The sequence below is a fragment of the Anser cygnoides genome, chromosome 5 (genome assembly GCF_040182565.1).
Source record: "Anser cygnoides isolate HZ-2024a breed goose chromosome 5, Taihu_goose_T2T_genome, whole genome shotgun sequence".
NCBI lineage: Eukaryota > Metazoa > Chordata > Aves > Anseriformes > Anatidae > Anser > Anser cygnoides.
The window spans coordinates 62,429,820-62,573,998 of NC_089877.1; the positions used below are offsets into that span (position 1 = coordinate 62,429,820).

Here is a 144,179-nt window from a genome sequence, read left to right on the forward strand (position 1 = left end):
TCGGTTTGGGGTGGTGAGGGGCAAGGGGTGGGCGCTGCGATACCTGGCCATAAATCTTGATTTTTGGAAGGCCATTTGCAGGAGGAAAGGCAACGCCCTTACACCAGACGTGCTCCAGCTCCAGCCCAGAGCATGATGGCAGCGAGGTGGGCAGTTCCCTTAAACCCACTGGCCAGGGAGTTAAGTCTCAGAAGCGACAACGAAAATTGCAGTAAACAAAAAAAAAAAAAATTGGGGAGAGAAAAAGATTTCTTTGCTAATGCTGCAGCTGCAGAGGAATTTATGGAAGGGCGAGGGAAGTTGTAAGGCACAGTATTTATTTTTCTGCCCGACACATCCACTTGCTCAGTCTCGCATTGCCTTATCTACCAACCCCGATAAGAGCCCCGGAGAAGGAAAAAAACCAGCAGAGAAATTAGCAATCACGAGATATTGCATCAGGTCGGTGTGACAAACGTGGGGACGGAGAACACCGCGTCCTTCGCCCCCCCCCGAGATAGGGCTGCCTGGAAACCAAAGGGCTGTTTTATCCAACACCGCAGGAGCAGGACGTGCCTTTGGGGTTCTTTTCCTGGTGCCACTTCTGCAAAGGGTGGAGGCACCGGTCCTGCTTCCAGCCCTGGTCACCGCGGGGTGCTTGAGAACAAGTGGCTCTCGAAGGAGCCTTTGCTGCAGCAAAACGAGGCATTTTTGGGGGCTGCACACTCAGACCGTTTTGCTCCGGAGCCCAGGGGATGACACGACAGCACCCGGATGCCTCCTGCGAGCACCCTGCAAAGGGGAAAACCAGCAAGCGACAAGCGAGGCTGGGTTAAACAGCTCGAGACTACCCAAATTTAATTTTTATTTAAAAAAAAAAAAAAAAAAAGAAGAGAGATTGTCTGTAACCTTCGGCTGTAACCTTTCTCCATCTCGCTGATGAAATTCAGCAGTCTGCCTGCCAAGAACAAGTCGCAGGACTTGCCAAGCGCTATTGAGCAGCGTGCCCCCGTGGCTCAGGGGGATTTCGTGACTTAGCACGTGTGCGCTGCAGTGATTTACACCGGAGCGGGGGGGAGGCAGGAGGTCACATTCACAAATGTTGTGAAAAATCCTTAATTACTCCCCCAAGGGCTGTGTCCGAGCTACCGGAGGGCCAAAAAGGAGATTGAAAAGGTTCATTAAGGAAGTTGGCGGACAGATGCGGCCGCATCGCCCAGCCGCAATATGGTCCGTGACCTTAAACCAGCGAGCTGGGAACCTGAGCACGATGTAATGAGAGGGGAGAGGGGGAGAGCTTTAAAGCAGCGCTTGTAACCCGGCGTCGTGAGCTGGCTGCCTCGAAATGCTGGTTCTGCTCTGTGCAACGAGCAGCAATGCCAAGAGAGGGCAGCCCAAGCCGCCACATCCACGCCCGGCTCTTCCCAAATCCGCGCACCCAGCCATTAGGATGCTGTGAGCAAGCGGTGTGTGTGTGTGGGGGGAAATAATTAAATAATAAATAAAAAAGGCATTTCCAACCTAAATTCCCTGCACAAAAAAAAATAGAAAAAATAAAAATAATAATAATAAAAAAAAAAGCTGGCAAAGAAAATAGAGGAAGAAGGCAGAAGAAGATACAGGGGGAAGCCAAGAGAGCTCCCATTCGGAGGGAGCGAGAGGCTGAAGCCCCAAGGCTGCGACCTGCTTGTGACAGATGATTGTAAGAGCTGGGAGGCTGAGCTCAATCCCTCTCCTAAGGGACCGGGGGGGAGACATGAGCTGAAGCGAGGTGCCCCAGGGCTTTGTTTTCAAAACGTTTTAGGAAAAAAGACGTGGGGAAAGTTTCCTACGCGGGGCGTAACTCAGCCCCACGGAGCGCGTCCCGAGGGTCTCGCCCCTTTAGGGGGGGGGCACTGATTTCCCACGCAGATGTCTGGGCTTTTGGTCTCCCCCGAGCCCATTAAAGGCCTCTTCCCTGCAGAATGAGGCAGCTTTGCACATTTACAGTGTCCTTAATAAATAGTGACAATAAAACCCGGGGAGATAGGGTAATGGATTGTGTCAACGTGCAAACATCTCTTCGGGGCATTTCCAAGCGAGTCGCTTGATCTCAGCAGCCCTAATTGTGGCTGGGAAGCAGGTGGGGTGTATTACACTAAACACTCGATTCAGGCCGTTTAAACCCAGCATTATTCACAGCCCCGACCAGAACGCTGAGCTCCTTTCTTCCATTTCAATGCGGATCTGTGCAGCCTTACAAAGCGCCCGCGCGCTCGTGGCTCCGGCAGACAATAGCTGCACCAAAACCACTGCTCCCGGAGGGGCTGGGGAAGTTTTGTCCGTGCTCGTGGTGCTGGGCATGTCCCTTCCCAGGGAGAACGAATCCACCAGGCTCTGGCTCAGCTGGTGAAAATCCAAGGTGCTGAGATGAGGATCGGCCCCCCGAAGCGGCTGGGCTTGGAGCGGACAAAGTGAATTAATCAGAAGGAAAAAGAATTACCCAGCAAATTCCCTCGACATGTTGTACCAATTTAAAGCAGTGTTAACGTTGATTTATTGATTCAGAAAGGTACTTACATTTATAAAAGCAGCGAGGGCTTGTCTATAGTGCCAATAACGCAAGGCAGACCTGCTGGCTGTCACACGGGCGGCTCTGATCCTGCAGCAGCGCAGCAAACTCGTCAGGTGAGGCGAAGGGACGCACAGGGAAAAATCAGGAAACTTTATTTCCCGTGCAAGAAAATATAAAGAATTTAAAAAATAATAAATAAAGGGGGGCTAAAGGCCAGGATAACACATAGGAGCCAAGTATGCTGTGAAGATCCAGGGAGTTAACGAGGCTGGAAACCAAAGCAGCGATGGGGTGGAGCAGCGAGGTCTCCACCAGCACATCTGGGACCCAGGAGGGGTGCACGGGCACCCCCAGCCCCACGGCAGCCCCAGCAGCACAGGGAGGTGTCCCCAGGGCCAGCACTGCCAGGCATTATGGACGGGAATGAGGGGCGATTTGTAGGGTCTCATGCGAGAAGTGATGCTGAACAAAAGCCTGCTGAGCTGCGGGGCATTTCTGCATTTGTTTTTTTGTTTGTGTGCGGAATTTGGTTTCTTTGCCTGGTTTTTGGAAAGCTACGAGGTATTAGGGCAGTCACTCAGCAAGAGGACACCTTGCAGTAGGAAGGGATTTGGGGGCACAGGGTTGCTCTGAGCAGCTCGGCAAATCCCGATGGCAAGCAGGGAAAGGTTTTGGGAGCCAAGAGGCCGGTAGGTGCTGGGTGCCGAGAGCCTGGCCTGGCCAGGGGACCCTGGGGACAGCACGGGGCTGGGACAGCCACAGCTTCTCTGCCAGGGCACTGCTGTCCCTCTGCTCGGTGGCTCGCCCACAAGGGATCCACGAGCAGGGAAGCGGCAGGAAGAAAATCCCCTTCTGCAGCAAAGGCAAGCCAGCGATCTGTCCCAGGCTCCTGCTCGGGAGACACATGGGAATAAAGACACTTCTCAGAAGAGGAGGAACAACCCAAGTCACTGCCCACAGGTCCAGCACAGCCCAGGTGAAATAGGCAGCGCAGCAGGTGCTTGCTTGTGCAAGAAAATCCACGTAAGCTCCCCACGGTTGGACCGAACTCCTTACCGGCTTCTCCTCAAAGCCAGGGGGACATTGAGCTGCTTGCACGAGCCCTGCCCCGGGGGTTTTCCCAGGCTGGACCGAAGCAGAGAGGTAACACAACCTGGACATCGCCGTCCTGGGCAGCTCCTGGACGGGCGCTGGAGCAAAGACCTTGGGGCATGCCCGTGCTCGAGCAGCACGCGGGGCAGCGAGGAAGAGCAGGGGGTGATTATTTATCCCTGGAGCTGATTTAGATCACAACTGGCCCATCTGGGCAGCTGGAGCAGGGTCAGACCCCCTCGTCCTCACACCGTCTCCTTCTACAGCCCTGGCCATCTCCTTCCCCACCCGCAACAGAAAAGAGCGAGGCGGCTCCGGCAGCAGACAAATGGTGCACAAATTGCACGAGCCGCAGAGGTTGTTGCAGTTACTGAGTGATTAAAGCAGCTGAGCTCTGGAGCGATCAGGATGAACGTGGTTTAAAAATGGGGGAACGTGGGGAGGGGACTCCTCCGGCATCTCTCCGGGGGCTGTGCCATGGGAGCCCTCCGAAAGAGCTCCAGATAAGTAAGACATCATTAATAAATCAACGACAGGAAAATGAAAATGGAAGTAGATGAATCAGCGAGCTGATCGGGTCACAGATGAGAAATAGCACATCTGCTGCTGCTTTCAGTGCATTAACAAATAAGGCCACTGGATCAGACACACTAATGCTTGGAATAATGAAGCTTCAAGACCGATTAGAGCATAAATCACTTTTTTAAAACGTCGCTGGTCCCTCCCCATCCATCGGGAGACATATTTGCTTTATGCTGCGCGCTTCTGGCGGCTACGTGGCAATGCTGCTGCCCTGCTCTGCTCGGCGGCGGGGCACAAACCCCAAACCCAGGGCTCAGCCCGGTGCCGTGGTCCCTTTGGGGTGCGTCTGATCCAGGCGGTCACCCTGGGGCAGGGACTGACCGCTGACACTTCATTGATTTCTCGATGCCTGGATGGGACCCGAGCACCTTCCTCTGTTCCTGTCGGGTGTGCAGGGATTTGGGGTTTGGCTCAGCTCACGGGCTGCGGAGCGATTCCCCCATTCCAGCTGGGAACAGGGAACCTGGGGTCAGGCTGGGGGAACTCAGCATCACCAGCTCCCACCAACATCTGGCTCGGGAAGAAGGGATCCGCCTGGATTTGGGGAAGGAAGACAAAGCAGCTTTGCCATGGTCACGCAAACCAGCAGCGAGCTGGGAACAGCCCCAGTTTGGCCTGTGGGGCCACGGGACTCGGGGACAGGGCCAGGAGGGTGACGGCATTGCAGGGGACCCCGCCGCAGGCTGGCATGTCCCAGCCCCATGCGGCGAGCTCTCGCAGCATTCATCCTTCTCCCTGTTCACATTTTCCCATCTCCCTGCTACCAGTCGTGGGGACGGCACAGCACCCCAAAGCCTCCCCCTCCTTCATCCCCTCCGCTCCGGCTGAACGCCAGCCCCAAGCCCACACGCTGTGGGACATTTGGGGGCACAAAGCAGAAGGTGCCGGCACCATTGGGGTACCCACGGACCCAGGGGTCTCCCATCCCGGCTGCTCCCCGATTTCTCTCGGCACAACCCCACCTCCTCTGCCCCTTCCCGGGCGCTGCGGCGAGATCAATAAGCTCATCAAGCCGCTCCCCTCCGGGCTTGCAAGAGAGACGGATCGTTATTGGTGTTTCTATTTTTAAATAGTGCACGGATATGATAGCAATAGGGTCATCCGTGTCCCCAGCTCCGCCGAATCGTGACCCGAGTCACAGATGGCTGGGTCTGCAACGAGCTGCAGCCTGGGCGTGCAAAACCCAGCACCAGAGCAGCGATAGGAAGAGCCACTTCTTGGTAACCTCCAGGGGCACCGCTGCAGAAAAAGCCCACCAATTTCCCCCCCATGTCCCCAAATTCAGGCCGGGTGGGTCGTGTGTGGAGGTCGGGTCGCCTCGGAGGTCAGGCAGCTTTATTCCAAAAAGTGGAAATTGCATTTGGGACGAAATATCTGCACTGCTGCCTTTTCACCGTGGGGATGATGAATTTGTGGCACCTGCAAGCACAGGAGCAGAGCTCCCTCCTCCAGCCCCGTTCAATCCCATTGAAACGAGGGCAGGGCGCTGCTTGGGATTCAGGGGAGCCACGCACGGGATTGCTGCCTGGCAAGATTACCGCCCCATTACGATTTTACACGACTCCGCTATCCCATTGCTTAAGTACAGATGCCTCTGCTGCCCGCGCCCATGCGAAATTGCTTCCCATTGTCCTGCCGCAGAGACGGCAAATGCGATTCTCCGGGCTTAGTGTCGGGAGCTGAATTACCAATTTGCAGCCGAGGCAGGGAGGGCCGGTGGGCTGCTGGGGGCCGAGAGCCCACGCAAGGGACAGGGCAGTGGTTTTAGCTCAAGCGGTGATGAATATCGGCGAGTTTCCCATCCGAAATTAAGAGGTCTGCTCTCGCCGCCAGGCGCCCTATTTATTCCGGCGACAGCCGCTCGCGTTTGTATTAATATTAAAAGGGGAAGGAGCAGCCAGCTACATTCATTCATTAGGAGAAGCGCCGCGAAGAAGCCTGCTTGGGCTGAGATTACCTGTTTGCAAGTGATATTCGTCACTGAACCGAAAACTAATTACGTGGCTCGCTACCTTTCCCTCTCCCTTAGGCTCCCGGAGACCACCGGCGAGCCCGAAGGAGCTGCGGGAGCGCGGCGGTGGCTGCGGTGTGAAACTGGACCTGGGTTTGTGCACAGTCAGCAGCGCTGCCTTGGCATTAGGAACCGGGGCTGGGTGGGGGGCAAAGCCCCTGGGCCCCCTCCCCATCGCTGAGCCAGGGTGGCTGCGGGGGGAGCCACCGGCGTGTCCCCGATGGGTGTCACCGGGCTCAGCGGCACCCTGCGTGCCTGGCGGGCATGGGACAGCGTGTGCTGCTCACCTGAGTTTTTAAAGGCAGGCTTTTGCCTTGGGAAGTGTTTAAAAAGGCAGGGTTTGACCTAAAAGGGGCTGGGATAGATCCTTGGGTGCGTGCGTTTGAAAACAACGCTCATTGTTTGAGTTGAAAGGGAAAAGGGAAAGGGAAAGGGAAGGGGAAGGGGAAGGGGAAGGGGAAGGGGAAGGGGAAGGGGAAGGGGAAGGGGAAGGGGAAGGGGAAGGGGAAGGGGAAGGGGAAGGGGAAGGGGAAGGGGAAGGGGAAGGGGAAGGGAAAGGGAAAGGGGAAGGGGAAGGGGAAGGGGAAGGGGAAGGGGAAGGGGAAGGGGAAGGGGAAGGGGAAGGGGAAGGGGAAGGGGAAGGGGAAAGGGGAAGGGGAAGGGGAAGGGGAAGGGGAAGGGGAAGGGGAAGGGGAAGGGGAAGGGGAAGGGAAAGGGGAAGGGGAAGGGGAAGGGAAAGGGAAAGGGAAAGGGAAAGGGAAAGGGAAAGGGAAAGGGAAAGGGAAAGGGAAAGGGAAAGGGAAAGGGAAAGGGAAAGGGAAAGGGAAAGGGAAAGGGAAAGGGAAAGGGAAAGGGAAAGGGAAAGGGAAAGGGAAAGGGAAAGGGAAAGGGAAAGGGAAAGGGAAAGGGAAAGGGAAAGGGAAAGCCTGTGGGCAGGATGATTCCCCAGGGGGCTGGGGGCAGTTTTGGGGTGCTGCCGGCCCCCAGCAGCTTTGGGTTGTGGCTCTCGAGGGGCTGTGTGGCCAGGTCCCTGCGGTGGCCTCAGGAAGGAGCTAGCACTTCTTGCTGCTCCCAGCCCTGTGTCCTCCGCTGGAGCCACGAAAGCACCTGTCAGAAGGGGTTTCGGGCCAGATAAATCTCTGCTCAATTCAGTGCCTGCTACACTCTGCGGGGAGAAGGACGCCCCTGTCCAGAAAAATGCACTCGGCGGTTTTCATCCTTTTGATTTATGGGGCTTCGGGCTGAAGAGATGTTCCTCTCCTCTCCAAACGAAGCCGGCGCTGACAGCTCCATCCATCACGCGGGCTGTCAGAGGCCCGGCGCTTTAAATAAGCTATTAAAGTGAGATCTAGCTGGTTAACAGTCATAACAGACCCGAAATCAGAGAGTTTGCTTACTTCAGCACCCGGCGAAATGAATTTCCTTTTAATGACCGGGGGCTGAGGGTGCGATGGCTGCGGTCTGGGCTACGGGAGATATTCCTGAGCTTGCCCACGCTTGCTCTGGAGAGGGAATCCGTCTTCGTTCACGATGGCAAAGCCTAATTAAGGGGCTCAGGCACCCGTGGAGCTTGGCCGTGGGGACCTGCCTGTGGTGGGGGAGAGCAGCAGAGCCCCCCACATCCAAACAGCGACCAGCACCAGCACCCACCCAGTGCCTTTTTCTGGATTTTCTCCGAGCTCCCTGCTGGAAAATCCCAGCGCTTTGTCTTTTTTAGCAGGCTCGGCGTCCTCGACATCGTTTCCCTCTCCATCCCCACCAGCCCGTTCCATCCGTCCCCACCCGGCCATCCGTCTTGTCCACCTCCTCTCCCCCAGCCCCAGTCCCCGCTGGCATCGCTTCTCCTCCATGCCACAGCTGATTTATTCCCGGGCAGCCTTTTGCTGTGCCGGGCAGGCCGGGACACCTGGAAATTGCTGGGATTTCATCTCCAGCCATGGCAGGGGAGCGAGGGGGCCCAGTCCCCAGCCACCAGTATCTCCAGTATGGGATGCTTGGGGGAGAGCTGCTTTGCTTTGGTACAGGGTGTTCAGGTTTCTTTCATTGTGCAGGTGGCAGGAGGGGTACTGGGGGCATTTTGGACACCCTGGCTTGTTGATACATGAATTGGCTTCCCTTCCATGTTAATTTCATAATTATCTATTGTGTGCTTTGCTTGGTGGCCACTCTCGTGGTGCGCAAAGGAAGTCACATCCTCGCCAGCACTCCACGGGACGCAGGGCCCTCGCCTGCCTCAAAATTAGTTTGTGAACAGGGATTTTGCTGGCATTTGCTCTCAGCCAGGTAAAGCTGCTGGGCAAAGAGCCCAACACGGACCTGCTGTCTCCCACCATGTCTCAGAGCCTTCCATCCGATACCAAAGAAAGCTGCTTGCCTTTCTCTGCTGGGAGCAGAGAAAATTGGACCCAAGGGTAATCCAAGCCCGCCGGTATCTCTTATTATAACTAAAGAAATCTAATTACTGGCCAGCAGGAGCATCGCACTCGCCTGGGCCGTGCCCTGCCCTTCCCCATCTCCGTGAGAACTTCAGCCAACATTTTGCAGGGGCGCCTCGCCCTGCTGTTTGCTGCGTAAAAAACATATATATATATAAAAAATATAAAAAAAAAGGGAAAATATCCCAAGTCATGGCACGAAACAGCCTGATCCTTTGGGGAAGGACGGGGGGCAAAGGGGGACAGGTTCTGTGCAGCATCAGGGGGAGAGCCCAGCAGCAAGGGAAGCTCCCCCAGACAGTGATGAACGGGCGGGCTGATGAAAAGATACAGCTGTATTTATTACCGGTGGTCATTTCTGACAGCAGCGTGTTAATAGGAATACTAATAGTCGATATTTCTTCGGGAGAGGCTTCATCCATTTCTAGCAGCCTGCTGGAGCCCAGCAGATGAGTTTCTTATGGGCTGTTTCTCGCAGCTGCCGACACGAAGCGATGAAATCTGAGCTCCCCGAGCCGCAGCACGGCGAAGTGGCGCGACTTTATTGGGCTTTCAGAAATCCAATTTTACTGTGTCCGATACTGCGAGTTGATTAAACCTGATTTGAATCGACAAACGTCTGGGCGGGTGGGCGGTAGCCAACTGTGAAAGAAGGGAGAGAGTTTAATAAACAGGCTGGGGAGATAAAAATCTACTTTTATTCCAATAAAACTCCCACGTCAGAGAGCTGATGGCTGTGTGAAGGGCAGGAGAGAGGAAAAAAGAAGTCTCCGAGCCAGAGAAGACTTGAAGATATCAGCAGCACAAGAGATGAAAGCCAAAAGGCAAACGCTAGGGCAAAAACCTTCTTGGTTTAAAGGTTTAAGCCCCTGGACTACAGCCCCCAGGGTGCTGCCGACGCTGTGAAATTGCCTTGGGAGTGCAAAAGGAAAAGCCGGTGCCCCCCGCTCCTGTCCCACCGTACAGGGGAAGGCACCTTCATCCAGGGTTGGGGTGCAGCTCCTGGGGTGCCAGGCACCAAAACCCCACCGAAACACGGCACCAGGAAATTGGGCATCCCTCGGTATTCAGCCCGCGTCGGTGCCGGTGGCTCTCTCCCAGGCAGCTGAAGATCACAGCCAGGGCTGCTCGGGACGGTCGCTGCAGCTTTGTTCCTGCGGAGAGTGTTGTCTAAACCTACAGGCCTTTTGCAGAAGGCTTGAAATGGTTTTATAGCAAGGGAGTCGAGGTTATTCCCAGTCATCCTGGGGAGATGATGGGGAAAAGCTGATAAATCAGTGCCCAAGACGGTGCTCACGGCTCTGTTTTAACAACAGCACGGAGCAAACTTTGACCAGCACCTCCCATCCCGGTCCCCTTAGACCTTTCCCAGCTTTCTCCACCTGGGCAGCTGGTTCAGACAGAGCAGGGCTCCGGCTGCACCCCAGGACCGGCAGGATTTGGGGGCACTCCGCACCTCGTGGGTGGCAGACGGGCACCTCCGCGCCCACCCAGCCAGCCCAGCAGGCTCCCAGCCCCGCTGCTGCCACCCCGCCTGTGCCCAAATGTGAATTTAAACAGGAACGTGAGTGGCTCGGTGCATCATCACACACCTTCCCCATGGAGTACCCAAACACCCACCTGCAGCCCCGTTGCTTTTAAGGGCTGGCCCACTGCGTGACCCAAAGTTTAAGGACTTTGAGTTACGACGGGGCACTGATGATGTTTTATTTTTTGCTGGCACCCGAAGCCAAAGCTGGGAGCTGGCGGCACTCACACGCCTGCAGCGCTGAGAAGAGGATGGGCAGCCTTCATCGCCTGCTGGGTGGGAGCGGTCCCGGACACGTAATCCCGGCTGTTTTACTGCCCCCGTGGCCATAAAAACCTGGACGTGAGGCACGGTCAGTCCCCCCCTCCTCTCCCATCCTCCCCACCCATTTCCTTCAGAGTAATCTCTTCCCTGCACCGCTTCCAGCTCGCTCCCCCGTTCCCACAAAACCCAGAGAGTTTCCAAAGCCATCGGCTCAGCAGGCCAACACGAGAGCAGTGCCAGCACCTAGAAAACACAGCCCAAGAGGGGTCAAAAGGTTCACAGTTACGCCTAAAAGTCCATACCCTCCTCATCCCATTGGCACTGCGGGTCTTCAAGATTTAGAAATATGGACAACAAGGATGCTCTGCGTGAAAATCCCCCTTTTATGCTTTGCTAAATCCTCTCCGAGTGCCGTGGGCAGCAGCAGGGAGCCCCAAGGGCATCGCTCCCTGAAAGGCAGCCCAGACCCTGAACAGCCCCATTACCCTCTGATGGCAAGAGATGGGTTTTAGGTATCCTCAGAATAAAATCCTTTTGTGCCAGGTTGGCTCTGTCTCTGTCTCTGGGGCAAGCAGCTGGCAAAAGGCATTTTCAATGAAACTTTTCAAATTAAACAGTTTTCTCCTGGTGGCTCGCATCCCCAGGGCAGAGATCTCCAAACTGACCCCACCCCATTTTCTACAAGATTAGGGTTGAGCCAAACCCCTGCTTTCTCAGGGATAACGTTGCATGGTGGTATCATTTTGCTGCTTTAAGGGTTGGGTTTCAGAAAGCCCATACCAAAATCCCTGGGAGGGAAGGGGAAAATTAAAAGAATCCTGGTACATTTTGACCGCAACGCTCTGGGGCTCTGATTTTTCACCTCATCTGAGGATGTGAAACCCCATCCCCACCCCATCCAGGCACATTTTTCCTGGGAAAGCGGCGCGTTTCCACGTGCTGGAGAGCCAGCGCCCTCGGTCCAACCCCAAACCCTTGGAGAAAACAGAGGCTTGGCTGCCAGGGAGAATAAAGGAGGCGACGGCACGCTTGGCAAGCCTTCTGGCCAGGAGGAGCTGCAAGCGTTTAGGGCACCGGGAGGCGTCCCCATGGGGCGGCAGCACAGTCACTGCCCCCACGAGCAGCACCCAAATCCTGCTGCACCCGACGCTTCCCCCCCCCCGCACAGGAGGTCACTCGGTTCACTTCTGTTTATCCCCTCACTCCATTTTCCAGTCCCCACATCCCTCGGCAGTTTTAAGCCAAATCAAAGCCTTTTTTTTTTTTTTTTTTTTAATTACTCATAATTAAGTGATTCTTGGCAGGGAGGCCCATGGAAACAGCATTATCCCACAGACAGGCATTCAGCTAGGAATTTCCTCTCGGCCTCCTAGCCCCAAGTACATCTGGAAAAATGGCTGATGGCTCTATTTACTGGTGCAACTATTTCCTCGCGCACGCGGCCCCCGCGCAGCACCCCGGGACCTTCAGCACGGCACCGCCTGGAGCTGTGCCTTTCTACGGCCATTCGTCAGGCTGAGTTTTTCCTCCTGCCAAAATCACTGGGAAAAAAAAAAATCTGCTTTTTTTTTTTTGGGGGGGGGGGGGGTACCCTTTTTCGGTGTGTTGGCTGGTGCCAGGCAGGGATGCCTGCACAGGGATGCGCTCTGCAGGAGCCGAACACCCGCGGAAAGCTCGGCACTGTGGGTGCAGCCGTGCCGATGCTCTCCTGCGAGTTACAGCGGCAGGGACGGATCCCCAGCACAAGCAGCACGGCAGGAAATCCCGCGAGTAAAACCTCTCAGAGCATCGCTCCTGCCAGGCCGAAGGGGGTCTGCAGGTGGGATGTCGGTGCGCTCGGGTGCTGCGGTGGTTTTCCCTCCGAGCAAAGGGGATGCTCTGGGCGAGCAATGTTTCTTTTGTGGTCTTGCACCCAGGACCGGCAGCTCTCAATATTCCTAAGTCATGAGACTGGCTTCAAAGTCAGCAGATTGTTAGAAATCCACTCATTCTTTGCTATTATTTGTCTGAACTTTATTTTTTTTTAAATGCTCTATATTTGGCTTTCTTTTGATGTGCGTTCAGGTTTGTGTCTCTCCCTGCAACCAGATTGGCTTTAAAAAAGGAGAAACAGCGGCAATTCGGATACGTTCACCCAGCTCCAGCTGTTAATCCTTACAACAAAGCAGCTGTGGAAAATTTGGGACAAGGCCACAGCACCATGGCCGGTGGGAAGCCCCGGGGACCTGCAGCCACGTCCGAGGTCCCGTCTGTGCCTGAGCACGGAGGCAGGGACCGTGATGGGGCTGTGTCGGGTCCCTCAGTGCTCCAGTGGATTGCCATGGGGATTTGCTAGAAAAGCAAATGATGTTTGGCTTCCGCAGCCTCAGGATATGTCCACAAACCAACAGGTAAAATCCCAGAAAAAATGCATTTTTAGGCTGGCTAAATAAGTCAGAGCTGCTGCCAGGCGCTGGATGTGGGGACAAGGTGAAGCCCCATTTCCCACGGCCGCATCCTGCCCCCTGCTGAGGGAAGAAACCACTCTGGTTCCTGCTCCTGTGGGGGGAATTTAAGCACAGCCCCACACAGCAGCCTGGTGAGCACCTCGGGGAGCACAGCGGTGCCAACCCGACCCTTTGCAGTGCTCCCCAAACCTGCACCACGATGGGGAGTATCCCAGGCATCTATTTGATCCCTCATCGCCTGGGAAAGCACTTTGCATAATCCAGTTAATAAAACTGAGGTGCTGCTTGGCGGAGAGCAGGGCCAGAGGGGTGTCGGGGCCGGGGGCTTGGGAATTCCCCACGCCAGGTCACGAGAGATGGAAGATGCAGAAGAAAATGCATAAAAGCAAACACCTGGGTGGGGAGCGCTCGTGTTATGATAGACTGGGTGGAAAAAGGCATTTATTACTGGGGCTAAGGGAAGAGAAACCTGGAGCTGAGCAGCAGCCAGTGCAGTGCTGCGAATACCCAACTGATCACACGTGTCAAGGCAGCTCTAGAAGCATGGAAAGACGGCTTGGTGCGGGACCAGGATCAGACCCAACGAGGGGGCTGACCTGGGCTGCCCTCACCTGTCCTGGGCAGAAAATCTCATGCATCTCTGCAGGATTCAGCTCATGGGGAACAGAGATGCAAAAACAACTGGCTCCACTGGGTGGTTTTGTAGGAAATAAGCATTAAACAAATGTGCTCTCGTTCTTAATGAGATAGTGCTCAGGTTACTAACTTGGCAACATGCTGCGGGTAACCCAGGGAGGGTCCTACGCCTGTGCCCCAAAGAGGAGCACAGCAGCAAACAGCATGTGCAGACTGGGTAGAGAATTGGAAAAGCAAGGAAGAGCACAGAAATAGATTTTAAGGCCAGGGAAAATAGCGTGCAGAAAGGCTCATAAGGATCTCATCCTGCTTAAGGTTACGGGAAGGAGGGTGATAGGGGCTTGAATCTGTCAGCGCACCTGAATGAAAGGAAAAGGAGGGGAACCACTCAGCCACAAAGACAGCACACAGGTTGATTTTGGGGAAAGCAGGAGATCAGCATAAATATACGGAGCGCTTGCTTTGGGGTGATGGTGCTTTGGCTTTTTTCCAGGCAGAGCCTCAGGACAGCTGACAAGGAAAGCAGGAGGCAGCTCAGTGTGCATTCATAGCCCTACAAGGTCAAGGGGAACAAAAATGAAACAAAACATGATTTTAGTAAAAATAAACAAATAAATAAAAATAAAAAACTGAAGTCTCAATGTTTTCTGTGATTTTCTGTGACTCTGCCCCTGGTACACAGCAGCACACAGCTCCATCATGTCCCTCTGGGAAGAGCAGCCGGGGACACAGAGCTGGAATCTCTCGCTGGCTGCTGCCTGGCACACTGCAGGAAACCCCAGCCCCACAGGGTGCCTGAGCCAAACTGGGGCTACAGCAGCCATCAGCGGCTCTGCTTTCACATTGATAGGAGATTTTTTACCCCAAATCCAAGGTTTAATTATTTTTTTTTTTTATTTTTTCCCCAGCAAAACCCATCAGTGTGAGGGTACCGTCAGTGCAGAAGGACAGCACCACCTGTTTTTGGTCAGGACCATGGCTGCCCTACGCCTAGTGACACTGATGGTGCTCCCTCCTTCCAGGCCTAAGGCAGTCGTGCTGCCAAGTCCTGCCCAAATCCCCCCGTTTCCAAAAATTTCCCTTAAAAAAAAGCCAGACTGGGGGAGATGCTGCGACAGCAGCTTCACCAGCATCCACACCCAGGCATGGATTTACGCTTGCTGAGATTAGGGGCCGGAGACCTAGTTTGTAGCAGGCTCTGCATTGATTAATTGCAGGCCTTGAATCCGAAACATGCCAAGTCTTTCAACTCCGCAGACAATGTCTGGGTTCTGCTCCCAGCCTGCTTGTGGTGAATCACTTGAAAAGAAGTCGGGCTTTTGAGGAAATTTCTGGTGTTTGCTGGCACACATGGTAATTCCAGCAAGCAGAGCCAAGGGGGAATCATTTACTTGAACATCTAAATCCCTCTGGAAACGCTATCCTACAGATGCTCTCAGTATTTTAATTCATTTGGTTGTTCTAGATGGAGTTTAAAATGCCAAGAACTTCCACGGAACAGAAAACTCCCAAAACTTCTCTTCAGAAACAGCAAAGGAAAAGCAATGTTTGTTTGCAGAACTTACTCAGAGCAAACTGGAGTTTTCTCAGTGGGGGAAACTTTAACCAATTCAGAGGGGTTTTATACTTAAAACAATCTAACGGGAGCTTCGCATTTGTGAGCAACCAACAAAAAAAACTACCTTCCCTGGAAACTGGAAGAGGGAATGAGGAAATGAGGGGATGAGGAAAAGCAAGCTGCTCCTCTGCCTTAACTGCAACAGGCATCCAGTGAGGCTATGGATGACACCTCTTAACTGCCAGGCTATGAATTATTTAAATTTTAATATGATAGGAACCTCTTCCTCTTCAGCCTGCAAACTCTGTCCAAATAAAACCAACCAGCAAGGTTTGGATACTCCTGCACTTCCACGTGCTGGAAATCCCATGCTTGGCCTGCACGTTCTGCCCCAGCGGCCTGCAGCGATGCCACCCTGGGGGGATGCAGGGGTCCCACGGTGGCAGCATTGAACCTCACACACACAGTGGGAACACAGCCAAGTTCATCCAGCTCCCTGCGTCTTCCTCAGGATCAGGTCCCCTGCTCTGGGCACGGCCAAGCCCTTTTTGTATCTGCCGTGGGCAGCCTCGCCTCAGGCAGTCTCCCACCTTCGCCACTTGCTGTCTCGCAGCACAGGCGAGGCAGGACATCTGGCCCACACGTGTGCAAGGGAGGAAAGATTTCTGCCTTGCAGGTCAGGGACTGCCTGTAACACTTGCCATTCCCGGCTCTGGAGGCTCCTGGCTGTCTGGACGCTCTCCATTACATGCGCTCAGATCCCCGGCAGTGTGGCCTGAGGGCACCGGTGGGGCCTGGTGGGAAGGGAGAGAAGCCTGCCCCTGGGGACTGTGCCCCCCCCCCGAAAACAGCAGGCTCCTGGGAAATAGGCACATTAAATAAGGATATACAAAAGGATGTATATATAGATATGTTTTCTGCTGCTTGCAAGATGAAAATAACTAAGTTTTATTTTCTGTCAGAAAGCACTTAAATCATTGTTTCACACTTCCAGGCAAGGCAGGGCTGGGCAGTCCTGATTCCCATTCCTTAGATAGGGAACGGCAAATTAAAAGCCTCCTGCCCAAGGTCAGAGCAGGGAAAAGCTAGGCCCAAAGCCTGCCCTCCTTGAGGCTTTGCTGCTTTCCCTGGGACTCAGTTATTAGCATTATTAGGCTTTAGGTGCCTATGCTGCATTAGCTGCCCTATCCTGTGAGGGCTATGTGGGCTGGCACAACTTTCAGCATGGACCTAAATGGTCCCTTCCCTGGCTCCTCTCTTCCTATTTAAGCAGAGGAATAAAGAGCAGAGGGGACACACCACAGACCTGAGGTCAGCCAGATGCTGCTCATTGCTCTCACCAGCCTGCTGAGCTGGATTTGTGGTCTTAGCTTGACAGACAGTTTGGCCCAAATCCCGAATCGCCTTGGAGGCTGAGCCTGGCTCCTCTCATGGCTAACCCAGCTGGCCGTGCAGCTGTGTGGCGCTGGCTTTCAGCAGCATGCAGTGCCTGCTGCACCTTCCCCTGGCAGGGCGCAGAAGGATGCAGGGGAAAACATCCCTCCCTAATGAGGTCCCAAGGGCCTCTTGCTGCTGAAGCCCCTCTATCAGAGCAAGGGTTCAACACAGAGAGAATCAGAGAACCATCCAGGCTGGAAAAGACCTTCATGATCACCAAGCCCAGCCATCAACACAACCTACCAAGTCCCAGCACTAAGACTTGTCCCTCAGTGCCATGTCCCCACATCTCTTAAATACCTCCAGGGATGGGGACTCCACCACCTCCCTGGGCAGCCCATTGGGTGCTTGACCACCCTCTCCATGAAGAAATTCTTCCCAATGTCCAGCCTAAACCTCCTCTGGCACAACTCAAGGCCATTTTCTCACATCCCATCACCTGAGAAAAGAGACCAACACCCCCCTCGCCGCAGCCTCCTTTCGGGTAACTGTAGAGAGCGCGGAGGCCTCCCCTCAGCCTCCTTTTCTCCAAACAGCCCCAGTTCCCTCAACTTCTCCTCATAACTCATTTTCCAGCCTCTTCACCAGCTTCCTCACTCTTCTTTGCACATTATCGATCAACTCCCTGTCCTTCCTGGAGTGAGGGGCCCCAACTAATCACAGCATTTGAGGCACACAGGCCTAAGCTCTCCACAGCTGGCCCTAAGCACCTTCAGATCGCAGGGCCAAAGGGTGCCTCCATCACCACAGCATAGCAGAGGATTTGGCTGCCAGCAGAGCCAAAGGACCCTTTCTTTGCCTGGTCCATGTGCTCAGCTTGCCCCATGGCCAGCACAGCTCCGTTTCTATACAGAGATTTATGAACCAGACCAAGAGGCTGGGTCACTTCTCCAGAAAGAGCAGCAACAGCCCTCATGGAGGAAGGGAGTCGGTGTCCAGCTTCGGCCTTCCTCCCTTCTTCTCTTGTGGAGGACACTTCATCAGAGGTGGCAAATTTCCACTTGGTTCAAAGGCCAGGCCCTGCCCCTGCAGAGTTCTAAGGCAAATATTCCACAAACTGTGTTCGTACTGCATAATTATATATAGTTTTAAACACTGATGTAATTGGGGTTCTAATGAACTCCTTCCTGCTGTTGTTTCCTCATCTTGAGCCTGTATTCAGACATGAGATTTCACCGAGTTAAATTTTTAAAAGGGAAAAAAAGAATCAGGCTGAGACAACTCAGACACCTCTGTCAAACTTCTGTCTGCCTTACTTTCACATGAAAGAGATTTCTTAAGTTCCTCCTAAAAATATGCATCCATGCAGCAATACCTTGAAAAGGGAGAGAAAGGCGGTAACCACAAATGCTCCAGAAACCTCACAAAGATCATTTCACAGCAGCAAAAGCCGCAGTCGCTGCGAAGTGAAGTCTTACAGGCAGGAATACGCGCTCCTTGCTACAGGGAGTGACGAGACCTCAGCATCTTGAACTGCATAATGAGAAGAAAGTGGAGAAAAAGCAGCAAGGGAGATGGTATCTTTAGGAAGATGTTTGGTCCTACTGTCTTGCGTAACATGGACTGAGTAGACTTAAAGCCTCCAACTTTCATGCCCTCCCATTACAAGGAAGCTTGAGAGCCCACTGGCAAACCATCACATTTAGAGAAAGTTGCAGAAATCCTTATTTCCCTGTTATGCTCATACCAATGTTTTTCTCCCCGCTTACCAAAAAAGCAATTTATTTTAGCTCAAAAAAAAAAAGCTTATGTATTCACAGGGACTGCATACCAAAAGGGACAAATACAGATATAAACAAAACAGTGAATTACCATTATGGAAATTAATTTCAAGAGTCACAAGGCATATTATTCCTGGAAATTGTTTTTATTTAGCAATTATGTTAACACCGCAAGAAGGCAGCTGGCATTGAAAACAAACAGTTCAATTTAAAAATCAGGGAAGTGAATTAACTGAAATTTCAGGGCACTCACACCTGAATACACTCCACTACCTTGAATACTTAAAGACTCCTCAGAGGTTTAGGTTTTTGTCAAGGAATAGAAGAAATGGGATAAGAGAGTAGGAGAAACTTTTTTTTAAGTTATTATTCATTTGTTTTCGCAAATCAAAATCAAACCCTGACAACCAGCCAGCAGGTGAAGAAACTGAAGGAGTCGATGACAATACTGAGATAACTTTTTTTATTTTTTATTTTTTCCTGTAAAATGGCTTGTGCTTCCACAGGTACAACAGCAAAGAAATTATTTCAGTCCATTTCACGTGGTGTATAAAAGACCAAGGTTACAAACATACCCAGAAGTTTAACAGCTGCTAACACTGTTCAAAGGTAAACATAACTTCTCCATCGCACGGGGCTCGCTGTGTGGATGAGGCTTTTCCTATGGTTGGGTCCCAGGAAGAAGGAGCCTTCCAGGGGCTCTTCATCACGTATTCGATCCAAGAATAAAACAATGCCCATCCCTTATCACCACGACAGAAACAGAAGGGACCTCAAGGTGACTTGAGGACTGGCTTGTCCACCAGGAAAGCGTAAATATGCCCTGTTCAAAGAAAATCTCGACAGCCACCAGTTTTGTCTGTAGTTTGGTTGTCCAAGCAGCTTATTTTTGTTCTGCTGCCAATAAGCAGAGGCTGATCAACACAAAGTGAAGCTGTATCTTTACTACTTGTCGAGGCTCGCTCTACTGTTCTTGCAATATCAAAGTGTTTGCTGCAGTCGGTGGGACTTGGTTTGCACACTGCGACTTTTCATCCTAGAAACTACCCTCCCCCCCAAACCGCCAAATCAGCCTTACCTTCTATGTTTTTCCTTGTAACTCACAAAGTGTAGACTTGTTAAGTGCTTATAAAAGAAAAATACTGAGAAAAACCCGTGATAGACATTTGTAACTTCATTTTCCTTGAACAGAAACAAGCCTGAAGGTATCTCTTAATATTTTCTTCCATGTTTTCTTTTCAAGCTCTATTTGTTTACCTGCAACTACATGGATGAGTAGAGAATGAGAGAAACCAAGAACTCACGAGAGACTGAAAACTGAGCAAATGAGGAGGATCCTTGGCCAGAGCTCCCCACAGAAGCTGGGCTGTCCACATCTGCTCAGCTCGAGCGCCTGACAGACTTCTGCTTCCTACCTCTTCACATCAACAGCTCTACATATCGATTCCACGGGAGCCGTCACTTCACACCCCATGCAGCAAGTCAGCAACAATCTTGGGGAAAACAGCATTTATCACCCCTGACAGAACAACCCTTGACAAAGAACAGACAGGCATGGCCCATCTCAAAAAGAATATTTGCAGCTCACCTTTAATCAAGAGCAGGAGTCAAGCCAGGTTGGTTTTTCTAACCTATTAAAAATGCATTTAAACGAAAATCAGTAGTGATGATGGCCAGAACACTACCAACAGTTCTCTAACCCCACAAAAGTGACAAGACTACAATGTCTGTGAACAGAAACACGACTGTCTTGGAGAAGCTTCCAATTCCAGAACAACAGCTGGTCAGCAAAAGAAAAAAAAAAAAAGAGCAGCAAAGGTGATCGGCTTCGGCAACAGCACTAAAGGAGAGTTACCACAGTTCTAGCCAGCAGTTTATTTTGGGTGGTGTGCAGACTAAAATAGTAAATTCTATTCAGAGACTGTTGCAGTTCCTCAGCAATTCAGGGAAGCCCCCACTCAGCACCTCTGCTCCCTGCCCTGGCTCTAGGCAGAACCCTTCAGCTCCATGAATTGTCCTTAGAACCTCAAGGAACGTTTTCCTGGGAGGACCACCTGTGGTTCCAGCCTTTCCAATTCATCCTGGGACTTCCAACAAAAGCGAGTGCTTTTTAGAGCATGAGCCAGGTCTGAAAGCTCCTGGCATGGCTTTGCCTCAAGGCGGTCTGTCCCTCGTGGAACCAGGCTGACAGCAACTTGCGTCTCTTTTGAGCCCCGTTCCCACCCTCAGGAAGAAAACCAATCCTTTAATTACTATGCCAGTACAGTACGACTACTGTACCCGAGGCACAAAGTGACCACACTTGGGGGAAAAAAAAAATCTTGATTAAAATGCAGTATCATGCTAACTCCTTTGTGCTATTTGGAACACGATTCAAACAAGAACAACGCTTACCACTGAGCCGCTTATTGAGACTTCAGCACTCTACCAAGAAGCTGCCAGGAAAAAGGAAAGCATTACAGCTCCAGCATGCATGGATATGACAGACTTTTTTTTTTAAGATAGAAAAATACTTTTAGCTGTACGTTATGCAGTCAAAGCTGTTTTTGAAGCATTTAAATAGAATCAACAGTTAACAGGCGAAAAAAATCCATACAGAATACACTGCCAACACTTGAAATGGTATACAAGGAATATCATCACACTGAAATCATGAAATCAACTTTCAAAACAAAGTTTGAGTGTGGTTCTCAAATTGAGTCACTCCAAACAGCATTGGTCTTACTTGTCTAGAAATTACTTTTTCCAGCTGAGTTACCAGATCAGTGAAGGTGTGTGGTTATTGAGACAAGGGAAGGAGAAAAGGGATAAGCAGCCAAATGGTCATTTAGTCAGAGCAGCATACATGGCACTAGTGTTTGAGAAAAATAATGCTACAGACTCTCCTGCCTTCCCAGTAAATCCAGCTCTGTGGGACTCACCCTAGATTTGAATACTGGTTAATGACAAAGTACCTGAATTCATGCAAAGGAACTGTGGAAATTTGTTCCCCAGATAAGAGGCAAGTTTTCCCTCCTACAGTATTTGTTGTTACACAGAATTGCCGACAAAAGAAACAAAAATCTTGCTTAAGCACAGTCTTTCCAAAGGACACTTCCCTCTGATACAAACCATCAGCCTGTTTTCCACATCATGCAAGCCAAGCAACGCGACCTGATGGTGTGCTGGCATTTCTAGCGAGCATTCCTCTAGCATCATAAATTCACTTTGCACAGGGTACAGCTATATGAAGCCCCAAAGCAGCAATTAATCTGCAACAGCAAAGGAAGCAAGTAAAGAAGCTGGATAATGGAGATGCCTCAAAACCTGCACGTTTACACCCATTTACGCTCAAAAGGAGACTACGCATGCATGTCCTGATCAGCTAAAGCTCAGTACAAACAGTTGCCACCCCAGACCAGTGAAGTCATACAGGAAGCTCAAGACTTCTGGCCCCCAGCAGTAACACACAGCTTGAGGCCTTAATTCAACAGCGAACAAACGTTTCCTGAAAGTGTTTTCATAGCATCTCTTGTGAGAAACAAGGTTAAGTATTTCAGAGTCCAGTAAGAACAAGGTGGAGGTGAGAGTGCCTCTCGCGGATGAGGTATATGCTAACCAGAAGTAATGCTGCAGTATGCATATGGAACCTGAGGAACTTGAGCTGAATATAAACAGGGAAGAGGCACCTTCACGTTTATGACAGAAACCGTAAGAAGGAATTGAAGGCCCAAAGGCATTTCTTTCCCACCTGGCTGGGCTGCCATTCTTGATGAAGATTAGCCACAAGGTTGGCTTGTGGGAGTAAGGAGTCAGAATACGGAATCACAAGAGGATCTCATTGAAAAGGCACTAGGAAGAAGCATATAGTTTTAGGTTAACAAGGTTCGTCCTATTTCCAATCACCGAGTGGGACAAAACTGTACAGTTTGATTTTTAGAGAAAATGCTGCAGAACAAAACTGTTTCTTTACAGCAGCAAAAGAATAAAAAGAAAAGTAAAGCTATTTTCAAATCATTAAAATGCTGAACATTTATACAGCAAAATTACACTAAAAACAGCAGCAGACAAAGTATATCCCATCACCATTGGCAAGGGACTTGTAAAATGTTTATACGGTTAACTATAAAATAATTTTACAACCAAAATATGAACAGGCCAATTCAAGTATATATACAGAATATATTAAAATCATATAAATTATATATTTATACAAAGGGCACAAATATAGCAAAAAGCTATAGTTGATTAAACAGAACTGAGCTTGAATGGTCTATTTCATCTAGGTGTTATAATTTTCTCCCATTTTTTTTTAAACCTGGATAGATTGATACCTCAGATACCAAGAGTACAGAGAGCAAAAGAAAAAAAAACACAAATCAAAGAGTTATCATTCTGTATGAAATGAAACTAACAGTGGGCGGGGTACATCTCATATGAAATTCTGATTTAATTATCTCCATAGTAAACATTTATCAGCTCCCTTAAAAAGTCAGGAATTTCAAGTGATCCACTTCAGATGCACCACCCTGATACATATATTTGATTACATTTGAATGCTGTTTGATTTGCAAACATTTGAAAAAAATGGATACAAACATCTCAATCTGCAAAAAAGGTGACAGATGGCAGCAAGTTGAAAAGTGAACAAAACACTCACTTGAACTAGATAGGATGCTCTCCTCACAGCATTTTGGCTACTAAGTGAGCTTAAATAATAACTTATTTTTAATTGTTTTACTTCAAAACATAACAGCATATAACCACAATCCATTGAAGCACTAAACAGTCCCATCCACGGGCTTATATTCAAACATTAACTAAGTGCTTTCCTGAATTCAGGTTCATGTAGATAAGCTCTGTATAAACTGTACCTAAACCTTCCATCTTGCTGCAGCACTACCCCTTCATTAATGCAGTTTTTAAAGGGTCGCCACATCTCAATTAACCCAATGGTTCTGGGCATGCAAGGAGCAGTTAGGGCAAGCCAAGTTAAGCAGAAATAAAAAGGCCAGACTACACATATACAGAACACCGGCTTACAAACCAGACCTATTTATGTAAAAAAGTAAAGGAGTTTCACCAGATGCAGGTTAAACAGGGAGGAAAAATAAGAAAGAAAACCAGCCATATACCATACGTAATGAACAGTGGATATCTATTACACTGAAAGGAAATCAATGCAAACAGGATTTCCTCAGTTTCAAGTAATCCTTGATGCCTTTTTGGCCAGCCGTGTTACACCATAATAGATATTTTAATAGCATTTATACTCTACAATTTAGGCAGCTAATTTTTCTCTTACATATCCAATTATCTCTAGTGAACATTCACCTATGGTTGTCCACACATTCTGTATTAGCTCCTTGAGAAACTATTCAAGTTAATTTATATTGCAAATTAAAGACAGTTACATTCTGTATGTTCCTTCTAGATTTGAAAAATAGGTTTTAAAGGCTTGTCAAAGTTTAGAAGAAAAAACCTTTCCATTAAAAAATCTTAGCTTAAAAAAATCATTAAGACATCATTTTTCTGATCCAGGGTGCTAATAAAAAGATTACAAATATACTACAATTTGACCAAGAAGACTTCATGAATATGCTGCTTTTGAGCATGCAACACCACTGATATCTGTCAAGTTCCAGGTATCAATGTATCCCATTCCACCACAGTCCCTCACAATTTCCTTGTCAGCTCCCCATCCCCACCCTACCACCCTATTAATAACATTATAAAAAAAGGTAAAATCTAGAGTTAGTGGCAAAATCTTCACAGTAAATTGTTAAAGAAAACGTTATTGTGGTCATTGCAAAGTGATATCAGTCAATTGGACCCTGAAAAATCAGCTTGACGCAGTTGTGTTCCCCGGACAGTTGTGTTGCACAAAAAGGGCAGGCAGCATGAAATGCATGAGTACCATGAGGCAGTGGGATTTGAGACCAGTATTTCGCAGATTTCTCAGAGCACACATGTCCACACGGGGTGAAAGCATGAGTCGGAGGACCAGCATCCACATAAAAGCCTGCTTCACAACCGAGCCAGAGAGGCACGTAGGGGCCAATGGTTCTGCACATGGGACACTCCCGCTCGTTGGCTTCTGTGTCACTGCGATGTCCCCAGTTGTGATAGCCATGGACATGACCACAGCTGAGGTACGCCCAAGGTTGCTTCTCCTCTACCACATCTTTACGGTTGATGCTGGGAAACGCCAGTGTGTTCAACCCGACGGGACACTGCGGCCTGGCAGCGTTGATCTCCTGTCGCAGAGCCTCAATGTGTTTCTGAGTTGGAGTGTGAAACAGTCCGTCTGCTGTTCTCCACAGAAGGGTGGCTCCACACAGGTCGATCAGGGAGCCATCTTGGAGGACGTTGGTCTCATTTTCTACCTAGAGGTGGAACACAAAGATGACGGTCAGATCTCAGATACCCCTTTTACAGACAGAGTTAGAGCTGTAAATGTGTCCTCTTCCTCAAACTGTTACCCTTCCTAGCATGCTAACTAATTTTGCCTTACTGTTTCCTTCTGGAACCCCAGTGTTTTTTTTTAAATTCATCTCATCTCTTTTCCTATATTTCAGTTTATAATAAGCATGAGTCTTTTTTATGCTGTGCTTGTACACAAGGTACTAAATTTACAACTGTTACACGCTGTGGGAATACTAGCTATTATGCACAGCTTTCCTTCCTGTAATTCTTTGGGAAGGTATTACATTACACTAAGTTCTTCATAAGAGGACAGGGGGTAACAGTTTTAAAACAAAAATGGTAGGTTTCGATTAGATGTGAGGAAGAAATTCTTTACTATGAAGGCAGTGATGAAGCCCTGGCGCAGGCTGCCCCAAGGAGCTGTGGCTGCCCCATCCTTGGCAGCGCCCAAGGCCAGGCTGGATGGGGCTGGGGGCAGCCTGGGGTTGTGTCCATGGCAGGGGCTGGAATTAGGTGGGCTGTAAGGTCCCTGCCAACCCAAACCATAACGTGATTTTACGAATACCCCCCACCTCTGAGCATGCTATTTTCCTCTCTCTAGGATTGATCCTCTGCATGCCTCTCATGTTTAAGGTAAGTCACCACGGACTGAAGAGGAAAACGGCCATTCCCTTAGGACTGTCTTAGCAGAGCACCCAACTAGCTCCCCTGAAATTCTTTGCTGATGTATGTTGGCAGAGGGCTGCTCCTCGTGCAGAAGATCTTTAGACCAAAACCAGCTACACCCAGGACAGACCAGCTGTCCTCTCCTCAGATACCGTTTTTTGGCTTGTGGCAAGCATAAAGCATTTTGCAGAAGCATGAACTCCCCCAGCGTACCTCATCAACAGTGAAACACACTTCCACGGGTATATTGTGGATAAATGACAAATGCAGTACCAGCTACGTGCACAGGTACCTTCATAGATATCACTACAGCAGTGAATTACCAGTCAAATATCTCAAGCAATAAATTCTGCAACCAGAGCCACACAGCCTCAGCTTCTGAACAATTAGCCCCCCACCCCCAAACTAGTTAGCTCTTTATTCAGGGAGGTATTGCATGCAAATACAACCCCAATGGGCACTGCCTGAAGGCTTCTTTCATCTGAAAAAAAGCAGGTACGTATGATACATTTTCAAGGGATTATGTTAGAGACATATTGTATTTCAGTGAAATATTCTCTAGTTTATTTTAATGTCGAAAACATAGGCAAATTGTGCTATTGCTCCCAGTTACGTAGTGATGAAAATGTATTAAATGAAATTTAAAGAGACAGACCTACTGCCCAGGTTTATACATTGAAAATTAATAGAAAATACCACTAAGGCAAAATAAGTACCCTGGACATTAAATAGGTCACATTAAGTCATCATGTTGGCCTAGGAATTCCATGAATGACAACTGCTTTGGCATTTACATCCTAATCCAGTTTAAATTCACAGATTAACTGTGGATCATCCTTGCACAAAACACCTAGACAGTACAATACAGACTACAGATAAAAGGTCACCACCATAAAGTACTACCAGCAGGAAAAAAAAACCTCAGCAATTGAAGTAGAGAGAAACCTTGATTTGATGCACTTCTCCTATAATTCCTTCACAGACAGAAAAGAAAAAAGCTCTCATACGCAATGTGTTCAATTCATTATACAGGGTGCATTTGGTTTTATGAACCCAATCAACGAATACTGATCACATCAATACCAGTGTGCCATGTAATTTTTATTTAAATGAGAATTCGAGTCATTTTGGATGCAGGAAAGGGAATTTATTTGTTTTCGTATTGCCTTCTTTTAGTAGCACTAATAAGGTGTTTTGCTAACCACATACAAAGGGCACAACTGCAACATCGTCTGTCCCAGTCCCTGAGGCAACGTTTGCCTCCCACCATTATAATGGCAAAACAATTTATGTACTGCAGGCTGTCTACTGAAAGCAGAACAAAATATTCAAACTCCCTTTTCCTAACCCCTTTAAGCAGTCAGTTTTCACCAAAGCAAGTGGCAAAACTGGAAAGTCAGTTCAGTGCAAACACGTAGGATAACTCTAACACTACCAAGCTAAAGGGAACTCAAGGATGCAGCACAAAAACAACTTTGGTCATGAAGAGAGGGATAAAAAAAAAAATCCCTCTCCACTGCTACTCTGTCACTGTTTGAAGTCTAGCAGCTGAATGATGAAGTTACAAGAAAGAAGGGGCATCTTTGTTCATTGTGAAGGCTCTCAAAACCTCTTGTCTCACCTCAAATCGTAAAAAATACCAGAGGGTGTAAACCACGAAGGATCTTCCAGGTCTGCAGTCGGGACAATACTTTAGCCTAGGCAGAGACAGAGGACTTCTGGGGAAGCTCATCTGCCTGAGTGGGAATATGATAGTCTGTGTATTTCACTGGATTACTTCTGCATGTTGGTGTTTTTTTTTTTTTTTTTTCCTTCCCCTCAAGGGCAGGTAAAAAAAAAAAGGAAGAACAAAGATAGCATTTTTCCTTCCTAAGATCTGCAGATCTTGGGAAGGGGAAAGACCAAGAGTGCTGTGCTCCCACCTTCTATGGAAAGTGGACACATCCCTTCACAGGAACTCTATCCAGTTATGTATTGCTCAGGTCTCTGGCAGATGAAACTTTTTATTGTTGGTAAAGGCAAAGCCATCATGCTCCATAGGGTAACACAGGAGCACACTAGGCAGGGTTTCTCTGATCTTCTGAGTAGTAGGTAAATCAAATAGAAGCTGCGCTATTCAAAGTTGTTTTGCATGCAAGCACACTATTAAGATTTTACGTGCACAGGGAGATGCCTTTTGCAGTACTAACTTACAGATCTTCCTATATCCTAAAAGGACATTTTTAAAGAGGTGGGGATTCAAGAGCAAAGTTTGTTTAGCTTTTACAATATGCTATTTCAGTTGGAAAAGTGACATTAGCAGAAAACTAAAGAGCATTCTATATGAGCAGAAACAGAACAGCAGCAAGAATGTACTGTAGCATATGCATACTTCATTGATTTCAGAGCCCGTGCTCTGTTTTAATTACCAGATGCTTTCAACTTACCAGTTTCCCCCGTTGTTGAGCAGATCTGGTTTCCCGCAGAGTGTACACGTCACCACAGACCGAGATCTCCCGCCAAACTCCAGGTTTAGACTCCTCAGTAAACCCTCCCTTTGGATGCATGACCAGCACCCCGTTAGTTGTTAATCCATCCATATGGCCATCAGGATTTTTCCATTTCGCTGCTTTTTCCTGCATGTGACAACCACATCGGGAAAGAAAGTTTGTCTAAAAGCTTACAGACTGAGCTTTCCCCAAGTTTTGCTAGTCGTGTCTAAAACTTTTCATCACCACCCAGCAGCTCACAGATTCACAGAAAAAGTATTTTTAAGACAACCTTCACAGTCAGAGTAGCAACATTTTTTGCTCATGCATCTCCAGTTACGATCTCAAATATTATTTCCAACTCAGTTAAGAAACTCTGCACATCAGGTGATACTTGGGGCCTGAACATCAACCTGACCTTGAGGTCTACTCCAAGGTCAGTAGTGTAAATACCCGACTACTGCAAAGGAACACCACTGCAACGTGTGCACTGGTTTCCATATTGTGGCCAGTATGTTCCTTGGTCTTCGGCACCAAAAACTACAATAGCAGCTTACTCGCAATGAGTATCAAGAATATAATAGACAAACCTAAAGAAAAACCCTTTAATAAAGGCTACTGAAGTAGAACTTCATTAGTAACTATCACCAAGAGTCCATGCTGGTAATAAATCTGGCACATAAAACTGCAGCTTCTGCTTAACGCTGTGGCTGGTACGCCGCAGTAATAAAAAACGAACGATAGGATAGTCGTTGACTCATACAAGAGAATTTTGGGGCTTGAAAATAAAAGAATAAAAATGGAGTTTGCTCACATGTAGCATAATCAGTAGCGGTACTTACACCAAGAAATATATTTTTGGAAGAGTCAAATCCAGCTGCAAAAATCCTTGCTGTATATGGCGGGCTCCTGTCACATACAATCCTGCATGCAAAACGGGATATGGTGCTTTGTGTAATCTGAGTTTCATCGTTATTCTGACTTCCAGAAATAGTATCTGTTACTACAAAGTCTATAGGGCTTTCTGTTGACCTCCCAACCTGCAAAAAAAGTAAAGATGTTGGTATAATTTGAAAGAGCTGTAGAAGTATCAAGACATTAAGGGTCAAGTTATATCAGGGATTTTGTCACGTTAAGGTTGATGCCATCAAGAACCTACTGTCTACTGAATTTCTGGATGACAAGATCCAACTAGGGACTAGTCTGTATTCTTCACATTTGTCCTAGGTACAAATATGCCACCGGCACCATAAATGTTCACTTACTACAACTGATGCACATGCTTGCCCAATTTTTTCAATTAAGAAAAAATTAGCTTGAAAATATCAAGTTTTGTTCACGTCTAGTTTCAAGTCAGTTTGCCATGAAAATAAAGGGCTTATTTTAAAGCCAGAACTTGTTTATTTTGATACATCATAACAAAAAGCTACCCACCTTCATGTTTTCAGAATCTGTAGTTCTAGAACAGAAGAATTTTCAGGTAAAACCCCACAATATGATTAAGCTTATTCCTAATAATGCATATGCACGAATAAAAAAGTTAGAAAAATATTCTTGTCTACTGATCCGCAGTGTTTTATTTCTTCTAAAGAAAGGTGTTTTTTTGTTTGCTCGTTTCTTTTTAAATTTTGCCACCTATGAAATTTAATTCTAAAAAACTGGAAGCATCTAGGCATCTGGAACAGAAACATTTGTTACAAAAAGGGGCAGTGGGATTAGACTGCCAACCAAACACAATGAGACTGCGTCAGTACTTCTACAAGCAAATCAGCGTTGCGTCAAATTTGAGCATAACTGGGAAAGTAGAGTTGAGGAACAAAGAATGGAAAAATATTCTTTTTTAGACACCTTGTTATTAAACAGAAAACTCAGAATTTAGCACATTTTTCACATAGAACTACTTATCAAGGGTCCACATTGTATGAAATATCCACATTCGTATGAAATATCCTCCTCACTAAACATGATCACATCACCCCCCCCCCAAGAAGTTGCACTCAGCTTTAGCTGCTTGCTCCTCAAAGCCCCTCACATGCGGTTCCATCATGAACAGCAACAACTTTGCAAACTCAATTCATTATGCCTGTTTAAAACAGTGAAGAAAAATTGTTCAGGAAAGTGTTATTTTTAATACTTAAGCCTTGCCACAACTGAACTGATAGCAACAGTACAGGGATCTTTCCCATACTTCTGCTATACTTGCAGTTCTACTTTTCAGTGTTACTCTTAAACACACGCTGAAATTCACATGACACATCCAGTTCTTTCCTCCATACCACAGTTCTTGAAGTAGAAAATGTGATGAGCTTGCCACTGAAAACCACCACAGAAGTACCAAACCAGGTCTAATCAAAAAGTACGCACTTTGATTTTTCACGGAAAGTGACTACCAGAATACCCAAGAGACAGAGTTTAGAAACTACTTCATACAGGACATTTCTGATTGATGCAGCTTGACAAGTTCAAGCTAAAAATTATAAAGCTTTATTCCTTTTCCTCTTACAATATTACCACCACCAGGCTCCTATGTCCCACCCAATGCAGCTCCTGCTAGGAGTCAGCACTGACCAGCAGCTTACTCGTAACTTTGGACTCTAACCTGCATGCAAGCTCTCTTAAAGGGCAAACAATAATGAATGTGAAGTCATTCTGTTCATAACAAGTTTCCGCCTGTTGCAGTCTATCAAACAGATCAGTCTCAAAGGTTTTAGATGTAGTTAAGGGAAAATAAGACAGGTTCTTCTCTGGAGGATGACAAAGCAAGTGTTTCCCAGTCTCTCATATCCTAACAATCTGTCCATGAAATCTGATTATATTCAGATATAAATATTAACATCTATATGGAAAGCTTTTTGTTTTTAAAAAATCTGAGATTACAAGTAAATTTTGAGCACCAATTTATTTAAATCTCATTTGTGTTAGATGTCTATACAGCCCCAAATATTTTAAATACTTGTGTTTATTTTTGTCTTTTGAAAGAAGCTCCTAAATGATCAGACCATGTAGTATTGCGCTACGCTTCAGCGGTTTTTTCCATGCTCCATCTCAACTCAGAATTTTGGATTTTAATATCATGAGAGAAGAAAGCCTTCAGAAACAAATGACAAATTTGATCAACATTTACCAACCAGAAAAACAATTTTATCTCATCTGATGTTGCAGGCAGAGTACTGTCACTACACACCTTCCACTATTCAAAGCTACTCATTATAGACTTCATTATATTTTGCAGTTTTCTTCCATTTTTCTCTATTGCATAGGATGCTTTTCTTTTTAGGAATTTTTAGGCTCCATTTCAGGACTCTTCTTCTGAATGCTGCCATACGCCGTATTATTTCACTCAGCTACTTCCAACAACACACTACAAATCTTCCAACTGATGCCTCAGACAGCTTCTGTTGTCTACACCACGGGTTATTGTTAAGAGCTGTAAAAGCCAGGCAGTCAGTCAATTTGCTAGTGTCTACCGTCAGTCAAAGAAGTGCTATTAAACCCCCCACTCCTGAGACAAGGCACAACCAGACAACCTGCCAGCAGATAACATAACTGCTGTAGATTCTTAGTCTCAACAGAACTTCACTTTGATGATAGGGGGAAGCAGACCATGCATTTTCTGTGGGGCTGTTTCTTTTTTTTTTTTTTAAAAACACAAATAAATCCAATATTCATATGCAATATAGCTGCTCCTGTATATATCGGTAGTTATTTAGGGTACTGGCTATACACACTGTGGTTCCTTTTAGTAGTACTAACAGGTATAAATTAATCCATTCTTGTCCAAACAAACCACGAAGGAACAGTTTCTACCCCATCTTGATGCATCACCAACAGAATGGTAACTCTTAAGGAAAATGGTGCGGGTTGCGGTTGCTTTTTTTTTTCCCCGATATGCTGATTACAAAAGGAACATCTTGCCTTTGGGAGACAGCAGATGAAACATTCGCACATCCTTCTTGTTATCAAATGAACAAACTTTACATGGATATCACTAACAAAGCTCCACAGTAGCATTTGTGCTCAAAATACACTACAGAAATACATAAAGGAAACCAGTTGTGAACTGGTAAGTTACATGCACAAAGATATGTTAATTTTCATTTCATTACAGAAGGTATCAAGAAAACGGATGGTCAGACAGCCTGGACACTGCTCTTCAATGCCTTCTGATTTTTTCACTGCCCCTTCTAAAGTCTCTCCACATTTTCCATACGTGCCTCACTTCTGCTCGTGTTTCTTCTTGGTTAGAAGCTTGGAGAGCATAATGTGAGAAACTAACTCTGCATTTGTAGTCTTCAAAGCTTTCCTGCTTGTTTCTGAAGAACTGCAGAATACAGGTCACCAACACTTCTCACGTTTTCCTTCAGAGAAAGGACTGACTCCAGGATCTCAAAGTGGAAGAAGGGAAGGGGTGACAGATTTTGTGAACCGAATCTCCCTCGCTTTAAAGAGAAATGAGCTCTAACTGAATGGATTCAATCTTCACGGGTTAGAAGTGGTGCCCTGGCTACGGAGAGAAAGAAAGCAAGAACTCTTCCCTCTGTTTTCCCTATTTCAGGTCCCACTGCCAGCGTTATTCACAACCCTCCGTACATTCCTCAGTATGGTTACCTCAGTGAGGCTGTACAGTGCTATTGCCCCATTTTCAGAGGGGAAAGTCTCAGATAAAAGCTAAGCAATCTGCCCAAGACAATACACGTAACCAGTGGCTGGGGATAATCCGATGGTCTTGGCATTATCCTTCCCTTTTCAGCTTCCGCGTCCTTACCAGGGTTCTACAAAAGCCAGGAAAATGCATTTGAGAAGAAAACAGCGAGCTCCAAGGACTGTCTACGCAAGCAATGGTTGATCAGCAGTAATGTTTTACCCTGTGGACCCATACAGACAATTGGAATTTACCACCAGGTACTACAGGGCAGCACAAGACAGCCTTCAAGCAACTTTTCAGACTGCCCAGAATCCAATTCTTGAGAATAACTAAAGCCCAGTGGCTCACCTAAATAACAGAAGCCTCTTCAGGCTGCTGTCTGAGAATGGCTTCAGCAACAAAATACTGCCGCAGTCTATCAGACTATTCCTTCTCCCATTTTCACAGCCATCAGGCCCTCTAGGCCGAGGCCTGCAGCACACCAAAGACAGCTACAGACAGGGGAAACATCAACCAGGACACAGAGCTCGAGGGGAAGCTGAGATCAAGTCACAGCATGACAGCTGAAACAAACCATGCTGAAAAGACAAATTTTTAACAATAAAGAAGCCATAACCCTGCCACACTAGCCATTTGAAGGGTCACCAGAAGGACTGAGATGCTCTACAAACAAGACTCAGCTCCAAAAGTTTTGGATTGTTATTAAGATGGGATAGTCTGGTCTGTTACAAGCCAAACCAGTCATTAACTACAAATGTATGACAGATAATGGCCCGAACCATAGGCAGCCTCTCAGAAGTACGTGAGTAAAGGGGCCAAAAGGAAAGCTTGTGTGACATTCCACTAGGCATCCCAGAGCTGATCTGGGCTTGAAAAGCATTATGAAGATGTGTGCTCCGGTGCCGGCCACCCCAGCACAGACCAACCTGGCTCAGTGCATACTCTGCAAGGTCCTGCTCTGCTCTGAGTATCGGGATCCTGAAGGGCAGCAGGAGAAGACACGTCAGCCAGGCTATTCTACACTTCACTAGACAATTCCTCTGAGCCAAAAATCCTGGTATGGGTCCAAAGTGTCCTTGATTAGCACCCGTAACCTATTGCCTTAGAGAAGAGGCACCCAAACTGCAGTCTGTGCAGCACTGCTTTATAATGTGCTGCATCTCCACGCTTCATGCTGCTAGATTTCATTAGTGACAGCTAATCCCCCCAGCTCATTATTTGATATCCCTCCAGCACCCAAAGCTGTAACTACCACTACATTATTATACAATCAAGAGTCTTCAATAAAATACAACCAGAAAAGCAGCTGTTTTGCAACTCCTCTTTATTCATGTTGGTGTATAAAAGAAGCAGAAAAATTCTAGCTGGCATTTCAGAAATTGGAAAAAATGGCATTTCGAAATTACTGACATACAGAAAAAGTTTCACTGGAGCTACTCAAAGCACAAAAAACACCTTGCAGAGAGAAAACAAATATCAGATAGTAACCCAAAAGGATGGCTTGCACTTTCTTTTTCACCAGTCAAAAGTCTATTTCAGTTCGTGAAATCATTTTCTAATGATCCATTCATGCAGCAGCACATGAACTAAACTGTTTCTTCTCAATCTCTATTTGGACCTAATCATGCCTAAGTCACATTGGGAAAGTCTTACACAGAGAAAAGAACAGAAGCCACATTAAGTAAGAACCTTTTCATCTTGACAGAGTCATTTCCTCTTCTGTCAACACCACTCAACCGCTGACCCTTCTGAATTTGAAAGGCTCAACAAGGAGGGATAACAATCCATGATAAGATACCCTAATTACAGAGGTCACTGACAAGACAGACCTGATTAGTCTAGAGTGGAAAAGGTTGTGCATGTCTGTTTTCCCCCAAGCTTCACGTCTAACTTTCTACTGACTTTCTGTTTATCAAGTATAAAAGCAAGCATTACGCAATAAAGTAGCTTAGGTTACCAGAATGCTAGATGATGCAGAGAAACAGAAATACATATCTGTTGGATATAAGATAGCTTAGAGAAAACCCAGCACAGTCCCCTACACCGTTTGATACATTTGCATACCCTCCAGGAACAGTTTTATTATCCTATCACCAGCCTGCCTCCTTCAATGCAGAGCTCCCACATGCCCCTTCCTCCCTTTGCTTTTACTTTCCCTTTCCTATCCCACGCTCTACTCCTTATCTACTTCCTTTTTACTCCAGTTACTCAATTAACTGGAAGCTGGGGTGGGGAGTAGGTGGAAAGGTGCATTCTTGTGCTTATTCATGAATTCAGACTACTCATTTTTTTCTAGTACTTATACAATTGTGACACTGTCCTTGTAGAAAAAGCAAAAAGCAGTGAAAGGAGTAAGGCAGTAAGGATACTGACAGTGCTGGCGCTGGTTTGAGAACAGACAATGCAAAATTTCAAAGGGCTCTCATATTAGGCAACTGGCTTTGGTCATGAAAGTTCCACAGAACAGACAAAATACCTAGAAGAATATAATCCAGAACTGTGGTTTCACATGTTGCTTAAAAAAAAAGGAACTGGTCTTACCTGAAACATGTCTGTGTCTTTATCATGAGTATATTCCACTACAACCGTCTGGTTTCTGGATAAAGTGTAAGAGATACTGTGCTGACCTTTACAGCTGATAGCCTGTTGAACAAAAAACATCTATTATAGTTTCCACATAAATATTATAATCAAATTTATTTTACTTTATAAGCACCTTTGCCTATGTTCATAACATTGTATTACAAGGCTTGGTAAATAAGTACAGTAGGACTTTTTGTTCTGGTTTTAGTAGGAAATCCCAAGCTGCACTTGTTTGCTTCTAGTTCTAAAGTACCTGTTACCTACCATTTTCATAGTTTCGACTCCAAACCTCAGAAATTTCCGAGGTTTTTACCTCCGAAATTATACTAAGTTCCTAAGCCTCGGAGGAACCTGTAACCCCTTTGAAGACTAGGTCTTGTGGTTCTTCCGCTGTGTTTTGTTTTTATAATAAGTGAGCAATACAATTGATTTCCATTTAAAAGTGCCAGGATTTCAGAGGTAAGGATGTCATTACAATTCAGAAGATTTCTAGTTACACTAAATAGTCGCTGTTTTATAACAATTGTAATGAAGAACATGCACTTTCAACCTGTTTTTCCTCACTCACTGAAGAGTATTTCTTACTGTCTGCCAAAGGGAACTATCTCTACAGATATGAATACATTAAAGATATGAATGTATCTACAGATATGAGTGTAGCAAAGACTAAATGGTATTCCAGTTTTTAAAACAAGACAAGAGGACAACTCCTGTTATTCTGCTCAATTTGGTTAAGACTGAGTTCTTTACTTGTCAAGCCTTCCCAGGTTTACATCTCTAGGTTGTCTTTTTCAGAAAAAAAAGATAAGAATGTACCAGTCCAAGAACTAGTTCAAGAACAGACATCACTCCCACAAAGGAGCACCCACAACTCTGAAAAAACCAGTAAGAACCCTTTTTCAAGGACAAGAGCACAGTTGTCACAGCAGAGAGATAAGAAAGGGTGGGACTGAATGATCTTTTCAGAACCTCTGAGACACACACAAAATCTCTGCAGCACTAGTGATTGTTTCTCAAGCTTAAAGACTAATACTTACTTTAAACGATTATGCAGTGTCAGTGTAATTGCACTAAATGTACAATGTAAATGCATTGATAAAAGCTTCAGGACAGAGTGGAACATGCCAAGAAACTAAGTCTATTGGCTAACAAGGAAATAAATGTAAATATAAAGTCCATATAACTGCACACAATTAGGAAAGGTAATGACTGTTACTTCCCAGAAAACACTTGCAGACACTTAAGTACTGATTTAATAGGTAAAATTAAAGCTTTCTCCACTTTTCTGTTGACAGGGGTCATTACCTACAAGAGGTTCTCTCTCAGTGGCTTCATTCCTTCCTGTTGCTCTTCATCTACAACAACCACGGCTCACAGCTAGGGGTGGGAGAATCAGAGAGGTTGGAAAAGACCTTCAAGATCATCTGGTCCAACCACCATCCTGCTACCAATGTCACCCACTAAGACATGTCCCTAAGCACCAGGTCCAACTAAGCAACTAAGCATGTTCTACTCATCTGTCATCTCTCACAGAAGTCTAAATGATCTTAATGATGTTACAGATAACTGTTAAACAAATCATTAAAAAGTTTTAGTCAGTCTTAGAGGTATTAAAAACCATCTAACTGCATACTAAAAGCCTAGCCAGGGTAAGCAAAAATATTGATGAAATATTGAAAAAACAATGACAGATTTCTTTGTAAACTGAGTATTTGCAGCAACAGATTAGAGACAGCTTTTACAATGTGCCTCTTGCTGAAAGCTCTTCGCAGCTTCAGCACCTGCTAAAGATTTAGGCTTAGGTGATAATACCCAGAGGAAAAGCATTGGGTAAGATGACCTCTCCTAGTCCCTTCCAGTACTTCTGTCTGCAAGCTTTTAACACCTAGGAGGCGATGAGTTTTCAAGCCATACAGTCTAGTTTCGCTGATTTTATTTCAACAGTCATAATGACCACCAAAAAGTGATGTAAGCAGGATCTATCTGTTAAGAGTATCCCACTGATCATGAATTATAAGTTTCTCATTTTAAATGGATAGCCTGTTTTGTAATAACCATTACACTGATGCACAGAATGTTGCAAAAACAAACAACATCTGTAGGTGCAACACAAATGAAGTCACTATCGCTTTGTGGCCTGACAAAACACTGAATTGCAGGACTGAACCATGTATAAAGAGCTTTTCCTCTTCGCATGTTTGACAGCTAACAATGGGATCGCAAGCCCCAAGCAGCTTTCAGGTGCCTCAAGTATAAGAGAAAGACTAAAAGTGATAAGAGACCCCTATACCTTGAATTTTAATTATGACCTGGTAATGATCAACTGATACGTTATAGGAAACCATTTCAAATATCAGAAAGTAGTAGCTTTCAGACAAAACTTCCATTTGTTTACAAAAAAACTAGGCGGCAGCAGAGGGCATAGTGGGGGGACAGGTCCATGAGGAACCTGCTCACCTGGTGGTCCCGACTTAAACTCTAGCCGGTCCATACAGCACTGGCCACCAGCAGATGGGTAAAATTCCAGGCACGGATGTGCGCCCTAAGCTTCTGCTCTTGTCAGATGATATTGGATCAAATAGAAACCTTGGTCAGACCCAAAACAGCAGTTTTTAAGGTCTGACAAAAAAAAATAATAAAGAAAGAACAAACACAAAACAAGTGGGAAGGTAAGTACTACCAGACATACATTTAATAAGGTCATGTCCTCATCTACAGAACTTAGGGCTTAGATATGCTAATAATTCCCACTAGGTTGGCCATGGTCAATATCTACTCTGAAAAGCAAAGGTAGGGCATAACCTGCACTTTCTTTTCCCTCCCATCTTTTCTTCCTCATTTTATTTCCCCTTCTCTTTGCCTTCCACTGTTTAAACTCAGCTATTTCCAGCGTGAAAGGCCACATTTTGTTTCCTGGAATTGTATAATCATTTTCCAAAAAGCTAAGAGTTTTATGAGAAATGTTTCGACTTGTGTCCTTTCACCAACAGTTGCTCCAATTCAAAACACATTTTACTGTTATTTTAATTGTCTCAAAGCAATTGACCACTTTCAACTAGAAAAAAAAAAAGGAACAGCATTTCAGGAACTACACAAATCCCACCAACTGGCACAGTGAACTATGACAAGTGTAGGGTAAATATCTTAATAAAACTATATTGTAGGTGAAATGGAGCCACAGGCAAAATCATGAAGGATTTTGACAGCTTGAGGAGCTACAGAACCACAGTACTGCAAGTCCCAAAAAAGCCTGGAGATTGATTGCCCCAACCCCCTTGTAATTCTCATTGGTTTTTATCATCTAAACTAGAGAGATCTGTTTTTCACTGCTTTCAGCATTCAGATTTCCAGACTGAATCCTGCCAGTAGGATTTATTTTGGTTTTTTACTCCCCAAGTCTTTGACTCGGAGTCAAAGACTTGGGGATTTCCTTTTTTACTCCCCAAGTCTTTGAAGCTGTCACTAATTGCATTGCTCTGGTAAATTCTGAAAAGTCCTGACTCTCACAAGACGTACGGTAGCATCACAAGTTCTAGCAGATGACTTCAGAGATTCAGGCTGGACACCACCACTTCCACCTTCCAGGCAGAACTAACACACAGAAGTACAAAACCCAGGCACAAACATTGCCTGGACCTCCCCACCTCCTGCTCGTGGCCGCCAAGACCCACCACAGCAACACTGCACGTTTTCAAAGCTTGCGAAAAGGCCACCAAGCTTTTGAGTCTGCGGGCCAAGAGCACCTGAATTTGAGAGCAGTTCTCACATCTTTCAGGTTCTTACAAGTTTAGCAAAAATCAGCAACTGAGCACAGGAAAAAAAACCCGAACGAGTTCCCAAAAGAAACAACTGATGGAAAAAAAAAAATACCTTGCTAACGTATATAGCCTGAGCTCGCCAAAGAAATCAGAAACACGTGGCTTCAGACTGGCCATAGCATGTGCTGCCTCCTGTCCAGCAGGAATGCTGTTGGGAAGATACGGGCTAGATTAATTCAGCCGCCTACACAGCAATTTGTTTGATATGGTTAGCTGTCTCAGGCTGCTGAATTCAAGTAATCCCTCTGGAGGAAACAGAGTGGGGGCTAACTGACATAAAACCCATGGAGGAAGAGGGGGAGCAAATGATGGCAGCGGGAGATTTTCCAGAATAATTCCACTGCCAGCAGCTCCATGTCCATGCTGGGGCTGAGGGATTTCAGCAAGTCCAACTGCCAAACGAAAGGGAAAGGAGATGACTGGGGTGCCGTACTCCGCTTGGCATAAAGGCACAGACTTCGAAAAGCACCTTTTCAGATCAGAGCTCACGTTTGCCCAGCAATCTGTTCACCTCCATAGGACTTCCAGTTGAATGACACTGAAGTAGCTCCAATCCTTACTGTACGTTGGGGCAGTTTACCTGAAGAGGAAGGCTCCTCTCCACTCCATCACTCCAAGGAAGCCCCGCAGTTAGCCCGGCCACGCAGCGCTCCGACTGCCCTGAGATTTGCATTCCAGTGATTTAGGGACATCAGAAGTGCCATGTATTATCAGAGACCGAAGAGAGGTAGGTATGAGAAGCCCCACTATCCCACCCTCACACTAACATGACCCAAGCAATTCAACTTAAAAGAACAATCCCAACCACCCACCCCCCTCCAACCCCTGCTTTCGTAGCAGCTCTTCAAGTTTTTGGGTGTTTCCTTCCCACTGGTTCCAGTTATACCTGGCCTTTTTTTCCCTTGCTCCCTTACACTTTTCATTCTTGCCACTTTCTCTCCAGTTCGAGAGCAAAACCTCATCGCAGCGCTCTGCACTCACTGTCAAAGCAGCAGCTAAAGGCTATGGCTAACAAACCTGCCAGGGCACAGCGGAGCAGAGATCAAGCAGAGCACGTTCACAGCAGCAGCCCTGCAACTCAGCCTGCCCACAACGTCCCAGCCCACCCGAACCCTTCGCTCCCCCTCTGTGTCCCCAGAAAGGTGCCTGCTATCAGTTTCACCACGATTTTGAGAAGTGAGAAAGTAAAGTGCCCTCTACCAATACGTAAAAACACCTTGCAGGTAAGCGGAGTAAGAACACACAAAAGTTTAATTAAAAAAAAACCAACCAGCATTTCTTAGAACTCTTTTTGCTAGCAAAAGATACAGAAGAAGGATGGAAAACACCATTAAAAAAAACCTTTAGCAGACCAGATGTATGCCCATTTAACCAGAGGCCATGCACACAACCACATCTGCAAACGTACAGCATTACTCAGGAGCGTGACAGCACTGCAAGTGCCACCTCTCTCCTAACCACAGCCACCGCCCATGGCCGCTGCCCCGGCAATCGGCAGACAGGGCAGCACCTCTCAAAATAAACTTTAATTTGTTGTTGCACAACAGGAAATGGTCAGTGTCAACACAGCCCCAGAAATGCCTTTAGTGACCAGCAAGACACAGGGAGGTAAATGAGCAGGAAGCCACCCCATCCACAAGGGTCTGTAAAATATCCTGACCTAAGGTGGAGTTCTTTTTCAAGAGGTGAACTGCTCCAATGTCAGATTTCTGAAAATACGACTGGGAAACCCATATTTTCCTTCCATCCCTTTTCTCTGGGCTGTTCCTTGAGAGCTCTGTAAGCCCGTTTTGCATCCTGCAATGAATTACTGTAATACGCTTATTACAGAAGACAAATGCTACGAATGTGACTTCTATTGATGGTCAAAGCAGTACAGCAAACGTTCTGGAGTAAGGATCAAACCCAAAGGAAGGCTTGCAAAGTACAGGTGTATTTTTGCCCCCAAACTGTACTACTATGAGATTCTACATTTACCTACAGAACTCACCTAGAGGGGGGAAAAAAATACATGGACTTCACACCCACCAGCAGCCAGACGTTCCCTATCTGGGAGCATCTGCTGGTGTCCGCAGCTCTTTCTGGCACACTGACATTGATAAAGTTGCTCATTTTCCTTAGTCACCTTCAGCCCCACAGTTCAAGAACAGGTCAGGAGCTCACTGCGTGACTGCATTAATTTAACTGAGATCAAACCTTTTGTGCAGGGAGCGTGTCGATGAATCAACTGGAGGAGCAGATCTCGAAATTCTCTCTGCTGCTCATAGGGAGCAGGTCCAGGCCACTTCCAGAAACAGAAATGTCGCCGCTTTCTTTGGTCTGCGGACAGTATTTCCAGGACAAAAAATCCCCTGCTTTTGGAAATTTAAGCTTTACAGTCCACTTGTGCCTAACCAGCTCCTGAAAGACCATGAGACAGACTTAGCATTATTACGGTTACCAACTCTTCCCCACTACAGCAGAAGGGAAGGCTAAACCCATTAAGAAAAGAGGCAGATGTCTCGCAGGAAGGGCTGCTCCATTAGAATGGGAACCCTACTTTCATTAATTAGGTTGGGTTAGGACAATAAAGTGATTTATGCGAACACTTTGGTTTTCTTTGTCGGTAGTCAAGCTGACCGACACCACACTGACGCGTGCAAAATTAATGACAGCAGCAGTGCCTTCATGAGTTAAATGCTTGCTTTCTTGGCTGCTGGCCTTCAGTTTCTTTTCTAAAAAGAACACCACTCAGGGACATCAGGCAAAAGTCCTTGCAGCTTGAAAGCAAAAGGAAACTTTAGCTAGTGAGGAAGGAGTCCTTCTAAAACGAAGAACGCATTTCCACTGGATTTCTGGACTGACTGTCTGCCAGAGCCAGCAGACATCAGCTTATCACAAAACACACACCAAAAGCTCATGATTATGACACATTTTGCCCACATCAGGGAAGTGTGGCCACTTCAGAAGTTTCCCAGCAAATTACGACAATTTTCAGTCCATGCAACATTAACTAAAAACTAGTTGCAGTTTTATTCCGTCTGACTTAAAACCAGCAGTAATCATCCAGAATTACTCCTTCTGCAGCGCCGTATTTAAATAACACTGAAAATTTACGCTGACCTCTAGCTACTGATACGGCTATTTATATATATTGTCCTCCAGCCTTTTGCAAAGAAAATAAGAGACATTATCATGGAAATTTTACGGGCTCTGTGTGCCACAAGAGGGGCCGAAATGAGGTACCAGAGCCATGGGCCAGCTGCTTAACAAGCCTGCATCTGCTTCCTGCCCAGCGCCATGCAAGCCCATCCTTCAGTGGTCTTCCTTCCTCCCCTTGTCAGCAAGCATCTACACTACAACTGCAACATCTATGCTTTTTTTTTTTTTTTAATATTTTTATTATTATTTTGATACCAAGGCTAACACCTCCTCTTACCTCTAATCTTTCAGCTGTCAATATTCTCATTTCATGCTGCAATGGTTAAAAGGCAGCCCTCAAGAGTCAGTAAACACAGGTAAGGAAAATTAATGTCGCCACAAAGAAATGGACTGAAATCTGTAGGCAGCTCTCAGTACTCATTGCCAACTAATATTTCAAACACACGCAGGTGTTGCGACTACCTACAGGGAAAACTTGTCTTCAGTAGGTGGTAAGCTGAGCACAGCAATGCTGGTCTTCTGTTTCTAAGCTCGTGTTTTTCAAACAAAAACCACGAGCGTGTAAAAATATCACAAATCCCCTATCAGTTTCAGATACCTTTGTTTGTTTGTTAAATGATCTCAGTACTAACAGTGACAAATATTCAAAACTGAGGGGGGAAGGTTAAAAATACACATGTAACAGGTAATGAGATGAACCATTTCTTTAATGGTTGAAAATCTGTTAAAACCCTACACGTGTGGCACCGTCTGAGCTCACACCCGACCCGCAAGTCGCCTCTCCTCCATTTGTTGAGCACAAGGCAGGCCCTCGGAAACTCAAAGTAGACAGGCTCAGGGCCTGCGCAGACACAATCGCAGCAAATGCTCCAGTTTATAGTTTCATGGCTTTCAAACATGCACATTTATTTCTTAGGAACCCTTTTGTGCTGAGGGGGACGGGGTAGAAGGGACGACACGTTCACTTCTTGGGCACATCCAAGCCACCTGCTCCACATGAGGCTGCGCGCTGCTACTGAAACAATTTATCATTTATCGACTCTACAGGCATACATTAAATTACCTTTTCCATTTGCTGAATTTGCCCTTGCGTATAGATTTTATATTTTACACAGCTGGCTAATACAGCGCTTGGTGCCCTTTCTCCAGAGGAGGCACCAGAATACCCAATTCCCGAAATCCTCTGTTTGGGTACCACAACAAGGAAGGGGCAAAAAAAAAAAGGTATTTCTGGATCAGCTACTGCAAGGCTGGGTGGGTGCTGGCAGACAGCTGGCCACACACAGTACACCACCTCTGTGCGTGCCCTTACTCCAGGGCAGGCTGCTCCTCAGACAAAAGCAGGCGTTCGAAATGCACGGCTAGGCTGTTGCCTGAATTGCAGGGATGAAAGAGATGGCCAAACCCATCGTTTCTGCAGCCCCGCGTCCTACCTCGGCACCTAGGAGTCCTGACCAGCTCAGACACACGCCACAATAAGCCACGACGGAGTCAGATGCATCAACCACCCACAGCACAACTGTAAACTCCCGAAGGCTCCTTTGGGCAAATTACTGCCTGCACACTGCTTTTCATTGCAACTGCTCCAGAGCTGCCTACCGTAGTCCTGCACTGAGCACACCACACCTGATCTGGAAGCCCAGCAGACATACATTTGCCGCTGCCCTGCACTGAGTTTCATCTATTTCATGTGACTTGACCTGGTTTTGAAAAATCCAGGGAGTCTCAGGCTTCCAGGACATGCATATTCCAGGAAATTTTGCAGATCATGTACTGAGAGCCAACAGTAATTCATTCATACTTAAAAAAAAATAAAGTCATAGCACAATTTCTCATTTATTCCACCATGTATTCTCTTTTCATTATCTTCACTGTTCACTACAGAGAACATGGGACGCGGCTCAGTGATGGGACTCAGTAGGTCAGTTTGATTCCCAGACCTGACGATCTTGAAAGTCCATTCCAACCTATATGGTTCTGTATAGAGATCCACCCGCTGCATTACAGGTTAGATTTGCATGTACCTGTCAGCACAGGCTGAAGTCATTTTTATTTTTCTTCCAGTTTGGGGGAATGGTTACACTACTTTTTGGAAGACATCTGTTCCCATTTCAACTTCAACCCACCACGCAGCCATATCACTGTCTAAAAAACGCATACAGGCATGAATTCGATGTGTGGTTTCCGCAGGATATTTTATAGCCATTTGTGCAAAGAAAGCAAAACAGCCCAGGAAAGCAGGACCAAAGAGTTGGGACATACTCCTGTCAACATACTGCTTTTGGAAGAAGACTTTTTACTTTACAATGAACATTTAAGGTCCTCTATCTGCAACAAACAGGGAAGATGAAAGAGAAATACCTGAGCTACGCCAAGAGCCACAGTTCCTGGTCACACTGCTAGGGCTTCACTATAAATAAACCTTATTTCTACTACCTTATTCACTACCACGGTGTAATGGAGCTGCTTCTCATCATAGCAAGGAAGCCTAAGAAACCTTCCCATTCAAAAGCAAGACAAGCTGAAAACTATCTGGAATATGCTGTTTGCTGTACTGAGATCACATGCTGAAGACCACTAAGATTTCCCCTGATGTGTGTGGCCTCCCAAAGAGAATACTGACCCTCAAGCCCCTGTCCTTAGTTCACTAAGGGCAGGATTTCTTCTGGAAGACTACAAGCCTCTAAATCAAAACATGATGGCATAAACATGATTTTGCCACAGCAGCTGGAGCACATCCCCCAAAACTGCCGATACACCCACCAAAGTGTCAGTAATTAGAGAAGGATGCAGCAGCGTTTGTAGCGGACGTTCTGGTGCCAACAGCCTCCAATTCATTTATATACATCACGAACAAAAGCAGCAGATGCCTGGCTACACTTACGTATTTGGCGATGCCAAGCACACAAAATAGCCACAAATTAGAATCCTTAACTAAAAACACGCGAAAAAATAGTTAAAGTCCCCTCAAGGGTTTCTATCAATACACAGACTGAAAGATTTGTACACTCGGCGCATCAGCGGTGAATGCTTCTGTGAATCAAAGCACCCACGAGCACCAATCTCAGCCTGCCAAAGGAGAGCACATAATAACAAGATGAGAAGCTGCATATCATTCTGTAGCTTCCAGAAACCATAAATTCAATCTGACACAAATCAATTCTACATTAAGACAGCCAAAGACTCTCTAGACAGTTACCTTAACAGACCTGTTAAGCAGCTGTAGAAAAATCCCTCAAGAGGGAAAAAAAAAGAGATGTGAAGTTACTCTTGCCAAAAAGCCATTTAGTGCTTATAGAAAGCAGTTACATTTTTTAAAGCCCAATAAGGGACAGAATTTGCTTTCTAGACTTCACACTACAGCTCAAGTATTGTCCCAAGAGAAGGCAATCTTTGATAGAACAAACCCAAAAGCATTCAGTTCTTTTCTATCAGCCAGGTTCCTACAGAAAGTGCAACAAGCCATTGCAAGAAACTGGACTTCAGCGTTCTCCTTACCACCAAAAAAAAAAATCCTGCAGAATAATTCAACTAGTACTTGACCAAGCTGGACAGACACTGTTGATAGCATCCCTCAGAGGAAAAGCAAATTAAGCCCACCTTAAAGCATCCTGGCACCTTGCATCCTTGCTGTAAGGCATTTTGGGAGCAGAAGGTAGAGAAGGGGTACGCCTGTAGGATCTGTCTCCTACTTGGATGAAGATCAGTCTGACCAGCAGGCTCTTGGTGTACGTTCAGATGCTAATATCCAAGTTGAAGAAACAGCATGCCAGTTAATGGCATGCATCTTGTGTGCCACTTTTTTTTAATCTTTATGAGCCTACAGTAAGAAAAAAGTACTTCTAACATTTGCAGTTATCAGTTATACATATTCCCAAGCACCTTCCTGTGTAAAGTTCAGAACTTACTCACATTCCTTACACGCAGCTCAGTATATTTAAAAAAACACCGACGCTTTTTTGTTTAAACTGTTTGACTGAGCTACTGAAATGATTTAAGCCATAAAGTTAACACACTAAACAGGAGTGAAAATGCAATCCTGATTTATGCTGCTGCACAGAAGTTGAAAAATCAACCCGCTAACAAGTAGGAAGCAAGGAGCTTGCTGCACTCTTCGTGCAGTTGCCAAGCTCATTTCCAAACATAACTGGCTGCGAGCCCCTCTGGTGCTGTCTCTGGATCTGCGCAGAACTGACAACAAGTCTGGCCCTGATTCACAGGCCGTGTGTTAAAGTTATGCAGGGAAATAATTAAAGCCCCTGTCTTCATGCAAAGAGGCAGCGCCATGCCATCTCCTATCTGGTAAACTGCAGAGGACACTGCGAGTGAGAGGTATGCATCCCATTCCTGGCCACCCACCCCAACTACAAGAAGCTGCTAACAACCAAGTTCAGGATTCATTTATCAAAGTGTTTTGTCACTAGCAGTCACTTCAAGTATTTTTTACAGTCCAGGCTAAGCAGACTTACAAAATAAATTCAATACTAATATAGGGAGGTTCGACCAAAAGGCAATTATTTAACACCTTTGCCTGTTTACCAACTTTGGTGTGGAATATGAGCTAAAAATTCAAGTATCAACAGTAAGCTACAGAGTAAAAACAAGTACAAAAGAACTTACAAGAATGAAAGCACCTGTGCCAAGATACGGGGAATGTCTGCCATTAAACAGCTTCGATATCAGAGCGGAGCCAAAAAACTTTCCCAGTCCAACACTGACCACCTCTGCGACAAAAACACCACGTCCTCAGCCCCACCGGAGCAGAGCGCTGGACCTACCTCATCATTTGGTTAAACTTCAAAATTCAGGATGTGAAAGGGTGAGCACAGGGCAACCAGCGCCCAGGGGAAGTCAAGCCTGAAGATGGATATTTAACAGTGGCCACATCTGTTTCACTTCTGTCTGATAAAGACCACCGCAGCCCAGCACTAGGCTGAGCTGGCAGCAAATCCCTCCCTCTATAGCTTTGGGAAGGAATAAATTTAGCTTACACGAGATTGAACTGAAGGATATTCTGCAGCCCAATTCCCAGTGTTCACAGAAAGTAATTAGAGGATTAGTAGCCTCTATTGGTCTCCGCTCCTGTTATTTTCATTGTGCTCTCAAATTCAAGTTTCCTATCATTTTTCAGTAAGATTGATTCAGATGGGGGTGGGGAAGGAAAATATATGGCCCTATAATTTAAATGCATTATGCCAGCTTAAAAACTGAAGCCACAAAGATTTGTTTTAAAAATAGGCAGCGCTGGCATTTGGGTTTAGTCGGCTGTGCTGGACGCATTCGCATCCAGAAGTTACCCCTTATCTCTTTGGCAGTTTATTAAAATTTAAAGCAAGCTTTACAGAAAACTTGCTGTATATGAATATGTAACACTAGATAAGAGAACGTCTCTTCAAAATCCAGGCAGTTCACACGTGATTTTAGCACTGATTTGACCCGTGTGCATCCCTCCCCCAGTCACACGCACAGCCTCGCTCAGGAATAAGTGAGACAATCCTGTCCTGTATTAACATGTCTCCTCGGGTGCACGTTCAGCGATAAGCTCAAGTTATCTGAACACGGGGTCAAAGTGATATCTCAAACCCTCTAGGTTCGGAAGCAATAAAAAATTAAATACATAAAAGGTAAAAACACAAGATTGAAGTCACAGTAACCAAATTATGGGATACTTCTCCATTTCTGTGGAAAACAGCAGCTGGATATACCGGGTTTCGGATCCTATATTGGATGAAACAAATGCTGACAAGAAATCCTGAAGTGACACAACACTCTTCAGAGGCCCCCTCTGTAAATAAGGCACGGTTATGATTAATGCTCTAGAACAGCAATTGCTCCTAAGGATAAAGCAGTCTGCTTTTACATGGAGAGTACAGAAGGCTTGGGGAACTACATACAGCAGAATGTACTTCAAGTTCTTCCCCCCCCACCAGAATGCCTGGGTACCAGTTACTTAGATAAAGGTTAATCATTTCTCCCAGTATTAACTGATTTAAGTCATGTGGTGTTTTTTGTTTGTTTGTTTGTTTGGTGGTTTAAGCGACTTAATTTCTTAAATCAGTTGTTTAAACTAGCTTTGAAGAAGTCTGAAAATCCCCACCGCAGTCCAGCTCCTCTCCTGGTAGAGCTTCGAATCCCACCGAGCCTTGTGATCGACTATTTGGCACTCAGTACTCTCAGACTGCCCATAGTAAAGGACATAAATGACTTCAAGATTATGACTTGCATTTAAGAATTCACAGATTCGAATATATAAGCTACTGTCAAAGAGTTTTAGTAGCAACATTGGGCACATCTCAAAGTTAAACCATGTCCCAACCACAATTTTCCAAGTTTACTAGTAGCTGCTTTAAAAAAAAACAGCAAAATCGAAACAAAACCCCACCCAAATACTTCATTCCTTACCGCCTTCCACACCAGCACGGCACACACAGCACGAGGAGCCTATGACACCTGACGGTACGTCCACCACACCACAGTCCAGGTGCAGCTCTGAACTTCCAGAAGCTTTTTCTCCGAGGCTCCTGCCCGCTGGTAAGACAGGCATGGCTCTCCCCTGCAGGCAGCACACGAGCAGGAGACTGCAGGGTAAGAGAAGAGCATCGCTGCCTACGCACTTTGCACGTAGCTGAGGAGATTACCGCTTGCTCACTCTCACTTCGGAGCCCATCTCCTGCCAGAGGAACAGCTTGTGCAGAAGTGCCCTCACCTGTCTGAATCCCAGGGAGCCGAGCAAGCTGCTGCCTACCACGTAACGCGCTTCTGACAAACTAAAGGGTTTGAGGGGCAGCCTATTCCATCTGCACAACTGGGTCTGAAACTTTGCCCCTCGACCGCTCGCGTTACACAGGCTTTCAAGTTCATTTGGCACACGAAATGAATATAAATTCAACTGCCGTAAGCTACGGCCCAACGTTCGTAAAGTTTCTGAGCTTCGATGACTCTAGCGTAAAAATTAAAGTGTTCCGAATCACCCAATCGATGACTAAGTGCCTGCTGCAGATAAGAACAAAAGATTCCTTCCCTTCTGCAAGCCCGCTGCCAAAAAGCCCCATCACCGCTTTCCGAAGAGCTGCTGCACAAACGCATTCCAAGTGTTGCATCTGGCATTTGCACCGTCCCGTTCCTCTGCCCCACCTTCACCTCCAGGCTTCTCTGCCCTCTGTATGCTACTGAGCAATTATCTATTGACATGGGCTGTGTGACTTGGAAAACCAAGCTGCATGTGTGATACATTAATTATATAACATGTAAAAATATAAAGCGCTGAAGTCACAAGGCCTTGGATCAAATTCCGTTACCCATTTGGAACATCTGGATGCCATCCAAAGGAATCTTCAAGGACACAACGTGCAAATGGTAAGTTTTGGGGTGAAATAGGAACCAGCTATCAGGGACTCCCAGAAACAAATATTATCTACGTATGAGAGATCAGGTTATTTAACACAGACAGCAGATAACTAATGAATAGGCTTTTTTTTTTTTCCCCTACCAGAAGAGATGCGACAGTGAAGATGAACTTGCAAAAATTGAACAGCCACCACTTAGCTGAGCTAAAAGTGATTTAAAAATAGTTAATATGGGAAATCTGCACTGCAACCAACTGTTCTATTGCAAAGTACAGACATAAAGCTACAAAACCCAGCAAGATGACTAATTAATGACAACAGATGAAAGTGACAATCCAGATCAAATGCCAGAGAAAAATTAAGAACTTAGTTTTTTAAAGCAAAGATAGTAAATGGAAACGCAACGAAAAATATAATCTCTTCAAAGTCAGTAACTGAAGGACACGTCCAAATTTGCATTTAATAAAATTATAACTGAAGACAGCTTATCAGTTTGCATAACAAGCACCCTACAAGCTAGCACAGATTCACGTATCCTTTAAAAAACAGAACTTAATAACACAGTATTGTTGGAAAAACAGAGACCACACGGAGTGCAACACCAACACAAAAATTCTTTTATATACAGATCATCACACAGGTAGCTAGCTTTATTTAAAGAATTACTTTCAGAAGACCTTACAGGAACTCCTGTTCAGTTCTTCTATAAATACCTAAGGAAGGATGTCAGTCTTTGTCTCCGTAACTGAATGTACTTCCCATCTGCAACATGACTTCAAATAACTTACTGTCCCACAATGTCTTGTCCAACAGGCCCCTTATGAAAATAATTTCTATACTGATTCTCCCATACTTAAGCTCTGTGATAATTTCATTCCACAACTAATTTTTTTCCAGCTACCTTAATTTATCCTCATATGTCAACCTCAGTTGTTTTTATATATGTAATATATTCATATACAACTTAAATAAGTCATTTAGAACATCTTTTTACCAAAGTATCTTACTCTGGCCTCTTAGTTTCTGTACATGGCAACTGATTGAAAATCATTTCCACTCAAGAGATTCACTTTAAGTTCAGTCAGCTAGGATGGACAGCGCAGGGATCTGAAGTGATAGCAGATGCTATAGACAAAAGTTTATAGAAGATTATAAACCACTTTACACTATATGCAGTACTGTTCCAATTTTTAATCTTTCACAGGTTAAATGCAAGCTTCAGTTTGAGGAGGGGTTTGGTATTGGAATTTGCTCTTGAGCCTCTACAACAACAGCAAATAATCTCTTAAATCTCTACTTTGTTAAGGACGGACTGCATCTGCTTTGTCTAATGAAGCACCAGAAACAGAAAACCCAACAGCTGAGACTCTTCCTCCACATCCACGAAGGCACAGGCTTTTACCTCCTTCCCTGCAATACGATGCCTCCACAGACAGAGCTGAACCAACAAATCACATATGGGCTATAAAGGCAGTAGCTTCCTTTAATCTTCCAAGACTAAAGCTTCCCAGGTTTTCCATCCACAGATATTACTCCCCCTCAGCCCCAGCCCAGCACTATCATTTTCTACACCTGAAAAAAAGCCTGAATTTTGGCACTTACTCACAGCCACACTTAATTTGTTTTTACAGCATCCTTTACCCTCCACATCCAGCTTCACATAATGCTAACAGCGCCTACTTTAACACACAGGAGCATCTTCCACCACTGAAGACCACGCTACAGTTACTGCGGTATGACTTATTCCCCCCCCAAAAATAGACTTCGAAGAAAACGGCAAACATCTGCCTCAGAGCAATCAAATACCTTGGAGCACTTAAGGGCTCTTTTGGAGAAATCAATATTAACTAACTCAGAGTTTAAAATTGATATATAAAATATATTGTAAAGCCAGGTCCAATTTTCCCCATACCAGACATCTTCCAATTTCATCCAGTTGTTCTTGTAGTGGTTTTATAGGCATACTGTTTGGCTAAAATCTTCCTCAAAACTGATCCGTGCCAATCTGATCACTTCAAGATGGAATAAATCATCTTCCTTGTTAGCTTGTTCCAACAGTTAGCTACTCCCTAGCTAAAAAGCTTCCCATTTGAGTTGGCTTCAGCGTCTAGCTCTCGTTATCGACCTTCCTGGCAGAGCAGGATGCCTTTCAGCATCCCGTGCGCTCGTGGCGGCACGCTAACAGCGCTCAGCACTCCGACGAGCGGAGCAGAATGTGCTTCAGGGAGCCTCGGCGTTCTGCCAGCAGCACACTCAAAGTGCCAGGCAGCTGCTGCACTTCAGAGGCAGACCTGCGAGCCACTTTCTGCCACGCAAGTGGCAGTTTCTCCGTAGATGCAGTGAGCGACTTCAAAAGCAGCTAGTTTAGGCCAGCGGTTTTCATTTGATGCCATACAAGTCAGTCTCTCCCTTCCTGCCTTCACATCGGTTTTGCAACTCCTGTTCGCATCCTCTTCAGTTTTCTGAAATGTTTTCAAAGAGCTGACACCAGAACTGCATACAGACTTTTGTTAAGCAGCCTCAGACTATACGATGCTACCATTCCCTTACCCCTACTTGCCTTTTTATCCCATCCCGGAACTGTTTTACCCCTTTTTACTGATTGCAGAAAAGTCTAGTTTCCAAGATACAGTCCCTACAGCAAGAGATTGGGACCTGACTGAAAGCCTCTAAATATTTAGCTTTGATAGCTGGATTAAAACTAACGTGCTTTTCCTTTTTCTTTTTGAAAACGTACATCACCAACCCACGTAGAGCTCTCTATGCAGCCACCTTTATTATTTGCCCTTCTGACAGATGAGCTGCTACTGGCTTAGTGAAGCTAGGGTAGGTTCCCCCCCCCCCTTCAATTTCATATGGTCCATTTAAGGCAGCAAATTGCTTATCTCTACGGAATCCCATTAGCAACTGGCTCAGGAAATTAAGTTTCCTTAATAATTTCTTGGGATTTAAATGAATTAATAGTCAGCTGATAATGGTTAAGATATTAATACCGCACAGTGCTTCTTCCTATTTCTTCTTCATTTCTCATACCAGAATATAATTAGAAAAAAACCTTAAAGAACGAGGAAAATACAACACGCAGGTTATCAATCAACTGTCCTACCATTCCTGTGCACAATCCGCACTTCACAGCATCACACGGTACTGTGGGACACTAGCAGTTATTTCATCCCTCTCAGTTAAAAACAAGTAAGCTTCTTTACGTTCCTTCTTTGCATGTACCATAGTAACAGCACAGTTAGGCAGCTGAACCACAACGATTTGCTCCCCACCACATGCAGGAGGGTATTGGTACAGTTAACCAGACACGCTTGCGTGCCGAGGAGCTGCAGAAATGAGCATATTATTGACAAAAGCACATTACCCACAGAGCTGCATCCACGATACACCATATCCTGTACGTGGCATCGTAACAAATGCACCTACGGTCCCTAATCATCAGTTACCTTGTCGTGCTCCTAGCAGACCACCGGAACTCTACAGGAATTCCCCCACTGCAATCACTTGCCGAGCCAGCACTGGCTCGCTCTTTGGCCACCTCAGATTCCTGAAAATACACCCCGTTACAAGTGTTTTTCCTAGTATTCAATAGACTAAGACTCACTTTATAAGCCTCCTGTGAATACAGACACAATGTTCTGCTTTTTTCCCCAAATACAAACAACACATGCTTGTGAACAGAGATGAAAAGACAAGGAAGAGGTGCTGGGCAAGCTTTATCATCCCCACCTGCCTTTGGGAAGGAAACGGAGCCAGGCTCTTGCCTGTTCTTAATAAACTTAAAAGAATGCCTCGTTACTTTGACTATGGGAAAGATACCATAAGGGGCACAACTAATCAAAATCTAGGAGGAACTAGATCACGGCATTCATGCTGTGCCCCCGTCCCCTTCCTCAACAAACAGGATGGCAGAGTAATTTAGAGAACCACATTTCTCCTTCCTACTTCATGTCCTTTCTGAAAGCGCCCCTTATTGTATCAGCATTTCATTTCTGCAAATCCTCAGCAAATTACAGAAATGCCACAGAGTTTCTTCTCAAGAGATGATCTGCAGAGATTCCTTGCGTTATTCTGTAGGCACGGAAGGAATTTCTCTGGACTAGAACCTGCTGAATGCGCTTCTCACAAATGCTACTTAGCACACTTATCGTGGACCATCCTTTGGGTGCTCTAAGTTTTCTTCAACCCAGATGGCAATCCCAGGTGCCAATAAAGTTAGGGTCATCCTTCGCACAGTCCTGTCTTCCATTGAAATGGAAGAATACAGTGTACAACACCAGCGTGTTTAGTTTCCACTGCCCACAGTACATCTTTCCCGTCCTCCTCCTTGCTAGGAGTCCGAGCAAGCTGGGATTTGCATGGTGCCGGATCCATATATTGACATCCTCACCACAACATGTTCTCTTTAGACAAATATTTTGGATAGACTTCCCTTAATTACCTCTATTTCTAAAAATAAATATCGAACAATAGCTAGCATTCACTTTCCAGGCATAGGCAAAGCATTGTAAGTTGCAAATCATGACTTCAGTAAATTCTTTTGAAAAGATTAGACATTCCTTTGCCAAAATTGCTACAAACATATATAGGAATTAAATATTTGTTTGCCTGACTTGTACTCAGCACTTAACTGCTGACAAAGATACCACCATACACACTGGGGAAAAGAAGAACTATGCCCCATGAAAATGCATACACAAAAAAGAGCAGTCATTAAAGTCATAAATAAAGTTTTAGTATGAATTATATGCAGTTTAATCATTTTAAAGGGTCTTAAAGTGTCAGGCGCCCAACTGACATATCCTTACACAGGGGAAAGCACAAGCATCAGCTAGTTTTGGTGCCTATAACCTAATGCATCTTTATTAAAATTTTGCTCTAAGACTCAAACTTTGATTTTGATAGCTAAAATTGTCAAATGAAAGAAGGTTTACAAAGCATTATGAAAAGATAACGCATTACCTGAAAACAACTGCACAACTGTGATGTGTAACTAATTGCCTGGAAGATCTGAAGCATTAAATTCCTACCCTCGGGGCAACAGATTATCAAATCTAAAACTTCAGGAGTCTGCTTAAAGAGGCACTATCCCATCATGAAACCGTTGAAGCATAAGGTTTCAAGGGTTAAAGCACTGAGTACCTGTCAGACTGTATTAAGCAATTTCAGAAATACACCAGTCTAAAGCCATTTCAGAGATGCAATTGTCCCTGCCTTTAGCTGATAGCAGCAATGAATTGATGCAGCAACACAGTTGAGACTTTTGCTGTATCACTACCAAACAAGTGGATTTGAAGACTAGAAAGTCTGCCAGAACTTGCACAGATTCTCCTGTTGCTGTAAGAACAGGAAAAAAAGAGATTGGTTAGATGTTCAATCTGCAAGAGTGAAACACTACACAGGAAAATATTTGTTTTGTCTGCCGAAATCCAGAACTTCACAGCGCTGGGAAACGGAGGCAGCTGAAGAAGAGCCACTTTAATGACACCCCAGGGGAATACAAAGATAACAATAATTGCAGCTTTGTATCACTGCACATCAACCTGAGCAACTTCTGTTAGGAAGTTCAGACTTTTCCCTCCACAAATTAATGCACAACTGTTTTTTAACTAAAAATAAATAAATAAAATACAAACAAAAATTACACAGCACTCATGGAAAAAGCATTCATAAAAGAACAATGTGTTAGAGTTGTGAGAACAGGAGGACAGACATGCCTCCTGGAGCAAAAAGGCTGCGTTGTTACCACGAAGCTTTCCCAGTGCAAATGCTACAGGGAAAACAAGCTGAAATCCCGTCCAGCTCTGCAGAGACTTATTTTATTTGTGACACCAGGAGATCACAAATCAGTGTTCTGCTGCTAGACACGCAGATGACTGACACTTTCTGCTCGGACTGGCTTCCAAACCAAATAATAGTTTTGAGGAAATGATAGCTATGAAAGAACAGCATGTATCCTGCATTTTTCCCTTCGGTAGCAAAAGGCCCCAGTACCAAGAAAAACATAAAGACAGCAGAGGAGCTTGAAGTCAACTGTAACATGTAATTTTTAATGCTTGCTTTGGTGCATCTTAGGCAAAGCACATAGTGATTTTCACTACAAAATAGTCAAACGAAGACAATCTGGTGTAACTAATACTCTGATTACAGAAGCATATTTACGACTCCAAGATCCTCCTTCACCCTTCAAAGGAACACAAAGCAGCAGCAACGCAATAAAATCACCTTCAGTCCTGCAACTTCTTGCTTTACAAAGATCTGTTTATTCAGGAAGGCTCAAATCTAGAAATTCTGGGAAGGTTTTGAGGATTTAAGCCACAACTGGCAGCATTCAGAACTGCTTGCATGCACGCAGTCGTTGCAAACAAATGAGTAAGAAAGCAATTTGTAGAAAAGCATCGCTATGGTTTAGATTAAAGTATTTTTCTATGCACGATATTATATGCAACTATTCTGCCAGCACACACCCTTCCCTTTCTGTTACTACATTGCCACAGCCTGTGGTAAGAGACGACGGAAGAAACCTGCTACGGCAAAAACGAGTGTCTAGTTTTGCCAGCTCAAGAGGAAAATAAATAGTCAAATGCTAGCACCACGGAGTGATGGATCGACACGGTGCAAGTGTTAGCGGTACGGCTGAAAACTGGGACACGGCAAGCCTCAATTCCTGAGCAGGCTGCTTTTTTACCTCGTGTACTCCAGTAGAACAAGGCAGTAAAACAGCAGCGAGAGCTAAGCAGCGCATACATGTTTTAAATATTGAATGCAAAATGAGAAGGAAAAATCTCTTTAAAAACCTGTAAGTAGAGTTTTGACGTTTTTCTCTCCAGAAAGAAATTTTCAGTGCATTTTTCTAAAAAGCTCAGCAAAGGCACCTCGCTGATGCCTACAATAGGCCAACTAGGACAAAACCTCATGACCCCTGGCACCCCTTACCCATGACAAAAGAGCACCGAGTAGAGGACCACGAGACAAGCAGTTGGCAAGGGATGGGAGTGGGGAAGTGGGCTGGGAGGCAGCGTAACTGCAGAAGGGCTTATTACTACCTACATATCGTATTTATTTTCAGAAGATGCACAGCAGATTACGTGTAAGGGGAAATGACAAACTGCAAGCTTCTTTTTCACCTTATTTCCACATTATATGTCATCTCAACATAAAAAAAATATTAGAATACATTCTTTTAACACTGTTACAACCAGACCCTGCATGCCAGTTATTAAAGTATTTAATGCAATATATCCCCCCACCCCCCAAAATTTTGAATACTTTAAAATCCTGGCACTTTGGAACTAGCTCCCAGCCTAGCAACGCCGCAGCGATTCGCGCAGAGCGCCACATCAGAAAGCAAGCCTTCGCCCTGTCTACACACACAACCAACCCAACTGCATGCTTCACGACAAGACAACCAGCCCCAGACGGGTATCGATCTCAGTTTCTGCCAAAAGCACTTTAATATAACCACATACCCTGTTTTTAAAGGTAAGGGCTTCCCACCCCCAGTAAAAAGTGCAATATATACTCAGCCAGCAAGGCGCAATCATAAATCAGAGTAATACAGTGCTGACCGCGCCGAGACATTCGGTAGGCTTTCAGTCTTTCTGCTCCGCATGCAATTGTTTGCTGTTGACAACATTATGTTAGCCTGGCATCAAAGAATAACCTCATTCCACTCCGTCTTCTACTAGTCTGCAGGAAAAAGCACTCAGACACCACGCTGGCTGGTCAGCTGGCACTAAAGCAGCAGATTTAAATGCATCAGAGATGCTTCATGAAAAAGGGTTACAACTGGAAATCACTTGCTTCCACGCCTCGGCTGCAAGTTACCTTCAGCACTAGTCATGTACTGTGGGAACAAGATGAGCGAGGTATCTAGACTAATGCATAAATAAAACAAAGATAAAAGGAAGTGCATAAGCAGCAAACCATCACGTCAAATGAAAGTGAACGCTCTGGACAGCAATTGAATTGAGACTGCAAATCCTTACTACTGAAATGAGGAAGTTTTCATTTTAAAGAAAATCTACTTTTTATCTTCATTGTCCTTCAAATACACGTTGATGCACAACCTGAAAAGTTACACAAGTGACACAGAAGATACATTATGTACCTGTAACAAACGTTACTGAGTGCTCTCTCCTTCCTGTTAACAGAGCCTGAGAAACCCACGACTGAAGCAAATCTTGAGCCACTGAACAGAGCGAGGGAGCCGAGGCACCTGTGATTTGTCATCTTTCACTCACGCTAATAATTCAGTTCACAAATTGCCAAATGAAAGAGCAGTGAAAGCCAGTAAATCACTGTATTTAGGACAGAGCATCCGGCTAATAAAGCCAGCCCCAAACATGAACAGAGCTATGAATGTTTAATAAACAATTCTGGGTGTGACATTTCCTTGCAGAAGACTTCCTAGAGTTCAGAACAAGGAGAACCTGAATCATGGCAGGAATACATAGGGAAAAAAAAAAAAGACTCTGCAGATGTTCCTCGACTGTTTAGCAGAACAGCTACTGAAGGACAACAGATTGCATAAGGCTCCCCAGAATGTCAGACAGCCCCTGCACCCAAACTTGCTCGAGTTCCTTCCGGAGTCACCTTCAGTTGTGGCTAAGCCTGAGATTACAACAGGTGAATTGAAGCGACCTTCCGTACGCACCTGATGCCTAAGCTGCTACTGAGCCAGCGGAGCCTTGAGCAAAGCTTGCTGTAAAACAGCGTACGCTGCTTGGCCGAGCCTCCTTCACCGAGACAGCAACACCAACTCAGGCTTGGGCATCTCCACGTGCTGCGAGTGTCGACAGAGGCACGAGCATCAGACAGCCCCAGTCACAGCGGCCTCAACACCCCAATCGCCGCCTTAAGCAGGAGCTGCTGAAACAGGCAGGCTGCCGAAGCGCTGGACTACGCGTTGTACCTACCTCTGAGCACTGCTGCAGGGTTTTGTCTTCAGCTAGCACACAGTGGCTTATTCAGAGCAGTGCTAGGCAGGGCTGATATGCTTACAGCTGGGAGCAAGATACTTGGGTGTCAGAGATCAGCTAATACACTAATAATGCTCTGCCACCAATACTGGAGCTACGCACCGTGCGCCAGGCTGAAACAGGCAGGATTACTGCTTCGTGAAAGCTGTAATGTCTGCTTGTTGAGGCAGAACTATCGTTTCCCAGTATTTGCATAGCCTGCAACCCTACCTGAGGCAGATATACTGTTTGTTACATTCCTTTTTTTTTTTTTTTTTAAAGTGATTTGTTTGAAGCCATCTAAACCTTTGACCTAGGAAGATGTCTCTGCGCTCCCCTTTCAAAGCACGCATTTGAGTACTTCTAAAGCTACACGTGGTTACCTTCATAGTCACGAAATAAAACAAGTTACTACTTCAGTCTGAAAAAGCCTCAGTGTATTCGTTCAGTCACGGTATAGGATGGTGTTCCCTTGTCATCAGTATTTGGTATTCATATGTACATACCTGCACACGCAGTCACCATCATGCCTAAAGTTTAAATCAAACTATTTTCTACACAAAACTGAGTGTTGTCAGAGAAAAGTCAGGGCCTTACTTCTTCATCTTAGCAATAAAATCTTCATCTGGAAGAGGATGCCACTGCAGAAAGGGGAAATTCCTCCTAAAAGTGACAGAACAGAAATTCCTCCTAAAGGATTCATCACTTGATTAAGTGATGAAATGCCTCTGCTTTACCACTGCTATCGCACAAATGTTGATTTCCAAAGCCTTGGACAGTGTTTCACATCAGAAGTCTATATCCAGTGAGCAGAGCCACAAAACAAGGCAAACTGAAATGAAAGCAGACAGGACAGCGGGAAGTACGCAGATACCAAAAGAGAGATTATCAATCCTAGAGCGCCACGGATTAGAATTTAAGCTTGGATGCTACAAAGTACACGTGGGAGGAGCAAACCTGATCTGTCAGGATTTGGGGATGTTCCTCAAGCCCAGTCCTTGAGAAAAAGCCTTCTGAACTTGAACGTCTGGAATTAAAGCCCTGCAGCAAACAGGAAGAAAAGCGTTCTGCCAAAGGATTTAACTGTTAGATTGTAAAGGGGTTTTGTCCGACATCCAGTGCTGGAACAAAGTACGCTACTGTAGGTCAAACAAAGAGCATATACTCCTGTTTAAAGTTAAAGAACCCTCTACCCGAGTTTTACAATAACAAGTTTATTTCCATTGATTTAAAGCCACGAATCCTTTCTGTCAAAAAAGCTGTATTATTTAAAAAACGATTTGAATGCTTTCTTTTTCAAGCAGTATTATTTAAGAAATGATTGGAACGCTTCCATTTTTTTTTCCAAATCCCTAAAATATTTCTACAGCAAAAGCCATAAAAGCAGTTTACAAAAAATTATGCTAAACATACATTGCACCATCTACATCTGCACATTACGCAGATATTTCACAGAAACACTTCTGGAAAAAGATTTCAAGTTAATGAATGGAGCTACTGTGACTCAAGAGACAGATTTTTCACAATCTACTTGAGATCTTCAGTAAACGTAAACATCCAAGGGAATTCAGATATGCAACTTTTCCTCTTTGAAATCCTTCTTTATTTTCCAGAAAAAAGAAGTTCCCCAGGAAGAGTCCTGTGTTTTTACATGCAGCACGAGGTGTGTAACACACACAGCTCTAGCACTATGTGCTACTCTAGTACAAGGATACTCAAATGCTACGTTGCAGAACAAAAATATATTTAACAAGTAAACCATAGCTGGTCCTTCTCAGTTACAGTCAAGATTGTATGAGTGACATTTTAAGAGAACAGGGGCAGTCTCTGCAATAAATTGCCAACATTTTGACTTACAGCTTATTTTATTACACTACAACAGCAAGAGAGTCATTTTTGTGATTAAACACCACAGAAGAATACGAGAAAGCTTTGAGGGGGAGGGAGAAGTTAGGAAGAACACTTTATGAGCTATTAGTTTTGCAATCCAGCTTTCCAAAGCCAGTTTTTCATTTGGAACAAAATAAGAGCAGCTGCCCGCGCTGAAGTGAGGTCAGCTTTGTTCCTGCCTGCCTCCCACCTGGACCACCAAGGCACTGCCTCATTGCTGACCCGCAGCACTGGAGGATTCTTTGGTGGGCTGAAGCAGCGAGAAAATGGCGTGGAAGACTAAATGCTAGCATGCAAAAACACAGAGGAAAGGAGGAAAACGTTTCTGTATGTCTTAATATTATAAAGTTCAGACAAAAGACTCCCTGTGATGACCAGCATCAAAAGTAACCCACAAAGCCCACCCCAAGTTCATTTCAGTCATCCTGCAAGTTTTGTGGGTTTGTAGTCATCCACTGTCCTATTCAACATTTCCTCCAAACCTGCTCTGGTAGAAAATTAAGAAACTAAAGTTTGGATATATGAAGTAGTACCATCAAATGTGAACACCAGAGAAATCCTATCTAAAGAAATCCAGCCATTCTTGTTGAAGATTTTTTGACCATTCGTGCAACACATAAAAGAACTTTTGCTTCAGTAACATTTCGCCACCACTCTCAGACCTCAAGCTGAAAACTATACCCTTCCCTCACTTTTTCATAACCACATCATCTCCTTAATTACCTCCTCTGGAATTCTGGACTCTGAAGGAGGCTGCATGCTAAACAGATGCACAGACAGAATGCTGCGAAGGGAAGAGCTTCAAAGAGAGGTCGGGTGTTTATCTGCGCAATCGGCTTACGTCCCTCCATCCAGTGAGACTCCAAGCAAGACGAGGTGGAGACCCAGTTGCGGGGAAAAGGCTCCCAGGCTCCACAGTTCAGCAAAGGACTAAACGTCAGCCTTAACCAGGTGCTGCATCTAGGCACGAACAGGAACATCTAGGACAGAACATGAGCCAGAAGCGTGCCCAGATGGTCAGGAAGGCCAGTGGCCTTGGACATCAGAAAGAATTTCTTCATGGAAAAAGCAGTCAAGCACAAGAACAGGCTGCCCAGGGTAGCGGTGAAGTCCCCATCCCTGGAGGCACTGAAGCGATGTGGGGACGCGGCATTGAGATGCGGGGACAGGGCTTAGTGACGGGACTTGGTTGGTCAGGCAGACTGTTAGCCTTGATGATCTTGAAGGTCTTTGCCAGCCTAAATGACTCTAGGATTCTGTATTTTGGCAAATGTTATATTACAATGGTACCGTGTGACTGAGGCCAATCCTGGGAGCTGAACCATTCTGAAGGCACAGAGTCTACAACGGTCTTAATACAGCTATGAGAGTATCACACAACTCAATATCACAAAACCTTTGGATATTTATGGGGAGTGTCTGGTCCTATGAATTTACTCTTGGCGATGAGAAAACATCATATCTTGTTCAAGAATGCATGCAACTTATGAGGACAGGGAGGGAAAAGATGGAGTAAACTCTAGATTCAGCTGAAAATATGTCTGAGAAACAACATGTATTTAGGAAAAGCACTGTCTTGGGAAAGGGACAGAAGCTCTTATCCCTAGATGCTGCAACCCCTACCCCAAAACCAGCTTCTATGGAGAATCCCTCAAAGAGATGGAGTAAAGCAAGCTGCAGCAGGTTCAGAAACAACGTGAACATCAGGGATGTTAACATGCAAGTTCTGGTCCCATGAAGTCCTGATCCCCATAAGTGTGAACCTACAAAAGAAGGCATCTCCGCAGTTAAACTTAACTGAATTTGAAATTAACCGGCAATAAAAATAGAAGTTTGCCTTGCTGCAGAGCAAGCATAAAACTTGGTCTTTATCACCAGGAGGAGTTTAGTGTTCTTTTCACATTCCCCTGCTCTTGAGGGCATCCTTAACTGAAGCTGAGCGTTCCTGTTTCAGACACAAGAGCTATTCAAGCTGCAAACTGGGAATGCTTTGTCATTTAATCATCCCATCAGCTGAGAGGTCTTAGAGGAGAAACAATTCTGCAGGAACCAGAGTACCTTTGGTCACATGGGAGCCACATCAAAAATAAGTAAGTCAGGGCTATGTTTGTTTCTCCTTTCCCTGTCCTGGGGGAGAGCAGAAGGGGAAGAAAAACATCTCAGTATCTTAAACCTGGAAAACAGGAACAATTCCCAGGGAAATCTTGTTCCCAGAGCTAACATCCAAGGCAGAGAGCAGCACCTCAGAAGTCGTCCAGCCCAAGACAGATCACTGTTAAGACACTGGTCCCATTCCACGAGCAGCCAGAGAAATGCCAGGCGAGTAATCAGAGTGAGAGTTTTAGGGGAGGAAATGCAAATCCGACTTCAGTGCCCCAAATCCAGTTTTTCAACTTGACAGGGAGCGATACCTCTCCTTGCTTGCCAATATCAAAAAGCAAAGATAGGAGAGATCATCCATCACTCCCTGACTGCGGTGAGCTCGGTGGAGGAGACAGAACTCAGAACTCGCACTGATAGATAGTTGGAGGAAAACTGAGTACTGCAGAACCGAGCAAGTTGGCAGTGCTGGGCCTATAATTAGCTTCCTCGAGTCAGAGCGATAGGCATCTGCTGTTACTGAATTAGAAGGCCAAAGTATATATTACCACACACATTATCTCACAGCAGGCATCTGCAGAGTCCTGAAGTTCCTGAAGTACTGGCAGAATCACTACGGACAGGAGACATATGTAGAATTTAAAGGCGGGTCTGTACACAACACACACAGTCTCATAAAGAGGTCACATAAGTACGAGGTATGGTGTGGAAGCAACGGCTGGACAAGCTGGTTTCTACAGAAGGCCACCTCATGGGATGACCCAAAAAAGATAGTGACCTTGTGGAAGTAAATCCTTAGTGCTACGGAATTCTGAGTTGCTCCTATGACCTCCAAACACTGATTATTTTTGTTAACACTGAAGAGCTTGGAGGGTTCAGCGAATGAAGCATTATCGTAAGAGCTTTGCTATGGCTACATCCCTTCCAAAGTGATCGTCCTGATAAAGTACTCCCCATTTTCTAAAAATCTTTGTGACATCTTCGTTGTTGAATAGGAACAAAACTGCAGAACCCCAAAACGAAGCAGTCCTACATCTAAAATAATGCAAAAACACTTCTCAAAGACCTACAAACAGCAGAAACAGGAATCTCACAGCCTCAAAATTCAGTCACCCCTCTAGCACTTGTAGTGAACAGATGAAATTAATTGCTCCTTTTACAGATGTTGTAAGACACCCCCCACAAAGAAACTTCGATTTTGTTCTTTCCACCAACAAAACCTCAAAGCACTCTGGAAAATAACTGTTTTCGAATTTGTAAAACAGGAATAGCAGCGCTTTGTTTCTTTGAAAAGTTTCTGTTGGCCCATGAGGCTTCAATCGCTTCCTGTGTTTTCCAAATAATTGCTCCTCTCAACAAACCCTTAAAACACAGGAGTCTCATCTACCGTTTGATGCAGTTCCAGCTCCTCTGCTCCAGGACAGCTGCTCCGTACTGCTGTGACTGAGTACACGCTACCTCATTTTTCCAAAATACAGCGCTTTAGCCATTTAAGGCAATTTCCCTGAGACACCACAGTTTGGGTTACCAGAAAAAAAAACCACATCCATTATTGGCTGCGCGCTCCTCTTTTCACCGCTTCTTCTTCTGCACATGAAACCACCTATGCACATATCAGCAACAAACGCTCCAGGAACTTTCAATTTCCCTGAAAGATGGCAATACAAGCACAGTATGCAGACGGCTGTATGCTTCTTCCCAGCGCCAGAACATCTGCCTTAGCTCTGCGGTACACATCTCGGGCAAAGACAGGCTCTCTGCGTAACGCGTGCCATAAATCCGCATTCTGCACAGCCTAGAATCCAGCCGTCTCTCTCCCTGCGGGTGCTTTGCAGTTCAAACCTAACGTGTGAGTCGCACTTCAGGTCTGTGTAAAGCCCCCCCGCGACAGGGGTGAGGAAGCACGTTTCCAAAACAGAAGCTGGGAATTCCTGTAGTATAGATGCTCCCAGTCCCAGATGCTGCTAGCAGTTGTAAACAGGCACCAGGTTGTTCGATAATCGTGCTGCAGCACAGCCAAACCAAACCCTAGAACGCAACAGCAGGTTGTCACTGTCTGTGGCACTCGGGGGAGGTTCTCGCTTTGTAGTGCCAACGTGCGATGATGTGTTTTCTCCTACAGAAAGCTCAAGGAGCGGCACACCACCACACAGACTCATTTGATCACAACCCTGACTCCGGTTCTCTCTTAACCTTTCAGAAGCTAGGACTAGCCCATGCACCTCTAAGACCAGATCCATCCCAGGCAATTAAGAGCATGAATAAAGGAAGCGTGTGTAACAGGACAGCTTCACCACTACACTAGATGGTCCAAACTTTCCACTCTAAATCGGGGACAGGGGTGTTTATGTGCTGGGGTGTGGACGGACTTGCAGAACCCACTCAAACTGGAAGAAGTTAGTTTCAAACAAGTCACGCCATCTGAAGCTGAAGTAGCGAAATTATCATCTTTCAGTCAAATAAGTGGCTCTGCTGCCAGAAGCACAGATCCTAGTGGTTGCTTTCCCAGTGGCTAGAGCAGCTGAAGACCTTGCCCCGACTGGCAGCAGAGGTTTGCAGCATCTGATCTCCCGCTGCAGCTTTACGCTCACCTGGGATGCACAGCCTCCAGCTCCCCCAGCTATCCGGTTCCATGAGGCTGAACTCCCCCAGGTTATTTCTGGCAGGGTAAGGGAAGCTGTGAACCGATTGTGCTGTGGCAGGATACAGCCTGGCTCCCTATGGAAAATGAAACGGGAGTGCCTGGGGGGAAACACACCTTCAGCACTTCCTTCTTCCTCTTCCAAAGGACACTCGAATTCAAGAAGAATCTCCTCTAAATCTTGATTTATAGCAGATGTAGTTTAAACAGTTTACAAGGAAAGCATTTTCTGATCTTTTGTCTACCCTCTGAAGGGAGAGCATGAAAAACAAAAACAATGTTAAGTCATAAAAAAAGTAATTGTAGTCCTCAGCAATTTTAATTCCCCTTCCTTCACTAAGCATCTGGTTTTTGTTAGGAAACATTGTAAAGTGATTTTCCAAAACCTTTGACATGCATTCGGTTCAATAGGTCCCAAAAGCCTAGGAAGGAGAGCATCAAACAAAGTAAGTTATTTATTAAACCATACCAATGAAACGGGTCTAACCATTTTCTTCTGCTTACCCATGCCCTACTGTTTTCCAGAGCAAAGGGGTAGGGACTGCACATGCTAGGATGATGCTCATTTACTAGGAAAGGACACTCAACGCTAAGGAAACCCTTATTCAAGCACATGAGCCAGGAAAAAACTGCCTCCGCGCAACTCTGGACTTTCAAGACACATGTGATTAAGTTACCTCAGAACAAGTTAGCGCTCCACGAATTGATTACACCAAAAATAAGCCCAAGAGGAAAGAGACAAGCCACTGACACATAGTGCCCCCTTTACAGCAGCCAAGCTTTACAGCTCTCATCCCGAAGCAGCACCAAAAGGATCAGGGACCTTTTTGCTCAGAATTCACGGAGTGCATCAAAGCACGCGCAATAATCTGCATTAGATAACTAATCGCAAGAATCCTACGCGTTCCTTTTCTCCAGTCACTCAAAGCACACACTGCAGCTCTCTCCCCTGACCTGATAATTACTCGTATGGCTGCATTTTGTTCTTTTCCAGTAGCAGCATGAAACTTGATGTGAGCTGCAGGAACCCAGCCAGTGACTACACAAGCTGCTGTTGTGATAGCACAAGGCAGAAGCCAGCTCGGCAGGTAATTGGACTTGAAGTCAGAAAGATCTTTCCCAGTCAGCTTGAAACGGTAATTTCATAGGGGAAAAATACATTGTCTTTATCTACCGCAGGTTACCAAAGGAAAACTTTTATCCCAAGGCAGACAAAAAATACCAAGTCGTACCTCCACAAAAAGGATATTAAAGGTAGATTTATTTTTTACTCTGTACTCTGCAGCAATTCAAAGGACATTTGCAATCTGCTATCAAGTCAGCGTTAATATCTAACAAGAAAGTTTGGGTATCAAAACACAGCAACCCATTGTTAGAAAGGAGTACTTCTGGTACTTGCTGGTTATATTTTCCTGCCCATTGAGTAAAATGCACTGGAAGGTCTCACGTAGCAAGTAAGCTACTACTGTAGTTATAGTTAATTCCTATATACTGCTACAGTAGAATTCATTCATGCTTCCCGAGTAATCCTAGGGAAACCTGGGGGGCTAACGTCAACTACTTAACTCCCGTGCACAGTTCATGTCTCCAAAAGGCATACTTCGAGTAACTCGAGCGCATGAAGCACTTCATTTTTCTAACCTACGCACCCATGAAAGCGGTTCCAAAGCATTAGAAACCCATAAAGAAACCTAAAGGCAGAAATAACTAGTCGTGGGCAATGACATCACTTGGGCGTTCGGTAGTGCCAGTAACCGCACTGCTGGTGCCAGGTGCCAGCAGCCCGCACCCGGGCAGAACTGGAGGAGTCATCTCCCACCGTGCCAGAAGAACCACAGGTAGCAGCAGCCAACAAGGAGCTCGTGTTGGCTGTGATGAGGAGGAAAAAGGAGCTTGCACAGCGGGAAAGCATTAACCTAACAGCCCGCTGAACCAACAGATTGGATGTGTATGGGAAGATGCACATCTCTGCTTGGCAGAAAATGGGATCAGGGTCTTATTTAGACAGGGCGTATTAGTCACCCACTTAAGATCTGTAAGACAGACATACCGTCCTCAAACATTGTTCTAAGCCGGTTTTGTTTTCAGCCAGACACCTCTTTCCCCTCTTTCCTTGCCAGACATACATACTTATATACCCCAGATGAAAAACAACACCCACCCACAAAACAAAGAAAAAACACAAGAAACCCAGAAAATTCTATTTTAACATCTCATGATTCCCAGGTCATTATAGTGAGGGGGGATGTAACTTTTCATGAAGTTCCACAGTCACTGGAAAATTTCTGCCTAAGTAAAGCCTGTAACCCTATCACACACCAGCAGACCCAGATCTGAGCTTCATGGCATTAACTATTACATATGAAAGCAACAGTTAAACTCAACCAAATAAAAAAAAAAACTTTAACAAAATTAAAGGCTTTTTGTTTGGTTGAGTTTATTCACTGTTGCTTTCACAAGCTTGACAATAAAACCCCGCAATTCTAACTATGCCATGATGAGCTATGGACAAACTTGCACCTAAGATCTGAGTAGTCACAGAAGGTTTTCATGGCTCGTACGATCTTACCTGGTGACAGACTTCCTCTTCATCAGGAGATCCAAGCCAATGCAAGTAATGGCCTCTCCTGTTCTACATTCAAGTTTTAAGAAGAGTGAGGATACACTGTTTTGTGACTTGATGATTTTGATACAGTCATATACCGCAAGCCAGGAGACAGCCTAAGAGTTTTCTTGCAATACAACCGATTTTGGCCCTGCTGGAAAAGCCTGTCTCCAACAAACGGCCTGAGTTTTGGAAAAGAATGACACCAGAAAATTCCCTGAATGGTGCCTAAGCACAGAGTTAATAAAACAGTTTCTGAAGTATGTAACATTGAAAATACGTATGCATACTTTTTCAGTACTCTGAAAAAAAACTTGTGACTTATTACCCCATGTATTGCTTTCCCCCAGAATATATCCATACATCCTCAGAAATCCTCAGAAGGCCAAACAACTCCAAATTATCTTTTTCAGCACCTCCAGAAGGCAGAGTGGCAAAAAACAAGCACTCCGGGGGAAAAAACAAAAAGGCACTGATTCATATGCAATTATCCCAGCTAAATTTACTGTTGAAACCATTGCTATTCCAGCTGTCCTTGACACCTGCATAGCAGGGACAATGGAACATGACAAGTACGCTCTTATGATCTATTGCAGTTTTCAAGCTGACATGCTAACTTAAAATTGGTGACAGTCAACAGTTCTTGAGCTGCTGCATTAACAGAATTAGCACAAAACCAGCTAGGCAGAGCATTCAAGGATCCATGCCACAGCAGCGACAAAACAGATGGAGACAGAGTTTTATCCACCACCAAAAAAGTATCAGTAGCCCAGGAATAACGTGGTTCTTTCTACTCAAAGATTCAGTTCACACAGTGACAAACATGCAAAGTAAAACAGAGAACTCATATCTGAAAAGGTACAAGGGAGCATGTAAAGGAGGAAACTTGTAATATCCTGTGCAGTACATGTTCCCACTGTTTTTTCTTCTTCCCTAAACAAGAATTAAACTGAAAGATTGAGAGCAGAACAAAGATTTTTTTAAGGTCAAGTTGCACATTATTTTCCAAGAACAAAGCATCTCACTGTCTATTCTGTAATTCCCTGCATTTCTGGAATCATTTACAGAAGTTGTGTGCAGAAGCTGTTCCTGGAAAAACAGATTTAGACTCTGGTGTCTAGGATGTCAGAAAAGCCTAAGAAAAAGTGTTTTAAAACGTAATGTCATCTCTGTGCATCTGAAAGAGCACTAACTGAAATCCACTGCATCACTGTGCTGGCACACATCCACCAGCCTTGCCCCAGACAACAGTATAAATACACAAAAGCTCCTTTATGAGGGTTCAGATAAAGTGCAAAAGAATACATTCAACCTGACATAGCCACCTGAGTCCAGATCCTCGAAGGAAACACCTCAATGTCTCAGGCCCTGTGCTATCTTTATAAGGACATTAATTTGTACAGCACATATTTTATCTGCACTACAATAACAAAGCAGATGTACATTAACCAGATTCCTTGTGGTGTCTGTCAGGTGTTTAAATATTTTGAAAATCAAATGCCAAAATACTATCTGAAGTCCAAATGCTTAAGATTATCCAGTGCAAGTATGTGTACACTTCCATCAACTATGTGAAACGTGTTTTTTTTTAAATTTATTAAATTTTTAACAAACAAACCAGGGTTGCCAACATACACACAGATAATACAGGCCTATTTCGAAAGTTGATTTCATCAAAAAGATTTAACTCACCAATACTTTTATTTTAAAAATATGAATGCTGAAAAATATTTACACAAACCCGAAAGACTACATATTCATCTACACTATGCAAGCCCTGTAAAGTCTTGAAAAAACTGATATAGTACATTTTGACATGCTTGGGTGGGCGCTATGCGTGGCATGTATTATGAAAGAAAACAACATATACGATGCATTAAACAATACTCTTCTCTTAACCACGTTAGAGAGCACGCTTAAGAGATCAGAGTATGGTGCCCCTCTCCCCAGTACATATTTTGGGGAAGTGATGTATACCTTGCATAAGCCATCCATTTTTGTGAGGGTCACCAGAGGACTGACCTACGGTTTGACCAGAACTCTACTTACTTTTTGCTTCTGGCAAAAATGGTTTGAGAGAGGTTAAGATGACTTTTTGCACCATGAAACGCATTCTACCAACAGAACTTTAACCAAGACAATTCTGTATGCTAATAAGTTACTATGTTAATATATTTACTGTAATACTTTTCCTTCTTTCCCTACGCTAGGCCTCAGGTGAAAATATACACAATATTATTAGCAACAAAAATGAACGGCCTATAGGAATCACTGAGTTTTTGTTTCATTTTTTGTTGTTGTTTTGTTTTTTTGTATTTTGTTTAAAAACACTATTTGAGTTATCTTCCTGAAGAGGAAACACACACTAACCCTATACTCCAGTGAAAAAGAAATAAGCACTACTTGTGTTTGCATCACATGACTATTCTATGACTCGGATAAATCCATCAGCTTTCTGAACAAGGGCAGAAGGGTCAGATTAACTCATACCTGAGGTTAAGGACTATTTTAAATAAGTAACTGGATTAAAGATACACATCTCTACCAAGAAAATCCAGTGCAGACTTCATCAGAACAAGTATCTGACCACCATGGAATGAACCAACAGCAAGGTAAATCAGGCAGCTGTGATACATGAGTTGTTCTCAACCCAGGATCACTAGGAAAATAAAATATGTCTCACTGCTGCATACCTTGGATGCTTGAGGAGTAGAAATCACGTGAACAGTGCTGGGCTTAACTCCATTTGCCTTAGGTCGCTTATAAAGGGCAAATCTGCTTTTCCTGCGTCCTCTGTCACCATTAGGGAGGGAGCCATTATACCTAGAATGAAACAAAAAGTTTGTCATTTAAATAAACATCAACAATTTAGAATACAGAAAAGGAAAGCAGTAATTTGGTCACAATATCCTGATAATTTCAAGGATGTGGTTATAAAACAAGTAACAGCCCGAGTCAGCTTTGCTTCCTAAATTACTATGGGCCTTCCAACATTCCCTTCCTGCCAATGGTTGAAGTTTTACTCATCGCTAATAAGGTCATCAACTACAAATGATAGTGAGCTGTTCAGCCACAGAAATAGTTCTTCACCTCTAGAATTAAAGGAATTTGGAAGAACAAGTTCTAAATCTTTTCTGCAATTTCATGACATGGGGAGTTTGAAAACTGCTCTACCCTACCATTCCCTTCCCCACAGCTCACGTAAGAGGAGAGAAGACAAGTGGAAGAAAAGGAGTGATTGGAGGAAAAAAACCCACACAATTTAGGGGCAATTCAACCTAAATGAAATGGAATTTTAGTCTAGCCACATAGGATTTTTTTAAATCTAATCATAAAGGTTTCATTTATTATTAACGAAGGAAGACATGAGTGTTATTAATTCATGTGACTATTTGAGGACTTGTTAATAACAGCCTTTATCAGGTGTAGCACAGTAGCCTTCACCAGTTCTTTCATCTCTCCCAGGACAGAGCCCCAGTGGACAAGTTATTCAGAGAAGCGTTAAGCCTCAAGGGGATAATTCCTTCCCCTGGGAAGGAACCAACCGAAGTTTCTTTGCAGTGCGTAAGCACGGAAATCACATTTCCCCCTCCCCAAAGATCTAGGAAAGGTAAACGCTTCTCATCATAGCACCTTCACCTGTAACATCCCTGACAACTCGCAACTGGTCTGTGAAGCACTCTCAGGGCTTGGACTTAGAGCACAGATGCCCCTGTCATACCTGATCTTCAGAGTTTTCAGACTTTGCCCTGAAGAACTACAGCTGCAATTCCGCTTCCAGATTTCAGTAGTCTTACTGGGAAGGTCTGTTCTATACTAGATCACATTTATTCCTCTCCTACAGCCTTTGAGATTAAAAGCTAACATCACAACAAAGAAAAGAACCTGGACAGGAGAAGGAAAAGGAAGATTTAAAGATTTAAAGGAAGATTTAAAGGTGACAGACTCCCTGAAAAGCAGAAGAGGTTAAAAAATTAGGAGAACTCATCTGTTTAGAGTTGCACTTTGAAGGAGTTCAGCTCTACATCCACCACACTATCTTCAGATTACAACAAGTTGTTTGTAGCCCCACAGGAGGCCAATAGTCACTCATTGCTCAGGTTGTACGAGAAATTCTTTGACAACTGCTGACTAGGAAAAAGCAATGCAGTAGCCCAGAACTATACTTTTCATATCATTACCATTTTGCATGCATACCTACCTAGTTTGTTTAACAAGAAAACGTAGTTGGAGAGATTTGAATCTTTTTGTAAAAAGAAAAGTACAGCAGATGAAACCAGGCAGTCTCGTTGCTGAAGCCCTGCAGCACTGCCCTGCAGAAGGCTACAGCCTCACACAGAAAAATAGTTTAAACTTCTCCTGAACAGCATCTGAGTACCTGAGATCTGAGCTGCAGGACCACTGAATGTTCATGAGCACAAAGGAGAACAGATTGGAGATCACAGCCTCAAATTTAAGCTCTAGAACATAAGGACTTAAATATTCTAAAACATTTAAAACCAGCCTTGAGGTTTGTTTGTTTAAATAAATATTTAAAAAACACGATCCCATGACTCAACAAGAAGTTAAGAGTTTTTCAGCTGGGCTACAGTTGAACTTGTTCTCCCACTCTTATTTTCACAGGGAAGATTACTGTATCTCTGGAATATTAACAAAGATTCCCCCACACAGCAGAACACCAGGAGTAAATTACTTATTTCATGCCTATTCATATCAGAAAGCTTGTTATTAACCCTACACACGCACTCAGTTAACACAGGTGATTCTCACCACAAAAGAGACTGCCTCATAGAAAAATACATCAACATGATCCACAGGCAACTCGAATACAAGCCCTCAACACGTGAGTGATTTGATTCTGCAAATTGAATCTTTTCAGATACATACATGCGCTGTCTTCCAATGACGCTATTACCACAAATACGCCAGAAACTTTTACTGTAGGAGAGTTAAAGACAATATTCGTCTACCAGTATTTGTACCTGAAAACCCAAGAAACCGATAATTCCTGAAGAAATCATTTATAAGTAGCACCATCACTAGCTTTATGTTCTGTAATTAAACATTTTTGTACTCATATAACTATTTAACAGCACCAAACTTAAGCAGTTTCAATGAAAGTTAAAAGAGGGTAGGGTTATTATCCCCCCCCCCCCCCCCCCCCCCCCCCCCCCATATACACAAAGCAGTTATAACTGGAAAGGCTACTTGATTTCATTTCTTTTTTTTTTTTTTTTTGTGGAATTTAAACAGTTTTTAAACAAGGAAAGAAAGAAGCCACTCAAGGTTAAAAGGCCTTCTGGAAACTTCAAATAGGAAGGAAATGCAAGCAAAGTGAAAGTTTAATTCGCTCGTCCTGATTAGCACTGACAAGTTTTTCACGAAGGTTCTCTTTGTGCCAGTTTCTAAATTCCCTTTGTGAAAAGGGCAGGAGGACTCAAGTAGTTTTTACTATTTGTTATGCTTTAATTATAGACTTGTAAGTTTAATTTTGATCCGACGCTGCTAAAAAGGAGATAGGACAATTACCGGCATACCTATGTGTTTCCCAGGAGAAAAAATTAGCATCAGAATTTGCCTCTTCCCCCTTCACAGCCAGCAGACGAGCTCATTTTTTCCAGGCCACGTTTCTCAAGCTGTGCGCCACGGCCCAGCCCTCCCCACAGCGCTTGGGCCCCACCTTTCCCTGACACCTCCTGAACAACCCCAGTGGCAAAAAAAGCCACAAAGGAGCCAGTTTTAGGGCCACGGGATCTCCCCAGCTGCAGTAGGGCCTGCGTGCACCCACCCTGCTGGCTTGGCCTCGTCGGCCTTCTGAGCTGAGCTGCCTCACAGGAAGACGGCACCACCCACGTGCAGCCGAAAGCGAGCGTTGCGTCCAGCTAAGGAAACTGCGCCAGGAGAAATGCACCTGCATGGAGGGCATCCTGCTCCCTCACGGGTCTGAGGGGCACTCCTGAAGCTCTCCCACATGGCGGGTAGAAGAGCAGCCCCGTGCTTCTTCCACACGCTCCTCAATCCCGGGACAGCTGGCGCTGCGAAACCTCGTGGGACAGGTCTCTGCTGACAGCGCTGTTCCTTGCGAATAAGGGAGCGGTGCTGGCACGGGCTGCGGGCACCATCACTAACAAAGCCAGTTCCCTACAGATTTACATCAGACTGGGGAGGACTCTGCTATACAATGACATGCAAACCCCCGTCCCGCTTTTCCCCAGGGCTGGGACACGCCACGAGGGCCTCCCCTCCGCTCTCTGGAGAGCAAGGCCACACACGCTCTCTCCCACAGGCCAAGCACTGCGGCAAGTTCCTGTTTTCCACTAGCCTTGTAGCAACCTACTGGTCTACTTCAAAGATCATCAAGTTTGGAAATGCTCATGGGATGCTTGTTCCACAAGTTGTTGTGTCTTGGGTCCCCGCACTCTCCTTCTCTCTTTTCCCCCTTCTCCTTTTAAAAGGAACTAAGCGAGACCCCTGTAATTTAGGGGAAGAGCTCTAGAAATCTTGACCTGCACCTAGAAAAGTCTGATTTCAACTCATGGAAGTCAACCCCAAGATGAGGGAGAACAGCTATTAGCTACCATACACAAAAGCTGCTGCTTGCAGCCAAGTTTTAAAATGCTAGGAAAATACAAACTATGACAAAACTTAAACATTTCTTCATACCTATGCAACTCACCTCCCAGGAGACTGACTACAAACAGGTCAGGTAGTAATTTTCACCGGTAATACTTCCACTGAGCAAACAGGAGCGACTTCACCTAGCTTTCCTCACTAATACCAAGGGCTCCAGTGCACACAAAACTTTTAGGGGCAAACTATCCCATTTCAGAGCCTCAGCCTCGAACAGCTGACACACTACCCAGAGCACGTCCTTGCTGCGCTAAACAACAAAGCCGCAAGAGTATTAGCAACTGCTTTCCTTGTGAAGTCAGGCTTGAGTGAATTTTTCCTTTTAAGTACATTCTGATGCCATGTTTGGTATCATACAGCAGTAGATGCTCAGCACAGAGCAAAAAGTCAGTTTGGGCTTACACTTTTATTTTAAACCATCACCGAACTCGTGTGGGCCAACACCGCAGCCAAAAGCGGCAGTTCCACCCTTCATTTGCTATTTTGTTCCCAGCTTCCCTCCCTGGTTCACATGAATTGGAAATAAAACCAGATTTATGCTTTAAATTTAGTTTTAAACCACATCAATACCTTGCTCCCCCGTGCACTGGGAGGCCACTGAAGCACTTGTAACAGTAAGAAGAGAAAAAAAGCACAAGGGGCAGGAGAAAGATTCCTTTGGCAGTGCTGTGAGCCTAGAGTTATGATGTCTACAACACTGTAAGTCTAAAGATACATTATTCACCTTGCCAATATCCAACTGCAGGGCTTTTCACAACTGTAGGCTAGAGTCCTGACCAACTGGAAAGCCCTTTTCTGCCGAAGCATCCAACTTTTACTTTCTTGAACACAGATTAAAAGGAAAAAAAAAAGTCCACATGCTAGTTTATAACAAAATGCAAACAAAGTTCTAATATATGGAATATTGACAGCAAAATATACGAACTTACATTTCCTTTTAGGTAATTCAACTCTTGATATTTCATTCTTTACACCACCCCCTTGTACCATACCGAACAATTCATTTTGTACACAGAACTACTGTACTGTTTCAGCATAGTAACTTGAATGGTTTGGGACTTTCTATTTTTTTCCTTCTAAAAATAATATTGATTGAGGTTTTGGCAGCGAATGCAGGACTGGTTCTTGATTAACAAACACTGTAGTGCTTCACAGATGACTGCCACAGATTACAAGAAAACCCTCTAACGCAGAAGTTCCCGGGAGGTGGGAAGAAGAGTACTATTGCCAGCACCCCCCAGAAATAAGTCTACTTATTTCCAATCTGCAGAGGTAGCTCAAGGAGCCTAGACTGACCAAAAGGTTCTCTTTGGTGTTCTGGAGATGCACCCTTCCCTTCTCACCACGTGGACCTTTGGGAAAGCATACGCCTGCTTGCTGGTCACAGAATGGCAGAAGATGGAGCTAGACAGAACTGCAGGACGTCACCTAGTCCATCCCCAACTTGAGGACTTGATCCAGTGCATCTACAACATTTCTGTTAACATTTCGGTTAATCTGGAAAGCCAGCCCTCTCCACCTTGCAAACGGTGTTTATATGTCTTCAACAGATGTGTCCTACGACTTCAACATCTTCAGAGTAACAACTCTCCCCCATCCATGCAACAAGAGAGATCCAGGTCAAAGCAAGCTTCTTGTTCTCCCTGCCAAATCCACCAAGGAACCTAAATAACCTGTTCTCTTTTCCATTTTACAGCAGCCTCATGTGCTAGAAGACTCGATTCCCATCTGATTTTTCTCTCTGAAATAAAAGATTCTAAGAAGTTACAGCACTAACTAAAGTAGCTTTAAGTAGAATTTGTTACTATTAACTATAGCATCGAGTAATCTATGGATAAGACAAGGGCTTCCATCCTTTGATTAACAAGAGCCACGGATCCAACACAAGGTTTAAGCAACCTCGGAGGAAGTCCTGAACGAAAGGCACATAGTTCCACCTGAGGCTCTGCTGGCTAAGACATCTCTACAGGCAGAAATGCTTCCTGATCACTCTACCAGCAGAGTAGCTTAATAAAGCAGTCGTCCTGTAGAGCAAGAAAATCCAAACAAGCAAGTTCTGAAGTCCCAAATAGTCTCATCTCTTTCCCCAATTAAGGGGATGTTTTTGCATCTGTGAATTTGATTATTCCTGAGAAAGGTATGTCAGAATAGTTAAGTGTGGCTATAATCAGCATTTCCCACACCCCCCCCCTCCGAGACAAATATTCTTTCTTGTAACTTGCATTTGGGAAGTCATTCTACCCCTATAAAACACCTTAGAAAGCATCCCCTCCTCCAGTACTTCTGGGACACTTGTTGGCACAGCGATCAATCCTGTGTGCTCACCACAAGCCTCTTGCCCTCAGCACCAGGTTTTAGGACTGCCTGCCTAGCTTAGTGCTACCCGTACAGCCCTAGAGCCTCCGAAGAGGCTGCAGTGGCTTCAGTGAAATACAGCCTGACCTGATAACCCCTGTAATTATTAGGCGGACTGTCAGAGCAAAGGCTGAGTTGGCATGGCTGGCTAGTGATTAGAGGGGATATTTTTACTTGTCAAACCGAGACTACTCGAAAAGTCTGCTATAGATATGGACCCTTAAAAATGCTTTTTTACTATACTCCAAAAGATAGTGGCAATTGCTCCTGCTACCATTAAGAACCTAGGAGCCACCTTGACTAAATGCTCTATGCTAAACTTACTGTGCTTTTACGGTCAAATGCAGCCAGCCTCTTTCTCATCAGAAAGAGAAGCGTGGATGAGCTGAACACACGGCTAAACGGTTAGGCACACTGTGAAAAAGGCTTTCAGGGCCACCTGCAACACATCAGATATGCTAGAACCTACTTCCCTCCTTCCCAGGGTATTCAGATTAAGCTGAACCTTATCTACCGAAAACACTGCAAGAAGCCACGTGGGAAGTGACAGGGGTTCTCCAGGGTGACCTTGGTTCTCCTTTAGCATTCCAGAACAGAACTGGTTGTTCTTCTGGTTTGTGCTCCCGGCTGAGGGAAAGAACCTATCCCTGGCTGCTGTGGCCTCTTCCCAGCTCCCCCCACCCCACAAAGTCCTGAAAAGAGCTGGCACACTATGGTTCAGATAAGGCTGGTTGATCAGCTGTAGCACGACTCCTCCCCAGGCAGCAGGACAATCCTGCCGTTGTAGCAAAAAGTTGTCTTTTCTTTTTAAGGAGAGTATTTAGAGAAAATACATCTGACTAACCCTTCTCCGTGTTTAGCTTACATAATATGGGCAACCCGAGAAGATAAACACCTGATCTATATAAATTTCAACCTCTATATAAAGAGAAAGGATACTATTGGCTTACAAATACCATGTTAATCTCTTAAGAGCTGCATTTAATCTGTTTTATTCGCACTACACATTCAGTTTCATTCAAACTGCCCAAGCCCCTGTCATTTTGATATTCCCCCTCCCTGATGCAGAAAGGAGTCTACAGAGCAGGCAAACACGGAAGCCAAGTGGCAGAAGCAACCAGCCTCCAAATGAGGGGCACAGGGGTCGGGTTTTATCACAGCAGCTACATTTAACATACAAAGACTGCATCTGATCAAACCCACAATTTTGACGCTTGTGCAAGTGATCTCACATTTCTTCTGCAGTAGGGGGAAACTTACTTCAGAAAATTCTTAAACTCTGACCAAATTCTGCTTAACAAGTGGTTTGTTACTTGTCCCAGATAATTTTTCTGGAAAATATTTTGGTTTTTTTCTGCTCTTGTGAAACCAAGGACAGCAGACCTTTATCACAGCTTTGAAAGACATATTTCCGTAGAAATTTCAACTGGCATTGTAACATTAATTTGATTATTAAAAAAAAGATCTTCAATTGTACATATTATTGACAACACGGAAATGCGTATTTCAAGAAGCAGCAGTGGAGGATACATGCTGCATAGGCTTCTGCAAGACACCTATACGAACAGCACAAGAGTTTGATGAATGCTCATACTCTTCACAAGCCCGAAGGAACATGCTGATGCAGACTACCAGAGCCTCAGGATGAGCTTCAAATAAAGTAGTCAAATAGCCTGTTTCAAACAACTTAATAGCTGAAAACCTACCCAAGCAACCCAGTTAAACACTACAGCCAGAGACAGGAATGAGTATAGCTGCACCTACATCATACATTTCTTAGCAGTCATCCACAGCCATCTGGCTAGCAGGGAAAAAGAGCAGCTACCTTCAGTAGGAAAAAAAGAAAAAAACAGCCACAGCAAGTCTCTATAACCACTTAAGACACTATTATCCCAATTCCAACGTAAGTAATATGCCAGAAGAGCATTAGAATGCAAGGGGTTTTCTTTCTAGAAAGCAAAGGGTAAGAGAATCAGTTCTTTCACATAATGACTTCCTTAACAATCCTTATTTCCAGCATTTTACTGCTCCCCCCCAGCATTCATTTAACAAGGAGGCAATTTCCTTCAGTGCTTTAAGCCCATCTCCAAAGCTGTCAACTAAAACCATTCACCACTGCATAAAACCAACAATGCCAGTGCACGGCAAAATACAGGGTATAAACTAATCAAGTTCATTTCAAAGCGTGCTTTTTCTTCTAGCTAAAGGAGAATAAAAGGTGGTCAAAGCACCATGTTTAAAGAATCTTCTTTCCAACCCCAAATCTCTCATACTAGGAAAAACGCTATTCATCTGGGAGTTATCTATAATCTAGCCAAATACCACTGAAATTATTTGATACAGCATTTTGTTAAACTAAATACAGATAGATATGATAAAGCGAGATCTAGCTTTCACTACATTCAAAACAAGTCAGATAAACACAAAATTCCTTTCAAAGGAAAGGCACAATGCACAGCTGGGTTTTGATAAAAATGAAAAGAAGCGAAGGGGGAAGTCTGTTTAACCAAAACACCACAGACTTAGGACCCACACACAGTTTTACATGGAAACAATTTACAGTCTCTTCTTAAATAGCAGATCAAAAGTGGCTGGAAGTTGCAAAATTAAAACAAATTAAGACTTTACGTAATGCAGGGGGACAAGAGACTACGAAACATACCTGCTCTGACATACCAAGCATGTTCCCACCAACCCATCTGTGTTTCATGCACACCTGAAGGTGCAAAAGCAAACTGCCCAAATTTTAGTCTGAGGAATGAACAGGAATAACATCACGTTATGTCTGAAACTTCACTGCATTAAGCATTACGGAGAAGCTACATTGGATGCAAAGCATCATTTGGGTCATTAACCCAAACGCACAACTCAGACAACTCATTTCCGAAACTGCCAAATGCTCCCCTTAAAACGCTATCAAGGACTATTTGACTGCTCACATTTTATAACTGAAATAAGAAAGCTATCACTTTTGCTTATCCTCCAAACACAAGCAGCTGTAATATTTTTGTGATCCCGCAGACAATCAGTTGCAGGGTCTGTTACTTACAGCTTTTTCAAACACTCAAGCATGACAAGAATCTTTTCAGGTTCATTCCAGTATCATTTAGCACAGAGGAAGAGGGAAAATTTACATCCATTTCTTGAATCTAGGTGAGCTCAGAGGCAGCATACTGAATTGAAAGTGAAGCACTCAGCTACTGTATCCTGACCTGCAACGTTTATGTCAAATCATATCAATTTCAACATCCCTCTTACTTTCCCAGGGAAGACAGCCTTACACACGCACGGCTCCCTGTGCAATCCCAGCTGCTTAAGAGATCCCCAAATGTTTGCCTCAGGACTAGAAAAATAAGTAATTGGGTTTCTTCCCGCATAGCACTTGCAGACGTTACAGCCTCTCATAACACAGCACCTTCCTCGATATCGCCGGTGCTGCATCACCACTGACTGCCAGGGCGGCACAGCCAAAGGCAAGGCAATCTACCGCATGGCCTGCTCCGAGCAGGCAAGTAAAGGGAAAAACCAAGGAGTTTCCTTTCTGCCTTCCAGTACCCAGCAAGATCCGCAGGCTGGAAGCTTCCCAATGGGATGCCTTTTAGAGGGCTTCTCCACCACCGCCTGGTAGGACCAGGCATGCCAACTTAGCTGAGATTCATTCCATGGTTACGTTCAGCATGTAATATTCCGTGTTATTGCCAGGGGTCTGTACTTCCAATTCGTATTCTCCAAACAATACAAACCAAGAACAGGCATTTTATGAGGTAGATATAAAGATAAAACCTCAGCAGAGGTAAGCAAGCATTGCTGTAGAGCTGAAGCTATGATTTTTTTTTTCCACCCCAAGTCTTAATAGAGCAGAAATTAACAGTGCAGTAGTGCAGAGAGCTAGACTTCAATGTATCTTCTTCAGAATTAAAATACCCTGACAGCTTACTAATTCACAGCATCCTTGGGCGTTTGCTTTTTATCATAATCTATAACAAAGTTAATCAGTCACCTCTAGCCAGGAAAAGACTTTGCACGGCTGTTAGATGCTTACTGCTGATCAGAGAAAACAATTCTGATTCCATATAGCTTTCTAATTGCAAAGTCTTTCAGTCTTACACTTTAATGCAAAGTTCTTGAGATTCTTCTTCCCTTAAGAGGACTTCCCAAAACGTTACACCAAATAAACACCAAACCTTTACAGACACTTTATCTCAGAAGACAAACCCCATAAATATTTTGGAATCATAACGTATTTGCATACACTTACTGAGAATGAATCAAAGTCACGTAAGTGATGTATGCCTGAAGTTTTTCATTTCTAGGAGCTCAGATTCTGATCTCCAGAAGAATCCCACTCACGGCTCCTTGCAGATCAGTCCATGACTGCTCGTGTCTTCGGATGGGAAGGCACGCTGCTGTCAGTGATGCAGCAAGACACGTGCTGGGGCGGTCACAAGCCAACTATGCTAAACTGTTTATACACGGATGCCACCATCGAAACCCTAAAGCCACGCTGTAGGCTCTGCAGCGGCTAAGTTTCTTGGAGGACCACAATTTTCACTAAGTTTATTTGCAGCGCTAATCCAGCCTGCCTATTTCTGGTTAGGCTCTACAAAGTGAAGTTTCAGAAAACCTGCATTTATACATTCCAACTGATACGAAGTAATGCACACAAGTGGCACAATGGTTTGTAGAACAGAAAACAAGTTAAAACCACATATAGTTCTCTCTTTTTCTTCCTTTGGAAATCTTTTCCTTAGCCAACACCCACAAACACAGTCAGCACACTATTACTATTTTTGTTCACCGGCTTTAAAAAAAAAACCACCCCACATGTTTTTCTTTATTTATCTCGATTTCTTTGATTTTAAAGGCAAGGGAGCACTATACAGCAAACCAGACCAAGAATACAGAGGATCTGTTTAAAGCAGCGTTTCCCAAAGTACAGGCTACAATCCCAAATAGTATTACAGGACTTAAAGCAGCATTTGCAAGCCAAATGGAAATTCAGCTGGAGAAGTCAAAGCTGATGAGCCCAAGACTGCAGTTGGAAGTGGATTCCGCAGCAAACCATTTCTGAAGAGATCTAGTGCAAGGATACAGAAATCAAGTAACCGATTACAGCTGGCTCAAGAGATTCCCTTTTGCCCTCACCAATTTTTATACCTGCAGTCAACCTCCATAAGGGTACCTGGGCCATGAGCTGCTGTTTCCAACTGACCAGAGGAGTATATGTTGTTAAGAAATGCCACATCCCACTGCCCTGCCAGCACATGAGGATGTATAAATAGATATACACACCTCTACAGATTATATGTACTTGTACATACGTAAGCATTTGACAGATACCTACATTTTTACCTCTTCTGCCTTGCCCACCTGAACATATTGCATGTTTATTACAGAAAAAAATACTCCTTTACTACCCTGTCAAAATTTTGACATTATACCTCTAAGACTGTCTGTAAAGTTCTCCCACTACTGTTTTACTTTCCTCCCAATGCTCTATCAAAAACACAGGAAAGAGCTACAGCGTTTGCTTCCATTATGTAGAAATCTCTTGTGCGAGAGATGCCATCACTTTACCACCAAGTGAGTTAGTAGAAGACAGGGAAGATGTCCAGAAATGCATCTCAGCCTCTTTTTGTATCTTAAGTCTGTAAAACTTCAAGTCCATCTCCTGGAACCACCCATTACAACATAACAAGCCTGAAGTCTGATAGAGAAACATTCGTATTTGGACAGATCCCAAACAAACTTCTCCTTTGGGACTTTTGGCCGGTTTTACAAGCACTTAGAAAGTCCAACTTTTGCCCTGCAGAAAGTGTAAGGTTTACACTGAGTAACAGAATACCGATCTGGGCTCTGAGCTGAGCCCATGCACAAGATGCAAGAGGATGAGGCTGCTGAGCAACACGGGACATTATCTGTAGTTCCCAAAGTTTCCAACTGTGTTCAGAATGCCTCCAAAAGGTTGATTTTCCAGGAAAAAAAGACACTCAGTTTTTCTTGAAGTATATCATTTTCCACTGAAAAAGCAGAGATGAGCTGATCCAAAACGAAAGCACGTATCACCACAAGATCTTGGTTCTGCACTGAGCATTTCACTGAGAACACTTATTTAAGGCTTTTCTAGTAACCCACTTGCTACCACGGACATTTTCCCTCGGAAGGCACTACACTGACTTTCATATACAACATAACAGACATACCTTCTATGCTGAGTTTTTCCTTCGGAGCCACCTGGGACAGACCTCATGGCATGGCCCAGGCTGCCCGTAGGGATCACAGCGCTTCGGCACCCAGATCTCTTCACACCAGTTAGCTGCAGCGACAAATGCCTGCGCTCGTGCCCATTCACTCAAGGCTGACATCCCACAAATATTACAAGGAGGAGAGGTGAAGCAATGATAGCGACACAGAACAGTCAAACACAAGGAATTTCATAAGCCAAGGAGCCAGCAAAGCATGATTTCCTCTGGGTAACGTGTCTTGCAGTTGGATTCCTTGTCTACTACGGTGACAGCTCCAATTGAACTTCTTCCTGAGCAGCGAGGCAAACATGGGCACATGAATCCCTGATGTCTAACGAAGGAGGGGGACGTAGGGGGCTGATTTATGTTACAGGCTCTCCTTAATAGAGCCCAAACAGCGTTGGGAGGCTTCAGAATAAAATCTGTTCAATGACATACCTCATTTCCAGTTACAGACTACAGCCTCGCCTGCCACTACCTCTTCCAGGGATGAACACTCAGTGTTCATCAGAGGCAGATGGAAAATGACTGTAACAGGGAGCCAGCAGTGCCGGCAGATTGCGGTGTGGAGTCCTCTAGCAGCGGGGCTGCCTATGCAGGGGGAGCAGCAGCTACCTCACATCTGACTCCATCTGTTTGGGTCATCACGCCTGCCCTCTGTGGCATCAGAGCCTTGAACGCTGTCTCACACCACTTTAATACTCCTAAGCAGTTCTAGAGGCTACAAGCAGTTACAATGATCAGTTTGAAATAGGCACCTACACAGAATTTCTCTACACTTTACGAAGGCTTAATTTATTCCAAAACAAGCTGCACATCTGAAGTCAGCATCTGGACTTTCCCCCCTCCCCAGCCCGAAAGCAAACAAAAAAAAGAAAACAACAGAAAAATAAAAAACTAAAGTGATCCCGTCAAGTGCAACATGCTATACCTTTTTTTTTTTTGACAACAGCTATGACTAGTGTATTTTATGATGCCACACTGTGCATAGGCCTGTGCATAACCAAAACACCCCTTTGTCCAAAAAACAGCAAGAGCATACTTAACACCTAGGAGCAGGAGAAGTAAAAAAAAGAAAGTTTAGATTTTCACGTTATCCCTAACCACACCACTCTTTATATTAAGTTAACCGTGAATATAGGTGGGAAATGACCTTCACTTAAGCAAACGAGACTACTTCCAGTCACTTACATCAAATCCGCCTACTTCATGCACAAGTAAGAATGGTGGCAACAGGGGCTGGGGGGAAAAGCATAAAGTCACTTAGCATATCTGGTTCTAATGAACAAGCTGTTACTTTTACAAATGAATACACTTATTTTCTGGATATTAAAAAGCATCGTGTGTGCGCCTACCACTCATTTATTCATTTCACCCAACTGCTTTGCTCCCTTGACTTACGCATGACAAACTGATCTTTAATGCATTTCGCTAACTCCACGCAGCACAAAGCATCACGCTTTTACCACCTGACACGCTCACAGCAAGTTTCGTCAGCTCACAAAACTGAGATGGCTGTTCCTTCTCACACTGCCATCCCTGCCCAAAACTTACAAACCAGCCCATATTCTCGCTGGCTGGGGTCTGAATAGAGCCTGCAGCTGGAATCCAGCCAACCCCAAATCCAGTTCCTTCCTTCCTGCCTGCACTGGCTACAAAATGCCCAGAGGAGAAAGAACAAATCATTTTTGCCATAGAAAGATCCGCTTACTCTTTAACAGAGTATTGCTTTACAGTTGTTCTCTCTATGCTGAGAGATTTCCAGTAGGCAAAGCTTTAATATAAACCAGTTTTCTCCAAGAAGTCTAAGGTGCAAAGTCATAATATATGATCAGAAGCCAATTCCTGCATTGAATTTAAAGTCACATCGCACATAATAAACTAGGAGGGTACCTCGGGCTTGACATAGACCCTGCTAATCGCTTAAACCCTAGCTTTACTTACAGAAGGAACTGTACTTTATATTTTGTAGTCTTCCTGAATCTTTACATGGAAAGGTATTTGCTATATTACACCCGCCTCTGCACACTGTAAACTCACAACTTGAAGGCTATATATCTAGTTTTAATGCAAGCATTACAGCTGGAAATGTGATTGTGCAACCGAGGAGATAAGGCAAGGCTGAGCCAGCAATATAACAACAGTATTTTGTATTCAAACACTGAAAGTAAGGCATAAAACAGAAGTCAGAAGTTAAGGCTCTTCTGCTCTGACAGCAAGCAGATTGTGAAAATACAGCAAAGAAAGGCTTAATTACCTCTCAGACTGAAAAGAAGGAACACATTTAGAGTGCTTTTGGGAAAGCTCTGTCAGAGTCTTTTAACGGGTGCAGGGGCTCAATACCAAAAATAGTTACTTGAAAAAATCCTTTCGGAGTTGATGGCAAACACGGCACACATCCGAAAAAAAAAAACAACAAAAGAGCAGCTTGCAGTCTGTACCCCAGCAGCTTCATCCAGACACCCTACCTAAGGGAAGTCTCACCCTGGTCAATGGCTTCTTGTTAATCTGGTGAAGACCAGCTAAAGACAAAAGAGGAGCAAGAAAGCCACGCAAAACCGATCTGTTTGGCTATTGCCAAACTTCTGTCTCCAGATTTAGCTCTGATGGAGGAAGGCACTCAGCTGCTCATACCAGCCAACACTTGCCTCCTCTTAGATTGGCCCTAAGATCAACTGGTTTCATTTGCTGGTACTTTTTGCCAAAAGCCTCTGAGGCACTGACAGCCCATTTAATGAAGTCTTGTGGCAGAATCGGATTAACAAACGCTTGTGATCAAATCCTGTCCCCAGCGCTGCTCTACCAGCGGGGACAGCCACGCAGCAAGGCCCAGCAACCTCCTCTGGCCACAGGCCGTGACAAGAGGCCGCACACGAAACTTGTGAATTCACAACTCACTCCCTGATGCGCCAGGAAACTATTCCAGCGAGCGTTAAGATCCAGAAAGTAATTCAAACAACGTCTTACATGTCTGTTAGCAGGAAGGTGAGGACAATTACTACAAGATAATGAACCATAACTGCTCCAAAATATTCCCCTCCAAAGCCAAAGAGATTTTTGAACCCAGGTATTGGGTTTCACAGCCGTCTGCTCTCAGAGGTCAAGTGCGGACTAGGAGGAAGGTGAGTTGGAAGAACAGCCAAATGGAAGAACATTTTGATTTATTAGTTCATGTTCCATTAAAATACATGGTGATCTATAGAGATGGGCAGAACCCTGCCACAGGATGTGTGGGAACTGTACGACTCTCGGCATCTTTCAGCAGTCCGGTCTTTCCTACGAAAGAAGCACACGCACACTACTTCTGTTTCAAAGACTACAACCACGCCGTTACTAGATCAGACAGCAACAATCAAAATAAAGTCGTGCTGCTCCATGTGAAGAACTACAGCTGTGCTTATATCAAAGTTTCAGCCCATTAACTTCTGTGTCTAGACTAAACATTTCTTTCACTCTTCCTAAAGGCACGTGCTAGAGAGCTTGCACATTTGGTCTCCAGTTTATTTGGAATATGCAAAAGGAGATTTAAGCTTTTAGATGCTTCAATTTTAGTTTATTTTCATGCAGTGACTAATTGTCTTCACAGTCAGTATCACTTTGTCTTTGTCCATGACATTTATATGCCCTACGAGGATGTACCTCGTGAGTTTGAAGCTTACCTGTTTAAGCATTACCAAAGCCATCAAGTTTGGAGAATAAAGTTCCTTCGTGACAATTTATCAACTTACTAGATCCTAAAATGAAGACACCATATGTACTTCAAGGTGAGGAGTAATTTGAAATCCTACTAACCACATCGTTACACTTGGACATGACTGCCTTCTAAAAAGTGTTGTTTATCAACCAGAGAAAGATGACGCCAACGTTTCTCCTTTGTCCTCAATTCATTGGATGCAAGGAGGAAAGGAGAATTTCGCAACAGAGATTAGTTAGCATTACAGTACTCAAGAAGACTAATGCTTTTAGGCCTTCTCCTTTTTAACACACTGTCAGCTATCTGTGTTTTCTTGCCTGTCCCCACTCCTTTGGGAAGGCAGCACAATGAATTGACATTTTAGGGATTTGTCTCACCATGCAAATGACTGCTTTTGTCTCTACTTAACACAATTAACTGCTACAGTCAGACATGTAGCTATGTTGTAGATAACATAAGCAATAAGATATAGCAGATGAGTATTAGGTCAGGATATACAGTGTACTTAAGCCCTATATTAAAGATGATATTATTAAATAGGGAAAAATCAGCTAAAAATAAATCCCTTCCAGCAGCACAAGACAGGGCTTGCTCGGTTTCCCTGCCTACCAGTGGAACAAGCTGCTATCAAGAGAAGCGTGCCCAACAGGTCCTCAACAGTCAGCACCTTCACATCATGCCTAATCAAGCTCAGCTCAAAACTACTTTGTTTTTAATAAAAATAAATAAATAAAGCATAGTAAATGTTGCCTGTACCCACTTTCACAACTGTTTATAATCTATTTCATCTTTAGAGCCCTTCTGTTGTGAAACAGGAAAGTTTTCAGGCGAATTGTTCTTTCTTCATCCTGACCTAATAACTGACCCTATAAAGCAGCAGCACACACGCTTCTGGCTGACCTCACGGGACTTTATAGTCGAGCCCTGGAAGAACTGAACAAACCTTATGTGCAAACAGTCAATACTTGCCCATCCTGCCCAGAAGGGCCTTATAACTAGGCACAGAAGTTGTACTAATCAGAAAAAGAAAAAAGCTGCACCCAGCCAATACAAGTCCAGTGCCACCTCCATGACACACCACTCATAACCCAACTGTACTAAAACCCCCTTATTCTCAGGCCACCCAGCCCTTCGGTATCAAGCTTTCAAACACTCTGAATGTTGCTACTACTGCTGTTGAAGCTTTCCTATGCAAAGATTTCCTATAAAGACTTCCTTGCACCTTACACTCCGTTATCAGTTCTAGTCAACCAGTGCTGTTTGTGGCAGGGGCTGTAGGAAAGACATTTATTTTGAAAGAGCTAGCCAAACCCCAAAAGATAGGCGACTCTTCCTGCTGAACCCCCTGAGCTATGGTGCCCATTGTGATATGAATAAAACCCCACAGATAGCTTTGTGCCTGCCACCCTTCCCTCTGCTGGTCTTTTTGTTTCTAAATCACACAACCAGAAACTTGCCAATTATACAGACATCAACAGTACAGAGACCCAGTGAGAGTACTCGCACGTGTGGCCACACTACAAGGCTAAATGTACAAGGGATATCACACATGGGGCACATCTGATCACCCAGGGAGGACATATGATGGGGTGCCAGAGCTGGACAGCACTGCTCCGGCTATCATCCTGCCCAGCACGCTCACCTGTGGCTCTGGAAGCCCCTCCTGCCCTTGCTTGGTGTGAGGAATGAGGCCTGTCCCAGGCCACTGAGTAATAGGATTATAAAAGTCTAATCCCAGTTACTTACAGCTTGCCAGAGAAGTTACAAATTGGTTCCCCCCCCAAAGTATCTGAAGGACATGATGATCTCCAGACCCAGTAATAAACTGCGTAAAGCTCTACCAGTAGCTGTCTAAAACGTGAGAATAAATAATATTTATCTTACTAATAAAAGGAGAATTGTCGCTCCTCTGCAAGAACTGACAAGTAGCTACCAACTAAAGAAGAGTTTCACACCTCACTAAAGCAAAGACCTGTTAAATAGTAAACAGGAGAAAGGAGCCCTGGTACAAGCGGCACACATTTACGTAGGCATGGAAACAACCTTTCATCTAATTCAGAGTGGCCAGACTCTTCCCTGCTAAAAGAATAAAAGGAGCTTCAGCAGAAATAACCCAGGACTAGTAGAGATTTTAGAGAGAAAGAACTGATGGAATATCCTAGCCTCTACTTAAAGGGAAGTATAAAATTCTGAACAGCTCCTTGTCCAAAGGGGAATAAGTCAGCTGAAAGAAAAAGAGGAACCCCTCCAATACAGCATTAGCACATGCAGGTGATAGAAGTGAACGGCATGAGACCACCACTTACTGAATTAAGTGTTTAAAAAAAAACAGAGTGAGTAGCTTTGTCTTCCAAGTCTTTCTGGAAAGGCTTGCATCCCTCTTCCTGTTGCTCAACATCTAGGCTTGGGACAAACCTCACGTGAGCTTTTCACTGCTGACCTTGGAAGGGAGCGAGAGCAAACACCAAGCAAATTTCTTGATAAAATAAAAATTATCCTCAACGGAAATGAGATTTCGGGTTATCGGACAGCACAAAGTACACCTGGAAGCCAACAAGAGTTTCTGCGTGAAGCTGGGCACTCAGACTGAATCCTCCCCAATTTCCCTCTCCTTGCTGACCAGTAAGAGAGCCACGTGTAGGACAGTGCAGAATAACCAAACAACCCCAGGTGACACCAGCAGCACTCCTACTAAATGTGAGGTCGTACTGCCAACTGTACAACGTGACAGAGGTGTCTCCTTTACAAGACTAGGCTTTGTACCCATACTAGTCACAGATAGGAGGCAAATTCAGAACCAAAAACACGTGTGGCAACACCAGAAAGAAAAAAAATGACACAAGGCAAGGGCTGGTTCAGCCCACCTTACCATCTTTTTGCCTACAGGTGTTTTGCAAACAGCTGTAAGACTACTTCTGCTGGCATTCTGCACTGATAAACCCTACCTTCAGCAAGGCGTGTTGGCTCAGGCTCAGTGCCACGCTCCATTCATGCAGCCTGGAGCACAGGGAAAGAAGGCTGCATCTTCCCAAAGCATCAAGCTGATGTGTGCTATCACTACTAACGAACAAGAATTAAGCAAGTTAAAGGGCAGCATTAATTCGATAATCAATGAGTATAAAACAGCCATAATTTAGTTTGAACTGGATAATAAAAAGTTCCTGACTTCTTAGGAAAAATCTGTTCTCAAGCAACCTTGTAATCACAGTTGAAGAACAGCCTGCTGTTAAGATGGAGCATGAAATAGCTTCAACAAGATGCTGCTTTCAGCAACAAAACAAACCAAAAAAAAATCTTAATAGCCTAGAAAGTCATTCCTAGTTTTACAGGCACATTTTTAAGTAGAGCCAAGTGGACTTTCATAGCATCTACTCATTTATAAATTCCAGTTGAAAATGGAAACTATGAACCCCTGGTTGTGCCAAGGGGGGAAAGGAGCAGTTATTTGGCTCTACACGGGAAGTGCATCAGGCAGAGGCAACAAAGCCTTACATTCATCATACTTGTTTACTCGGAGTAAACAGCCTGTTTTCCCTATTTAAAAAAAAATAAATAAATAGTCTTCTACATGTGACCTACTGCCTGTACATGCCAGAGGGATTACAGCTTAACTTCCCAAATGCACCCAGTTTCCTCTTTTTTTTTCCTCCCTCCACAACAAGCATGAAACTCACAGATGTTTGATGCTCCGATTTGCTTCAACTTACATAGATCTTAACTTCCCGAGTTTGAGATTCCTGCTCTCCGATTTTACATCGGGATCAGGATGCTGTGAATGCAGCCAACAGCTGAACACAGATCTGCACTCCTACAAGTCTGAGAAAGTCAGAAGTACTCCAAGGAATATGATAGTCACAGAGAACCGACTCGGATGTGTTTTCTTTCTCAGTGTAAATGAAGCAGAACCTTTGCTCTACCCAGCCTTCATACACAAGCTTTCATTGAAAAAAATCCACCAATCTTTCCTCAGCTATAACCTCTCCTGCTATTTTTTCCTACCCCGCAGTTAATGTTCTATTCAGACACAATATTTCTGGTGTTTGATTAATCTACCCACAAGCTCTGAGCTGGCACTGATCACATTCTCAATATGTAGCACCTAAGATCTAACAGAATAGAAGCTTAAAGGTGTCCAAGAAACCACCACCAATATCAAATACCCCCCCACACACATATATATGCATCAGTTTCTCCAGAACAGCAGCCTTCCAGATATGACTGTTGAAGCAAATGATTCCCTGGGAGAATCATGACCTTGAACACATTTAACGGGTGGCTACTATACTTTACTATACTGTCCTTTAAATGAAGCCTGAAGTGCATTTTAAAAATAAGGTTCAAAAGTTAAAATAAGGTTCAAAAGCAGAACCCCGGGTACCTAAGCAGTTCCACTAATATACATACACAGCACTGCGAAGAAAATTACAGAATCACGAAACAAAGCCTCGGGCTCGCATCCAGCAGCAAATCCATGCAAGTGCAGCGTAAGCCCCGAGCACAGCACCGCAGCCAGGACCAGCCCTGCCTCTGCCTTCACCGTAAACACAAGGAGACGGACACCAAGGACGAGCAGAGAGCACACTGCTCCTGCATCCGACAGCATTGCTGGCACCTCGCAGCAGCTTCTCTCGCTGTGCAGGTCGGGAAGATTAACAAAAGGAGTTCTAAGAAAAGCCAAACAGATAATTTAACAACTGGAAACGTACTTGAAAGTAGGAAACACTTAAAGAACTTTATTTAGCTCATCAAGAAGGTAGTGATTAAGGAGGAACTCTGATCAGTCAGAAAAAGGCTGTGCGAGAAAGAGGAGTCTAAAAATGAAGGTCCCTTCACATTAACACAAAGGCACGTTTCAAGTCTAAATTGCTCAAAGTACGAAGCAGTCCATCAATCAGGACAACTTCCCAAAGGTTATGATCGATTTATCACTGTAAACATAGAGCAGAATTTTAGTTTTGAGAAAGGTTAACCTGAAGCAGAGCTGCAGCCTGTTTGTCCAAGGATATCCAATGGTCCACACCAAACGAAGCTGCAGAACAACTCACAGCAGCTCTTTGGGCAACACAGTCAGCAAGTTCACTCATTCATTTACTGTAATGGCTGCCCGTGGAAAAGTTATATGTAAAATGTTGACAAGGATTTCAAAGTGACCACCGTAGCAAGACTGAGTGGCAGCCCTTATTCTTGTTTAGCAAGATAAAGTAAGATTGGATACTGCAAAATCCACGAAGTCTGTAAGAACGTTTTCCTCAACGTGCTGCACTTCCTTGCTAACGAATAGCCAACAGGAGCGTTTGGTAGTAAGAAATATTACACCTGCACGCACATACCTATCAGAAACCCCTAGAACTGGTGGCAGGACACCAAACGCAGCTCACGTAATGTCAGGGCCCAAATCTTTCATTGCGAGAGAACTCGGCCACTAAGACGTGCGTCTGGTGCTCCTCATTCAGCTGACACCACTAACCACACCGCTCATCTGAGAGGTCACAGCTGCCCACCGACACCATCAAACACTGGAGAACCCTGCAAAAGGTGCACGCACGGCCTAAGGTACGTGCTTACATAGTCCCAAGCCAGAGGTCTCACAGCAGCACCCACCGACCCCATCAGTGAACGCTGTGCCCCCACTGCCAGAGCCAGGCAACCACAGCCACGGGCCTCAGGACAGGCATCTTGAGGGGGCCGCTTGGTTTTGTCCAGCCCAGAGCCAAACCTTGACCCGTTCCAAGTCCCTGTTTGGTGTGCCTGGTCAATCCCCTAACACCACGACACCCTGCGTTCAGCATCTCCTTCCCAAATCCCCCAGCCCCACGTCCCAGCAAACATGTAATGGAATATTACTTCAAAGGGACTTCAGATAATGCTCTAAAAAAAAAAAAAAAAAAAGAAAAAGAGACTACAAGTGTTTCTACTTCACCAAGAAATCCACAGCCTTTTGTGAACCGATGATGCTACGAGCAGATGTACACAGCCAGATGATCTCTTCTCTACCAGCCATCTTGACCCGCCTGGCTTGATTTATATAAACTGGGTTCGTCCGCGACAGCATTGATTATGTAAACCTCAGCAAAACCTTAACCAAACACGAACTACCACAGCACTTACAGAAAGCACGTCACGGGCTACCGGGAGAAATGATTAGAAGCACCCTAGCTGCCGCGACCAACTGCAGACACCTTTGCCTTTACCCTCCGCAACGCGCAGACAGGATCACAACCACCACGAGACAACGTGGTCGTGGTGGGAGACCCACCCGGGGACACCTTCCCCTTGATGTTTATGCCAAGCATCGAAGCATCCTACTTTAATATTAAAGGCAGAGTAGGTTCAGAAGACGAAGGGAAAGTTTTATCATCTTAAAAACAGAGCTCCCAGCAGTTTGCCAGGTCGGTCAACTTCTTTGTTCATCATCATTTCCCCCCCCCCAGCGTAAAGGTCTTACAGCTCAAGAAGTTATTCATCAGCATCACAACCAATGCCTTTTTTTTTTTAAACACCCCAAGGTATCAAAACAACTTTTTTTTTTTTTGGTCAAATTAGCTGTGAGGTCGTCCCATCAATTTAAATCAAGCAGTTACGACAAGAGCTGCAATGCCAGGCTTTTGCAGTTGATGGGTCTCAGCCTTACTTTGACGAGCAGAGCAGATTTATACTGCCTTATCTACACTGAACTCCAGATTGGAAGATTTTGAAATACAAAACAGGTATTTATATATATTTTTTTAAATGCTACAGAACAGATGCTTAAGCTGTTCCAAGAATTCCCAGCCACAAATGTTGAGTCACCAAAGAAAAAAAAAAAAAACGAACAAGTCTGTCTTATTTATGGCGCTACCGATCGCATTTAAAACATCCGATTGGAAACGTGGCAATCAACCCCGAAAGTGCGAAACGGCCCTTAACACACCCATCCAAGTGTAATTACCGAAGTTCCTGCGCTCCCTGGATCGCCCCCGTCACGTCCACCTCTTCCTACATCACCTCCACGGAGCGCACCACGTCAGTGCACCGTGCCAGCCGGTGCCTTACCGCGTCCCGTTGCAGGCTACGCAGACGGACCGACCACAGACACACTCAGCTGCCAGCTCGCAGGCTCCCTACTACAAGGACGAGAAGATTTGTGCGCTTTTTCTTTTTAGTACGTGTAATACCCAGGCAATGTAACCTCGGTAGCTTTACGGAACAGCTGACAGGCAAATAACAACTACGCTCGGCGATAGGAAGTTTATTTAAATTTTATTGGCGTGCTTCAACACACTGCAGCGAAGATCAAGACCTTGGGCAGCACCGATAAGCCGAGATCGATGCATTTCCATATGAAAGGAAAAAAAAAAAAAGCACGCCGCACTTCGCTATGGTGAGACCGGAGCCAAAACATCTCATACTTCTGTACTTTCAACGGCGCCTAAAAATAGTAAAGCAACAGAAAGGAAAACGCTTCCAGCTGCGCACGAAAAGCCTCTGCAGCACAACACCAATCTACGCGCCCCGATGTAATGACAGATATGCAATTACAGATTCAACGTTACACCGTGACTTTATGGTTGGCGGCGGCGTTGCCCAGCTGAGGGTACCCTCCATTTTCACAATTATTACGGCGAGATCGTTCCTTTATCGGATCTAGTTTGACGCAGACGTCCTTCCCCAGTCAAGTTACTTAAATTTGAGCCTTTGGAGCGCCGGGCGTTGCACGTCCTTGCTGGCAGCTGCATGTTGCTCCCCGGTACCTGTATCCTGACCCTATACCCCCGCGAGGAGCGTTCAGCATCCCCCAAGGGAGGAAGGCGCGGGGCTGGCCGCACGCCTCCCAGCCCCCTGCCACCCCAGCAGCCGCTCCGCAGAGGCGAGCCCAGCTCGGGAGGGCACCCCTCGAGCACAACGACGACCACAAAAAAAATAAATAAATAAATAAATAAAGCCCGAACGACCGAAAAATTTAGGGTTTTCCGTGACCTCCCAGCGGCTCCGGCACGGGTCCTGGGGGAGGCTGAACAAGGCTTCGCACGGGGCGCCCCGGCAGGAAACCTTAGCATTTCCATTCCCCCGACCCCAAAACCACCTTCCCTGACCCCAAAACCATCTCCCCCCCCGAACCCAAAAACATCCCTCCTCCCAAAAACCACCACCCCCCCCAACCCCAAAACCAACCCCCCCCCCATCATCCCGCACGGAGACCGGCGAAGGGAAAAAGGGAAAAAAAAATAAATAAATAAAAAAATTTTAAAAATAATTAAGAAAAAGGGGGGGGGGTGAAGCGGCCGCGGGACGAGGATGATGAGGGAGGGATGAAGAAGCACGGGCTGCCCCCAGCCCCCCCCCCCCCCCGCCCCCCCCCCCCCCCGCCCCCTCCGCAGCTCACCCCAGCACCACCAGCTCCCCGTACTTGACGGGCTCCTTGTTGGGGGCGCAGTGCTCCTCCTGGCTGGGGGAGAACATGGGGGCGCCGCGAGGTCTCGCCCCCTTCTTCCTCCCCTTCCTCCTCCTCCTCCTCCTCCTCCTCCTCGCTCCCCCTCCCGCCGGGGCCGGTCCCAGCCCGCTCTGCGCCCGCGGCCGCCCGGCGACGGCCACTACACCCCGGGAGGGGGGGGGGGGGGGCGGGGGGAGCGGGAGGAGCGCCCGCGGGGCGTACCAAGTGCGGGTGAGTGGGAGGGGCGAAGCGGCCGGCTGCTCGCCGCCCGCTGAGGGGGCGGGGTTTGAAGGAGGCGCTGGTCCCCGTCCTCCCCCCCCCCCCCCCCCCCAGCCGGGAGCGGTGGTGGTACGGGCGGTGTGTGTTATGTAAACATAGAGTAAAGGGGATGGGGCTGCTCTTAAAGGGGCCGCGCACTGGGGGGGGGGGGGGGGGGGTGTTAGATCCCCTCTGATCCGAGGATCCTGCGTGGGACTCGATCCCCTCAGGGACAGGATCCTCACAACCAAAGCCCCCAGATCACCAGATCCATAGGTCCCAGCCCCAGGCACCTCAGGCCATCCCGTCGCTGCCCTCAGGTCTCTCAGCGAGCAGGCCGGCCGTGCTCCCGTGTCACACCATCACCAGGCCTCGTGCAGCACAAAACTGGGCTAAAAAGGCACCGGGGAGCAAAAAAAAACCCTAAATTTTGTGTAGTGACACCCAAGGGCTCGCCACCCTGCGCTGCTCACCAAGCAGCCCCCACACACAGCCATCGTTCAGTTCCCTTCAGTTCCCAACCAAGGAGAAACCCCACAAAATTATCCCCAAAACGATGCCTGTGGAGGACGGGAATTCCCACCGGCCCTAAATCGAGGTCTCCGCACCCCGTTTGAGGACAAAGAGAAGTAATTGCAGCGGCCACGATGCCGCTTGTGGCTGAGCTGATCCCAGGGCTGGGAGCACCCGTGTGTGTGGATCCCCCATGGGTTGGGATCCCCCCCGGGTGCAGATCCCCTGTGATCCCAGGATCCCCCATGGGCCAGGATCCCCTCAGGGACAGGATCCTGCACAGCCCACAGCCCCAGACCACCAGATCCATAGGTCCCAGCCCCAGGCACCTCAGGCCGTCCCGTCGCTGCCCTCAGGTCCCTCAGCGAGCAGGCCGGCCATGCTCCCGTGTCGCGCCATCACCAGGCCTTGTGCAGCACAAAACAGGGCCAAAAAGGCAGCAGGGTGCAAAAAAAAAACCCCTAAATTTTGTGTAGTGACACCCAAGGGCTCGCCACCCTGCGCTGCTCACCAAGCAGCCCCCACGCACGCCCACCGTTCGCTTTCCTTCAGTTCCCAACCAAGGAGAAAACCCACAAAATTAGCCCCAAACGCGATGCCTGTGGAGGATGGGAATTCCCACCGGCCCTAAATCGAGGTCTCTGCACCCCGTTTGAGGACAAAGAGAAGTAATTTCAACGGCCTCGCTGCTGCTTGTGGCCCTCGTTGGAAATCTTCCCTGGCCGGAGCCGTGGGCTGGGGAGCGAGCCCGGCTCCTCCTGCCGGGAGCATTCCCCTGGCTGAAATTGTATTTAGCTATTAATTTTCCTGGTAATGCTATTTTTCTGCCATTTCTGGTGAAGAGGTGAAATGGAAAAATCCAGCCAATCTTGCAGGGCTGCAGGATGGAGATCTTCCCAGGGGCTGTGCGAAGAAGACAAGGTTTTATTAAAGACAGAGAGCTGAATTATTACAGATTTATCTTCTTTATTGCCCTAACAAAATAGAAAAGAAAGCCGGGCCGTAAGTCACTGTCAAAGAAAACAAATACAGCTTGGAAAACAGTGTGAAAAACAATCCTCCTGGCTGCATCCTCTTCAAGCCCTTCCCTTTCTCCCCCCGAACGCAAGACCTTCGTGTTAGCTTTGCTTTCACGAGGCATAAACAAACTGAAATTGTCTTCCAAGGAGCGCTCCGAAACAGTTTCAGACTTCCTGTAAGCCCAAAGTCCCACTGTCCAGCTGGATTTACAGCATTTTCTGCTGCCCCCTTGCCCCCCATCCCCTACGGGGATAGAGGATGAGGAAGGACCTTGAAGATCTGTTTTTGCCTGTTTCCTTCTTTCTCATTTTCTTACATTGTGCGCTCTTTGGAGAAGAGGCCAAAATGGACAGAGCCTTGCACAGGGAGGTTCGTGAGTGCTATCGCAACACAATGAATGAAGAAAATAGACGGTTTGCGTTGCTGAAAAAAAAGAAAAGACAACTGCAGGGCTGAGAAAAAGAGCTGAGCAGGCTTCAGGGAGGTGTATTCGGTGGGATAACCCCTGGGCTCTGGGTTAATGCAGGTTTTTTTCCCTTGGAAATGCGACTGTCTGTTGTTCTGACAGTGACTTACGATGCAGCGAGGGGTGAGCGGCAGTAACAGCCTCTTCGTTTGGCAGTCCCACAATAACCGTTTGGTTATTTTAGGCTGAAAAATGGAGAGGGGAGGCGCAGCCCCAGCCCCACAAGTTGTTAAAGGGCCTTTCTTCCTAAAGAGCTGTTTTTCTCATTGCAGCTCCCAAGGACCTACTGCTCCCAGCACTGGAAACCTGCTTTTAATTTTCTAATGAGAGCAACGAGGTGGAGACAGGGGCAGGGAGCTGCTTTGCCATACACTGCACGGCTCCATGTCCTGCACCAACACCAGCACCAGCGCTTCCTACAGCTCCAAAAATTCCTTTTCGCCACTGTAGCAAACAAACCGTAGCTGGCATTTTTCCCCAAATCCATTGAAATAATGGAGAAATGTACCTCCAGCTGCATTCAATTATTTTTAAGCTCGAATTGTCTTGTGCTCTCGCATTTGGGATGGCTCCACGTAGCTTCTCGGGGCAGCTTTTTAGGGAGCATCCCCTGAAGTAAGAATTGCTGATGACTTTGAGCCCCTTCCTTGCGAGAGGCAGCTCGTTCCCGGCTTTATTGCGAGCAGCTGCTTGGCCAGGGCAGCAGCTTGCAGGAGGGCTATCCAGCAAAGCCAGGAGAGCATTAAAATCAGTGTCCGAAAAAATCCTAGACACGGTGAAATAGTGCGTGCCCGTTTGTTTTTAAAATGTAGTAAAAAGTTATTTTAAATACAGGAAGATTAATAAGGCTCTAATTCAGCAAAGTACTTACAGATGTGCTGGACTCGGAGTAAGTAGTTCAGTGCTTTCATGAATCGGGGCTTAGGGAACGAGCTTGAAATATAAAGTATTGAAAGACATCAATAGCCCTCCCACCATACGTGTGGCTCACGTTGCACGTGAACCTCCTTGGATTAGGGATCGGCTCTGGCAATAAACAGGGGCACAGGTTTCCATCACCAGCCCAGTGCTCCTGCAGGGCCAGGTCTGTGTTCAGCCTTTGGGGCGATGGCTGGTAAGAATGTGCTGCTGGGCTTAGCACAGCACCAGGACCCTTCCAGTTCTCTGCTTTGCACGCGGGGTTTGGTGCCCAAGCCAGACTGAAGCAGATTTGCATTTCTTTACAATATTTGGGAAGACATTTGTATGCTTTGGACCTGGTAACGTCTTAATTGCTCGCTTGATTTTAATTTACAGTAGCACCTAAGATTTAGAAAGGGCAATGACATCAAAAATAAAATGGAAGAGCTGAAAGGATAGAATGATTTCAAGTATCATGGTGGCACCTTAAGAATGTGTTACAGGCTCGTGCCTAACACATAACTCTTTAGTAAAGACCCTAAAGGGTTTTTAAAAAGCAGAGTAGCTAAGCAGAGTGAAGAAGGCTGTTAGGAGGCCAAAAGGCAGTCATCAAAAGGCTACATCTAAATGAGGAAGAGGGAATACAGCATAAACACTGGTGAATACAAAACCACAATCAGACAAGAAAAAATGATGTTACAGAACGATTTGCCAAAGGCATAGAAATGCGCAGAAAAATACATCAGGGACAGGCTGGGGACAGCCCACAGTGCAAGGGTGAAAGAAATAGGGATAAAAAGGGATAAAACCACGGTGGCTCAGCTCAGTGAAGCCTCTGCATTGGGACGGGGTCTGGAGGCTCCCAGAACAAAGCTGTCTTGGTCAGGGCTGGGGCTGGGGAACTCCTTAAATACCACTGTCAGCAGCAGAGATTTTAAAATAAACAGGTTAATTGAGAGCAGAGCAGATTGCTGGGGTGAGATGTCACTGGCCCAAGGGTTGTAAAGACATTCAGGTATGACAGGGCTGAATTATGAACAGCGTTTGTCTCCAGCAGATGGGAAACACCAAATTTGACATCATGAGCAAGCTTGAGAGCTGTGATCCACTCGGTCTGGCTTCTGTACTGGAAAATCTGTAGGAAATGCAATAAAGAGCAGGTAAATGTGGATACTTTGGGATGCAATTAACAAACCTGAGAAGGCAACAGGGGCTTTTGCAGAAAGAAGTCAAAGTTTGTAACCCATTCATACCCTCTGAAGCAGCCAGAAAACATGATCACATACCTGCACTTCACGAGAGTTTTGCCACCTAAGGGCTGTGAAAGAAATAAAAGCAGCATGAGATAAGAAAGAAAGTGCTTCACAGAGTAGCAGCAGGAGAAACCAAAGGCTTGGAGTTCTCCTTTTCACGGTGGGGAGAGGTTACTGCCGGGACACCGTGGTGTTGTTCTGGGACCTTGGCCGGGCAGCTTGCTTCTAATGGAAATGTTTGCTGAGAAGCCAAAAATTTTAAGCTGACTGCAAAGAGTTATAGGAGGACCTAGCAAGAAAACGTCCAAGTAAAGTACGTAGAGAAGATGACCTTAGCCATATCTACCTAATGACTGGCTCTAATTGAGCTATTATCATTCAGCAAAGACACGCTGAGATTTTAGTCACTATAGGTCCTTCTCTTGCAACATTAGCACAGAGATCAACAGAAGTCTCAAAGACAAATAAAATGTGCCAAGGAGCTCCTAGACTTAAACGTGTCTGTCTTTTCCAACAGCGTGGGTTATTCCGAGAAAATCTGCGACGCCCCTGGCTGGGTGGTCCCCATCCCTTCCCCTATGGGGTAGAGCCAAGGGCATTGCTCTGCCCCGTGCCCAAGCAGCTCACCCGTGCAGTTCCTCTCCTGAGGGGCTAGCTAAGGGGGAATAAACACACTTTGTATGAATCTGCCCGAATCAGAAGCACCAGCAACCCAGCTGTCAGCATCGCCTCTCGATATGGGACTGCCTGCAGCCTCGGAGCTGAGTACCCTCTCATATCACCACGTCCCCTTTGCGGGATGTTCTCTCCCACCCCAGTTGCTCACCCATGAATGGACTTTCCAAGATGTTGCCCTTTTTCCTCTTAACATCCTCTCTGTTCAACAGTTAACACTAAGACAGCGATGATGGGAGGTAGGAAACGGGGACCGTTTCCCTTGAACCCAATTTGTGGTAAATTCTGCTACTCCAACCTTCATCCCAGCAGACAAAGCTGGTGAGACCAGTTCCCAGGCTTGGACCACACTATCCTAGTGCAAAAACTGTCCCCAGCAATAACACTTCCCCCTGGGAAGGCCCGGAGAGGAGCTCCGGCAGCAGATGGCTGGGTCCACATCCACAAAGAGACATTCAGCCAGCCCATAAATCAACCAGACCTCATCCATCGGACTTAATGTGAATGCCCAAATCGCTGCAGGGGGAGAGGAGCTTCTCTTTTCCAGTGGAAAAGCTGGGATGCAACGGGAGCTCCGCTATGCCAGCACGGTGAACCTCAGACCCCAAACTTTCACAGTTTGCAGCCGCTGAAGGATTTTACCCAGCAGCAATTCGGGAACACCCACAAAGCCACTTAAAATCGAGCACCATTTGCACGTATTTCCACGACAGAGAATGAAATGCGTTTTAGAAATTATTGCGTATTAGAAAGGAGAGAGGGTCCCCTGGCTGCCGTTCAGGCAGCGGATCACCAGCACGTTGCAGCAGCAGCCTCCGGCGCGATGCCACGCGCTGCTCCCCAGCAGGGAGCAGCTCCCAAAGCCCCGTGCCCATGGGGTCCTGCTCGTCCTGCAGGACCGCGCCGTCTTTGTCTCACTTAAACATGCACCTGATTTTACAAGGAAAGGAAAGCACCATTTTGCTGAGGTCCGTAGGATCTGCGGTTAATAGCTACTCTGAAGTTCAGACTTCTCCAGCAGCAAGAACTCACAGTTAATCAGTTTTCTCCTCTGCATCTGCTTAGGGTGAAGAGGGGCTGGGTCATAGCAGAATATGTTAAAAGCAGCATTTGGTCTGCAAAGTATATACATCAGTGAAGTCCTGTAACCACCTCCTAGCATCTGACATTCTTTTCATTACTATAATTTACTAAGTGAGTGCATTGCCAGGTGCTCCTGGCAGGCATCCAGGCTGCCTTCAGCCAGGCAATGGATAAACTCACACACACAAAAAAAAAAAAAAACACAACGCTGAAACCCCCGAAACCTTGAAATCTAAGCGTGAGGAAAGAAAGAAAAACAAACAAAACCCCAGCGAAACCAAACAACAGATGGGCACAGATGTCAGGAAGATGTAGCAAAAGGAACAATGTCCTGCAACATCCTGTTAAGGCACTGTGCGAGGGCAGCCCCCCAGCACTGCCTTCCTCCTGGCCGTGGGAGCGTTTGCAGTTATCGATGGTCGCTTCTCCTACACCTGCACGCTGTGGGCAATTATGAAGTCGTTAGCTCTGTAAGCTGAAAGGATCAGCATCGTCGGGATCAGCTGAGACGCCGGTTGGGTTGTCATTATTACGGGCACTTTAGCAGATGGATGGCCGAAACTGTATTTCTCAGCAATAAGGTAATGACTGAGAAATGCAATTCTGGTAGCCCCCTGATTGCTGCTGGCTTTTCGCTGGCATCATTAGGAGATGAAGATGCCTCGTACCTCATCAGATAATGCCTTTCCTTAACAAAGGAGCGGAGTTATTTTGGAAGAGGGTGAGAGCCCCTCACCTTTCGGGCCAGGAAAAAGGCACGGCCGTAAGCTGCGCTGCTGAGATTTACTAGTGACGTTAAACTGGGGGAGATTTTGTATGGGAACACGAGAAGAAGCTCTGAAAAGACCATGAGATATTTTTTTTTTTGACTGTGAGAGACACAGGATGAATGAAAAAGCCTTTGAGCTGAAAGAAAATCAACACGGATTCATTGCTAAGTGTTAGTGGCCATAGATATAGCATACGTCCAACCAAAGCAATGAAAAATACATTATTGAAGGGATAGAAAGAACAGGCAGCCGCTTGCTAATAAAAATTGCCTTTTGGAATGAAGGACTCCCTGTTTCAGATATTTTAGTCAAAAATAAGTCTGCTGGTCATTTTTTCATGCAAGAGAAAGCGCCTGTATCCATCCCATCTGGACAGCGAGGACCCACGGAGCCGGTGGCAAACCCTCACCGACCTCACGGGGAAGGATGGGGTCCTACCAAAGGGTGAAACCCCCACCAGGCAGCACCCACAGCCCCCTGCCCAGCTGATTATTTGGCAAAAAACACCTCAAACGTGCCCTAGGGAAAACACACATGTGCCATTCTCCTCTCTGCGGGCTGTAAAACCCAGTGCAGGGGAGGTGCTGGAGCCGACGGTAGGAACACGCTGGCATCTTTATTAGGAAGAGCAGGACGTGACAGCCCTGCGTGAGCTACTTGGTGCTGCGTTCATGTGATTTTGGGAACAGATGGGAGCGGGGCCACGGGAAGCCTCCTCGCCCAGGAGCTGGCCCCATGTGCAACCCGCGTGGCCGGACCCGCGGCTCCCCCATCTGCAGCAGCCAAAACCTGGGTGAGCTGCCAGCCCCCCGCCTGCAAACCTTTACGCTTGCCACACGCAGCCCATCGATAACTTCAGGGTGTGAACGGAGCATATGGCGGCTGGAGCGAGCGGAACAAAGGCAGAAGCCGCGGGCGATTTCCAGGATCAGGAACAGAAAGAGTCCCTCACTATGCAGAGGTCACGGGCTGAGCACGGCGAGACATTTAAATATTTCAGCGCGTGCTGGATCCTCTCCGAAATGTCTGTGTGTGTGTGTGTGCATGCAGGCAGGAGCTCCTCTGAGTCGCAGCAGTGTCTGGGGTCAGATAAGGGAGCACGGAACAAGCGCAGATGTCCCTGCTTGGCACCACGTGAGAACTTTAAAGCATCCCGGGGGCTTGGGGCATCTTTTCTCCCCGTGCTTACTGTGCTGATGCCTTGAGCCCTGGTACCCTGCACAGTTTCCAGCACAAAGCTGAGATAAATGCTTCTGCCTCCCAAAATCCACATGGGCTCTGTGCGTACCACCCGCAGAGGATGGGTGCTCCAGGGTGTCACCTCCACCGCGGCCACCCCGTCGCCTCCCCTGTGCCCGTGGGACACGGCTGGCACAGGCAGGGTGAAGGAGAAAATGTTGTACACTTTTGCCTCCTCCTCCTCCTGCTCTTCCTTCTCCTCTTCTTCGTGAATGTGCAGCAGTGAGAGGGGACATTGTCAGGCAGCCCGTGGGAAGCACAAAGCGGTGGCTGTGCCGACCTCCTTATAAAAATTCAAGGCTGTCCTCATTTTTCCTGGAGGTTTCGGTGTTCTCGCACACACACGTATCTTTGTTGTTCCCCCACCCCAACGCTGCCTTGTCCGAAAGCCTCCGGAGCCAGACCAGCCCCACCGCCCACCCAGAAAATAGCAAATTTTGATATACACAATCGAAGCGAGGACAATTAGGGAGAAATTCTGAACATTCCTTCCTGGAGAAAAACCTTACTGCTGCTTCCAGCGATGCTACCAGTTCAGAACTTTAGCTGGGAGTGCTGGCAACTCAGTTTTTCCCCCAGTCCATCCCTTGAAGCCTCTCCTTGCTGTGAGCACTGCAAAGGGTGAGATTCTGGGTTTCCCAGGAAACTACTTAACGTGTGTGATTTGGAGATTTTCATTTAAATACATAATCCATGGCCATGAGGTCCCTTGGCTGGAGTCCGTGACTTTTAACAAGGATTAATGATGTGGGAGCCTTCATCCAGATGCCCCAAAAGAGGTTCAGACCCGCTCGTGTGCCCTCTTAAACCTTCAAATCCCTTTTGCTTTTCTCTTTCCAGCCCTATGCTGATTTTTTCCCCCTTTCAGACATTTAAACTAGAGGTTTACACAGGTATACGCAGCTTTTTAAAGATCCCTTGATTTAGCAGCCCAGCAGCTTGTACAAACCCCTGCAAGGCGCAGCTGCGTGGCGAGGACGGGCACCCACGGGCGCTGTTGGTAAATATGGGCTGTGCAGGGGCCGTGCAGGGCTTTTCCCTTAGCCACAAGCAGGATTAAGGCTGAGGAGCTCCTTCCTGCCAAAAAACAGGGAGAATAATCCTGTCATAAGCTATTAATGTGGAGCTGTGCTGGCACTTGGCAGCAAACCACCAAACCCACAAAGTTGTGTTTAATTTGCTGTTAGAGGACAGACCGAGCCTTCTTCGCTCAATTATACCGAGACGATATTTCAGCACCCAGCCCTGGAAAAAAGCCACTGTGCAGCCCGTGTCAGCCCTGTGTCTCCATCCTGGGGTCACCAGGATGCCCTGAACCCCCGGTCCCCAACTCGTTCTGGCCCTACGTGCATGCCAGGGTAGCAAGGACAAGCAGCAATAACCCCGTGTCCCTCCTGGGCGAAGGGCTGGGAAGGGGGATTTTTGTCTTTTACAGGGTTTCTTCGTCAGTGACGGGCTTTGCTTGTGCCTTCCTGCTTCCCCGGCTTCCCCCTCATGCAGGATGTCCTTTCTCTCTTTTCTATTTTTACTCAAATCCCTTTAACTTCTTGACATCTTTAAGGCAGCAGCCTGGAGGAAATGGATTATCCCGGCGGTGGCACCACGCGGCTCCAGCCCCAGGCGAAGCAGATAAAACTCCTTCTTCCCAGGGCTCGCCACATTCCTGACCTGGCCACAGCTCCTGCAAAATAGGAAATGCAATGCCCATTAGCTTTTGTTTGGTAAAACCTGATGATTAGTCATCATATCCTTCACGTCCATGGGAAATGGCAAGAAAGGAACATCTCTTGCTGCATCGACACGTTTCAATGCACACAGCCTGGGAGGCAGCCCTATCCTTTCATCTCAGCTTGTGGCACATCTCTTTGCTTGCTCAAGGCCCGCCAGAGTCAGGAATCTGCTTCCCTGCCCCTGCAGTCAGCCTCCAGTGCGTGGTGACAGCCAACAGGGCACACAGATGCAGAGGTTTTTTTGCAAACTGCAGTGACTGAAGCAGGGGCTGCTGCTGGTGTTAATTTTTCCCCACGCTCGCTATGCAAAATACGAGCTTGATATTTCCCTCTTTTCATTCTGCAACTGCAGGGCCCAATTTTCTTTCTTTTTTATTTTTTTATTTTGAACAAAACAGCTGTTGTGTCCCTCTTTCCCTTTGTTTGCAGCATGCAGGGATGTGCAGAACAGCCACTGCCTTAAGAGCATTTAAAGGCAGCACCAGGAGAAACTCCAGAGCGGCTCCAGGGAGAGCTCCCACGTTCCTGAGATTCCTCTTCCAACGCTCCGCAGACAGGCTCGCAGTTTTATTTGCAAAAACTGGGAAAGCTTCCAACTCCCAGCCTGTAAAGCCTTCCACTAAAAAATAAAATAAAATAAAGAAAAACAGGAAAATCACATTTTCCCCCACCATGGAGCGAGAGCTTTGCAAGCAGCGAAGCCCCTGCCGATGCGCCCGGGTGAAACATCGCGCTGCGAGCGCTCACTGCCGATACGTTGCTTCCCAGCAAGGGTGCAGGGCTCAGGAATTCAATTTGCAAGCACGGCTCTGGGTTGTGTCTCTTCATGCTCTTCATCGGCAGGAAAATTCATGATGGGAATATGCAGCACTTGCTGGGAGCGCTGACGGAGCAGGGGCCCTTGGCTGGGCTCTCACATGTGTGAGCAATGGCCAGGGAACTCCTGCTGGTTGCAGGGTTTTGCACCATGGGCTCAGGGCTTTGTAGCAGGCTTGATTTTTGTTCCTTCATGTTTTATAGGATCATAGAATCACCGACTCGTTTAGGTCAGAAAAGACCCTTAAGATCACCAAGTCCGACCATCAGCCTAACGCTGCCAAGCCCACCACTAACCATGCCCCTAAGCATCATGTCCCCACGTCTCTTAAACACCTCCAGGATGAGGACTCCACCACCTCCCTGGGCAGCCTGTTCCCAAGCCCAACCACTCTGTGAAGAAGTTTTTCCTAATGTCCAATCTCTTATCTCGTCAAGAGCTCAGAAAGGCTTTGACCTTGAGAGCACACAGCTGCCCTTCTCTCAACGTACCTCCCTTGGTCAGTTGGTGACACCAACAGAGAGAAATAAAAACCTAAACCAGTGGGCATTACATGGTTTTAACCTAATTTGAAAAATCCCAAGCGCTCGTTCACTTGGCCAGGGAGATTCTTGCAGTAATCTCCTTTTCAGATGGGATCTGCTCCAGCTTGCTGCAGCCTCACCTGCAGGCTAGGGCTGGAAAGTGCCCAAGCAAAGCAAGGCGAATGGATGGCACTGGTGGACAAGCTGTGTCTCAAAGACAGGGAAGCCACAGAGGAGCTGGGCCAAAGCCAGGGCCACCCAGGCCTCCTCGTGGGGTTGCATGGCCTCACCACATATGAGCAGAAGCGCTGGTGCAGGGAGGTCTGGCAGGCCCTGGTTTGGAGGTGTTGAGGTGCTAACACTTCACGCCAGGGTACGTCCTGCATTACTGGCAAAAAGGAACCACTCCATTAAATTTGCAGGGTTTCCCAGTCGGATCTTCCAATTGCTGTAACACAAAACAAGCCCGGCACTGAAATCTGTAATCAGATCTGCGGTGAGGTGCATTCATTTAATTGCAGATAACCCAGGTTAGCGATGGAGAGGCTGCAGAGGCTGGCCGAGGTGAGCACACGAGGCTGGGGCTCCTCGGTGGCCATGGCCAAGACCAATGTCCATGCCTGGCCCTAGCAGCACCAAACCCTGCACAGCTCAGCCCCAAATGCTGGAGTTGCTGGAGGACCCCATGAGCAGCCCAGGTCCGCAATATGGCTTGGAGGCAAGATGGAAAAAATGCATTTTCCTGCCCTGTGCCTCTTCGCCAGTCCTCTCCACACCCAAACCTTTGCTCTGTCTGGAGCTGGTATCTGGGCACCATCCTGCTGAGGACCGAAACGCTCCCATCACCTCTGGGTTAAGGTTTGAATACAGATTGTGGAAAAGGGGTGAACCTGACATACTCAGATCCTGCAGGAGAACCTAGGCGCCTTCGAAAGCCTCCCCTCCTGGGTGCAGATATTGCTATCGCTTTGATGCGAACCGCCCGACAAACAGCACACCGGGTCCCCCACCTCCAGTGCGAGATCCGTGCCTGCACAGTGCAGCCAAGCCCTGCTGGAGATGTTATCAGGAAAGGGAATTATTTGCTACTGGAGAATGTACTTGTGCCTCGCAGCCATTCGGCTGCACAAATATGCGGAGTGTTGCCGATAACTCACTAAGGGAAGTCTGGAAAATGGATTCTGCAACGAGATAATTCTGCTTGTAGACTCTTATTTTATGTATTTCTGTTTCCTTCCTCCCTCCCTCCCCCCCCCCCCCCCCCCCCTTCCAATTTACATCTAAATGGGATCTTTGTTTTTTTCTGAGTCAATATTTAGTCACTTGTTCCCCGTTCAAGCCTCCGAGCTTGGTTTCTCAGAGCAGAGCCTTTCCCAAGGGAGAGCGGGGCAGGGGCGAGATACTGGATCTGTGCCCCACCACTCCTCCAGGTACTCACAGTCCACCCTTGGCATGACTTTTGCACTTGGATTTGTAACCGAGCGAGCCAAACCTCCTTACTACAAGCACCCTTACTACAAGCCACATCCCGTGCGCTGATATCAATGGTATTTGGTGTTACAGAGGTCTGGGATGGTGCCCACCTTTAGCACCGATGGCACCAGCAGATGGAAGTTCACATAACTTCAGATACGGAGACGTTTCCCAAAGACCCTTCTCAAACAAGAGTGTGTTTCCAGCTAATTGCTTCAGATCCTCTGTCTTGCAGATCCTTGCGCTAGTTCCAGGAAGAGTCAAGGAAACCTATCCGTTAATGGATTGATTTCCACTGAGGTATCGGCTGCTCTTCGTCCACTATTGTCAGACCAGCCGATGGGGCTCGGTTGATGTACAAGTTTCCAACACTCATGGTCATTGCTTTTTCTTGCTTTTTGCAGTAAAGCCACAATATACGTACTTAGGTTTGCTTCTATACGCAAAGGTATTATTGGCTTGTCTATATGCAAAGGTATTATTGGCTTTTCAGCAAGCTGAGCTACACCCGCTGGAATACAAAGCACCACTTGTCATTATTTTAATGGAAGCCCCTCTTAAATCACATACTCTAACTAGATTTAATTTACGTTTGTAAATAAGCAGATACAATAAGAAGGAAAAAAACAGTTCTTAGTTTCTTCTTAGTTTCACATAAAGCACCCACGCAGACTTGTGCTGAAACAAACACAGGTTGGGTAACAACCCATGAACTTGGCGGTTTTTCCAGCCTTAGACCCAATCGTAATTTTTCAGTTCCACATGGAGAACCTGTAAGGTGTGACAGCAGATGGAGTTACCAGACCTCATGCACACAGCCACATGGACCTTTTGGGTTTGTTTTGCGTGCCCTGAGCCTGTTCTGCCTTTGCCCAAATCAGCCGGGAATGGGACTTGGCTGCACGGCAGGAGCTGACTTCCTTGGGGAGCAGAAGTTGCCAAAAAACAGGGGTGCAGAGGTGAGCACAGCTCCTGGGTGGAGGTTCCAGACACCATCTCAGTGCCCTGCCTGTGTTGCTCTGTAGAAGTGTCCTCACCTTACGGATCAACAGGAAAACAGACGTGCTGGAGGGGTTAGGCAGAAAAATAGATTTGGTTTTGGTGTGAGGACACCAAGAGTTGTCCAGGCCATGGATGATCCCAAGTTATCGGCCCACATGATCAGCAGGATGGAGGTGGGCTTCACTGTGACCAGAAAAGAGCAGGGAAGAGCTTGTGTGAGGACAGGGAGCGGAACAGCTGCCAGACAGCCACAAGGAGATGTGGGGTGCAGGCTACATGCCGTGGTGGCCAAGGAGCTGAGGAGGATCTGGGAGACATCCACGTAGGGAATAGACAAATTTGTGCCGGTGGATGATTGTTGGAGACAAGGTGTGAGCAAAGAGGAGGGACCCACGTCCTGAGTCCTCCTGTTTAAACAGCTGGTGAAAAGAGGAAAGAGAATCAGCATCTTTCAAAGTGAAAAACAAGGAAAAAAGAAAAAGAAAAAAAAAAAAACATCTAACACCCTCTTTCCATGGGGAGGTTTGGTGCAGACCAGAGGGAGGAACACCCACCTCCTTCAGCTGAGCTCTCCCAAGGACACACATGCATATGCACACATATTAATAGGCACACATATCTAATTGTAACCAAAAGTAACTTGAATCTGAGAGATACCATCTAAAAACACCAGGCTGGCACCTGGCTCCAAACCCCTTCTGCCTCCTAAGCCACTGTACACAGCAGGATGGTTTTGCAGCCGGGTTCAGTGTAATTCTTCTGCTTGCTGTCTTGAAAACACGCGGAGATTGAATTATATAACAATATTGTTTAAGCACTAGCAAAATGCACAATTTGATTAATCTCAGCAATGCACCAACTCAGAGATCTAAAAAGACAGCTATGTGCATTTTAACAAAGTTAAAGCCCAAAGCTTTTCATTTCATCCTAATGGATAGCAAAGGTCATTCTCCATTTGATAAATGACGACAGCACTGCTGCATTTGTCTTCTGGCTGGCAGTGCCGGATTCCTCTGAAGCTCGTGTTAATGAGATTCCTCCTACCACAGAAATGAAATCCTCCAGTGAGGCACTGGCACTGGATTTATCACCAAAAAAATACCTATTCTGCATGCACACAACAGGATAAATGCAACTTCCCATCTCGCTGGAAACATGCCCGCGGCAGCTATGTCCTGATGGAATGACGCTGTCCATGACATAAATCCCAAGTGGTGGGAACTAACTCTGCAGTGAGACATATTTCTTTTCCCCATGACTCAGCTGAGCAACATTTTTCACAAGGAACACATATCAGCAAAGAATTAAAGGGTACGTTCAATATTTCCCCCTTGGGGATAAAAAAATGCCTAAAATAAAGCTATCAGCCTGAATCCAGGAGGGGTGATATTTATTTTGCTTGCAAAACCACCCGGCAACATCCAGAATCCGAGGGGTTCCCAAGCTGGGCCATAAATTAGCAGAGGCACGTGCACATGCTTAACGGTGCTCCTGTGTCCTGTGCAGTGAGAGGTGGATGAATTAAAGCTGTAGGAGACAGAGGGCATCTCTTCAAAGGGTGAGCTAGGAGCCACAGGGGAAAAGGGAGACCAGATAGTAGTACGGAGAGTGAGATCCTGCCACAGAGGAGAAGATCATGGTCAGAAGCTCTGGGAGCAGGCAGGGGTGCTGTACAACCCCCAGAAGAGCAAGCACTGTGTGACAGCCTTCTTCCTCCTCTTCTTCCTCCTCCTCTTCCTCTTCCTTCTCTTCCTGCTCCTTCTCAAGGAGCCCAGCAGACCACCAGGGAAGCAGCAGGAGGAAAAGCCCAGGAGAAATCTCCAGAGGAGAAATCATGGCTGGAGTATCAGCTGCCAAACTGGGCATGACTAACCTGACCCCTTTTGATCCCAATTGTTCCCAACTCTTTACCCAAAACCATGGGTTTTTTAGGGCTGCTCCAGCAAGGAGACGGACTCTTCGTGACTTGCTGTGTCTTCACAAGCATGTACAATCTCCTGGTTTCTTGTGCTCTCAAACAGATGCACACATAACCTTTCTTGGGAGGGAGACACCCACTGCGATTTTTCAAGTGTAGCCCAGACCCTCAAAATCTTGAGGCTGACACTGAAAAATTAGCAGATTCCAGAAAGCACTCTCTTTATTTTTATTTGACAGAGGTTTTTTAAAACTTCATATTTTGAAACTGCTCAGCACGCATGAAAAATGAACTTTCCATTTAAATAGCACATGCAGCTGGGATTCAGTGCTTTGTAAAAGATGAGCAATGCGGCGGCTGGCCGCGCTGTGAGTCTAGAAACCATCCTCACGACAGAGAAGCTGATTTCCACTGCAATTCCTCCTCCTCCACAAATGTGAGTGCTGCTGTGAAGCGAAATCATGGGCCGTGGTGGGTCGGAGCTCTGACTCCAGCCCTGCCTCCTGCTGGGTGTTTTCCTGTCTCTCCTCAGACACAACACCCTTCACCCTCTGTAATGGCCTCAACTTGCACAAAGAGAGGTTTAGACTGTACGTCGGGAAGAATTTCTTCATGGAAAGTGTGGTCAAGCACCAGAACTAGCTGCCCAGGGAGGTGGTGGAGTCCCCATCCCTGGAGGTATTTAAGAGATGTGGGGATGTGACACTGAGGGACAGGGCTTAGTGTTGCGGCTCAGTAGGTCTTGCTGATGGTTGGACTTGGTGACCTTGAAGGTCTTTTCCAGCCTGGACGGTTCTCTGATTCACAGAGCTGTTCTGAAGGTGGTGGAGGAACCAGGTTAGACAAGAACCTGCACAGGTACCCAAAAGGAGTTTTATATTTTGACATCTCAGCAGCACCAGCTTTAGTGTCTCCAACCAGGACAGCTCATGGGCAGCAGAAGGTGCCAAGGAGAAGCCTGAAGCCACCCAGCTGCTGGGTGAGCAACACAGCTCATTGTACCCATCATCTCTGGGGACAGTCCCTTGGGGTGTCTGTAGCATGAGAGAGGCACAGCACAGCCAGCACGTGCAGGCCAGCTAGGAGCAGGGGAGGTTTTAAAACAGCCCATCTGTGGCTGTGATCTTACCCCGCTGGGGAAATGAGCCCTGCTGGGTGCCCAGCCTAGCCCATGCTGGGTGCACTCAATGGCTCCTTTCACCCTGGCCTCCAAAAGTCACCTCCCTCAGGCACACACAGCCCTGCTGGCCACCACCCTTGTGATTTCGCCGCCGTCCAGGGAGGAGATGTGGTCCTTCCCAGGAATCCCCACAGAGAAGTTCAAAGGTCTGCTCGGAGAAGCCTCACACCGCTCAGCCCGTTGGGCTTGGGGTCAATATCTGCACCCCAGAACCCCGAAGTGGGCCAGGGCTCACCTCTCTGAGCTGCTGTACAAATAGAAGCAACCAAAAGGCCACCTGTCCTGCAAAACAAGGGGCCTGTTTTGGGTCAGACATGTGTGTTTTGAGTTGGACACAGAGCCATGAGGTGCCCAGGGCCAGACCCAGAGGCCCTGGGCCTAGCGCAGAGCCCCGGCGGCTCCCCCTGCCTCTCAGGAACAGGCTGCCCAGAGGGGCTGGGGGCTTCTCCTTGGCGAGCTTCAAAACCCGTCTAGAAGTGGGCACCCTGCTCAGAGAGCCCTGCTGGGGCTGGGGTTGGGCCAGTGGCACTCAGAGGTGCCTCCAGCTCGACCAGTCTGGGATTCTGTGGTTTCGTTTCAGTGCAGGAGCTGCTGCCATCCCCGCATTGCCCTGGGGGGCCTCCCCTCACAGCCACGGCCCCGTAGCTCCAGCATCGAGGCCAAGGGCAGCGGGGTTTAAGCATTAAAACATGAATCACATTTGGCTGAGTCACAGGGATTTGCCTGGACACGGGCTTCCTCCCCAACACACACAGATGCTGCTGTAGAGGCTGGATGTGCCTCTTGGGGAGATCCTTTGACCCCCCCAGATCCACCTCCACGCTCCCTACAATGGTGCTTCAGCTCCATCCCGGGTGCTGCTAATAAAACATACAGCTGTGTTTGAATATGAAGCTGCGACAGTGTCTGAGACTCGTTAAAGGTTATCACGGCTGAATCACTCATCCCGGGGGCAGGCGGGGGGAAGCAGCTGACTCACATCGCGGCAACGCGTGGCCGGCGAGACCGGAGTCCTGATTTTCCCCCTGGCCCAGGGCTGCTGTATGAGCACAGGCTGTGATTTTCCTCCACAACTGCTCTTTTTCAGGACTGGCCTTACCACATGAAGCTCTGCTCCTGGATAAATGACCTGGAAGTACCAGGATAGCAGCAAATTAACACAAAAGCAAGAGGGACCAGATTACCCCCTTGGTTACGCTGCTTCGATCTACAAGCAGAGCTGTTAAAGAGTGTGATTATCTGTGCAGTGACACACCAGACACTAAGAAGCCTTGGTCCTAGCCCTGAATTTTAAAGGTTTGGTTTGAGTTTTTCTGCCATAACAAGAAGCCCTTTGCAGGTATTTGCAAGATGCACATCCCTCACCTTTCACACTAGAGATGCTCTTGCAGAGCCAGCGAGGACATGATAAGAGGGGACCTGCTCGAACGCCAAACCCTCTTAAACCTGAACTCCTGGGAGAGGTTCCCTCTGGTTCCTCCCCATTGCAACAAGGGGGGAAAAAAAAAAAAAGCAGGAAACCTAGGAAACAACAGAGCTGTGACAGATGCAGGAAGTTTTTCCAAAACGTGTCTTAGGCGAAGTCATACCCGCTTGCTGCTCCTTCATGCCGTGCTTCCAGTCCATCCGCTGGGTGCACGTCCTGCACAGCACGCCTTGCTGCAGAGGGACCACAAAGCAGATGAGCACAGAAGAGGCTTGATTCCCTGTGTGCGTGCTCCTTTGTGGGGGTACAGCTGCTTTTACACCCCAATACTCACCTCTGGCAGCCTCGAGTGCCTCACGTAGCCTAGGGGTGCCTGGTCTAAGCCTCTTCCCAAAGCAACCCCACAAACTGCACATCCCATCCTGACTCCTGCTCACGTTCTGCACTTTATTAATGGAAAAGCCGGCCAACAGGCATGCACGTATATTTTAAAAAGCCATTAAGTCTCATCACAGCCATAAACCTCCAGTCACCCTAACAGAAATGCCAGACCCCTCTGCCTGCCAGGGTGGGCTCAGCATCCAGATGTCCAAGGTATCTCCAGACAAATGGGCCCAAACAAACAACCACTTCTTTCTTGGAGGGGGGCTTGGCCAGAGCATGACAACAGGCTCATGGGATCTGTTTTTCCCCTGGCCTGACCCTGCAGCCTTGATTACTTTATAGCAGCCATTTAAAAACATCCACGATGGTCATGCAAACACCGTGGGTAGCACCTCCTGGGGGTGGCATGGCTGTTAGAAGAGATGCTTCTAGCTTTCCCCATGAGATGCAGCAAAACCCCTCTCCCAGCAAAACAGCCGCTCCTGTTTTTTCCAGCCGTCTCTGTTGTTTTTGTGTCACATTGCTAGTTAAAAATACCCCTTGCCAGCACGAAGGGAGTTATTTGGGGCGCCCTTGTTTATCTTTGTTTGGGAATAGCTCAAGCCTCCGTCAGCTGCTGCACTCCTCCTGAAAACTGACTTCTGCAAAAACCATCGGTGCTCTGTCTGGTCCACAGCCCTGGAGGGAAGCTTGTGGCCGTGCATATAGCCAGGCATGGTGTCACCAGTGAAAGGGGACAAGGACGTGAGTGCCCATCAGATACAGTGTGGGGGACATCCCATAGTCCTGGACATCAGTTTGTGGCTTTTTAATGGGTTTCTGCAAGCACATCCTTGGCTGCAGGACAAAGCAGAGGGAGAAACCCTACAGCAGGCACTGGGGAGACGCTCAGCCAGTGTCCCAAAACATCCTCTTGTCCCCTCGCCACGGGCACACAAGGAGGGGGACAGGGACACACGAAGTCCCTCCAGGGTCCTGCAGCCGACAGAAAACACAGCGCGTGACCGACGATGGTGACAAAAATGCTTAGGTCAGGGCCTCACCAAGTGATCCCCCCAGCCCCAAGGCAATCCTTCCTTGCTTTTATTTACTGCAGGACGTTTTATGACCCAAAAGCATTCCTGGGGAAACTGTAGCACCCTGTTTGCAGCCACGGCGTGTTCTCATCAATGAATCAGGCCTTTCTTCATGCCCTCCGCGGCGTTGCTTTTTTTTTTTTTTTTTTTTTTTTAAACAGGCTAAAGTAATCACATAGTAAAAGTCTGGAATCCAACCACAGGGAGCGCAAAAATATTTAACCAAGCTGTTTTAAATCAGGGCCCTGACTTGCTTTCGCGCTGGCCTCCTTGCTTTTCCTTGTCTTGCACCACGCTTTCGATCCAACCCAAGGACTTCCAGCGAGGCTCCCACGTCCCCATGTCCGTCTGTCCGTGGGAAGACCCCAGCAGGACCCACGGAGCCCCAGAGGTGACACCGGTCCCCCAGTGGCCTCTGTTTCTTCTTTTTGTCCCCCTCTCCCTCCAGGCAGCCAGAGGGGCTGAGTGCCTCTGCTCCTCCGTCCTGCTGCCCGCCACACCACGGTCTAGTCGCTGAGAGCTGGAGCTCCCTGCTTTCCATGGTAAATAATGACTTTAATTAGGAACTATGCATAATTAACTGCGCTGAGCTGATGACTCAGCTGGCTGTTAAAAGACCCTGCGGTCCCCTTTTTGCCCTGATTTTTTGAGTTTCCGCAACTTGACTCTGGGCCTTTCCCCGTGGATGTAAGTGCAGGCCTTCGAGCCCCTGCGAGAAGGTGTCACCAAGTCCTCCAGGTCCACCTCAAGCCAGGACACCTTTCTGAGAGATGAGGGTAAAGCCCCTCTGCTGCAGAGGAGGGCCAGCCCCTGGAAATGAGGTTATTGTTGTCCTCATTTGAATTTTAAAATGCAAGCAGGCTCTGTTGGTTCAGATGTTACACTTAGACTCGGCGTTGTAAATAATGCAAGGTTTGCTCTTTCTATCAGCTTGCTCGGCAAATCAATCGGAGGACTCGAAAAAGTGTTGTCATCATAAACAAACAAATTCATTAACGCCCATTGTGTGCCTTCATGTTTTAGTGGAAAGCAAAGCAAACACATCCAAGCAGCGTGCGTTCAGCCGGGCAGCCCCAGCCGGGCCGGACAAGGATCTCCCATGGGATTTATTTTAACCCCCAGGGATGAAAGGGGAGCTGGGTCCGGGTGAAGACAACCAGCAGTTCAGGGGCTTACATCTCCCCTCCTTGCATATCCCAAGGGAAAGAAATTCCTCTCCTGAGCATCTCATCCAAGACCACCAATTCCTAGCAGGGAGGGAAGGTGTCTGGATGTGCTCCCACCCTCTCGAACCCCTCGTCCCTCCGGTGGGAGAGGTTTCATCCCATCAAAAGCACCCAGACAAAGCACTGTGTGCCAGAACTCTATTTCTTTAAGCCATTTCTGCGCCCTCTGACAGCCTTCCCTTTCTATGAATCACCACAGCCCAGCCAGGGCAGCTGTGCTGCTGCTTACACGTGCTCAGTAAATATGCTGTCTGGCAGCGAGCGGGGACGTTTCTTCACAGCACGTTGGATGTGCAAAAGGGGAAAGATGCAGAGCATCAGCTCCCTCTCTGTTGCACGGCTGCGAGTGGTTTCACGAGCAATAACCCATGGGACATCCAGCTGGGACGTGCCCAGAGCCCTGTGTCCCCCACCGCGCTCAGCCCCTGATACCTCTGGATCTGGAGCAAGCTCTGGTGTCCCCCTGCAGCTCAGGGGTCCCGCAGACCCCAGGACTTTGGCCGTGGCAGCAAGGAAACCCCAGAGGGGCCACAAGCCCATTGCAAGGACGCCTCTTGCCAAAGGGAAACGTGTTCTTGTGCAAGCCCCAGAACATCAGTCATTGCACCCTTTCTTCGCAGGAGCTCCTTAGTCACCACCATGTACCTGATATTGCAGCTAAATTACACGATTTCATAACATTTGCCAATTTTTCAGGTACCTGCAACCACAGCTGGCCTTACAGCATCGCTCTAAGGACTTAAAATGTTAAAAGATTTGTTTTCACCCCGCTTTCTCAGCAACAGAAGTGACCCTTGGGCTGCCCCTGCACTAAGTCCTCCTGGCATGGCCACTACATGGGATTAATCTGGCCCCGTATAGCGCCTGCCTCATCTGAGCTGCCGCCAAAACCAAGCTCATTTGCACATATTTATCGTAAGAAAAAATATAGCCATTCACTGATCCAGAACATTCATCTCTAAATATTTACAAAGCATTATTTATCCGAACGAAAGAGACATTTTTCCACTCAACAAATCAGGCATATGGTGGTAGCAGGCGATAGGAGATGAATTGCACAGAGCAATTCTAAACAGATTTAATGCCAGCAATAATTATTTTTAATCAGACAGAAAGTTCCCTGGGTGATAACTGAGCATCTAGCATTTTAAAGCGATTGCGTTGGCCCCACATTGTTTGATACTATTTGTGCAATTAAGCTTGTTGTGCCTTTTGATATTCCGATGCGACTTTGCCCCCTTTCCCCCCACTTCGGGGGAAAATAAAAAAAAAAAAAAAAAAAAGAGGAAAAAATACACCAAGCCCTCTGTCATTTATTTCAAGCATGTCTTTTAATTACAGTGCTGCACTGAGATGGTGCACACAATATTCCGGGCTGGATGCCTGTTTCGCAGACTCCCCGGTTGCAGCTCGGAGCTGCTGGGCAGAACAGAGTGAATCATTAGCAGCTCTCCCACTTCAGACCGTACCGGGGAACACGGAGAACAACATGTACCGACACAAAGCGTTTAACAAAGAAAGGCACGGGAGGAGGGATTTTGCCAGGCTCGTCTTTTTGGAGGGGTTTGGCAGATGAACCTGCAGCCCTTAGCCGGGCTGCTTGCGCCCCGTCACGCGTCGGGGGGCAGCAGCACAGGGGATGGTCCCCTGCCACTGCAACTAGAGCAGATCCCACGCTCAGCCCCCAAAAGTGGCATCCCAGGAGGGATTAAGTTATCTTTCTGGCATGGCTCACGGTTTTGCAAGTCCCCTACAAGTCCAGTGACAGCTACAGGGCCGTTAGGGTCTGCAGTGTAGGGTCAAACTGCAAGGTTTATTCGTGCAGTTTCCTGCTTAAGGGAATTTTGATTGGGATGTAATTAGCACCAGGACCTCATTGCCTAAACCTTCACTAACCTTGCACAGGGCAGTTTTGGGGTCCAAAAGGAAAATATTTGGGGTCTGATGTGCCCACAGATGCTCAGGGCATCCTTTTGCTCAACCCAGAAAAAAACTCATCCAGGAGACCCACAACCATCCGCATCATCTAGGGGAAGACACCTGCTGGAGACGTGTCTCAGTCCCTGGTGCCCTTTTCAGCTTCACCCGGGGAATGCAGCACAGGTGCCATGAGGACAGTCCCGCTCTGTCAGGCTCCAGGGCTCTCCTCCTTCCTATCTGCTGAAGTATTTCTGATAAATCAAAGGGGGCGCACACCGGAGCTAGAAATCCAGCCGATGAGAAGCAGGCGTCTTCACTCTGGGGACTGCTAACAAAAAACATCTTCAGAGAAATCTGTCCCCTGCATGCGAGAAGTGCTCTAACCTGCTTCTAAATGGGACGGACATGCTGGTTGTTTTAATATCCCTCCCAACCTCCGGCGTTCGGAAAAGATAAATGGGATTTTGCCTACATCCAGAGCCTTTGCACCTCAGCTAGGCTGGAGCACAGCAGCCAGCACGCACAGGCTGAGCTGAAACTCAGTTTGTTCCAGCAAGCAGAAAGCTCAAGGGGAATCGTCTGCTGCCTCTGAAGTGATACCATCAGGCCAAGAAGGTCCAGGGCTGGCGTTTAATAGGCAAGATTATTCTAGGCAGGAAAAAGGCAGCGCAGTTTCACTCCGGGGACTTGGCCAGGCTCAAGGAGATGGCTCTTGACTTGTTCTCCACCTCGGCTCGTGGCAGCTCTGGGCACTGGGGTGCTTCTGGGGGTAATTTTGGGGGTGCTGGAGAAGGTTTCCCATGCAAATGTGGGAATTACATTCCCATGTAATTATTACTTTGAACCGTAAATAAGCCCAGGTGAGACCCGCCTGCCCAGGGCAGCTCTGGCAGGACACGACGCACAAGCCCTGACAAAAGTCTCCACGATCTCCACATTGACCTCGACTCAAGTAATCACCCCCCAGGGCCCAGGGGTGAGTTTTGCCATGCAGCTGTCCTAAACTTTGCAATTACACACAGATTTACTGGCTCTGGGTGAAATGATGGCTGCTCATTGCCGGCATCAAAGCTGCGGGTGCACGCAGCGCAGCGCTATCAGTGGTTCATTATCCCTCCCGGCCGCCCGGCCTCCTCTCCTGCCCTGATAAGATGAGCAGCAGAAGAGAAAGGCGTCGTTCTGGAGAAAGCTCTCGGGATCTGTTCATCAGATTTGCCCTTTTATAATAAGAGCCATCTAATTTACATGCTCATTTAACGCTGTATGCAAGCATGCGTCTTAGAGACCCTTCCAGGTACTTTATTCCTTTATCTGAAAACCAACCCATTTACAAAAACAGCACTTCCCTTAAACCATAATTAGGTCACAGTGACCCCCACAGAAGCTTTATCAAACCCCTTTTGTGTCCAAACAGCACAACCTCACAAATGCTTTATCCAAGCATCCCCATCACAAGGTTAGGCGTATTCCAGTCCAATGCATTAACAGATCCGCAAGCTTCGTCTGATTAGCAAAACCGAAATGCCTAGGGAAAAAAAAAATGGGGAAATCATTCCTAGTTCTATTTCTGCTGCAGAATAACACCACTTCCACCCGGGGAAACCTCTCCTGCTTCCCTCACATGACCCTTTCCAAAATCCTACATGTGGCAAACCTCCCAGCGAGGACCTTTTCCAAAAAGCACCAAGAGGGCTCAGTTATTCATCAGCCTGGGGACTCCCAGCCTGCAGGATATTCAGACATTCGGAGTAACTGGAAGGGGAAAAAGTCATTTTTGCCAATTTCTGGGCTGCTGAGCACCCTCGGTTTATGAAGCACTAATGCAACATTGCGGATCCATAACAGGACGACCACAGCAGCTCAGAGCAGTTTTGCTCACCCGTGCATCCTTCTCCAGGCAGATTTTTTTGCAAATAGCATGTGATAGATGGAAAAAAAGAGTCAGAAACCATGCAGTGCTGTGAGCAGTCACCACTAGCACTCCCATACGCTCGGGGTCACTGGGACACAGCGGGTGCAAAGGCCGGGATGTCCCAGTAATTCACACAGAAAGGGATTTCCCAGCTCAGCTTTGGCTCTCCCGTCGGATCCGTCATCCGTTTAGCGGCGCTGCCTGGAAATCAGCTTTGTGGCCGCTCACCCCAGCTCTCCCCGGAGCTCCGGTGCCCCAGGACCCCAGAGGCAGGCTCAGCTCCTCCTGCATTTGTCTCTCCCAGTTCGGAGCTGCTGGTTTTTCTGCTGACATCGCCCTTCGCCTTCAGTCTGTTTGCTCCCCTCCCCGGTGTTTACGTTCCTGCCGTATTTATAGGCAGGCGTCGCGTCCTCTCCCAGCCTCCCTGGCCAAACACAGACGGCACTCTTCACGCCCTCTCCCAAAATAACCCCCTTTCCCTGCCCTTCCCAGCCTCCCTGTGCTGCACCTGCTGCGATTTAAACTCTTCTTTCGGGGAGCACAGAGCAGGCCTCCGGGGCACATTCCCAAAGGGATTTCCCGATGTTTGGGGAGCAGGGAGCACCACCAGCACGAACGTTTCCATACGAGACTCTTGATCCAGGGCTTTAATTTCCCCTATAGCTCAGTAACTCACCCAGCACTTAGCTTTGCTGCCCACACTTTATATCACCAATTATTCCCTCTGTCCCCTTTCATCCTACCTTATGAACTCAAGAAAAAAAAAATCATCTCTGGCTCATGGCTGGCTCTTTTTCCCCCTTCTCAAGTCTTTGCCACTCTCCAGGCAGATGATGCCACCTCCAACTCCTCTGTCCACAAAGGGCTACCTTAAGTGTTTGATGCGGACGCTGCAGGGGGGCATACTCCCTCCGTTTCAGGTTATTATCTCACCAGAACACCATACATTATCCAGCAATCTCCAGCCGAGCAGGGGGTCTGCGGTATCATCGTGTTAGCTTGTTTTGAGCACACAGATTGCTCGTTTCGTGTTTCTGCCCACAAAGAAGGATACATAAAAAATAAATTAAAAATAAAATAAATAAAAATAAAATAAAATAAAAAAACGCAGAAAGCATCCACTCAGGCTGCTGATAATATCCCAGTGGAAAAAAATAAACTGAAGCAACGGCTGATGGCACAGGATTTGTCGCAAACACGGAAAGGCTGGCATGGAAGCACTGGTAGGGGTTTGCAACTAGGGAAAAAAAAAAACAACCCTGCAGCCCTTGGAGCACGCCACGGGTTGTGATGCTCTGCATGACTGTAGTGCTCCGTGGCTGTGACTCTGCGGGACGCTTGATGCACGCGTGCCAGCGAAGGATGCAGAGCTGCCCAGCAGAAGGCAGAGTGTAAATGCCAATGCTGCTCCAATGGGGCACGGCCCCTCTTGTTCGAGGAAGCAGGGAGCCCTGGTTTTCCTCCCAGACCTCAAAAACTTCACACAGTTTTTAAATACACCCTGTCAGACACCCAGCACCATGGGCTTTTGCTGGGACAAGTAACCATCACTAAAGATATCTCCTGGCTTTCAGCATATTTGGGACTCATTTCTCAAGGAAGGGACCCCACGAGCAGCCAACCTCCTCGGCACAGCACATCTCAGGGACCTCACAAGGACTTCCCGACTAACCTGGCACGAGTCATTTATGGGTTTAAAGAGAGGAGAAAATTTACATGTCCAAGGTAATCAATTCCTCTGCTCAATTAGCCTTGCAGATTTAAGAAAAAGATGGATCTTACTTCTCCAGCAAAAACCATCAGCATCTCTGTGGCACGGCAGCTCCCGGAGGCTCAGCACAGCACCAAAGAGCAGCAGGACCTCGGCGTGAAGGTGGGCAATGAGGAGAGGGCAGGGGCAGAGCAGGACAAGGTCCTGACCCAAGGAAGGGGCAAATTCACCCGCCGAGGCACCTCAGAGCAGCATTTCCCCAGGACCAAGCGTATTTTACTGCAGTTGCTCTGCACCTTCCACTTGGAGAGGTGGTGGGAACCCCAGCTCCACCCCTAGGAAATTTGCTTTCCCATACTCATCAGTGCTATCACAGCCTCGGATCAAATCCCTCTGTGTTTGATAGAGAAATAATCGGTGCTGATCCAACTGCAAGCTATTGCTTTTGGTAAGAAAAGGCTCTGCACCAGGCAGCATGATGCTCCAGAGCGGTGAAGAATGGTGCTGTTATATCCCAGGAGAAAAATAAATTGTGAATCTGGATTGGGGGAAAAAAAGGGAAAAAAAAAAAAAAAAAGGTCATGAGGACAACCTGACCTTAGGGCAGCCTCATATATAATGTATAATTGGGGCGCAGCAGGACAGCGTTTGAGCAAAAGGTCAGCTCGTGCCTGCGGAGGGAGAAGATAGCCGAGGACACAGCTCCTGGGGGTTTGAAATGAAGAACTAAATCCTGCGGGGCTGAGCCTTTGAACAACCCCACATGGCCAAAGCAACTTTGCAAATAATTCTTTTTTCTCTCTTCAGAGACACCACCTAATTCTGCTGCTGCAGCTGCCTCTCCGCAGAGAGCCAGGACAGCCAGAAAGCTAATCACGTTCCCAACGGCCACGTGCAGGGAAACAACGTTTTACACCAGGAGCCATCACTCCAGGGCTGCTAAAGCTTTGCAAAGCTTTGCACGGAGCAGCTCAGGCTGTAGGTTGCAGGCTGGGCTGCGTTACCTTGGATCCAGCTTCCACGATCCCCCCCTGGAGCCAGTGGTATGCCACCTAAGGACCCACCCGTGATGCCCAGGGATCCGTGCTTGTCAAATACAGCTTAAAAAACCACTAATGCATGTAGCAATTACTGTATATAAATGCTTTTAGAATCCAAACTAGACCGTATATAGAACACGGCCCACGTACAGCACGTGGACTGTATATAGCACCTGGGCCACATATAGCACCCAGCCCCTATGCAGCTCATTTCTGTGGCAGCGTTCATGCCGGGAAGCAATTTGAAAGCAAGAGGACTGCAAAAGCAGTAAATGTCACTGGAAAAAGTATCCCCGGCACAACAAAGCTGACCAGATACGCGGATCGTAATTTAAGTTGAAGGCTTTGCAGAATGCAAAGGTGGTTTGTGTTTTCCTACATTCGCAGCCAGAAGCAGGAGTCACGGCAAGAGGGAGGAAGCGGAGGGCACCACGGATTCCCAGCTCACCTCCAGGTTCGGTGCAATTGGGTCTCTTCTCATTAAGTGCACCTGAAGCAAAAGGGATGCGTGATTTTGCAGTCCCAGAAGCTAATTAGCATTTTGCAACCTTTGGTTTTTTTTCCTCAGTTTTCCAATACTTTTTCTTCCTTAACAGAACTGGCTGTGCTGGCTTGGCTTGCTGTTCTAGGACCAACTGAAACTTGTAGACTAAAGAAATAATTATTAACTAAAGAGTTCTTTTCACATGATTTTATTGAATGAACGCACTTCGCCATTCAAATTGAGTAATTTTTGACCAGCCTGTTGACAGCTTGTGTTGGGGGTACTGCTGTTTTACTCGTGGATGTGTCTGCACACATACACTAACCCTTTCCATCTGGGAACAGCATCTTACTACGGTAGGTTTATCAGGCAGAGAAGTAAACACAGTTGTCAACCTTTGTAATACAGATGAGAGCCGTGGTGCGGATCCAGGCACAAAATACTGCCGCAGATCCCCTACTAAGCTGAATACTGTCAGATTTCTCATGTGAATATCTTTCTGTTCCCTTTTCCAAGCCCTGATGAAAAAGAAGCTGCAAGGATGAAGGAAAAGGAAGAATGCTGCTTCACCTACAGTGAAAACAGATTCTTCTTTGCAAGGAAAGCCACGCAGTGGTGCAGTTCGGATATGCTCGCAACCAGGGAGCGGCTCATTCCAGAGCTCAGCCCCCATGGGGACATACAGGATCCTCTCCATTGCTGAAATTGTTCGGGATTTGGGGTCCAAAAGAGCATTTCTGTGCTATTTCTGGGTACCTCTGAGTGTGGACTGAGCTACTTAGTTCTAGGGTCCAAATTCACATGTGTATTCCCAATGGACTTGTAACCACAGGAGAGCCCTAAAGCTTTTAGGTGGGAGCTGGGAGCACTGGGCTTGCCCAAGCGCACCTCGTCCCCTGCATTTTGCAAGACTGCGACTGTGTGCTGACTGGGGATTGTGAATTTATTTATATTCCAGTGGGCAGCTGTATTTCTTCTGGTTTGCTGCACACGAGTGTTATTCTTCCAACAGAGCCGCTCCCTTCGCGTTGGCCCTTTGTGTCGCCCAGGCCCTGAAACGCTCCCTCCTGTTTCCCACAGCCCTGTGCAAACAGGACAGCAAGGCAAACACCGTGTCGCGAGGGCACTTATCGGTGCTGCCAGCTCTTAAAAATGCTGGAAAAGTGCTTTCTGCGCACTTTCCTGTCCTGCTGTGCTAATGCAGGGTGGGAGCTGGGGGTATGCCCCCAGCCCAGGCGTCTGCCCTCGGGAAGGGAGCATCGTCTGGTGGTTGCACACGGTTGGATCCTGAGCTCCCCGCCTGCCCTTTTCAGACAGCACGCCGTGCCAGGAAGGGCATTATAAATTCAATTTAATAATTTAACCTTCTCTCTCTTTGAATTAGGAAGGGCTTTCTTGAACTCCCCGATGATTTTGCTGCGCTGTGGCCAGCCTGCTGTCCCGGTGTCCCGCCGGCCGCTGGCTTCAAACGCGGCACAGCCAAATGGGAGATGACACGTCTCGGCACTGCACATGACCAGAGGCACAGCTATTTAATATATTTATTTTAAAGCCCTTTTTACTGGTCCATTAGTCACACGCACGTAAACCAGGCACGTTTCTTGGGACTGGCTGGCGGCACGGACAGGCAATTATCTGCCCTTGGCTACCATCCGGAACGCTTGCTGCCCAAATTTGTGCCAAATTGGCAAATCATCCCCGGGATTATTTGATTTGTTGAGTGGCTGTGGCTGAAAACACAAGGAATTTTGTGAAATAGACACCGTGGGCACAATGTAGGATCTTGGGATCCCTCCAGGTCAAGTTTGGAAACCTCACCAGAGGCCCCAGGAGAAACCCTAGCCCAAGGGACGTGACCAAAAACCCCTCTTTGACCTCAGCAAGGCTGGGACATCATCTCGCACCCCTTAAAAAGGTTTCACCCTCTTCCTGAATCCTAGATCAGCTTGACTGGGGATTCCCATAACAGTCCCAAAGCTGCTCCTGCTATGGAAATACACTGGGAGGTTTTCCAAGGAGGACGAATCCCATTTGGCACGGGTTCTCCAGCGGGCTCAGGCACCCACAGAAAGGCTGCTTCTCGAGAGGGCTCAGCAGCAGCAACACCAAGCTCAGCCCTGGTTATTTGGGGGTGGCTGCAAACCTTCTTACCCCCCCTAAATGTGGGAAAGGCCACCACAGGCAGAAGTGGGTCTGCTCCTGGGTGCATTTGGAGCTTGTCACCGGGCACAGGGGAGAAGCAGCAGAGCGCTTGCTGGTGCACGCAGCCGGCTTGCCAGCCGAGCTCATCCGTGGCAGCCAAAAGACAGAGGGATGGAGATCTGCAGTAATTGAATGGAATAATATACTGTGCGGGGATTTTAAATATTTTTCATTCAGGGATAAATTAGGCTTTAATTAAACGGTGCCATTTAATGCACTGCCCAATAGATATGGCAATTGCTTTCTTTCCTTAAGAGGCAGCGTGGTTATAGTTATTCATAAAGTGCCAGCGATGTTAATTCAGCCTGGTGGATGTACAGACAGCCACGCTGTGCATTGCACCCCGGCAAGACCAAACCCCAGAGCTGCCTTTGATCACCACCACTGCAGCTTGTGCGTCCTCTAATCCCCTCCTGTTCCCATCCGAACCGGCCAGGGATGAGCACGGGCCTCAAGGGGAGAGACGTGGCTCCTCGCTCCTTTTTGGCACCAAAAGCAGACCATGCCTGTTCTGGGGACACCCTTCTTGTGGGGCTTGTCTTTGAGGATGCAGAAGGGAAAGGGGATGCCTTGCCCCTAGCTGTCTGCTGCGTGTCTGTGCAAGAGCACCCGTTACACCAGTATAACTGCCGGAGATTCAGTGCTGGAGCTGGTGAGGAGCCCTTTGGTTTGGTGGTTTACACAGGCACGTTGCACTTACCCTGAGTTGCTCACAGGTATCTCCCTCCCTGGAAAACCCTGCTTAGAATAGCATTTCACAACATTTTAAGGATTACCCAAAAATGCCTCTTACCACTCCCCTCCCAGAGCCCCCCGTGCTGGATGTCACATCTCCCTCCATCTGCTCCCTGCTGGGTTAATTCCCCTTGCTCCGAGCTGCCCTGCCTTTCATCCCTGCTTTAATGAGCTAAGTCGTGGTTAATGATGCTCCTCTCTAAAGCAACAAAAGAAACCGGGTTAATATTCGGGGCTGTTCTCTCAGGCTCCCTGCAAACTCAGTCTGGATGGACGGCGTAAATCTGCCAGGCGAAGTGGCAGGTGAGGTGATTGATGGCACGGCTGCGCCCTCCGCACCAGCAAAAGGAGAGCTGGAAATATTCTGATTGTGCAGCTAGCACCACTTCACACCCAAAACTTCCAGGTTTAGCACTGCTGATTTTTCCCCATTTTTTTTATTTTATTTCAGAATGAGAGTTTATTTTGCAAAGTGGGCAGCTAGGGACTTGCGAATAAATTGCTATAAACACACACCAGGACGGGTAGCTGGGGAGTTTTTGCAGCTAGCAGTGCCTCCAGCACGAGGTTCAGGACAGCAGGACCAAAGCTCGCACAAGGCGAACCCAAAACAAGCCCCTGTTTGGAAAGGAGCCGTGGTGTTTACTGCGGTGGCGGCGGAGGAAGGATGGAGAGCAGCCCTCACCGGTTAATTTTAACAAAGCGCGCATTTTCCTGGCTCCATAACGCACTCGCATATTTTAGCTCCTATCTTCTGTTCAGCAGCTAAAAAGAGACTTTCATGCCAGTTTTGGCTGCCGCGCCGCATTCCCCATTCACAGGCTGCTCCGCGGCACAGCCGGCAAGGGGAAAGTCGGGGCGTGGGGACGTGGGGACACCCCGAAATCTCCTCCGCAGGCAGCTGGGCTCCTCGGGCACGGCGCTGCACAAGCCCTCACTGTGATGCCTGCAGCGAGGCAGGAATGCCAAGCAGCGCCCGGGCTAAATTAGCTTTCTGCCCACAGCTCGTCCCAGGAATTCTCACCAACAGAGATATATTTGTATTCAACAACAAAAAAAGATTATAGGAAACCACATAAACGCAATCCATCACCCACAATTAGAAATAAATGAGGACAAAATCAGGAGAAACTCTCTCTTTGCATGTCCTCTTACAGCAGTATGCTTATGTATATGTATATATTCATATATTCAGGGACTTTTGTTAAAGATAAAGCTATAGAGTGTGCATACACATTTACATACACAGTGTGCATACATATATATTTATATGTATATCTATATCTATATCTACATATAAATGTAGAATCATAGAATATCCCAAGTTAGAAGGGACCCACAAGTATGAAGATATATAGAGAGAGATGATATAGATAGAAATATAGGTATATATAGATGATATAGATAGAAATATAGGTATATATATCAATACAGATACAGATGATATCTAGCTATAGCTATAAGTATATAAGTATAGCTACAGCTAAATATAGATATATAGATAGTTCTAGATATAGATAGATAGACATACACACTATAGATATACACAGGCAGCACAAAGAAACAGGCCTTGCTGGCCATGCCAAAACCCAGGCACATTGACACCCAAAGGCAATTTTATCCCAGCAATTCACCTTTTTTACCCTTTTTTTTCCTTTTTATTTTTTTTTTTTTCTGCAAATAAAGACCCAGCTCCAGGAGGCAGGTGAGCCTTTCATAACCACGGCATTCTTCAGGAAAGCAACCAGAAAAGATTATTCGACCAAAAATACCTCCCGTCAGAGCACAGGATCCTCAGTCCTGTGGGTAAAAACTGGTGAAAAGTAGAAATTACTCTTGCCTTAATGAGGGGCAGACCCCTGCAAAGCTCAAATAGCCAGCACACGGCCCCAGCAGCCCTCTCACTGCCTCTCCCACCCTTGTTGCAGAAGGCACTTTCAGGAGCACTAAACGTACCAAAACCCCTTTAAAAAATAATAAAAAACTTATTTATTTGGAAAGAGTGGGAGGTGAAAGGTTTCTCTAAGCAGACTTAAAGTGAAAACCATTAGAGGTGCATTGTTCATTGAGTTCCTTTACCCATGACATGAGAACAAAATGATCTGATCTAAGCAAAACTTCTGGTTTCATAGCAACAATGAATATATATTTTTTGTGGGGAAATTTAATGCAAATCAGCGCTTAGGTGCATAACTTGTGACTACTTTATTTCCTGTAGACAAGTCTGTTGAATCTCTATTAAAATATAATTTAACTAAATGGTTTCCTGGAAAATAGTAATAATAAAAAAAATCTCTAGTTTAAAAGTCCAAAAATGTCAAAAAAAAAAAAAAAAAGAGCTTCTGAGGTCCAGTTGTTAAAAATAATGTTGTTTAGCACTGTGCATGAGATCTCAGAAAACTTTTGGGAGACATCAGGGTGCCTTAGCCCTCTCCTGGTGCTGGGAGGGGAGAGGCAGCAGGAGGGCAGCGTCCCCAAGGTCCATAAGCATGCTACGAGTTCACCACTGGCACTACGCATCTTCACCGAGACACAGGAGCTGGGAAATGCCCTTTTTCTGGGTTTATTCCCATAACTTTCACAACATACGGCCGGGAACATGTCACCTTGCTCCACAGACACGGCCACCGTCACGTCCTTCCCATGCCATCCCTGTCCAGTGGCCACTTCACTTTGTAAGCCAAAAATCAGGTTCCTGCAGGATGCAAAGCATCTTCTATGCTGAAGAAAAGACACCTCCACTAAGTTTTCTAGCTCCACGTTATGATAAAAATATGAGTGGTAGCAGCTCCTCCTGGCTCCCAAATTTGGGTGAAAATGTCCACATCTCCCATGCTGTGCTGGAGCTCGGTGCTCCGGGCATGCAGCAGACAGCCAGGACCTATTACAGAAGCAAAAATACAAGTTTCTTATGCACAGTTTTTTAGCCTCAATCTTCAGACACAAGCCATCATACACTTTTGGACACATGGTCTTCAGTCCAACCAGGGAGATGATGGTTAAAATATAGGGGAGTGGGAGCAAGAGAAACTGGACTGGGATTTCTGGGCAGCTCATGCATAAGCTACATAAAGAACCTAACGTCCTAATCAAAGCAGAATTTAGCCAGTATATGTTTTGCCTTTAATCTTCTTCATTTTCTGCAAAATAAAGGAAATAGTTCCTTCAGGGCAATCAAATCTATGAGTTTCCAGGGCTGTTTTATCAGAAATTTCTCCCGCAGGCTGCTGCTTCTGGAGTTTCCCTTCCCTGAGGGGAAAATGGGGACAAAAGGGAGTTTTGCTGCCCTTCCCATAAAAAAAAAAGTGCTCCTGGCATTTAATTTAAACTCCCCTGCTGCAATTTAAAACCTTTATTTCTTTTCCTGTCCCTGATGAACAATAACAGAGAAATATTATCACACAATATAAAATATTAAACACCTGTTGTAAATATTAAATTATATACAAATACAGCCTGCAAAGATAATGCTCAATACATTGTTTACATTGCTACTGATTAATATTGGAGATTAAAATTAATACTCACATAATATAAACATCAACATGCTTTTAGTGTGCAATTAAACTGACTGATTTCATCAGCACAAAACGTTCTCATCCTTGCAAAACAAGACACACTAAAACCAAAACCGAAAAGCAGGTCTGAAAATATTGCCAAAATCAAGCTCCCCACTGCAACAGCTTTGGATAGCAAAAGATTTTTTTGTTTTTTTCCACTTTGGAAAATAATTTTCTCAACCTGGAAGGCACTTGGTCTCCTCCACATCAGGGTCCATCCCTGGCTCTGGATGGGGTATCCCAGGGGCCACGAGAGTCACTGATGCTTTCTGTCCTGAAGAAGCCTCCAAAATGGGATGTGCTAACACAGCTGCTGGGTGTAAGGCATGCTGAGAAGCTCACGTCTAACAAGGTCTCACCCGGAGAGTACCACAGTGGGAGGACGGAGACAAAGAGGGCAGAGCCCCAGGAGGTGACGGAAAGGGGATCAGAGGAAGGGAAAGCAGAACCTGGTGAGCAAGGTCTGAAGGAAACGGGGGGAGAAGTCAGAGGGAAGTCTTCCCGACAGTCCTCAGGGGTATGAGGTCCCCTTGGAGAAAGGAAGGCACAGCTCTCCTGGTCTATGATGGGCGGATTGAAGTGCAGCACGCTTGGGTGAGATGCGAGGAAACCTTTCTAATGCCGAGGCTAATTAGGCACCAGTATAGATTAGCTGGGGAAACAAAAGACTAAATCATCGGAAATCTTTAAGAGCAAGTTAGGCAGGCACGTAGGAATGCTGCAGAAAAGACTTTGTTCTTTCCTAGCCAGGGAGAAACGTGGCGCTGTGTTAAATGGCCATCCATTTTCTCTGACTGCTCTTACCCTTGGCTTTTTATCTCCCCGGGAGTCTGTCCTGCTGCATCTCAGCAATGGGAGCTGAGGGCCCCAATTTAGCTCCTCTGCAGGCTCCCAGACACCAACCAGCACGAGGGGAGACCAAACCCAGCAGGGGTCTGTAGGAAAACCCCTTCTTGCTGTCACCACGCCAAGATGCAGCACCGCTCCGTGTGCCTACTGTCTCCGCGGGGCGAGCAGGATGAAGACAAAACGTGGCTGTGCCATTAGGTGACGGCACACGTCCTGGCAGATGACTGCGGTGATAAAGCATGCCGTATGTCCCAGCTCCTATGTCAATCTTCCTCGCCTGACATCGCTGTGGAGCGTTTGAGAACATGCTCGGGCCCCTGATGCTTTCTTTGTCCTCCCTACATGCCACACACACCTAAAGGCAGTAAACCTCTGACATTGCCTGGAAAGGATCTGCTGCATCCTCAAAGTGCAGGCGCTTCTGTGGCTGGTCCTCCCAAATCTCCTGCTGCACTGCCTCCAGGGAATGTTACCCTCCAGAGCCAGAACAAGTCCGTGTAACACATGGTGCACAACACAGGGGAGAAATCCTGTGCCCAGCAGGCAATCTGAGATGCTCTCTGCCAGGCTGCAAGGGCTCTGGAGGAGCAACCAGTGCCTGGGCATTCAAAATTTGCATTAGCAACCCCGCTGACAGACTGCAGAGCGTGTTACAGAGCACGCAGATAACTCTGGGCTAGGAGGACTGCAAGGTTTTTGGAAGGCAGATGACTAGAAATGACCTGAATAAATTCTGAGCGATTATTTTGAATGAGCTAGACAACATTCAGAGAAGCTAAGAGCTGTGTTTGGGATGGATAACTGCGACACCCAGATCCGAGCTGGAGAGCAGCTTTTGGAGAGGCCGATAACCTGAAATAAAAGCTGAGGCCGTGGTGATGGCCCAGGCTGGGATGCTGAAGAGCAGCCAGATGTGGCCAACCCACGTGGGACGGATTAAAGGACTGGGGTCTGCAGACCCGTTCACCATCTGCTGTTAAAAAATAACAACCAAAGCTCAGGTTTTAATTTGCCCAGAGAAAACCCAATAGATAATTGGATACGTCCAGCTGCGGATTTCCCAATAAGTCTCACGTCAGTGGTTAGACCCCCAAAAAGGGGCTCTGCCCCGTGGAGGGCTCCTGGCCGAGGTTTCCCTTCTCGGCAATCCGGCACCAAGCTTGGTCACAATCCTGCCGCTGGTCGCCCTCAGGTGCTTCCGAACTCCTGCAGCTTGCAGAAATGCCAGCAATGAGATTCTTTCATTTTTATTCCTTTTATTAAATCTGTACTGTGGGCACGGGTATGTCGCCATACCTTTCCTGGAACAGCTGCGTGACCTTTTTCTTCGTTCTGTTGCTGCTTGCCATGAACTTTTGTGAAGTTCTTTTCAAAATCACTTCTCTGGAGTTGTGTTTTTTCCCTCGGTTGGGTTCCCTGAACTCTCTTTATCCCCAGCTGAGGCCTGGGGATCAGCACTAGGGAAGCAGGATAGGTCCCCGCAGCACAGAGTGGCTGGAGCAGGCACCGTAGCTATTGTTCTCCGCATCCGCTGCTGCTACGAGGGGAGGAAATCAGCTCTACCTAAAGCAAAGAAAGACATCAATTAAGAAAATCATTAGGAAAAAAAATAAATCTGGCAGTAGGGCAGCAATGCATGGGAACAGGCAATGCAGGCAGCCACGGAAAACAGACGTAAGGGGGTGAGGGTGGGCACCCCTGCAGGATTTCGGGGAGGCAGGGGGCGAGGGTGGGCATCCCGACACCTTTCCTGAGCAGCTCTCGGATGGGGTAGGCACATGGTGGCTCTCACGGTGTGCTCTGGAGCCCACCCAAGCACCATCCACGTGCAGGGAGTCCTCGCTAATGGGAAAGCCACCTGTTATTCCCTCACATGGGGGAAAAAAAAATGTTTTCCTTCTGCTAGCCCTAGCGAAGCAAACAAGCCAACCACCCAAAAAGTCCCTTTTGACCAAATCTCCCCCTCTGAATAAAATTCAGGGGAGAAAGCAGGGTGCTGTGCTAACCCCCGTGCTGCTGGCACACCTGCTGCTGCAGAGCAAGCCCGGGCAGCTGAGGGGATCCCTAACAGAGAGGCTGCCAAAGCTCCTGGCACTGCCTCCAAAATCCCCATCTATTTCCTAGCAAGCCCGTAGCCATGCTGACAGCACAAATGCTCCTGGATAGTGATATTTAGGGGAGCATCTTTCCCCTGAGCCTGTTGGTCCCTGATACCCCCCGCCTCGTCTCCGCGTCTCTCCATCTCCACCTAATGAATTTGCACTGCTTGGTTCCCGCTCCTGAAATAAATATTGCACACCCCGGGCTCCCTGGGGCCTGGCAGGGTTGGGGCGGCTCGTGTCAGGGAAAAACCAGCGCCTGCCAGGGAAGGAAGCTCCGGAGGAGAGATGTATTTTTGTTCCTGTGGCTGTGTTTGAAGTTTCTATAGCTACCAGAAGCGAGCTGTCGGGAAATGCTGCTGCGCCCTTCCCCGCGCGACACTTTCGAGTGGAAAAGCAGGAAACGGGACCCATCAGAACTGGGGTTTGATTTCCCTTATTTCAGCATCTCTCATCTCCGTGCCCCCTTTCTGGGTGGGCCATTTGGCCGCGTGTTAGCGATGCTCCACAGAGCCCGGCGATCAGATTGCAGGGGCAGATGCCTCACAGCTTCCCCACAGAGCTGCGAGCGACGGTGGCCAAGGACCCCGAAACCAGGCGGGGAGCGGCGTGCCAGGCTGAGCGGGGGCTGCCCAGCCCCCAGCACCTCCTCGTCCCGGCCACCAGCATCGCGTGCTGCTGGGCATCCCCGTAGGGATCCTGCAGAAATGCAACCCCCTTTCTGCTTTTCCTCCCCTTCCCCGTTTCCATCAGCCCGTCAGCACTGACACACACACCCACAGGCGCACGCAGCACGCAGCAGATAACCTTTAACAAAGCTGTAATTCTGCTTTCTGTTGCGGGGGACTCCAGCCCTGAGACCAGAAGGAAAAGGCAAAGAAGAGGCAAAACCTTTGGAAAGCCAAAAGCACCGCTCCGAGCCCACGCCAAGCCCTGAGACCACCTTTGCATTCTGGTGCCTGCATCCCCAGCTCACTGCTGTGATGGTTAAATCCACCTTCCCTCGTAAAACAATGAGCCAGTCTTTCACATGTGTTCGGGAATAATGCACGCTCTGTTATATGTGGAGCCGAAATTGCTCCGGGGGGACAGAGGGGTACTCAGGCACACGATGATAAATGGGGTGCAAGGACCATTGCCTCAAAAGGGTTCAGGTATTCGAGTCCTGGCGGTAACAGAACTCGTTTTGTTCGGGGATGGAGGCGTTTCTGGAGGCTTTATCTAGACCCAAAGTGTTTCTTCTCCTGCTGCCAAGTGTCGGGACACAGCAATCCAGAACAGTGCACTCACATCCCTGTTATTTTACGTTACCGAAACAATTCAGTCGCCTTTCCACAACGCACACAGGCACGTACAGAGATGGGCTGGTCCCTCAGTGCTGATGAATTAGTAAAACACGCTGCTTGGGAGGTCAGGGGTTGGGTTCATGCAAACATCCTCAAGTTCAAATGTTTCCCCAAAGCTGGCCTGAACTTTGCACGACCTTCCTTGGTCTGGAAACGCGAAGCAGCCGGTGCTCCTCGTGAGACTACCAACACGTCGTGAATCCAGCAACGTCCGCAGCACCACCAGCAGAAGTTGCTTTTCCTGGAGCATCCGGCCCTCGTCTCCAGCTGCTGACCAAGACCAGGAGGGCTGGGCTGGGCTGGGGGTTGTGGCCGAACGCCAGAAATTGCTTCAGATGGCTTCCAGGTGGTCTCTGATGGCGTGGACGTGGCCTTCAGATGTTTCTCCACCTGCTGTCAAGATCCAGAGACCACAAACAGAGGGGAGAGATTTTGTTATCGAGCAGAAGCCGCCTGCCCTCAGCTCAGGTCAGTGTTTTAGTTATAAGTTGCTTAACAGTGTGCACTATTTCTGCTCTTGCTTCTAACAAGCAATTTGCCACTTTGGCTGTTGCCTGGAATGCCAGAAGATTAACAATCTCTCTCCTGGGTCCACAAAAATCTCCTTTTACTGCTGAAACTAATTATGCTGTTAACCACTAATGCTGCCGAAGGAGAGCTAATGAGTTGCTAGATGGTGGGCGTTTTATCTCCCGTGCACAAGGAGCTGCAGCGACACAACGTGCGGCACCAACAGGAAACTTGTGCAGGGGCCGCAGGCTGTCTTGAAAAAGAGAAAAACAGAGAGGAGGAAAAGCCACAGCTCCAAAGCACCTCTCCCCATCTCCATCACCTGCGATGCTCAGAAGAACAGCCGTGGAGATGGAAATGAAAGGACATCCCATTGCTTTTACACCCCCAGGGCGCTGTCAGCCTTAATGAGTTAATATCGTTAAGCCCTTCTGCTGTCATCAGCTGGGAAGTAGTGGAAGGGAGGCGTTTCTGAAAACAACCCCCCAAGACAGCGTTTGTATGTTCTTGGAATAATTTTTCTCCAGCTGTCTGCTGCCTCTCCACCTTCCCCCAGGAGATGTGACCTGCACCTTGCACCTCTGCCATCGCTGCTGGTTTTATTACTACCGCCATCACCATTTCTTAATATTAATATTGAGTGGCTTGGAGAGCTAATCATGGTCCTGACCCCTTCGTGCTTGGTGTTGCACGAGTGTTGGCACAGCTGTGAGCTGCCCTGGTCTCGGGCACCCTCCAGTGCACACCGAGTAAAGCCACGGCTTCGCGATGCTCCATGCTACCTAAAAATCCCCTACACCCATCCGTAAAGCTCCCGTGGGTTTGCAGCCACAGAGCAGGGCAGAAGCGGTGTGCAAGGAGGTGAGCGAGCTGTCCCCTTGGGGATGCTGAGCAGGAGGATGCCCAGGAGAACCTGCATGATTCGGCTCCCCCTCGAACAGGTTCCTGCAGCAGGACAGGCCGCTTCTCCCCATCACAGCAGCTCTCTAAATTACTAATTTAGGAACTAAATTACCGCTGCACTGGAGTTCAGAGGTGAAAATCGTCAGAGGTATTGGCGATACTGCAAATTTTCCATTGGACATTCCTCCCCAGGCTCTCCATACAAATTCTTCCTTGTCCCCACAGCAGCACTGGTGAGGAAATGCTCCCGGGAGCAGACCCACAGCTGGGGAACGTCTCCAGCACCCTAAATCTGCACTCACACCTCCACCAAGCATCCCACCTGGCCCCACAGCAGCAGATTTCCCTGCATGTCACCCATTTTCGACCTCCATATTCACGGCGTTAATTACACCCAGCACAATTATGCTCGCCCTCGCACAACAGCCTCCACGCCTGCCTGCCCTCTTGCCCCGCTCACGAAACTCCTCCAAATCCTCTGCGCCCAACTTTCCGCTCCATGCAGCCTTTCCTCATTTTGAGCACAAGCACATTTTTATTTTTCATTCTTTGATGGATCGTTCAAAGGCTTCGACAGCCGTGTTTGGGTTTTCTGTAACCTTTTCAGAGCACTGCCTACTGCTCTTGTTTACAGCTGGGGCTTTTGGTTGCACAACAGCTCCTCCATAAAAGCATTAGCTCCTCGCACTTGGGTTGAATGCTTGGCTTGAATTCGTGTCTTTCTATATGTTTGTACGCATTTTCTGCATCTGGCTTGGCTACGGCAGCTCTCTGCGTCCTGGGGAGAAATTGCCTCTTCAAGAACATCCGCTGCATTGTTATGATGAATTTTGAAGGAAGAGAATGAAGCGCGCAGAGCCAGCAAGGTAGGAAAAGGAGGTCAAAACACTTCAGAGACTCGCCCAGCCCTCGCAAGCTTCTGGATGTGGAGTGGGGAGCATTTGCAAGGGGGATGTTGCTGAGGGGAAGGTTGTTTTCCCCTATTTTACCCTTCCTCATTGCCTTGCCCACGTTCCCAAGGGGCCTGCAGGGTGCTTCCCCTTGGGAAGGAGGACTGGTCCCATCGCATCAAACCAGCCGTGGTAAAGGTGTCACGGGGGAAACAGCGGGGTTGCAATGACCCAAAAACTGCACATGGGGAGTTTTATTAGTATATGATGATGAGCAAACCTGCAGGCAGCTGGACCTGAGTGAGCCCTGACTGAAAAAGGTGGAGAGGAAAAAAAATCAAAACAAAACGGCGTTTTTGGGATGGAGGGAGACACTGAAAAGCTACATTTTCCTCATTCTGGCCGGACCCAAGACAGTTTAGCCCAGGCACAGTGCTGCTGGGCCTCCTCGGACCTGCAGCATCCCATTCTGTCCGGTTTGGGTCCTTGAGCCAAAACTCCCCTCTCCTGAGGCAGTGCCATACACTGACACAGATCAGGCTGTAGGGTAGCAGGGCAGGGACTTGTAGGGCCACACAGACATTCAGCCCCTGTGCCCACCCCTAAACCATTACCCGAACACCGCACAGCCTCTCCTCTCCCTGTGCCTCTTTCCCTTCTTTCCCAAGCCCCACCGCCAATTTCTGGCCCTCGGGCTGGTTTCTTCCCTTCTCCTCCTCTCCATTTGCTTTCCCGTCATGTTTCCCCTTTAGCCCATCCTTCCAGCGGCTGCTATAAGTGCTATTGCCCTCTTCCCTCTGAGCCTTGTTAGGTGCTTACACGAGAGCCGAACTCTCCCGAAACGTCAGGGAGCACCACGTGCTTGAAAATCCAGACCCGCAGTGCCCTGGAAATCTCACTGATTGCTGCAGAGGTTGTACAAACACAGGGAAATACAGCGAGCCTGCCCTCGGGTGATTCCCAGCCTTGTACAACAACAAGCAATGGGCAGCAAGGGCAGAGGGAAGCCGTACGGGTGTCGGGTTGTGCTGTGTGCCTGGTCAGGATGGGCTGCCGCCTCGAAGCGAGGTCTTCCCTAGCAGAGGGTCCTTTGCTGGAGTTTCTGCTTGTGAGATGGAGCAAAAACTCCCACCTGCAAAGAGGAAAATCCTACAAAGTGAAAGCTGGTCGAAAGCCCTTGACAGGTCAGAAGTTGTCCCTGCACAGCAGAGGAACCACAAATTCCCAGTCCTCCCATTAAGGCTTTTCGAACCTCTTCCTCTGAGCCAGTCGTGCTGGGAACATCGCACATCCTCGGTGCCAGGGGACAAATCCTGCTGTGCAGACATGAGGATGGCAGCCAGGGAATGGGTCCCATGACAGGCGAGCCTTTTCAGCAGGCTGGGCACGTTGTTCCCCAGGGCCAAGGGTTTTCTGGGTGCTGCAACTCCCCTCTCCTGCTGCACAGCATCCCCTGTCCATAGAAAATGCCCATCCTAGAAAATCCTAGATGCCCATCCCCATCCTAGAAAATGCCCAAGTGGCCCTTCCCTTCTCCTTGTTCCTTGGTATGTCTTTGCCCCTCTCTCCCTGCTGCTTGCACTCCTGTTTTTCCATATCTCCAGAGCAAGCACCCAAGTTCTTCATTTGGGATAGAGGAATGTGCCTCCATGCAACTTCATCCATACCCAGAGCTCTCCACCAGCCTTATTAAAAATGAAAAAATTAATGACTTTAACCCCAAGAAAAGCCAGATTTCTCCTGTTTTTCCACAAAAGCCAGAGAGAAACAGCCCCTGAAACTTCAGGGCTTTCTGGCCATAGCTCGCATTACTGCAGGGGGAAATGGCAGGGGCTGGTTTCTACACTATAAGTGTGTGGATGCACACTGAGAGAGCCTGTGCCAGCCCAGGAGAGCTTTTGGTCCAAGCATCCAAAGAGCAGGAGGGACCCGAAGAGCTGGAGAAGCAGGACCAGATCTCCTGCTTGGCAGCCCGGCAACCTGCTCACCCTTAATGCTTCCTCCGAATTTTCCCCCGATGTGGGTTGAATGGCCACGGATAATTGTTGACTTCACCCCTCTGCAGGACACCTGGGGTTTGAGCTTTATGGACTTGCAGGACAGAGCTCTGCTCACAGCGGGCTTGCTGCCTCCTGAGGAGTTATATTTGCTCTTCCTTTCCCTGCTGTTTCCTTAACCTAAAATAAAACGTCCCAGACTGAAAAAAAAAAAAAAAAAAAAAAATGAACGTGTTTTGCTCCCAGTGTCTGGACAAACATCTCACTTCCCAAGCCTTAAATAGAGCTAATGAGACGATCTGGTGGGAGCTCGCTGAGATGCTGCAGCTTCAGAGGCTCATGAGAAATGTGGGGCATGGGTCTCCCCCATCCACCCTGCCAGACCCACAGGAGAGGGCGGCCTGGCCGTACCCCATGCCACAAGCCTTGAAAAATCAGCAAATCAGCCTGCCTTGAAAAATCAGCCTTCCCCTGGCTGTTCCGCTGTGCTTCTCATCACGAACGTGTGGCTGTAATTAGCGCAGCCCGTGCTGCTCGCAGCCCCTCCTCGGGGGCCACAGACCTCTATTTCTTCCCACCAAAACCCAGCATTCGTGTGCCAGCAAGTCTTCTGCTGGGCAGGAGGGCTCCACGCTTTGCCCTGGGTGAGAAGCAATGGTCTGGTTCGACATTTTGGAGGAGTTTGTAGTTTTTTTGTTGGGTTGATGGAGAGGATCCACCTGCACGACCCTGCGTGGGGATGGCACAGCTCCTAGGGTGCAGGCACGGGTCCTTCCCCAGCCATGGGCACCTCCAGGGTCCCAGCAGGGCAGGGAAGAGAAGATGCTTTCCTTGGGTCACCACCAGGGCAGCTGGTTCCTGTGATCTGTACCCAGGCTCATCATTCCTGCTTTCCTCTCCCTCCTAATGTGACACAGAAAAGGGTCCCTCTCCTCCTCTGTGCCTGTCTGTTTACACCAGGGACTCTCAGACAAAAATACAGCCCCATCCAACAACAAAAGTGCATTTTCTACTACACATTACGCTGTGCTCAGCACCAACAGCAGCCCAGAGCACAGCTCCCAGTACAGCTCTGTGACAGATACCCATGCAGGAATGACAGCCCCATCGCCTCAAGAGACGAAGGGGCAAGCAGAAGGAAATCCTCACCCATAGCTCAAAGCCCGGCATCATTCCCCCTCTAAACCAGCCCTGCAAAGTCTCGCCCCTGTGCTCTTTTATTTTAGTTGCCCTTTTATATTTTGGGGGGGTTAATCCCCTTCCAAGCTGGCCTTGCAAAAATAACCTCACTTCTGGAAGAGGAGAGCAACTGCTTCTGATTTACCGTTTATTTACCATCAGGACTTAAACTACACACTCAGGGATGAACATGAAGGGTACCCAAATTGCCCTGCCACGGCTCCATCCAGCGGGTGGAAGCCTGGGAAGAACAAGCATCATCTCCATCAGCCCCAGGGCAAAAGTATTTAAGGGCAAGTTCTTATCCAAGGAGAATCCCACAGTGCTCTCCACGCTGTCCTTGCAGCCAGCTGGCTGGAAAACAACCCATACCAATTGATACTGAGGCTCAGGACCGTTTGGTCCCTGCTTCATTCTACGTCTCAAGGAAGAGGTCCTCGGGCTGCCCACGCTGTCTCCTCCCCTTCCTCCCATACATCTCCCTGCTGGTGGGGCTGTGTGAAGCCCAAAGCCTTCATCTATTGCAAAAACATCTGAAGTCAACACGTGCACCACGTGCTAAGCCAGGTGCCTGAGCTGCCCAGCGTGCTCTTGCGTTTGGGAAAGCCTGGTGATGTTGTCCTAAAATAAAGCAATCTGTTTTCGAACATTTCCTTTGCGCAGCTCTTGTCATATAGTGCTCTAAAGGCAGGCTGTAAAAGCAGGGCAATACACCCCTGATCATTAATGCACTTCCAAAAGATGTTCTCACTTCTTTGCTTTGCTTTTCACAGCCCAGACGACAAAAAGGCTGATGTGAGCAAATCTAAAATTAATCACCTGAGTGTCTTACAGGCTCCCAGGTAACGAGGGCAACTGCAAATTGCTGTCTTTGCGAGATGCACAGACCCTCGAAGACTGCTCATCTCCTTGCTCCTCCTGCTCCTGCCGTGGGTTTGTTGCTCCAGGACTAGAGCAAACCCCTTGTCCTTACCTGCGGGTGTGAGAGGCAGAAATTGGGCAGCTTCTCTGCCTCACATGGACAGGAAGAAGCTTGCAAATATTAACACTGTTCTTCTGAAGCAGGTTGCCCAATTCTGCTCCAACCCCATTCCTTCTTCTCCAGTAGCCAGGATGCTCCAGAAACAGCCCCAGAGCCAGATGTGATGAAGCTGAAGAGCTTAGATGACCAGCAGCACAACTAGCATCGTTTAGGCAACAAAATAAGACATTTAGACATAACAGACCGGACAGAAGGGTGCACAGGGCTGGAGCATAACAGAGTGTGGAGACACGCTCAGGAGTGCAGCACGCATCCAGGCTGTCAGAGCTGAGCTATGCGAGGGAAGTAGGAGATTTAAAAATCAGGCATGCATTAAATGGTGAGCAGGCTGGACGTCAGACTGCTCTGCCAGCAAGCTCAAAGTCAAAGGTTTCACCTACAGAGCAGTCCATGGGTGAAGAACACCCTGGCGAGAGACCTGCCTCAGACCCAGCTGATGGAGAATTACCGTCTGCAGACACACCGCCACTGAACCTTTGGGAATAAACGAGGGATTTAAGGGTTTTGTGTGAGCCTGAGCACTGGGGCGGGCATGATCCAAACCTCTTGGAGTTCAGAAACACCTTCCATTGACTCCAACCAGACCCCAGACCAGCCCATCTCCAGGAATCCTTACCAGATTGCAAAGTCCTTAGGGTTGCCGGGGATGTTTGAGGCGATAGGAAAACCTTTGTAAGAAGGGATTAATTTGCAAGAGGAACTGAGAGCTGGAGCTGTAAGCCAGGGCCCTGACCCAGCACGGCAGGCTTCTTTCATTGCTACTGTTCCATAATTATTTGAGCAATGGCTACATTTTCCCAGATACTGCCTTGAAAACCTGTGGAGAATTTGATCTACGGCTTGGCAGAGGGTGCGCCTGCTGCCTACCTGCAGCAAAGGCAACATTTGCCTGCCAAGAGCATGGTCTGAATTCACTGGGATTTGGGCCGGAATTTGCAATATCCCGTCTGCCAAGCACATATTCAGCTTTGTGTGCGCTTTGATTAAAGAGGGAGGAGATGCCTTTGCCATAGCTGATGTCTTTTGTTGCTCTAAGAACACCTTTCTGGAGGCTCTTTCCCCGTTTCATCCAGCCTCTTCATTCTGGCAAGGTTTTCCACCCCGCTGGGTTTCCCAGAGCTGTAAATCAGTGCGGCGTTGGCAGATCTCACAAATCCGTCGTGCCCAACTTTCTCCTGTCCAGCTACAAGCAGAGCTCATCTTTTGCAGACCACTCCAAGAAACACTCGCAGGATGAGGACAGCCACCTCGCCACACCTGGAGCTCCTTCCACCCATCCCCGAGGCATTAATGTAAAACTTTGCAAACTTCTCCTTGCCTTTCCTGTTTTGTTGCCACAGAACAGGCAAATCCCTATTGCTCCGACTTCTCGCAGCACCTCCGGGCTGTGAAAACCATCCACCAGGCAGCATTTGCCAAAGCCCACCATCTCCAGCGCCCCAGCCTCATGCCGTAAGCAATTGTAATCCTGGATATGCAAAGCCTCGTCTATGCTTGGTCCCTCTGCAAACCAGATGTCTGCAAACTTAAGATCACTTACAGGATATTGTTCCTCGTTTATCCCACATATATTTTCAGCAGAGACGGGAGGACAGGCACTCAGCAGGTGACCTGAGGAGTCGGCTCCCCATCAGACTCCACATTTTCCTAGAGAATATGCCCTTAATGTCAGTTACTTATTGGCATCAGGAGATAAATGCAGACACCAGGAGTGCCGTATTTTCTTGCCATTCCAACAAAACGTGTAAGGAAGCAGCAGGGTAAGGGACTCCTGTGCGAAGCTTTCCTTCGGGCAGCACGTGGGGCTATGACGTGTCCCAGCTGGGTCCTTTCCTACCAAACCCACTCCTGACACTGCCCTTTTCCTGTCATCCTCCCCTTTCTATGCAAAGGCTGGAGGCTTTCCAGCCCAGCTGGGGTCACCTTCTGTGGCCATCCAGGAGGCAGGAGAGGGGCAGCTTTGCCGTAGACAACTTGTGGCCTCCCTGGCCCCGGCACCACTCAGTCCCTGTGCAACACTGTCCCACCAGTTCAGTGCCTTAGAGCAAAATCATAAAAACACAGAATCACGGGATGGTTTGGGTTGGCAGGGACCTTCAGCCATCTAATTCCAGCCCCTGCCACGGGCAGGGACCCTCCCACTAGCCCAGGTTGCCCCCAGCCCCATCCAGCCTGTCCTTGGGCACTGCCAGGGATGGGGCCGCCACAGCTCCTCGGGGCAGCCTGCACCAGGGCCTCACTGCCCTCTGAGGGAAGAATTTCTTCCTTATATCTGACCTAAACCTACCCACTTTTAGCTGAAAACCATTGCTCCTTGTCCCACCAAGAGGATTCCCTTGCACACGAGATGCTGCAGATGGCATCCATTCAGGGCCAGCACAGGCAGCATCCCCCTGCTTTTGGCATCCCCATTTTTCTGGAGATGAGCAGAGGTCGGCTTCCAATCGGTGCCCCAAGTGGCTTCATTAGAGGCTGCTCGGAGGCCCCAGGCTGCTCTACGGTGGTCAGGAGACTGCTGCAAGCTCTGTGTGCTTGGTCTGAGATGACAGGTCTGAGAGCAGGGAGACTGGCTTAGAGCGCTCCAGTTTGGACACCATTTCTCATAAACTCCTAAAGCTCCTTTTTCCCCAGCCTAACCCAATCCAACACATTTGTTACTAGGCTAAGATCCAGCAAAGAGTTTTATTTTGAATGCCAACAGCAAATTTTTATGACCACAAAATAAACCTTGAAATATGATATGTTTAGATAAGCGATGGGAATGCTAAGAGACTCTCAGCAAATTGAATCAAGAGGTGTGAACAGCTCTGCTTAAAGGACATTCAAAAATAATAGCACCAGAGGTGTGCTGCAAGTTCCAGGAGGAAATATGCTGGAGGCAACAGTCAGCAGACCATAATAATGCTGTTTGAATTATGGCTCTGCAAAGATGAGCTATAAAGGAGCAAGAGGAGACGCATGACGATCAGTCCTGAAGCAAGGGCGAGGTCCCAGAAGTTCAGACCCCAAAGAGAGGTCCCAGAAGTTCAGACCCCAAAGAGATGCCCCAGACCTGCCTCCCGAAGGCTCCTTCCAGAGCTCCCGAGCGGCACAACCAGCTTGGAAGAGACACGATGAATCCCAAGGGGCATGCATGTGGGCTATAGCCTCTGCTCTCCTATCCAGGGCTCCTCAAAAGGCTGCGGTGGCCACAGCATCAGTCTTCTTCCCTAGGTGCTACACAGCCCAAGCAAACCCAGACGTGTCCATGAGGTCAAGACATTCGTCAGCCCTTGACAAAGCTGCGGGGCTGTTGTGGGTTCTCTGCTAACGCAGAACAACACAAATACAGGATATTGTGGCTGAACACTTAGAAAAGCTCAACATCTGCCCGGAAAAGAAAACACGAGACATTTTCAGAACATCACTTGGCTCCTGATTTCCCATTGATGCCAGACTCAGGCACCAGGGTGACACCCCATAATGTTCAGAAAATGCTGAGTGGGCAAACACCCTGCCCAGAGGATGACCTGCCCTCGGGCAGGCTTTTTGCCATCCCAGGGCTGAACTGCAGCTGCGGCACAGCCCCAAGCCCCAGTCATTGTCAATTTGGCTACCCCAGGGGGCTGAGGATGCTGCGGCTCACATCCTCAATCCCGGCCTGTCCTCCCCTCTCTCTGCTTTCTTCCCTGGGGATTTGGGGTCACGGGCTTTATTTTTGAAGCAACCCCGTGGTCGGGCTCCAGCCCAGCTGAGCAGACCAGTAACAAGCTCAGCCAGCAGCCAGCGGTGTTTGTGCAGAGGGCAGAGCTCAGCTGTGCATTAGCAGAGCTTTCTCGGGGGGGTCGTTGGCGACGGGGATGAACTCCCCCAGGAACCATCACAGACCTCCCCATCGCGTGCAGAGGCCGTTCCGCTCACCTCGGGAAGCCAAAAAAACACGTTCTTAAATTAGCAGGGAGCAAACCACACGAGCGGCTGCTCACGCTGCCCCGGAGGGGAGGACAAGGCGGCACACACCTACCAGATGCCAGCCACC

General features: G+C 47.1%; 1 protein-coding gene across 2 annotated transcripts; it reads right to left on the minus strand.

Moving 5' to 3' along the window:
• Window positions 1–18,693: 18,693 nt before the first annotated feature.
• PELI2 (pellino E3 ubiquitin protein ligase family member 2) lies at window positions 18,694–95,006 on the minus strand. 2 transcript variants are annotated; one of them, XM_066998565.1, is made up of 6 exons: window positions 94,826–95,006; window positions 70,209–70,338; window positions 34,970–35,071; window positions 28,626–28,823; window positions 27,742–27,930; window positions 18,694–24,609 (listed from the first exon to the last, which is right to left on the minus strand). In XM_066998565.1, the coding sequence occupies exons 1-6, from the start codon at window positions 94,876–94,878 to the stop codon at window positions 24,043–24,045; spliced, it is 1,239 nt and encodes a 412-aa protein (XP_066854666.1). In that variant the 5' UTR covers window positions 94,879–95,006; the 3' UTR covers window positions 18,694–24,042. The 2 variants fall into 2 exon arrangements, with proteins under 2 accessions (XP_066854666.1, XP_047922053.1); XM_048066096.2 differs by having other exon boundaries at window positions 94,802–95,004.
• Between the last annotated feature and the right edge of the window lie 49,173 nt (window positions 95,007–144,179).

Bases quoted from the DNA above. Each gene is read 5' to 3' on its own strand.
- PELI2 (XM_048066096.2), bottom strand. From the start codon at position 94,878: ATGTTCTCCCCCAGCCAGGAGGAGCACTGCGCCCCCAACAAGGAGCCC. The intron at 70,339-94,801 runs GTGAGCTGCGGA...GTTTCATTCTAG, and splicing joins GGGGAGCTGGTGGTGCTGGG to GTATAATGGCTCCCTCCCTA. The intron at 35,072-70,208 runs GTATGCAGCAGT...TTTGTTCAACAG, and splicing joins CTACTCCTCAAGCATCCAAG to GCTATCAGCTGTAAAGGTCA.